Source organism: Artemia franciscana, chromosome 2 (genome assembly GCF_032884065.1).
Source record: "Artemia franciscana chromosome 2, ASM3288406v1, whole genome shotgun sequence".
In the NCBI taxonomy this organism is placed as follows: Eukaryota; Metazoa; Arthropoda; class Branchiopoda; order Anostraca; family Artemiidae; genus Artemia; species Artemia franciscana.
This window is the reverse complement of record NC_088864.1, coordinates 31827668-31971846: the sequence shown is the minus strand read 5'-3', so window position 1 is coordinate 31971846 and position 144179 is coordinate 31827668. Positions and strand designations below refer to the sequence as shown.

At 35.2% G+C, this 144179-nt stretch overlaps 1 protein-coding gene across 3 annotated transcripts; it reads left to right on the top strand.

The window, feature by feature from the left end:
* Window positions 1-54503: 54503 nt before the first annotated feature.
* LOC136040210 (carboxypeptidase Q-like) lies at window positions 54504-123321 on the top strand. Of its 3 annotated transcripts, XM_065724404.1 has the most exons (6): window positions 54504-54563; window positions 65385-65654; window positions 86959-87174; window positions 101844-101997; window positions 111000-111249; window positions 117467-123321. In XM_065724404.1, exons 2-6 carry the CDS (start codon window positions 65617-65619, stop codon window positions 118141-118143), a joined length of 1335 nt encoding a protein of 444 aa, XP_065580476.1. In that variant the 5' UTR covers window positions 54504-54563; window positions 65385-65616; the 3' UTR covers window positions 118144-123321. The 3 variants fall into 3 exon arrangements, with proteins under 3 accessions (XP_065580476.1, XP_065580485.1, XP_065580465.1); XM_065724413.1 differs by lacking the exon at window positions 54504-54563 and having other exon boundaries at window positions 65348-65654; XM_065724393.1 differs by lacking the exons at window positions 54504-54563; window positions 65385-65654 and adding an exon at window positions 76570-76743.
* The last annotated feature ends 20858 nt before the right edge of the window (window positions 123322-144179 follow it).

The following is a 144179-nucleotide window of genomic DNA, read 5'->3' as shown; positions in this document are numbered from 1 at the left end:
ATTATATGAATTGAATGTATTTATAACCCTTTGTAAATACAATAACGAACGGAGTATAAGAGAAAAAAAAATGGCAAAAGAAAAAGACAGAAAATAATAATAGTAATAGTAATAGCGGTGGTACTAGTAGCAGCAATAGTAATAACATATTGTCAGCTGAACATCCCTTTTGTCAAGTCCATAAAGTTTCAACTTAATAAAATAAGCCATGGCTATGACATTGCTGATATGTCCTTTTGATAACTTTTATGTTCGTACAGTTCTTTAAATTTTCATCTCAGTGCTCTTAGCCTTATAAGTATTTGCAATAGAAATTGTAGTTGAAGTAGTTGCAATAGAAGTCGTAGTTCAAGCAGTAGTAGTAGTAGTAGTAGTAGTAGTAGTAAATATAGCAGTGATCGAATTATTACTAGTAGCGTGCCAATGTTGCTTTTTGGAAGTATTCTCTGAAAGTTTCAACTTAATGTCCATATCAATTGTTGAGATAGGCTCTCTTGACAATGTACATGCACATTGCGTATTTTGATTTAGTTCAAATTTTCTCTCAAAATTGTAAATGGAGTAGTGTGGTAGTAATAGTAGTAGTGGTAGCAGTAGCAGTTGTTATAGCTGTAGCAATAGTCGTAGCACGCAAATATTGCCTATTTGATCATCTCCCTTATCCTTTCCTGAAAGTTCCAAATTAATATACTCAGGCATTCCTGAGATACGACCTTTTGACAATCTGAATACATATAACTTGTTTTGATTTAGTTTAACACTCTCTGAAAGAGGGTGTTAAGATTCTTTGACATTAACACCTTGACATTTTCAGGAAGGCTCACCTGAATGCTCTTTGTCTTTCTGGAAAGTGTTCCAGAAAGAGGCTAGTTGCCCTACATTACTTTTAACTCTTAGAAGGGTACCAGAACTTTACATTTCCAATCAAATAAGACTCCTCTAAACTTCACAAAACCACCCCTTCCATAGAACGTCATATGTCCCTGGGGGCACAACTTACAACCCTAGCTCCCGGACTCTGGGGGTTGTGTCAACCCCAAAGGCCTTGTTATGTGATCTTTGGACTATTTTTTGAATAAATGGCTATCTCAAATTTCAATCGGATGCATTTGGGGAAGATGGGACTTGAGGGGGGACTAGTTGCCCTCCAAAGTTTATACGACCACCGTTTACATAAAAACCTTATATGACTCTGGGGTATAACTTACAACCCTCGTCCTGAGGGCTGTTGCAGGTGGGTAGCTACCATCCTCAAAGACATAATCACTGGACTCTTCAACAACACTGTTTGGGGAAATGGTTGGTGGGGGGAGGCCTGTTTACCCTCCAATCACTTTCAACTGGTAAAAAAAAACACACATCATGCTTTCATCAATCTTTACTCAGGCATCGCTGTTGCACTGCCTCTGATAGCATACATAATTAGCTGTTTGCTGAGAACACAAAATCCGAGCAAAACATCACAAATTTCCCTTTGAAAGCCGGAGAGTCTTTGCGTAAATAACTTGTAGACAACCAAGACAAATTTTCAAGGCTTCCAACTGTCTTCCACCGCAAGTCTCTGGAAAGGTAAACAGTTCGTTATAACGTGCTGCAAGTAAGGAGAGACACGTTATAACGCGCTGCAAGTAAGGTAGTACTGACAGAAACTCTAAAAAAAAAGAACTTTTGATAGCAGTGCATAAATTAAAAGAATCTAATTCCTATGGTGATTCCAAATGTATTTAATCAAATTTGAATTTCTCATCAAAAGGTGCGAGCCTGAGGAAGTTTACTTGATTTTTGAAAAAAGGAGAAAACGTTTCAAATGTGGAAATAATCCTGATAAAAAGTTATACCGTCAAATTAAACACATAAGAGAACTCTGCCGAAAAGGTTTCAAGCTCCTATCTTAAAAATAAGGAACTTTTCATGTTTTGGAAGACTCACGGACGTGTGATCATTTTAATTTCTTTGTTGTTTTTTCAATATTCAAGAAAATTGGGAAAAGTCTCATTCAAGAGAAAATTGAACGTTTAAGTATTCTCTGTAAGTAGGCCTAATGAAAGAGATCGTTCATAATAAAATAGTTTTTTTTCTGCCATTTTAAGACACAAAAACATGATTTTACCTCAAAGAGGGTCAAGTCTTGACAAACTGAAAATTCTTAGATAGACAATTGATTTAAAATTAACAAGCAACTGCATATTGAGCTTCCCTGCTTCAAAGGTAGCCCCCCCCCCGCGCTAATGCGCATTTGTTCCTAATTACAGAAAAATATTTTCTTTTTAACATAAAGGTTACAAAGACAACTTGAGCTCCATCAAGGAATTTCTCAGGAGAGGGAGGTAGGTTTTAGCTCTTACTATTTTATGGATGCCTAAATCAAAAAATTGGATTATACACAATTAACAGTTGGTGGCCACAATCTGTAAGTAAGAGTTGACTTGTAAAGATCATAGGCCGCATAATAGCACTGCTTAAGTAAATAGCGATAAGCCTCCAATGTATTACCCCCCCCCCAGGCATTTCATATGGAAAGAATGGTCGTAGAAACTTTGGAAGGGGCTTAATAGGTTAGAAATTGAAAGTTATAGTGCCTTTTCTCAAACTAAAAATAGTTTTGGGGGCAACCTATGCTCTATTCTAGTAACTGTGGGTAAATCTTTAAATCTTGTTCCTGCCTTTCATAGGAACTGGCGAAGACTATCAGACCATTTCGTTTTTTGACAACTTCGTGTTCCCTTCAGCCGATGGTTTTCAGGCGATGGTTTCTTTTTTTCAAATTTGGAGATGGGCCATAGCATCTCCGTAAACTCTGTTCTACCTGCAGAGAAAATGAATTCTGCTTTGTACTGTTCAGGAGGTTGGTGTTACTGCTAAAATCATACCAGTTGAGTTCCTCTATCTTTCAGAGTCCTTTTGTTTGAGTGACATTCAGCTTCTTTAACGTCACGGTGGTTGTTGGCAAAGTTTCTGTAGCTTATAGCATGTTTATGAGGCAGCTAACAAAAGCATTGGGACGAATTTTATAGAGTTTCGTTAGGACAAAAGATGCCTTGGTGGTTTGTGTGTTAACTTTGATATGGACTGAACCATGACTTGACAGAAGTGAGCCAAGGCATGTGAAGTTGCTTATCACTGTTACTTGGTTTTGGTTTTGAAATACGTTTGTTCCAGCTGATTTTGAGCCCAACTTTGCTAGCTTCTTCTCTTCGTGTCTGTCTTCAGTGGAAAGTCACTGGTCAAGTCAGCCTCACTCAGGAGTCCGTCACTAAACTTCAATTTCAAGTTCAGCCGTGCAGTCATCTTCGTCATCACGTAGTCAATGACCAATTAAATAGTACAGAAGCTGCGGTGCATCCCTTCTGAGCTCCTGTACGAATTTTCAATGGCCGGCAACGCTTCCCATTGTCTTGGACACAGCTCGTCGTTTGTGGCGACATCAAATTCACCGAGTAAAAGCGACTTTGAAGTCAATTGACGCTATGAATATCTTATGTCGAACCTCCCGTGTCTATCCTGCCATTTACCGCAAGGTGATTATCTGCTAGCATGTGAAACGAACCGGTGTAAATCCTACTTATTCAATACATTAGTTTCTTAGAAGTATGCTAGAGAACCCGAAGTATGCTACTAACTTGCTGGCGTTTAATTAATCTACAGATTTATGTGACAGCCATTGAGCTTTATGTGCCTGCCTTCAACCAGCAGAGGAATTAGCTGCTTTCAAGAAGTTACACTTCAATTTTTTCCTATTCTGCTTCGGAATAAGGTTGGAACTCAAGGCATTCAACTTTATTTCAGATTTTCACATGTAGTTTTCTCGTTTACTGCAATCATTCAGGGTCTGAATATTGAAATAATGAGTCCTTGCTCCTGACTCGCATTTCTTCAGACGGAGGTGGAGAGATGCAGAAACAAACATGTGGTCGGGGTTGCTTAGTTCCTCTCCGTGTATGTTCAGAAGCTAGATATACACGATCTCAATCTCTGAATCACGATGGTGTAGTCTATCAGCTTCTTGGTCTTCCCATGGTTGCTGTACCAAGTATGTTTGTATGTCCTTTTCCCCTGGAAAAATGTGTTTTGTGATAGCAAGGTTACTTACTTTTTAGAGTTGCAGAAGACTGATTCCGTTTTCACTGGCCGACTCTGGAGTCATTCCACCAATCATGGCACGTGAAGGACCAGCTGGATCAGAAATAGTGGTGTTAAAGCCACTCAGATGTGTGACAATGTTTTGAGATGATTTCCGTGCAATAACACTGACAACGAAGATTAGAAGTAAATTTCGGTGGACTCATTGGCACCATTAGTTTGGGTGTTACGTATTATTAAACTCAACTCTCCATGCTTGTGCTGAAGATGTACTGTAATTATCCTATCTGAGATATGCTGGGATGATCTAAGGCACTTCTTTGCAGTTTTGACAAGAAGATATGTCTTGGTAATAACCTCTGTTGAAATAAACGGTTACTTTTCGACCCTCGACTGAGCAGAAAATTCGATACAGGGAAGTTCAGTGTCAAGACATTCCAGGTGACGATTCTTAGGCAACCTTGGTCGGTCAGGTGAGTGCAGGTAAGAACATGGTCCATTAGGGGACAACAGCTCATAGTCAGAAGAGGGTAAAGCATCTGAGGCAGTTTTGATCGTTTTGTAGCGGCCATTTTTAGATGGGGCGTCGTCGTCCCTAGTAATCCCAGGCCTGTAAATTTGTGGTCCACTACGGTTGGCTCAACCTACCCCAATAGGATCGAGAAGACAATTGGCCGTGGGCTTAACTCGGATAGTTCATTTCCTAACGAGGGGGCGTGGAGGTCTGACTTGAGTGACAATTGAAGTGCCTAAGTTAGAATTCTCCAGATGAATACGACACCTACCAAAAGATGGTTTTTCAGAGAAAAATGGCTACGATACCGACAAAATGTGATTTTTGTTTTACTTTTCAAAGAAGATGGGCTATGCATCTCTCCATCTATATTCTATAGCCATATGTTATTAAAACATGGTTCATCTGAATCAGCATTTGAAGATCTAAAAAAATTGATGCCACATTTTTATGGAACGATTCTAACTTCTCAGTTAGAAAACCAACTAATTCTAGTATTTTAGTCCGTACGACACAATCTTTTGCCCGAATAGATATATTCAATGCCAGCGCATTGCACCGTAAATCAACACTTTGACATCATGACATTTTTCAGAAGCACCATTGAAATAAAACATAGATTAGGGAAAGGTAAATAGAAAGTTTATTTAGAACCAAATAAAAAACTGCCAATATATAACAAAATCATTGCCAATTTAAAACTTTGGTTGAAAGCTCACAAAATTTAAAAGTTCAGTATTTTGAATTGTTTCAATACTTATCAAACAGTTCGTGGTAACGAACTGTAGTAAGGAGCGACCCGGCTCAATAGTAACCAAAACTCTAAAAAATGGAATTTTAATACCAATACCTACATCAAAAGAATCGCATTTTAATGCTGATTTTAAATATATAAGTTTAAATATATATCTAAACTGTTATTTAGTAAAAATAACAGTTTTTTACTGTTTTAAAAAGAAGAATTGATAGACAGAGTCAAACTTTAGCGTAAAGAGCGGGGCGTTGATGAGGAAGCAGCCTCTTTCATATACGAAGTAATTTCTGTTCGTTTTAAGTTTTAATGTCACTCCTTACTTTCAGTTAAAAAAAATTTGTTTTTTTTTATTTAATTCACTGTATGAAAAATGAGTCACCAATGAAATCGTGCAAAATGAATGAGATCGCTCAAAAATGTTTGATCACGGAAAAAAGATGGGAATATTAAAAAGGGAAGAGATTCATTGGAAAATATCTTATGTAAAACCATCATTAAGAACCTTACGGACAGCAATCATGTTTCTCTCCGGAGCAGAACCTGACAGTAATTCTGTCACAATAAAAACCCTTTTATCCCTTCCCAATCAATCTTGAACAGCTCACTCATTTGGAAAATATCCCTTTCCACAGATCCTTAGACTATTTTAGAAGTCTTGCCAAGGTCCAGACAGAAAGGGAAAAAATTTGTTTTATGTTTCCTTAAGTGGTCAAAGGTAATACTTACTGAAATCGGTTTCACATTGAAGATGCCAAAAAAGGTCTTTGGAACAAATGCTAACCGATAATATTTTACAGAATGGGCTGCAATGTATTAGTTCTAATGTGACAAGAGTGGAAACCTCAAGAACTTTGTTACATATCATTTGGCTTGAGTTTAAAAGGAGATTATCATTGACTAGCACTTAAAATTAGAAACTGTCTAAAAGAAACGACTATAGATGATTTGGCCTCTTTTTGCAATTAGAGAAATTTTTTCGTCATATCTGTAATATAAAAATAAGAAGTTTTAAAGTCATTAAGAAAATCGAGAAAAAATTGACTATACTAATTTGAGCAATGTAAATAAGTGCAATAACTAATCAAACATTTTGTGGTTACGAACTGAGTTTTTAATGGTATTTCTAATTTTCCAAGCTTCCCACCAAAAGTTGTGAGTTTGAATAAATAGTAGGCCCAAAAGCCCTGAATTAAGAATTTTGATACAGAAAACCGATTTATAAACTATCGAAGAGCCATGTAGTGAACATCCCAGTTTCAGAGGCAGCAATATAGCATGGTGGCACATCTGTTTCTAAAGATGTTAGTAGTCCATACAAAATGAATGGCTAGTACAAACATTTATCCTAAAGCTTTTCAAACAGTTCGTGGTAACGAACTGTAGTAAGGAGCGACCCGACTATATAGTAACTGAAAATCTAAAAAATGGAGTTTTGATAACAATAGTTACATCAAAATAATCGCATTTTAATGCTGATTTAAATACATAAATTTCATCAAAATCAGTTATACCCATCAAAAGTTACGAGCCTGAGAAAATATGCCTCATTTCAGAAAATAGGGGAAAACACCCCCTAAAAGTCGTACAATCTTAACGAAAATCACACCATCAGATTCAGCGTATCAGAGAAACTTGTTGTTGAAGTTTCAAGCTCCTATCTACAAAAATGGGAATTTCGCTTTTTTTTTTTGCCAGAAGACAAATCACGGATGCGTGTTTATTTGTTTTTTTGTTTGTTTTTTGTTTTTTTTTTCCATAAAAACATACGAATATAGAAGTTCGTTACGTAAGTTAATTCGTAAGTTACGTATATTTTTTACCAATGAAAACGTTTGTAAAAAATTAAAAGTTCTAGTTGCTTTTTTAAGTAATCAAAAACTTAGAGGGCAACTCTCTCTCACTCTTTTTTACTCAAAATCTTCCGATTAATTGCAATTAATTAATATGCAAATTTCGTTTTAATTATTTATGTGCGGAGAGCCAAGATCAAAACATACATTAATTCAAAAACGTCCAGAAATTAAATAAAAAAAACAAGGTTTTTTAAATGAAAGCAAGGAGCAACATTAAAACTTAAAACGAACAGAAATTACTTTGTATATGAAAGGGGCTTTTCCTCCTCAACGCCCCGCTCTTTACGCTAAAGTTTCTTACTGTTTTAAAAATAGAGTTAAGAGAAAGAGTCAAACTCTTTGAACTCTTTCAAACTCTTTGAGTGATAGCTCCCCTCTTATTTCAGAAAATATGCTCCTGCGCAACATAAAGATAAAATTCATTTAATTACCGGTCCAAAAGGCGGAGAAGTGCGGGGCATCATGAGCTTCAACAAAAGAAAATTTCCACGTGGGGGGCGGGGGACAAGTGCGACTAGAACTTCGTTTTAACTGGTATTTAAATCGGAATATCTATCTTTTTCCTTTTAATATACATTTTTCAATGCTCTCTTGTTTCCCAGCAGCCATTGCTCCCTTAGCCCACCTTCTGGGGTTCATAGAAGCCTTTTCTATAACAAAAGGCTATTTAAAGAACGCCCTTTAAAATACCAAAGGAATGATACCTATAATTCATTTTGATGTTTCTGACCTTCTCTACTTAACAAATATTTGGAGGGATGCGCCTTTTCAGGGATGATTATCCTTCTCGAAAAACTTTTACACGAATAATAAACTTGAATATAAAAACAGGGGTTGAAGGAGGGAGCACTACCCCTCCCCTCCTCAGTTTTAAGAGAGCCATCAGTCAAACAGTTCGTAGTAACAAACTGTTAGTAAAGAGTGACCCTTGTTGACAAAACCGAAACCCTGAAAAACAATCTTGATCAAAATGAACGCAACAAATAAAGTTATTATTCATGGCTCTTCTTAATGTGTAAAATGCATTAAATTAAAAGATGCCCATAAAGATATTAGCAGACACAAAATTTTCCTAATTTTAAAATCGCAATCGACCCCCCCCCCCCCTCGAAGAATTATGTGGTCTAGAAAATTATGCAACTGAATTCAAAATTGTCTTGCGCACTAAGGCCCCTATTGAGACTTGTGGTTCTGAAGTAACAGATGCATTAATGAAGATTGAATGTGTTTTTTGAAAAAAGCGAAGAATTTAGCTATTTTGGAGGAAACTTTAATTAAATCCATTTGTAAGAAAGGTGATAACAGAGAGTGTGGTAATTAAATTGAAGAAATGTGTGGTTTTACTGAGGGGAGAGGATACTACTAGTGAATTTTTACTCTTAGACTCATTGAGGAGACACCGAACCATCAGGCCGCTTTAGTCCTCAATTAAATAAAAAAAAACAAGTTTTTTTAAATGAAAGTAAGGAGCAACATTAAAACTTAAAACGAACTAAGAGAAAGCCATTTAGCCAAAAAAAGAATTAATATACAAATTTCATTTTAATAATTTATGTGCGGAGAGTCAAAACCAAACATGCATTAATTCAAAAACGTTCAGAAATTAAATAAAAAAAACTAATTTTTTTAGCTGAAAGTAAGGAGCGACATTAAAACTTAAAACGAACAGAAATTTCTCCGTATATGGAAGGGGCTTTTCCTCCTCAACGTCCCCCTCTTTACGCTAAAGTTTCTTACTGTTTTAAAAATAGAGTTAAGAGAAAGAGTCAAACTTTAGCGTAAAGAGCGAGGCGTTGAGGAGGAAAAGCCCCTTTCATATACGAAGTAATTTCTGTTCGTTTTAAGTTTTAATGTTGCCCCTTACTTTCATTTAAAAAAACTTGTTTTTTTATTTAATTTCTGGACGTTTTTGAATTAATGCATGTTTTGATCTTGGCTCTCCGCACATAAATAATTAAAACGAAATTTGCATATTAATTAATTGCAATTAATCGGAAGATTTTGAGTAAAAAAGAGCGAGAGAGAGTTGCCCTCTAAGTTTTTGATTACTTAAAAAAGCAACTAGAACTTTTAATTTTTTACAAACGTTTTCATTGGTAAAAAATATACGTAACTTGCGAATTAACTTACGTAACGAACTTCTATATTTTTATGTTTTTATTGCGTGTATGAGGGGGTTCAACCCTCGTCGATACCTCACTCTTTACACTAAAGCTTAGATTGTGTCCCAATTCCTTAAGAATGACCTCTGAATCACAAAAACCGTAGAATAAATAGTTGAAATTTCTAAAAATACTTTAGCGTAAAGAGTGAGGTACAACGAGGAGGTAAACCCCTCATATGCGTAATAATTTTTGTTCGTTTTAAGTTTTAATGCTGCTCCTTACTTTGAGTAGAAAAAACTTTTCTTATTTATTTTTTCATTGTTTTTTTTTCAAATAATGCTAGAGACTGGAGGTAATGGCGGCCAGTGGGTAATGCCGGTCACCATGATTTCTCGTAAAGTCGATAACGCAGATTCATACCGATTGTATCTGCCATCTCAAGGAAGTTTATGGAAATACTAGTGGAGCGCACGCCACCTTGCCATTTTAGTTTGTCTGTTGTGCAAGTAACACTGTTTTTACGTTTCACCTTATAAGACAGACAATAGTTTAATCCACTATCATCTCTTTCTGTTTACATTTCACGAAACGCGGCTTATCTCGCAATAACAAGGTAAGCCATATTGTTGTATCTTGTAGCATTTTATTAAGGTTTAAGCACTTATATTTTCATTTTTAGCCGATAAAATAATGACCATGCGGTTGGGGTAATGGTGGTCACCACACTTGGGGTAACAGCAGTGGCGACCGGCATTGCCCCATTAGTGCCAATATTTTTCATATATTTTTTTTTCTATATTTCAGAGACCGAGAGAATAAATATAGAAAACATATAAAAGATAAATGGACTGCAGAGGACTTAAGGAAAGCAAAAACAGCCATTACTAGAGGATTATCGATTCGCCAAGCTGCAGATCAGTTCAAAATACCATTCAGCCCGTTGCAAGAACGAATGAAGAGTATGATTGATTCTGATCCAAGCTTAGGAAGGGAGTGTGTCTTCCTTCCACACGAAGCAGCTCTAGCTGACCATGTAAAAACTTTATCGAAGATTTTCTACGGCATCACTGCACTAAAATTAAGGAAAATTGCATTTCAATAAGCAGAAAAAACCAGTTAAGTCATAGTTTCGATCAAGAAACAAAAATGGCTGGCCTGGATTGGATGTAGGGGTTCATGGACAGAAACAAAATTAGTGTGCAAAAACCCGAAGCTACAGGCATCGGAAGAGCCATGGGGTTTAATAAAGAGGAGGTACTGTTCAGGACCCTGGTCTAATACTGGCAGAACGGGGCCAAAAGCGTGTGGGTCTTATTACAATTTGGGAAAGGAGCAAAAACATTACAGTTGTGTGTGCAATGAGTTCGGGAGGGCTTTATGCTTCACCAATGTTCATTTTTCCTTGATCTCGTATGTCCCCGCTCTTTGAAAAAAACGGACCACCTGGACCAGTTTACTCATCCTCTAAGACAGGCTGGATCAATGAAGAACTGTTCGTTATTTGGTTAAAACACTTTGCTCAGTTTATTCATGCTAGTAATAACAACAAAATGCTTTTTATTCTGGGCAACCATTCCACTCATTGCTCAGCTGAAGCTTATGATATTTGTAGGGAGAAAGGGATTGTTATCGTGTCACTGCCACCCCATACATCACATAGGCTTCAGCCTCTGAATGTAGTATTTTACTCACCCTTGAAGGCTCATGAAAACGAGGAACATAGTAAAATTTACCCCTTACGATGTAGCAGAGCTATTCAATAAGGCCTATTCACCAGTTGTTACGATTGCAAAAGCAACAAGTGGGTTCAAAAACACTGGGATCCATCCTCTTAATCATCTTCTTAATCCTCCAGAAGAATCAAGAGTTAACGCCTGATTGTGTGGAAGATTACTTGAAAGCTAATGCAAATGACGTCATCACAAAAGTAGACCAATACGAAGTCATGACTGAACAAAACTTAGAATCCTCGGCCTAACTTGAAAAAGTTTATATTCAGCCTAACACAGAAATTGATGTGTCTATACAAGAGATTTCTCCTCTACCTGGATGCAGTAGTTGGGCTGACGAACCAAGAAAAGGAGCGAGACAAAAGCAACATTCTCAGATCTTGATTTCAACAGCGATGAAAATCCTGCTTTAAGAAAAAAAAGAGAGCAAATCGATTGATGAGGAAAACGTTTGTGAAGACGAATAAGAAAGTGAGCTTTGTTTGAGAAAAAGGGTAAAAAAATTTATTTCTATTGCGAAGACACATAGAAGGATGGAGAGGTATGGTATCGATCCACCTCTTGTGCATTATGGACACATCAAGAATGTTCTGGATGGGACACTCCTGACGCGTGTTTATATGACATGTGCTCCAGAAAGTGAAATTGACTTAAAGTTCTTAAAGCTCATGAGTTAAATATATTGGCGCTTAAATTTTGTGAGCCATTTTTTGTATGGAAAGATGTTTTTTCAAGTGTTTGGCTTCTAATTATGTCCATGCTTTCAATTACATTTTTGTAATTTCCTAAATACGGAATTATGTAACAATAAAAATATGACGATTTAAGTTTAACATGTTTGTCTCTTTGAAATTTCTCATATTTCTTAATTTACAGCCATTTAGTAGAACATAACATTAGCGACTGCCATTACCCTATGATAGGGGGTAATACCGGTCAAAGCTGATTTTGCAAAATCATTCATAATACCAATAGGTAAGCTTGTCTAAGGCTCAATTTAAGTATACAATAGGTAAAATATACTATGTCAGCGATTTAACATTATTTCGTTTGAATTTTATGTTTATGCTATTTTTTATTCTCATTTTACCTTAGGTGAACGCCATTACTCCAGTCTCCCCTAATCCTGCCCCCCCCCTTCATTGAAATTCTCTTCCCCCATGAGAAGTTGCTCCATGGAAATATCCTCCCACGTAACCCTCCCCCATCAACTCTCCCCCCTAATCCAAAAAATCCTCCTGAAAACGTCTGTACACTTCCAAGTAACCATTACTATATGTAAACACAGGTCAAAGTTTGAAACTTGCAGCCCCTCCCACGGGGACTGCGGGGGAGTAAGTCGTCCTTAAAGACATAGTTATTAGGTTTTTCGACTATGGTGAATAAAATGGCACCAAACTATGGTGAATCAGAATTTTGATCCGGTGACTTTTGGGAAAAAATGAGCATGGGAGGGGGCCTAGGTGACCTCCAATTTTTTTGGTCACTTAAAATTGGCACTAGAACTTTTAATTTCCGTTACAATGAGCCCTTTCGCGACATTCTAGGACCACTCAGTCGATACGATCACCCCTGGAAAAAAAACAAACAAAAACAAACAAATAAACACACATCCGTTATCTGTCTTCTGGTAAAAAATACGAAATTCCACATTTTTGTAGATAGGAGCTTACAACTTGTACATTAACGTTCTCTGATACGTTGAATCTGATGGTGTGATTTTCGTTAAGATTGTATGACTTTTAGGGGGTGTTTCCCCCTATTTTCTAAAATGAGGCAAATTTTCTCAGGCTCGTAACTTTTGATGGGTATAACTGATCTTGATGAAACTTATATATTTAATCAACCCCCCCCCCTCTTCAACATAGATCCCTCTTCTCATTCCCCCAACCTAAAAATCCCCCAGAAAACGTCTGTACGCTTCCAAATAACCATTACTATATCATGAAAAGAGAAATCACCAACACTGGTCAAAGTTTGTAACTTGTGGCCCCTCCCACGGGGACTGTGGGGGAGTAAGTCGTCCCCAGAGACATATTTATAAGGTTTTTTGACTACGCTGAATAAAATGGCTATCTCAGAATTTTGATCCGGGGACTTTGGGAAAATAATTAGCGTGGGAGGGGGCTTAGGTGCCCTCCAATTTTTTGGTCACTTAAAAAGGGCACTAGAACTTTTCATTTCCGTTAGAATGAGCCCTCTCGCAAGATTCTACCACTGGTTCGATACGATCAAACCCTGGAAAAAAAAAACAAAAAAAAAAACAAATACACACGCATCCGTGAACTACCTTCTGGCAAAAAATACAAAATTTCACATTTTTCTGGGTAAGAGCTTGAAATTTCTACAGTAGAGTTTTCTGATACGCTGAATCTGATGGTGTGATTTTTGTTAAAATTCTTTGACTTTTAGGGAATGTTTCCCCCTTTTTCTAAAATAAGGCAAATTTTCTCAGGCTCTTAACTTTTGATGGATAAGATTAAACTTGATGAAACTTATATATTTAAAATCAGCATTACAATGCGATTCTTTTGATGTAGCTATTGGTATTAAAATTCCATTTTTTAGAGTTTTGGTTACTATTGAGCCGGGTCGCTCCTTACTACAGTTCGTTACCACTAACTGTTTGACTATTGGTATCAAAATTCCATTTTTTAGAGTTTCGGTTACTACTGAGCCTTGTCGCTCCTTACTACAGTTCGTTATCACGAACTGTTTGATCCTCATCCTTATTCCTAAGGTAGGAAGTAGCCTAAGGTTAGTAGCTGGTTTGCTTTTGAATCAGGAGTTAAGCATGGATATGACCTCTCCCCGTTTGCATGAATTATTTTCATGGAGTTTGCCCTAAGGAACATGACATAGGTAATGTGACAGCATGGACTCAAATAGAAAGGTAAAACTCTCCTAGACTTAGATCATGCAGATAATTTAAGTGTACTAGATACAAATGCTGACAAACTGAGTAAATTTTTGATGGTTTTAAGAGTTCCGGGTGCAATAAAAAGTTGGAAAATTAACGATAATTTCCAAACTTATTGCTTTATACCAAATTTTAAAACCAATAGAAATTCGGAAGGTACTCATTCGACTGTAAATCGAAAGTTCTAGTGGTCTTTTTAGAGTAAAAAGTGATTGGAAGGCAACCAGCCCCTACGACGCACTTTTTCCCCCAGACATCCGGTCAAAATTTTGAGATTGCCATATTGCCCAGCATAATTACTGTCGCTTGGGGCAAGACAACCCCAACTTCCAAACCCAGGGGGGGGGGAGAAATTCTCTAATTTAAATAATTTCCCTATTTGTGTATATATAGTATTTGTTATAAGAAAATGGTTGTATATTTTAACCCTTTGCGTACATTAATTATAAAGAAACTTTCCGAAAAAGAAATTTTTAGCAGAAAAGTAAAGAGCCATATCAAACTTAAGATCAGCAGAATTATAGTCCCAAAATAATTAAAAGTGAAAACAACCAGAAATTACATTTAAAGAATTATATATATTTGACATTGTATATATAAATAAATAAATAAATTTATATATATATATATATATATATATATATATATATATATATATATATATATATATATATATATATATATATATATATATATATATATATATATATATATATATATATATATATATATATATATGACAGAAAATAGAAAAGTAATTTATGTGGTATCAAATATGGATAGAATTACATCAGTTTTAAAGCCCGCTTTTTTGAAAAAAGACTGATTCGAATTCCGCTTGATTTGTATTCTTTTTTCTAAATCTTCAAATTTTGATTCTCTAATTTGCTTGCGTTTTAATTTATGTTTTTGTTTTCCTATGTTATTGTGTTTTTATGTTCTTAGCTTCATCCCAAATAAAGCGAAAGCAGTGAAACATAAACTGTAGTAATTGTTACTGTGTAATAAATCAAGTTTGAGAATTGGTCTAGTTTCAGCTAAAAAAGGTACGAAGAGTGCGGTTATGGCATATTAAATATTCCTTTGCTGTATTACAGTCCTGATTTAAAGAGGTTAGTGAAGCTCAATGTAAGATTTATGCAATAAAAATTAACCAAATTTAGCTAATTGAAATTTTTAATGCGTATTCATGCTATTCAGCAAGCAAGTTGTATTTCATAGTTGTACAATGGATGGTCCACTCCCTAAATGTTACTGTATTTATGGTAGGCTTGTAAAAAATTAAAAAGGCGAACATTCTTGTTCTAGTTATTTCACAAGATAGATATCTACTTTCAAGAGCATATTGATAAATAAGTGGTAAGGGTCCTTCAAAATCCTTATAAGGTGAAGTAAAACATTGTTGTTATACAGCAATCTATCCATGCCACGACTAAACTCTACTTTGATATTAATCTTCCATGATGTATATTTGTATGGCTTAAAATGTCGAATGCACCATAGATCATGCAATGGATCTGGTGTAACATGCCACAAAACTGGCACTACTGAAGTATTGAAGCCAAGCACAAAAAAAAAAAAAAAAAAAAAAAAAAAAAAAAAAAAAAAATCTAACGCAATTCAAATAACCCAAACCCAAAAACGGATTCCATAAAGACGGAGCACAAAATATTTCTTTTTTCAGGTGTTTTTCACATTTCCCATTTTCAAAAATGCATGGTAACAAATTTTAAGTAAGGAGCGACTCAGGCCAATAGCAGCCACACTATAAGAAACGGAGCTTCGACAAAAAAAATTAATGCAGCAAAAGAATTGGTTATTTACTGCTGATTCCAAATATGTAAAATTCATTAAGTTTAATGTAACTAATCAAAAGTTCGGAACCACAGAAAATTTGGCTGATTTTCAAAAAGGGAAACATCCCGAAAAAGCTTAATTGTAGTAGTTCCACACTACTGTCAACAAAAATATGGATTTATGCACTTTTTTTCCAGGGGTGATCGTAATGACCCAGTAGTCCTAGAATGCCATGAAAGGGCTATTTCTAATGGAAAATAAATTCTCTAGTGCCCTTTTTAACTGACCGAAAAAATTGAAGGGCACCTAAGCCCCCTCCCACGTAAATTTTTTCCCGAAGTCCACCGGATCAAAATTTTGTGATAACCATTCTGTTCAGCATAGTCGAAAACCTAATAACTATGTCTTCGGGGACGACTTAATCCCCCACAGTCTCCGGGGGAGGGGCTGCAAGTTACAAACTTTGATCATTGGTTGCATATATTAATGGTTATTATCAACTGTGCAGACATTTTCAGGGGGATTTTTTCGCGGTGGGGTGGGTATGGGGTCGGGGGAGAGGGCTATGCGGGAGGAACTTTCCATGGAGGAATTATTCATGAGGGAAGAGAATTTCCATGAAGGTAGCGCAGGATTTTCTAGCATTATGGAAAAAAACAATGAGAAAATAAATAATTCTTTTTTTCAACTGGAAGAAATGAGCAGCATTAAAATCTAAAACGAACATAAAAGATTACGTATATAAGGGGGTTCGTCTCCTAAACAATACTTTGCTCTTTACGCTAAAGTGTTTTTAGTAATTTCAACTATTTATTCTACGGCCTTTGTGGTTCAGGGGTCATTCTTAAATATTTCGGACAAAATTCAAGCTTTAGTGCAAAGAGCGAGATATTGACGAGGGGGCAAACCCCCTCATATACGTAATAAAAATACACAAATATAGCAGTTCGTTACGTAAGTTAATCCGTAAGGTACGTATGTTTATTACTAACAAAAAAGTTCGTAAAAAAAATTAGAAAGTTAGTTGTATTTTTAAGTAGCCAAAAACTGGAGGGTGGCTAGGCCTCCTCCCCGGCCCTTTTTTATCAAAATCATCCGATCAAAACTATGAAAAAGCCATTTAGAAAAAAAAAACTCAATATCACACTTTCATTTTATTTATTCATGTGCGGTGAGCCAAAAACAAACATGCACTAATTCAGAAACGTTAAGAAATTAAATAAAAAACAAGTATTTTTAACTGCAAGTAAGGAGCGAAATTAAAACTTAAGACGAACAGAAATTATTCCGTATATGAAAGGGGCTGTCCCCTCCTCAACGCCTCGCTCTTTACACTAAAGTTTTTTTTATTGTTTTGAAAAGTAGAGTTGTGTCAAAGAGCCAAACTTTAGTGTAAAGAGCGAGCCGTTGAGGAGGGGACAACCCCTTTCATATACGGAATAATTTCTGTTCGCTCTAAGGTTTAATATCGCTCCTTGCTTGAAGCTGAAAAAAACTTCTTTTTTTTTATTTAATGACCGAAAAGATTGTGCTAAAGAAAAGTAGGATTCTGCTATTTTGTGCGATCAGGATACAATTTTACCTGAAAGAGAACAGAGTTTCTATTGACCTCGGATATCTTGAAAATTCTAAGATAGCCAATTGATTTAAAAGCATCAAAAAACTATAAATTGAGCTTCCCAGTTGCAGAGAAGCTGCGCATTAGCTCCTTAAATTGTCTCGTAGTCCATGTTTAACCAAATGATTAATATTGATATTTATCTTAATGTTTGACTTAACTGAACTCAGTGACAGGATTTTTCATGAAATTAGGTTATGTTTAGTGCTTTGTAATTGCGTATTAGCTTTATAAAACATGGGGAGATTGTCGGAGTATAGGGCGATGGGGAGGGCAGATGTCTAAAAGAGCGCATTCCAACGCCCACTTTTTCTAACGCTAAGATTCTTCTGATATTCATATTAAGGGGTGCAGGGGGGAGGTAGAAATTAACCTGTCATCCCCCTTCCTTTAAATTAAGCCTGAATTAGAGCGCTGCGGTGTGATACTTCCCTTCTTATTTCAGAAAAATGTTTCTAAAATTCATTTTAAAGCCTCATGTAACTAAACTGATTTGCTTCATATTTTAATAAATTGTAAAGCCTCAGCTATTATGAAAGAGGGACGGTGGATAATTTTGTGGGGGGAGGAGGCAAATGCCTCAAAGAGAGCATATTAATCTAAAAAATTCCTAACTCTCATGGAACATTCATATTAATATACAAAATGTTTGGAGAAGGGAGGAGGGAACTGACATCTAATCGCTCTTAGTTCCTGTGAATATTTTTAGTTCATACTTTTATTATAGAAGCTAAAGGGGGTGGGGTGAAGAGCCTCTTCCATCGTGGAATCTTTCGTCTTTAGCATAAAATATGAATTTCACAAACCTACCTGCACAGAGGTTGAAAAGACAAGGAGGGGTAAAATCATGAATTTCACCAACAAAATTCTTGGGGGCGTGGCAAATGCTACAAGGAGCTTTGGTTTCAGCGATTTCCCATCGTAATATTTTCTCTTCCTGTTTATATTCAATGTTTCAGTGTATTAAAAAATTGTATATCATGAATTTAAACATCAGAAAACGGTATGATAGAGATCTCGGCTCGATGGCATCAGTCACATACAATATCAAAATTAACCCACACATTCCATCAATATGAACGATAAAACCCCTCTCCGCCCATACGAAATTCTGTAGTAAAGGTATTATCAAGAGCTTATTCAACAAAACTACAGTTGTTGGAAATTTTAAAGAATGTTCGAACTCTGTCCAAAATTTTAAGTACGATCCAACATTTTATTTGTTAAACATGAAAAATGAAAAAGCAGGACACTATCAATAAATTTACAATAATTGATATACACAATTTAACAGCAAGAAATCGAGAGTCAATGGAGCCGGTAACCCAGATCATGTTTTGGTTAGGCTTGGGCATGATTTGAAAGACAATCAGCAATTAAATAAAAAAAAACAGTTTTATCTGCTGAAAGTAAGAGGCAACATCAAAACATGAAACAAATATAAATTATACAATATGTGACAGGAGCTGTCCCCTCCCAAACTCCTCGGTCCTTACACTAAAGTTTGACCTTTGTCCTAATTCCTTAAGTAAGACTACTGAAACACAGGGTCCACCGAATCACAATAATATGCTTTTATATGGCACTAACAATTTCTTGCGTAAATAATGAGGAGTTGAGAAGAGGGTAGCTCCTCTAATTTATATATATATATATATATATATATATATATATATATATATATATATATATATATATATATATATATATATATATATATATATATATATATATATATATATATATATATATATAGGCTATATATATATATATATATATATATATATATATATATATATATATATATATATATATATATATATATATATATATATATATATATATATATATATATTAGGCTAAATATATATATATATTTATGCTATGAATAAGTGAAGATGAAAAGGTGACATTGGGTAACGAAAAGATTGATCGGGTAAGGCTCAGGGTGTTTTTTCACAGTTAAAAAAAAGTTTGGAAAAGTAGAAAGATAAGTCTGCAAACCAAGATTAGAATATTGGAAGCTACAGTGATGACAGTGGTCAAATATGGCTCTGAAGCAAGGGCGCTCCGAAAAGTATATGAAAATTTACTAGATGTTTTCCAGAGAAATTGCCTACGGATTGTTCCGGGTACCCGGCTGACTGACCGTATTTCATACAGTAGGTTGTACGAAAAATGTGGCTCAATCCCGCTTTCTAGGGCTATAATGAAAGAAAGGTTGAGTTGACTAGGCCACGTTGAAGGATGACAGATTACCGAAGATTGTCCTTCTTGACCAACCGTCTGGGGCCACACGGAAAGCAGGCCGTCCTTGTCTGGGTTGGGAGGATGCCATAAATAAAGATTTAAAGGAAATGGGAACTTCCTGGGAGGGTTTAAAGAGGAAGGATTTGAATAGATTAGGTTGGAGGAGGAGCATGCTTAGCTGTGTTGGCTTCAGGCGGCTTGGTGCTGCAGTGAGTTATTGTGACGGCAGCTGCCGCCTTCCAAACTCCTCGTTACTTACACTAAAGTTTGACTTTTTGCCCCAACTCCTTAAGTACGACCACTGAAACACAAGGTCTGCTGAAACACAATAAGAAGCTTTTATAAGGCACTAGCTGTTGGGGTGGCGCTTCGTGCCCCCTCAAGCCCCCCCGTGCGCGTAAGTCGTTACGCGCCATATTAGTTACGCGCCATATGTAGTTGTGTCCCTGTGTCCCACCTGTGAATATCGATATATATATATATATATATATATATATATATATATATATATATATATATACATATATATATATATATATATATATATATATATATATATATATATATATATATATATATATATATATATATATATATATATATATATATATATATATATATATATATATGTTTTTAACCACGTAAAACTTGCGAATATACAACATTCTTCGCTGTCCCATTGTCCGTATATATAAATAGATTGTCAGGTTTACTGACTCTTGAACATGCAACATATAATTGTCCATGGGAAAAACAATCCGTATTCAGATCTATACCTCATTATTCTAATGATTGCCCTTGAGCTTTGTTGATGGTGATTGTTAATCAAACATTCCCTATGTCCCCATCGTCATTTATATATCCCCCCTGTGCCCCCCGGGCGTCCCCGTTGTAGTTGTGTCCTTGTGTCCCAGTCGTCATCTATAGTCGACAAACATGACGTCAGTCGACACACACGTCCCAGTCGTCATTTGTGTCCCAGTCTGTAATTTCTTGTTGAGTGTCCCGGTCGTAATTTATATTCCCTCTGTCCCGGTCTATATATACATTCGTTTTTGAATTGGTATATGATGAAATAATTTTTTTGTTTTTTTCCTTTTTTTCTTTTTAGTTTTTTTTGGTTTTTACCTTTTTTAGCTTTTTTAGTTTTTTTCTTCTTTCTTTTCAGTTTTTTTGTAGTTTTTACCTTTTTTAGTTTTTTTATTTTTATTTCTTTTAGTTTTCTTTTTCTCCTTTATTTTTCAGTTTTTTCCTATTTTTAGTTTTTTTTCTTTTTCAGTCTTTTGTATTAATGCTAAAGCCAAGGTTCGAACCTGGAACCTCTCGGATCTAGAACCTGGAACATAACGCTTTACCAACTCAGCTACTTCGGCTTGAATACATTTACCTTTTTTAGTTTTTTTTTTTTTTTTATTTTGTTTTTAGTTTTCTTTTTCTTCTTCATTTGTCAGTTTTTTTCCTTTTTTTAGTTTTTTTTTCTTTTTCAGTTTTTAGTTTTTTTAATTTTTTTAGTTTTTATTAGTTTTTAGTTTTTTTTTCTTTTTAGTTTTTTTGTGTAGTTTTTACCTTTTTTTAGTTTTTTTAGTTTTTTTTTCTTTTTTAGTTTTTTCTGTATTTTTACCTTTTTTAGTTTTTTTTCTTCTTTTGTATTAATGCTAAAGCCAAGGTTCGAACCTGGAACCTTTCGGACCTAGAACCTTGATCATAACGCTTTACCAACTCAGCTACTTCGGCTTGAATACATTTACCTTTTTTAGTTTTTTTTATTTTTATTTTTTTTTAGTTTTATTTTTCTCCTTTATTTGTCAGTTTTTTTCCTTTTTTTAGTTTTTTTTCTTTTTCAGTTTTTAGTTTTTTAAATTTTTTTAGTTTTTATTAGTTTTTAGTTTTTTTTTCTTTTTAGTTTTTTTTGTAGTTTTTACCTTTATTTAGTTTTTTTAGTTTTTTTTCCTTTTTTAGTTTTTTCTGTATTTTTACCTTTTTTAATTTTTATGGCACTTGTTTTTTCTTCTTTTGTATTAATGCTAAAGCCAAGGTTCGAACCTGGAACCTTTCGGACCTAGAACCTTGATCATAACGCTTTACCAACTCAGCTACTTCGGCTTGAATACGTTTACCTTTTTTAGTTTTTTTTATTTTTATTTTTATTTTTTTTTAGTTTTATTTTTCTCCTTTATTTTTTTAGTTTTCTTTTTTTTTTTTAGTTTTTTTTTCTTTTTCAGTTTTTAGTTTTATTAGTTTTTTTATTAGTTTTTAGTTTGTTTCTTTTCTTTTTAGTTTTTTTTAGTTTTTTTAGTTTTTTGTAGTTTTGCCTTTTTTAGTTTTTTTTTCTTCTTTTGTATTAATGCTAAAGCCAAGGTTCGAGCCTGGAACCTCTCGGACCTAGAACCTGGAACATAACGCTTTACCAACTCGGCTACTTCGGCTTGGATACATTCGTTTTTGAATTGGTATAAGACGAAATTGATGCAGTTTTTTTCCTGGTCTGACGTCAGTCGACAGACAGACAAACAACTTATTTTTATATATATAGACTAAATTTTTTAGCGTAAATAGAAATCGCAGAAGCTTAGCAGAAATCGTTGCTCGGGCTTGACTCAATAATCAAATATTTCTGAAAAGACACAATATGAAAACCCATTAATTTTCGGAAAGAGCAAAATACTGGTAATTGCAAAGATATTCTTATATATTTTAACAAGGGATTACAACAATTCAAAAATCTTTAAAAAGCAACCAAAAGTTTTAAGCTGAGTTGAAACTTTTGTTAGTAATCAGACTTTCTCAAAGAATCAGATGTCAAACAGTTCGTGGTAACGAACTGTAGTAAGGAGCGACCCGGCTCAATAGTAAACGAAATTCTAAAAAACGGAATTTTGATACTAAAAGATACGTCAAAAGAATCGGATTTTCATGCTGATTTTAAATATATAAGTTTCATCAAATTTAGTCTTTGTCATCAAAAGTTAAGAGCCTGAGAAAATGTACCTTATTTTGGAAAATAGGGGAAACACCCCCTAAAAGTCGTAGAACCTTAATGAAAATCACACCATTGTATTCAGCGTATCGGAGAACACAATTACAAAAATTTCAAGCTCCTATCTACAAAATGCGGAATTTCATATTTTTTGCCAGAAGACAGATCACGGGTGCGTGTTTATTTCTTTTTCCAGGGATCATCTTATCGACCAAGTGGTCCTAGAATATCGCAAGAGGGCTCATTCTAACGGAAATGAAACGTTCTAGTGCTCTTATTAAGTGACCAAAAAATTGGAGGGCACCTAGTCCCCCTCCCATGCTCATTTTTTACCCAAAGTCAACGGATCAAAATTTTGAGATAGCCATTTTGTTCAGCATAGTCAAAAACTATAATAACTAGGTCTTTGGGGATGACTTACTCCCCCACAGTTGCCGGGGGAGGGGCTGCAAGTTACAAACTTTGACCATTGTTTCCCTACAGTAATGGTTATTGGGAAGTATACAGACGTTTTCAGGGGGATTCCTTTGGTTTGGGGGGGGGGTTGAGGAGAAGGATTATGTGGAATGATCTTTCCTTGGAGGAATATGTCACGGGGAAAGAGAAATTCAATGCCTTTTTAAGTAATCGAAAAATTTGAGGGCAATTAGGCCTACTTCTCCACCCCTTATCTCTCAAAATCGTCTGATCAAAAATAAGAGAAAAGCCATTTAGCCAAATTAAAAAGAATTAATATGCAAATTTCATTTTAATAATTTATGTGTGGAGAGCCAAAATCAAACATGCATTAATTCAAAAACGTTCAGAAATTAAATAAAAAAAACTAGTTTTTTTTTAACTGAAAGTAAGGAGCGACATTAAAACTTAAGACGAAGAGAATTTACTCCGTGTATGAAAGGGGCTGTTCCCTTCTAAACGCCCTGCTCTTTACGCTAAGGTTTTTTACTGTTTAATAAAGTAGAATTGAGAGAAAGGGTCAAACTTTAGCGTATAGAGCAGGGCACTGAGAAGCGAACAGCCCCTGTCATTCACGGAGTAATTTCTGTTCGTTTCAAGTTTTAATGTCGCTCCTTACTTTCAGTTAAAAAAAACTAGTTTTTTTATTTGATCTTCGAAAAGACAGCGGTGTGAAAAGACAATAAGTTGCGTAAAGAGCAAAAAACTGGTAATTGCGAAAATATTTGTATATATTTTAACAAGGGATTGCAACAATTCAAAAACTTTAAAAAAGAAAAACCAAAAGTTTAAAGCTTATTAGACAATCGTTGTCAAAAATCTGACTTTGTTGAATAATCAAATATCTTTGAAAAGGTCAGTATAAAAAGACGTATCATTGTGAATACTTATTTGTTTCTTGTGTAACTTTGCCTTCACCATAGACACTAAAAACAATACAACCACTACTCAGTCAAATATGACGCATGTAGGCTTTTTCATGACGTCACTCTTATAAATATTTTTTCCCAAAATTAAGGCTCTTAACGAATTTTTCTAACTTCCGCCCAATCTAGATCGTGTTTTTCAGGTCAGAATATCTCAGATTGCCAATTTTCCCAAAAATATATAGAACCAATTTCGAGAAAAAATATAAAAATAAATACACAATTGTTTCTCAAAAAACGTAATTCTACAAAGACACTAATTCTAATTTAAGGTCATTCAAATTTTAAGGGGTTGGTCAGTGAGCATGAAGCACAGATACATGTGATTGGAAAACTAGTGAGAGTGAAAATCACAACAGCTAAAGAACAAGACATGGAACAAACGACAGCAATATTCATATTGAATTGTAAACGAAATTTGAACTGTTATTTTTGGTTGGAAACTGGAAGAGACGTATTTATTATCCAAAACGTCTTAAGAAATTAAATGAGTTGATGTATGAATCTAAACTACTAAGGCAAAAGACGTGAGAAAATTTTCTGAGGCAAAGATGATCAAAAATAGACAATGAAATCTACGGTTAGACAACAAGGAACAGCGATGACTGGCTAGAAAAACGATCTAAATAGGACAAAACTTTAAGAAGTTATTCTTATTTCGCACAGGGTGGCTTTATCGGGCCTGTAGTGACGTCATGACATCAAGAAAAGGCTGAAATTGTCAACTTTTAGATTGTCTTCTAACCGCAGACAATTTGAGCATTTTCTTGGATGTCATGACGTCACCTTTTCTTGATGTAATAACGTCACTACACTTATCTTCTAACCACTTGAGTCTTTACTCATCATTTTTATTTTTGACTAGCTCAGATTCTCGGTGTCGCCTGTTTTCTAACCGCGTCTGTCTTTGCTCTTCATTTTCATGTTTGACACACTCTAATTCTCGTTTTTGTATATCTTCTAACTGCCTACGTTTTTACTCTTCATCTTCATTTTTGACTCGCTCAGATTCTCGTTTTCGCTTGTTTTCTAACCACATGTTTCTATTCTCATCATTTTCATTTTTGACTCACTCAGATTCTTTGTGTGGCTTGTTTCCTAGCCGTGTGTGTCTTTGCTCTTCATTTTTATTTTTGACACGCTCTAATTCTCGTTTTTGCATATCTTCAAACCACCCATATTTTTGCTCTTCATTTCCATTTTTGATTCGCTTAGATTCTCGGTATCGCTTGCCTTCTAACCGCGTGTATCTTTGCCCTCCTTTTTCCTTTTTTACTCGCTCAGATTCTCGTTTTCGTATATCTTTTAATCGCCCGAATCTTTGCTCTTCATTTTAATTTTTGACACGCTCTAATCCTCATTTTCACACATTTTCTGATCGCCCATGTCTTTTCTCTTCATTTTCCTTTTTGAGACGTTGTAATACTTGCTGTTGTATATATTATAACCGCATTTGTCTTTCTTCTTCATTTTGGATTCTGATTCCACCAGACATTTTAGCAATGTACTTTGCTTTAGCTGCTTGTATTGGTCTTGTCTCATTTGATGTCAGTTTGTGATTTTCACCCATTGTAAATTTAATATGTTCGGGCAGTTCTTTCGGTTCTTTCAAGTTTGATATTTCAAGTGGTCCAAAGGAATCATCATTTGTGTAAAAAAAATGGCAAGTTTTTATTTTTGGGAATTCCTACTGACATTACACAACTGGTTGCGTTCACTGGTTACGTTCCACGTAGCCACATAAATATTTTTGCACTTTACATAATAACTTTAGCGATTCTGAATTGAATTTAAGAAAATTTTCAACTTTTTTTTATCATGTCTTAAAATACATTGTGCATAATACGTCGGAGATCTAACAACAATTTCTAATAAGCTTCAACCCTGCAGTTTTCCTTTTCAAGGTTTTGGAATTGTTCTAATCCCTTATCAAAACATATACAAATATTTTTGCTATTATCCAGTATATATTTACCAGTTTTTGCTTTTGAAGCAATTTAACGTAAACTTTTCCATGCATGCAAAATCTTCGGTTTTTCCACATAAATGTGACAAGTGTGAAAACGTCATTGCAATACTGATGTATATAAAAATGACGTAACTCGCATACTTTTTTTCCAAAATTAAGGCTCTTAAAGAATTTTTTAACTTTTGTCCTTTCTAGACTTTTTTTTAAGGCCAGAATATCATAAGATATCAATTTTTGCGAATAAATTGAGTAGTTTTTGCGAAAAAAACAAATAAATAAATAAATACACACATACACAATTATTAATCACTTATAAAGATGGCACATCTTTATATATATATATATATATATATATATATATATATATATATATATATATATATATATATATATATATATATATATATACTCCTTGGGCGTGGTTATAATTTCCAAATTAATCAGTAGCTGCAAAAATTGTTGCCAATTCCCTGCCCCCCTAACACCCTTTTCCTCTCAATAAAATGTCTACTACTCTTAGCCTAAGTAATAATTCTTGAAAATCTCAACCCAAAATGAAATGAATTTTTTTTACATTTTTCGATCCCATATTTTGAACCCGTTTTCCATTTTTGGGCAGACTAGATTTTCAAACTATTTTCTTTATATTTTGCTCCTAGTAGCACAGGTAATTAAGGCTAAATGTGAAACTGATGAGGAAATACAAGTTTTTTGACTATTTTCAAGTCCCCTAATACCTCTTTCCCTTTCAACAAAAATATATCGTCCCCTTGGTCAAGCAACGATTTTTGAATGGTTCGAGAATCGAAAAAGTTTTTTAGGTCGTGATTTTGAAAGGGGGTTACACCCCATACTAAGGATTCTCTTGTATATTATGGTCCAGTTGACCAGATATTTCAGGTGCGTCTTTAAGGCGGTTCAGGAAAAAAGTTTGTTTACCCTTTTTAGCGGCCTATTTTCAGGCAAATAAAAACTTCTCTTTTTTTGTGTTTTGGCGTCTACCTTAGAAGTATATTCCTTGAGGAAGGGAGGATTAAAAAATATCTTTAAAATGTCTCTAAATTGTCATTCGATGGCATCTCGGTCTCTTTCTGACAAGATTGGTTGTCCCAATGGACAAAAATCTAGAATTTAACACTTTTCTCTGACTTAATCCCCTTTACTACTTTTTTTTTAAATAGAAGAACTCTCTTTATTAACTACTAATTACAAAAACTATAAATACACACAACCGCCCTGGGGAAGGCTCAAAGAGCCTGATGTTGGACGGCTGCAATCCTCTGATTCTCAACCTAATTTAATAAGAAAAAAAACAGAAACTAAAAAAAACGGAAACTAAAGAAGGACAAAACACTCTCACTCAATTACTCCTTAATACCAAAATATAAATAAATAAAGGCTAACAATAATTAAAAAAAAAAGAAGAAAAAGAAAAAAAAGAATTATCTCCCCACTCCCAATAAATGTTTTTTTTTTAAATTTACTTTAAACAACCCAATATGTTCCGCCTCCCTAATGCTAGCTGGGATATCATTCCAAATAGCCGGAGCCAAATACCTAATTCCGAAAGCTGCACGTGTGGTGTCTCGGTACTCAACAATAAAATTATCTGTCTCTCTAGTCTCATACCCATGGAGTGAACGATTTACTAAAACTGGTAAAAACTGGAGGACATACATCATTGCAACATCGATACGCAATAACAGCAGCTTGATAATCTCGAATCTGACTAATGTTAAGCACTCGTAATTTCTTAAAACATGACGCGGTATCATTCACATTTTCTACATAATTACCAAGAAGACGTACTGTTTTATTTTGAAGGATCTGCACTCTTTTAAAATTTGCATAGAAATTACTAGACCAAAGGACACAACCATAAGAAATATAAGGCGCAACAATGGTGTGGTATAATAATAAAAGAACTGGTAATGGTAAAACATGCTTTAGTCGAAGCAAAATTCCCAAATCTCTAGCAACTTTAGCTGCAACAAGATCACTATGGTTCTTCCAAGATAGATTACAATCAAGCAGGAACCCCAAATAACGCACTTCATGCAGTTGTGACAGAGGCCTGCCGTTAAAAAATATATTTTTATCAACACATGGAGGCTTACCAACTCTCCTATAAATCGTAAAATTAGTTTTATTAACGTTTACTGACAAAAGGCTCAAACTTGTAAATACAAGAAATGCCTTTAATACCCTATTAACTTTCAACAACAAATCATGGACAGATTGACTAGACATAGTTAAAGCTGTATCATCCGCAAAAGTCGTAATACAACACTCAGGTAAGTAGAAACGCATTGAATCAACATACACAAGGTACAGAAGTGGTCCCTAAACAGACCCCTGAGGTACACCACACCTCACTTGAAAAGGAGAAGAAAACACATCATTTAATACAACTTGAATAGATCTACCACTTAAAAAACTATTAAACCACTTTAAATAATTACCACGAACTCCAAGTGATTGTAGACGTTTGAGTACTATATTAAAATCCACTGTATCGAATGCTTTTCTAAAATCGATCAAAACGGTCAAAGGGATTTCACCACGTTCAAAGCATTTATTTACAGTATCACAAAGGGAATGCACGGCATCCGACGTCGAGTGACCTTTCCTAAAGCCAAACTGGTTTTCACTTAACATCCCCGTTTTCATAAGGTGATCATAAAGCCTTTTATGCACAATTTTTTCAAATATTTTCGAAAACAAGGGTAGGATTGATATGGGTCTATAATTTTCAATTTCTAGCTTAGAGCCACCTTTGTGAAGGGGGATTACTTTTGCCCTTTTAAGCGCATCAGGGAATATACCGGTTTGGAGGGAAATATTGATGATATGGACTAGACATGGTATTAAATAACACATCACTGACTTAAAAGTTTTCAGATTAATGCCATCAATCCCTGCTGAATTCCATTTGATTGTTTTCACAACCTTCAGAATTTCATCTCCAGTACAAGGCTGAAATTCAATTTCATTTCCGATTCCTCTATCATCCACAAATACATCTTTCATTAAATCATTATTAAAGTTCACCAACCCTTGCGCCTGTACGTTTTGCCCAACACTTGAAAAAAAACTCAGCAAATTTAGTCGTGATACTTATTTCATCATTAACAAATTCACCTTGAATCAGTAGCGAATTAGGTGGAGCTTCTTTCCCCCCTCCCAATAGGTCATTAATAACTTTCCAAATTCTTTTAGTATTATCCTTATTTAAACTCAATTGGTTGGCAAAGTATTCTTTTCTAGCCTTTCTTCTCATAGAGTTTACTTTGTTGCGTATTATTTTGAATTTTTCCAGTTTAATGGCACATCCACTATTTAAATATTCAACATACGCTTGATTTCTCAAATCTGACACTTTAAGAATTTCAATAGTTATCCAGGGCTTCCTGGGTTCACGCTTACGGGGTTTCAAGAATTTCACTGGGCAAGTCTTATCATAAATTGGCTGTACGACCCCCATTATACGATCAAATGCACCAGAAGCGTTATCTTTCATAACCATAATTTCACTAAAATCAATGGTACTCAACTCTTTACCAAACCTTTGTAAATTCACCTTTTTCAATGACCTAGTCATTACTTTTTTTATTTTATTTATTTTTATTCGACCACAAGGTACCGCTCCAACAATTGGGAAATGGTCCGAACAAGGGTATAGAACCACATCGGCATAACTACGGTCCAGATACTTAGAACCAACAAAAATATTATCAATAAGAGTGGCTGAATGACTCGTAACACGTGTTGGAATATTTACTATGGGGAAAAGATCATGAGCAACCATCAAATTAAGAAAATCAAAATTCGCTTCATTCAATGTAAGCAGATCAAAGTTGAAATCACCCATACAAATAAAATCTAAACCTGTCCGAGACACCTCACAAGCAAGCTGATCAAACCCACGTTCAAATTCTTCCCAGCTAGCACTTGGTGGCTTATACACAACACTAATCAAAAATTTACTACTTCCCATATCTAATTCCAGGCTAAAACTTTCGAATTTACCCTCTATCCAAACATCAATATCATTTCTAACATGGTATGTCAACGACTTAGAAATCAAACACGCAATTCCCCCTCTATAAAGTGACGTCTGGTTTTTAATCTCCAAATTATAATCTGGAAAAGAATACAATGAGACAGAGTGTTCTTGACTCAAAAAACTTTCGCAAATACCAATAAAACTAACCTTACCTTGAGAATCCGAGAGAAATTGCAACACATCCTCATAACACGTGGTTAGGTGGCAATTCCAGGCGCATAAACTCAGTAAATCAGATTCCACGGGGTTTATTTGTGAACATTGAACATAAACACTGTTTCTCAACTGTTTAAATTTAACTTGGTTCATACAAGGTTCAATATCATTTGCTATTTGTGCCGACAAAACCTGTTCAAGGAGAAAAGGTCGGCTCATTAAATCATCCAGTATAGACGCAGCGAGAGTAAATGAAATCTCATACCAAAACAAATCTCTCTAAATGGAAAAAAAAGCAAGAAAGAAAAAATACACATAAAACGGAAAAAAAGAAAAGAAGAAAATATAAGCAAAAACCTTACAACAAAATAAACAAATGTAAAAAAAACACTAATCATAACATATGAAACAAAGTAACTAAATACAGTCGGTAATAGAACGGATTTTCATGACTGTTGACCCTGCACTAGGCTTTGCCAAAATTTGACCCTGATCTGACCAGGCATTTTGTTGACCATACTTGTCTTTCACTGCGTTCAAAATGTCCCGGCGACGTTTAGTTAGAGATTCCGATACAAAAACACCAGTTGAAGCAAGTTTAGCTTTTGCTTTAAACACTCTACGGGCCACATCTTTACGAGAAAATTTAACAACGATCGGAGCAACTCTAATAGGCCTTTCTTCATGCTTTGTAGTCGGATTATTCAATCGGAGACGGTATACATTAATCAAATCGGAAGAGGAGACGTCTGTCACATACATTTTGCTATTTATAATGCGAGATATTGTCGTACGAGTGTCTACACCAAATAACTGCTTTACCCCATGAAAAACAAGACTATCGAGTAAGGATTCTTGATCATAATCATCAAGCTTTTTTTCTATTCTACTAATCCTCTCCTCCAAATTTTCAATTTGATTTCTCAGACTACTTAGAGTCTGCTCAATTTTTACAAACTTTGGATTAAACTCGAGTGTTACTAAGTCAAAAACCTGGCTGACTATCAGTTCAGTAGCCTCTTTCAGTGACCTTGGGTCTTTAAACTTTTCATTCACTTTCTTTGTTATATTATCCAGCAAATCACTTCTTGTCTTCTCTAGTTGGGCTTCAGTTGCAACTAATTTGTCATAAATTGGGGCAATACTTGAAGAAACTGAGTTAGACCCTAATTTATCACTTGCTTTCAGGGCTAAAAAAGTCTTAGAAAGAGTTTTATAAGCTTCGGGGGTATTATCAAGTTCCAGAATTGCTTTTTTGACAGCAGGTGTGAATGAATCTTTCGTTTTAAGGTTATATTCTTGAAGATTCGCTTCTATTAGCCTAAATTCATCATGACTACCGTAACAAAAGACCAGATAAGTGGGCTTTCCGTACTAATCCTTTCCTATTTGCAAAATTCTCACAGGCCATAGGGGGTAGTTACCCCCTATAGCCCCTAAGGTAGTTACTACCTTAAAAGTATATTCCTTGAGGAAGGGAGGATTAAAAAATATCTTTAAAATGTCTCTAAATTGTCATTCGATGGCATCTCCGTCTCTTTCTGACAAGATTGGTTATCCCAATGGACAAAAATCTAGAATTTAACACTTTTCTGTGACTTAATCCCCTTTACTACTGAAAAAGAACAATGGCTCCTTCGATTTTCAATCGAGCCATTTTTTCAACAATGTAACCACTGGTTTTATATGATCATCCCAGGGAAAAACATGTATACACATGTTACTCTCCTTCTTTGGAAATATAAGAAATTTCATATATCATTGATAGTAGATTTAGGATTAGCATGCAGTTTTAATTCCATTACACACTTTTCATCAATATCCCAACCATTAATATGCTAGTTTAACACCTTTTTTAAAGTCTACAAACTTTCTTCTGCTAATAGCCTTGCAAAAAGAAGCGACCTTACTTCATTTCCCTTTTGTGTTTCAAGATCAGTTCCCACTCCCTAGTCTGGTTGTGTTTACTTCCTATTAAGCGGTTTTTCTTCATCTTATGTAAGAATATGGGGATAAGAATGAGTTATATTTTCCAACCACGCTTTTGGCTCTTCCCTAACCCGTTTTAGGATAGGACACCAAAGGAACCATCAAATTCTACATATCAGGGAACCCTATTACCGAGGTCACGAGCTCTTATTAACAAAAAGGCTGAACTTTGGATTTTTCAATACAAGGATGCGTTTTTTAGTCCCAGGCATCCATGGGATCAAAACATACAGAACGGTATTTTGGTCCTAAAGACCCGTTTTTGTCATTCTGTTACGCAAATCAGGCAAATGTTCTCAAGATCGTAGGTTTTTATGGGTAGATTTAAATTTGATGAATATCGTATTTGAATCACCAAACAAATTTTATTCTTTTGACGTCAGTATTGTTATCAAAGATCTTTTTTTAGTTTGTTACTATAATGCCGAGTCACTTCTTACCCATAGTTTGTTACTACGAACTCTTCGATATAGAATTCTTACTCATTTTAACTTGATGGTACAATTTTCACCAAGCAACACTTCCCTTTTTAGACGTTTTTGCCTTTTTATTTCTATAATTATCCATTTTTTATACTGATAAATTTTAATGGTTATTTTAGATCTCATGAGCTTTAATAGTAAATTACTTATTTTTTGTTGTTGAATCTGTATTTTAGCAAAAGTTCATTTGCTATCTGGATTTTATGTTAATATTGGCAAGGGATGGTCACTACTGAGCGTCCCAGGATGAACGTCCCGTGCAAATTACATTGTAGCACAACCTATTTGAGTTGACACGGCGAGTTTCCAGAGAACTGACTATGTTATAGGGCTCCTCATACCCTTCATTCGTGAAAAATATTTTAAGAAATGATCATTTCATATCTTACTTGAATAAAAAAAAAAAATAGCAACATGAAATAATCTAGCCTATATAAGGAGAGTCTGCTTAATATAACTAATTCAGCATAGTTGTCATTATTTGATTAGTTAAACTATGCTAGTTTAACTTAAAGCAAAGAATGATTTGACGGTATCTTTTGTGTCCCATTTCGGGTTTTAAGACAATATGTGGTATTTGTGTCAAACTGTTGGGTAAACACTTTCTTGCATGACAAAAATTAGAATCTTGCACATGTTTGCCTTTTTGTTTGATATGTAATTATGGAAAGCCTATCAAGTTTCGTCACTTAATAACTTTAAATCCAGTTGAATAGCAATTGTAGAAATACTGAAAAATAAAGTTTGTTCACTGAATTCTTTGCAAGAGTTCTGTATCAACACTGTCGTTGCAGCTTTAAGAAGGGAATTTCTGCAATACTAGATTTTCTTATTTGTATTGACGAAAACCAAATGTGTTTTATTATTGATTAATTTTAATGATGTGTTTATTATAGTGACGGCTTGGCACTATTACGAACATGTAAAATTAAGTAGACATGTCCAGAGCCGTTCCAAGAGGGATACGCTGGGGCAGTTCCCCCAGGCATAGTGGCTTTGGAGGGGGCTAAAGGGCATCATGGCTGGGGGAAGAGTCCACTTTAATCTAATCTTTCACTTAGATTCGACTATTTTTGCTTATATTTGAGTCGAAAGGAGGCACTGTGATTAATTTTTTTCTGGGCACCACCAGCAATCCTAAGAACAGTTCTTAGTATACCCCTAAGAAAAAGGGAATTTATTCTAAATTATTACTACAAGAAAATTATTTTAAAATAAAATTAAACATAGATTTAAATTTTCTTTGAGTTTTATGTATTTATAGCCTTATTAATAAACTTATAAGTTTTTATTCATAATATTTCAAAGAGTTTTCTTAGACTTTCCATGTCTTCTTTCATTGGGAGAAGATAAAAAAACAAAGCTTAGAAAATCTATGCAGAAAGAACTTTCTGCAGTATGCTAAATAAATAAAAAGCATACTGTACTAATTTTTTTTCGAAATTTGAAAAAGACAACTGAAATCCCCCCCTCCCCCTTAAAGGCAAGATCAAGACCAAGGCCTGGGTATTCCTTCCATATTATTAATCTTTCTTTTGAAAGACTTTGATTTTGGTTTATGACTTAAGCTGAATGTCCAAATATCATCATGCTGAATTAAGATAATTCTGAACATTATTAGAGATCAGAACAGCCTTCATTTTTCAAAAATAGAACTGACCCTTATCTTCAACAAATATAGAAGCAGTGTCATATACATGTCTAAAAGTAGAATTTTTTCATGTCACATTCATAAACAGAGAGAAGAATGTTTTTTTTTTAACTAATTAATTAACCGCCAAATAACGGTGATTTCTGTAATGCCACTTGAATCAACCATGTATGGCTTTTAGAAAGTTGTGTTTTAGACAGTTGGACCAAGAAAATAGAAAGCAGCATACAAGAGATTACAGCCAAGTTTGTTTTTGTTGAGAACTTGATAAAGCTCTACTTTAAAAGAGTTTTTATTCTTTAAAAAAATTAAACTGTTCACTGTCTCCATCTTCTCTCGTATATTTAAAATAAAATATCATCAAGGACAAGCATTTTTTGTTCAGTCTTGTGTGACAACTAACTAAAAACAAGCTTTTCAAATGAAATTAAAAAAGTACATTTTAAACAGCTACACTTGTCACAAACAGAAATAATTTTTTACACGCGAGGAACTTCCTACTCTGTAACCCTCGCTCAAAGGTGGCCACCGAACATTTTTACGGAAGGGGGGACAAGCACCAGAATAGTAGTGGTGGGTAGGGGTACAGGAATATATTTTCTTAGGAGTAAACTTATTTTAAATATATTTAGAAAAGAAGTTTCAAATAAAAAGAATAACTAACTTTATATCTCAAATGAAACAAAACTCAGCAAGTTTTAAATGAGGAAGATTCCTGTCAAAGGGATTCACCTATTTAATCCATAACACATTTAATTATTATACATTATTATGCATTTGATCTTAGTCTATAATGTCCAAAAAACTAGAGCCAAAAAACAAAATTATACTAAACCAAAATTACGGAAAAATATATTGTTTTCAAAAATTGCAACAGGTGTAGACTTTTCTCAATTTCCTAAGCCTAAGAATAAGTTGCAGAAGGAATAGAGATATGAACTTATTGACAACTTCTAGTGGGATATTTTACGCTCTGACTTCATTCCTAGTAGCCTGATTTATCTGCCCTAGATCAACAGATTTTCAGAATCTAAAAAGCCCCTAAAGTGGGGTTTTTCAAATCTCTTCACATTTGTAAAGTGCCTATACCCAAAGCTCGCTCTGCTTGCACAGAAACCGTGTTTGGATTTTTTAATTGCCAGGTAAAATATACCTGTTTCATAACAGGACAATTCTCCCACTCGAACTGATATCCTTATATCTTCAGACATTTCTAAGAATTACAGAATAGCGAAAGATAAACTAAAATTTAAACGTAAGGAAAAAACAGATGTTAATTGGATGAAATTTGACACATTAACATCATTGGCTTTTTATGCGGATTCTAAATATATAAAATTCATTCAGTTTATTGTTCCACCAGAAGCTACACGTCGGAGGAAAAGTTGCCTGATTTTTTAATACTTGGGAAGCCCCCTTCCCAAAAAAAAAACAACAACAACAAGCGATCCCGGTGAGATTTACTTTATTAGATTAATCATATCAAAGAACCTAATCGTAGAGGTTTCAAGCTCCAGTCTATAAAATGTGCAATTTCGTTGCTGTTTTTTCCCGTTGAAAGATCGTGGATGCACAATTATTTTCTTTTTCCAGGGGTAATCATAAAAGCAAGTGATCTTATTGAAAGTCACTTTATTAGATTTATCATATCAGATAATCCTATCGTAGAGGTTTCAAGCTCTAATGCATAAAATTGGGAATTTTGTACATATATTCTTTTTCAGAAAAAAAGATCGTGGATTCAATGTTTTTTTGTTTTTTTTGGTCTTTTTTCCCCAGGAATGATTGCATCAAACTGAAGGTCCTAGACAACTGGGAAAGAGCTCGTGCGACCATAAATTATAAGTTGCTTTTTAAGTGAGCATAAAGATTGTGCCATGGAAAAGGGTTTCTTCTTCAATTTTATGGCACCAAACACAGACTTTGACACAAAGAAGACTATGCTGCAACAATTCAAAATTCTGCGAAGCTGATTAATTAAAAGTATCAAAACTCTATTTTACGCTTCCCAGTTGCAGAGGAAGTAATGCCGCACTGTGGCAGTACTGGATTTAACTAAATTGAATTATTTAAAAAAATTCTGTAAGAAATTACTCTAAGTGATGTGCAATTGCATATAAACTATCTTGAAGGGAAGAGGTAAGGTATAATGTTGTCGGGGTGGGGTAAATGCCTAGAAGAGCACGTCTTAATAATTAAACTACAAATTCTCTATGAGCCTTCATATAAATATAATATGTTACACTCCCGTGGCTACCGGCAAGGAGGTGGAAAGGGGTAGGTGGGCCATCAACTACACTAGATTTTATTATCAGAAATTAAATTTTGAAGCAAACTAGGTTCTCCAACTGAAAGTAAGAAGCTGCTTTGAAACTTAAAATGAACATAAATTATTCTTTACATGAAGGTGGCTGTCTCCTCCTTAACTTTTCGCGCTTTACTCTGAAGTTTGAATTTATTCCAAATTCTTTAACAGAATTTAAAGGGCGATTGAATTGGAAAAAAGGTTTTTTTTTCGAAATGCTAGGAAACTTTAGCTAAATGAGCAAGGAGTTGAGGACGGGGTAGTTTCCCTTACATGCAAAATAATTTCAGTTTGTTTTAAGTTTTAAAGTTGCTCCTTACTTTTAGTTGAAAAATGTTTTTCATTTCTTTAATTACGTTTTATGAAACAGTATAGTTTTTAAAAATGATTGTTTTATCAACGCAGAAAAGACAGTCAATATTTCAACACTCTCTGTCTGATTTTTGATGGGTAGTAGAGCTTAAAGATAACCATTTTTTGAAAGGTAAAGAAAAAAGTATGTCAAGTAAAGCGAAAGTATATCAGGATGAAAAAAGAAAAGTAAGTATAAAAATACACAAAACAATAGCCTACTTTTCAGTCCACTCCAATTTGCCTTGTGCTCGTTCTTAAGCCAATCGGAAAAGAAACGAAACCTTAACGTGAATAGAGGGAGGTTAAAGACAGGACAGCCTCCTCCTCTACGAAAAAATTTATGTTCGTGTCAATTTTTAACTCAGTAACATCGGCTCCTAGCAGTAAACTATATGGACTAATAAATTTCTTACGCTTGATAGTTTCCTACATTAGGGACTTCAGTAGTAGTAAAGCCATAACGAATTTAAAAACGTCCATAGTGGGTATACCTGAAGTTACTAGCTCCTAACGACGCTTGTTTATTGAGTATGTACACTTGGTTGTTACGTAATACTATAAGGATCGCCTTTCTTCGAGATTTTTTCCAAGGTTGTTACGTAAAAGTTATTTGTTTACTTATGCAAATGTTTAAAAACCTACAGTGGCGGGTGGGAAAATCCCTCAGGGCCCGCTAATCAAGCTGGTAACTCCTGAATTTAAAAATTTTTATTATACTCCAATGTTTATATATGTGTGAGACAGGTTTTTGGTGGGGCTTAGAGAGGCCTTTATTTGGATTCTTAAATTTATTTTCATTGCTACTAACACACAAAAATATCCCGTTACGTAGTCTAGACACTCTTGATGTTCAAATATGTAACAAACACACATACAGGTAAGATTTTAGTGCACTATGGATGCCCCTCTCCCCCCCCCCCAAAAAAAAATGAGATGTGCATACTCAAATTATAGCTGATGTATTTGTCTATGTAAAATTAACCAGTAAAACCCCTTTCCCCCGTCCTCTATTGCATGGCTCCCTAGGTGATATAACCTTATGTCTTGCGAAATATAGGCTTTTATCGTAAATTTGTGTGCTATTCCAAAAAACGCTTCCCTATTCTGACAGATGGGATAAAGAAGAAATAATTGTGAGTTGTCAGCTATTGGTATTAAACCTTATTTATAGCACACTGTGAGGCATAGTGTTACTTTCCAAGAACATCTAGCTTCAGACATAACATTAACTAATTGAGGGAAAGAGGTATTTTCTTTTAGCAATACCTTTATGCTATTCGAAGTTTTAACGAAGTCCATTACGGTTTTTAATGGTTTTAATAGCTAGTGTAAAATACTCATAAAAATTTAAATTGGTTATGCATGAAAAGAAGGGGCGGGTAATATTTTTTACGGTAAATGCAAATAGGTAAATATGGGTCATTTTGATCATAATATTGAATTATAAAGTAAAGTCCCCCTCTCCCTTATTTAATGCAAGCAAGAGGGGATACGCGCTCATTTTTGATGTCCTATCACTACCTTATTTTTGGCTAGGCATGGGTTATTCGAAGCGAATTTAATGGGGAACATGTGGTAACTACACTCAAGCTTTAGAAAAACTAAAAATTTAATTTATATTTCAGGAAGTTTCATGATGCTCTAGGACGGCATGGGTGGCTATGCGTGGGCTACTAAAAGCGAGTTTAATAGACTATTTTGAAACTGGGCTGAAGTTATTAGGAAAACTAAAAATTTAATGTAGAACTCATGAAGTTTGATGATGCACTTGGCGCGTGAGTGGCTACACGTGGACTATTAGAAGCAAATTTAAAGGAGGACATGTTGAAATTAGGCTCAAGTCATTAGGAAAACTATAAATTTATTCTTTATTACAGGAATTTTCATGATGTGCTTGGCTTGCAGGTGGCTATAATTGGCCCATTAGAGGTGAATTTAATGGGGAATATGTCGAAACTAAGATTTTCGAGGGCAATTATTTGGAAAACTAAATAAGTTATTGGAGTTAAGTTAAAGGGGGGCACAATGCACGTTCAAACTACGATTTTTGAAGGCAATTATTGAAGAACTTAAAAGCTTATTCGAGTTTAATTAAGCGGGAACACGTTGAAACTACTGTCAAGTTATTAGGAAAGCTAAAAGTTATTTTTATTTCAAAAGACTCTAGCCAGGAGAGGGTCCCCCGCCAAGAAGGCAAAGGTGAACAAGATAAATGACAGTTCTGTACTCTCTCCTAAAAAGCGGGGAACTCACAGGTTTTTCGCTGCCAACCATACTTGATAAGGATGAGACCAGTTTACTGCATTCACTGCAAAGCCAGGTTGCAGCCACTTCTGCGCTCCCCAAGCCAATGGCGATGATGTTAGGCCTTCATTACCCACCACGCAAGGCGACTATGTGCAGATGGAGAATCCTATGATAAGTAAAATTATTTGACAACTATATATAACAAAACAATATTTTTTGGAAAAGCTCATAGGCTTATAATGTGTTTCAGCGGTAAGATTTTAATATTAGGATTTAGCGTAAGGTGAGAGGCGAGAGGCTGAAAAACTAATAGATTTGTCAGGTTAATAGGATATTGAGACAGCTATATTTCACTACTGTGGGAAGGGGAGGGAGGTCTTAGGGTGTTGCCCATCTTAAAAATAAGTTTTTATCAAAGTGAAAATAACATAATTTTTAGCGGTTAACTGTACCTTTTCAAAAAAATATGGTGTGAATATTTTCTTAAACTCAAGGTTGAGAGCCCCCTGAGTTCTCAGTTTAATAATAACATTCTTTTTCGGGCTAATAAATTATTTATTTACAGGATGAAATCATATGTGTTTCAGGGGAAAACTTTTTAATAAGTTCCCACTGAGGATCAATCTTGGATTGATCAATTGTTGGGGAATTTCTATGGCGAAGAACCTATACAAAAGGACAGAGCTGACCAATTTCTGAAGAATTTCCTTGGCTAAAGAGTGACAAACCTGCAAATGAATACCACTCCCTCAAGTTAAATTATTTATGAATCATAACGGAATTTCAAAGGACGGGGAAAGCTTATTCAATCCTATTAGGATTGAAAAACTCTGAAAAAATGCCACCCATTGAGGTCGAGAGGCTACTAGAAGATCTGAGAACTAGGACAAAGTGGAACCGGTTCACCCCCTTCATTGTCCGATTTTTATCTCTGTATTTCGCCTTGCGCAATGTTTATGTCTTTAGGTTAACCATTCAACATCCTCACTTGGTAGTATCTATTGGTTCTGGTAGTATTTATTCAGAATGCTATAGAAGTATCTATAGCATTAAAGAATCTAACGTGCAAAGTTTTTATTTAAATGAAAATGTCCGGTTATGTGTATCCGCCTTATATGCAAACGGAAGTGCAAATACTTCATCCAGATTTACATAATTTTGAGGGTGTATTTTCGGGTTATTATGAAGTTCCCCAGCTAGCCGACGAAAAGTGTGCGGTCACCCTTCTGGAGGTTTAGAGATTACCTGCAAACGCCCAGTCACAATTATAAAGAGTGCGGATTGCTTTATTAGTATTCAGATGAGCAATTTCGTCGTGATTAACGTTTATTTGCCTACAAATTACGGAGATTAGTCTTCCAAAAGAAGGTTGCATTCTACAGTTTGACTTCTCGCTATGTGTGTCAAGCAGTCCGTTCAGAAGAAGTCTCACTGTCTAATAATCGGGTACTTTAACCGTAATTTGGCGGATGAAAAGTGTTCTCGCGCGCAACTCATCGAAAGCATGTTACCGGGATCTTTTACTCTGCTGCGAAAAGTCAAACCGTATTTGTAAATTTCTACTGGTAATATTGTGACAAACTTGGATCACGTGCTACATTCCAGCAGCACTAATTATGAAGTGAAATTTAATTCGGAAGGTTTTTTACAGTAGCCACTTGCCCATTTTCTTAACTGTTCCTATCCAGGGTCCCAATGTTCAGCGTGATCATAAATGGCAAAACCGAAAAATGTGGGAAAAAAACAGATCCATCGCTGTTTCAGCAAGTTACTAACGAGGTCCTTGATAAGATAAGAGTACCATTTCACCTCCTCTAGGTAAATTCAAGTTGTAGTGAGCCAGAAATCTGTCTTCAATTAAATATCTATTGTGCTGAGATTATTCATGCTTTGAAATGTGCAGAGTCCGTGCAGTGGCTGTAAAGAGTATTAGAGTAAAAACCGAAAAATTCGGTTGGTCTTCAAACCCTCTACATCGAAAAGCGTGCTTTGACACGAAGTTTTGGCCGAGAATCTGGAACGAGTGTGGCAGGCCGAGATCCAGCGATGTGAATTCGGTTCGCATATTTTGCAAGCGCAAATTCAACAGTGAACTAAGTTTGCACACGGCACAGGTGAAAATTAATAGTGCTAACAAAATTGCTGAACATCCCAATTTGATAAGGAAACAACGTCCTAGTCCTTCTGGTGTTCCGAGCTCTGGAGTTATTCCTGTATCTGAGTGCGTTAGTAATTTTTCTGAGCAATTAAAGTGCCATTGTAGTAACGCTCTAGTTGAATTTGACAAAGAGATTGAAAGTATTTTACAGACAAAGCCGAAATGGGCAGGGATGTTGTCTTGTCTGGTATGATTAAAGATATAGCAAGAAAACTGAAGAAAAAATCTTCGTCTGGATACGATGGGCTTTGTGTGCGACAGTTGGAATTGGGTAGTGCCTTGTTATTTGAGCATTTAGTTTTGTGATTTCAGATGATATTTTGTTCGGAGGTTGCACCTGATAATCGTTGTATTGGGGTAATTACACCATTTTTAAAAAAATTATAAATCAAGCTTTAGTTGTAATTGGTATCGTCATATTACAGTGTCGAGCGTATTATCAAAACCTTTTGAGCTGTCGATTATTCATGGTGTTCAGAGGATTTGTAAGATTCCCCCCTTCTAGTTCGTTTTTCAGAGGGGGCTTGGGTGCTTCCAGGCCCTGAGATCCCTCTGTTCGGTATTGGTAGATTATGTTGGGAAAGGAGAAATTTTGGTCATTAGTGCGTATGATATTACTAATGCATTTGGTTCATTGATTCATTCACAGGCGATGTTGGAGCTGATTAGGCGTTGGTTGCAATTGATTTTTTCGGTCCGCTGTTTTATATGTATCGCCACCGAATGTGCGCCTGAAAATTGAGGGGTCAATCGCCTCTGTTGATGTCCCTGTGTATATAGGTATTAAACAGGGCACAATTACGTCACCGATGGTTAATAATAATGCTTGCTAAACTTGAGTCGGTCAGTGTCTGGTTTAGAGGAGAGTTTTAGCGTGATTTAGAGTTAATTTAGAAAGATTGGTTTGAATCTTAACGCTGGGAAATCCCAAGTTCTTCTATTTAATTGCCCGTCTGAGTTGGCTTCAACTTCAGTGAATCTTGGTGGAGCATTCGTTGCTCCGTCTCAAGAGCTTACTTATGTAGGTCTACCTATTGAGATCCACTATCTTCAACAAGAAAGCTATTGGTGGCTAAAACTGAAAAGGAAATCTGAGCTTCTTAAGCTTCTTTACTGCTGTCGCAAAAAAATGTGACAAACAACTCCTCGCGAAAATGTATAATGTTGTTGTTCTTCCCAACGTTTTGTACTTAGCTCCGTTCACAGTTATTCTGAATAAAAGCGATAAGAAGCAGAAAAGAAAGCTATTTTTTCGTTATGCGAAGTTTCTTCTGAGTGTTCCGATATGGTCCCGTAACACCGAACTGAAACAAAATTACGGAGTTCTCAACCCGACCGTGCAGCTGGATAATTTATATGTAAAATTGTCGTCAAAAGAGGTTTGCTACCCTTGGAGTGGTTTACTTTTTTAGAAAGTCTAGTTTATTCGTGTTTTTATTTAGTATATATTTGTTCCTATTTTTGAATGTGTCTTTTTTTTTCTTTCTTTTTTTGATACTCGATCGCCATGCCTTTGTGTTATTGATGAGTTATAAAATAAATTCATTCATTCATTCAGTAGGTAGTAGTATTAGCGGTAGTAGTAAGACTAGTAGCAATAACATGTACAAAGGGATTTTTCGTTAGTTCAACGTTCCCTTCAGCATATCCTAAAAGCTTTGACTTAGCATTCCAGGCTGTTCCTGAGATTTTGCATTTTGCTGATGTGCCCTTGAGGTAAATAGCTAATTAGCTATATCATCAGTAAAAGTGCTACTAGTAACCATAGCAGCAATAGTACTGGTAATAGTAGGTTTAATATAGCGCCTTTTTGTTAGTTCTACATCCCCCTCAACAATTCAAGAAAGTCTCAACTTAATGTCCTATGCTGTTCCTAGTATATAACTAATATCCCCTTTTATATGATCTTTATTTACATAGTGTTTTTTATTTAGCTCAACTTTTCCCTGGCATTCTCTGAAATTTTTATCAAAATAGGTTTAGTAGTGGTAATAGCAGTAGCAGCCGCTGACACGTTCAGCTGAATTTTTGGTCAGTCGAACACGTATACATCATGCCCTGAAAATTTCAACTTAATAGCCTAAACCATTCCCAAGATACAGCTAATGCACCCTTTGGACAAGCTGCATGTACATATTGGATTTTTATTTATTTTGTTATTGACGCTTCCCTCAACTTTACCTAAAAGCTTCACCTTACTAGCCTTAGTCGTTTTGGAGATCCAGGATCAAACATAACTCCCTTTCCCAATAAAAAACTCTACAGTGGTGGATCCAGAGAGGGGCTAGGGGGGCTAAAGCCCCCCCCCCCTTTGGGTATCCGATTTACACTAGATAAAATGGGTAATTTTTTTTTGTTCAATTTCACGCCTTATTATTTCTAATGAGCTTATTCGTCCTGTTTCTGAATTAGTGGAGCATATGGAATCAGATAAGGACTCAGAAACAGTATCTAAAGCAGCTGCCTTTGGAGCCGCATTAATAAGAAGTGACTTTATCGCTAGTGTAAACACCGCTACTCATTGCTTAGCTCATGCTGTAAAACTGAGTAAGTTTCTCCAAGGCCCCAAACAAGACCTACCAACTTCAAAAGGTTATATAATGTCAATACTAAGCAAACTGAAACAAATGAGATTCGAAGTAGACATTGACGTCAAGAATGTATTTGCATTCTCACAAGCCACAGCACTGCAATTAGGAGAAGAAATGATCTTACCCCAAACTCGCAGCCAACAGACTCAAAGAGCTTATGTCCAGCTACCTGGTCAAGATGCAGAACAGTATATCAAGGTGGCAATACACATTCCATTTTTTGATCGCCTTATTTCTGAGTTGAACATGAGACTTAGTTCTGTAAGTGAGGTTTCGCATCTTGAGGACCTAATTCCATCTAACTTTTCTAATCACACTGTTAAAAAAGTGTTGTCAGCTGCTATTATCTACTATGAGGACATTTCTGCTTCATCCTTAGAGCTAATCGAAGAGATTAGACTTTGGCGGGAACATTGGAAATTGTCAATCCGCAAGAGTCTTCCACAAAGATGTGAAAATGCTTTGTCAAATGTAATAGAGATTTCTTTCCGTACTTAGCAACTTTGGTGCAGATATTCGCTACGTTACCGGTCACAACTGCCTCCACCGAGCGAGAGTTTTTTTTTCACTGAGAAGAATAAAGACTCATCTCAGGTCAACCACAACAGAAGACCAATTGAACGATATTGCAAAGGCTCATGTTCATAAGGAAAGGGATATCGCTGTAGACAAAATATTACATCATTTTAGTCAGTCAAAACCGAGACGAGTGTGTTTGTCAAATTGGGCCACCGAATAACTTATTTATAGCATTTTACTATTAAAAAAAATTGTAAAATTAAAATCTCGTTTGAATGATTTTTAACATTATTACTGTCCTTTGAAATAGTCGAATTATTTCTTTGTTTTGAATTGTTACCCTTTAAATTCAGGATAAGAGTAAACTAACTAAAACTTATACAATACTTCTGTTTTAGACCTTTTATAATAAGGAATAATACGTAATGTATTGATGCATTATAGAAACTTATTATAGGGTAGAGTAACTAAAAATGTACATACAAGTTTATCGTGAAAACTTAATCATTTGAAAAAAGAGCAATATAAGTACTAAAAGTATTTCCGCACTTGAAATAAAAAGATAATGGCTTTCAATGCTCAAATTCTTATGGTCAAAGGACCAGATATGATATGTTAATGCATGAACACTCTAATGGCTTAAAAATCCTTTTTTTTAGTCCGCATTCTTCGAGTTAAACCATATTCATTGCCTCTAAACTCTGGTTAATAAATAGTTAAAAACAGCCTAAAAATGTGTCATTTTACACTTAAATTTTGAAAATTTTCCCAGGGAGGGCCCCTGGACATCCCGCCATATTAGGGGTATTCCATACCCCCTGATACCCTATTTCTTTTACTCCCTAAAATACCTAGTCCCCCCCCTTTGGTCTACCCTGGATCCACCAATGAAATCCTGTATATTAAAAAGTGAGAAGATTGCATAACTTACAGTCCTCGCCCAAGAGCTTTAGGGGGGGGGGCTCATCCCCAGAGGCAAATTTGTTGGATCTTTCAACTATGCTAAAATAAAAATCGCCAATTCAAAATGGGTGAAAGACTGATTACCTTTGAATCATATAAAATGCCTCTTGAATTTATATTATATATTCAATTGAGGCCCCTCCAAAGTTTTTACAAAAACTCCTTCCTTACGAAGTGGCTTGGTGAAAAAAATAATTAAATTGTACATAGACCACACGTCACTTTTAAATAGGTAGCGCTGTTGTGCTGGCTCACAGAGATAATAATAAATGAGCTTTTTCAGTATATCGTATAACTGACAAATCGTATACTCAAATCATATTATTTACATTGAAGGAGATTTCTTTAGTTGATAGGGTATTAAAATTAGAATTGCCGTAGTATGTAGATGAGAATACATTTTCATTAAAGATATTTTAAACGTAGATAGATATCCCGAAAAAAAAATGATCGATTACATAATAGAAAAAGAAAAAAATTAAGTGAGCCTATTTTATAGAAAAAACGAAATTGATAAAAATAAATTATATATCTTAACCTTTTGCTCCTGTTTTATTTTGAAAATTTACTAAATAATTTTTAAAATAAGATATTAAAGTTGCTTTTAAATCCCAAAAACTATAAGATCTTTATTAAATACAGGTGAAGCCGTAACTTTGATAAACATACAAAGTGGTGTAAGGTGTATTTTAAGTTGGTAGAACACAACAAAATTTTGAAAACAGAATCCAACAACACAAAATAATAATAGCAACAATAACAAAATATAAATCATTAAACTACAATAAACATCAAAACTTTTGATTCAGCGGTCATGAAACATTTACTTGATCATTTGAAAATGTAAAGTTTGACGAAAAAAATATTTTTAATTTTGTTTGCCTTTAGCAAAGTTTTGGAGAAATCATAGAAATTATGTATGAGGGGATCAGTAGAAATAGAGATGAACGAATATCGATTAAACGCGACTTATGACAAATCCAAAGCAAGCTAAAACCATACATAGTTATGATAGTAAATACACAAGTAATGAGCTAGGGCTAAATAAGCAATACAAAAGGTTCGTCCAACTTTTCAAACATTGTAGTTCTTTAATCTGTTGCTTATTTTGACTTGGAGTAGGCTATATGTACGAATTTCTAGACAAAATAACTATTTCTTTTTAAAAGACTTCAATATCAGAAGAAAATTCTGACGTATAGTAGTGCACATATTGCAGACATTTTGCTTTGTTACCACAGCATTTTATGCATTGGATCTGTACTATGTTGCTGTTTGTTTAAATTTTAAGCTTTTCTTTCCGTTTTTCTTGTTGTTCTTCCTTTTTTAGCGTTTTGTTGTTGTTTTTCTAAATATGTTTTGTTTTTTGTTTGTTTTGTCAACGTATGTTTTTTTTTAGTTTTGGCTATGTTTTGTCTAGTTATTTTCCTTCTTTTTTTCTTCGTTGATAATGACTTCCGGATATGAAGCTAAACTAAACCTACGTTGCTTGAGCAACGTGAAGTGTTGTGGCAGCCCTTGTCCAGCTTCGCCGAATTAAGTGTTGCGAGAGCAACACTTTGGTTTTGTTTCTTTGCTATCGGTTAAACACTGAAGTTGTCAGCCTATCGAAGCTTTTAAAACGTTATGTTCAAAGAAGAACGCCATCAGTAATCACATGATCAAAGGCTATTCCTTATTGTTGAAAAAAACAACAATAACAAAAGAATATTGAAAGAAGGGACTAAATTGATTTTGCAGCCAGTTGAACTTTATCCTTTTCAATCGTAGACATCGTGACGGATCAAGACTTGGAACAATATCTTATATAATCTAGTTGGCATTATAAAGCTATCCGTAACTTTTCAGGATCAAAATACCACAGATGACACTCTATTAATTATTACGAAACTGCCTCGTTGTTTTACGTTATCGTTTGTGCCCGTTGCGTAAAAAACTTAATTCTAGGCTACAGTGAGTATGGGTAGGCTACACCAACTAGCAAAAGTTACAAACCCCTCTTCACTAAAGATGATTGTCGCCTAACAGACGATTATTGCTTACAAGTCCCCTACATGTCTTACCACTGGAACCAACTCCGTCTTATCATCAAATACACTGGAAACAAATAGTAGGTACACCAAATAGCAACATTTGCAAACCCCTCACTGCCAAAGATGATTATGAGCTAACAGCTGACCTTTCCTTACAAGTCCCCTACATGTCTCACAATTGGCATCGCCTCATTTTTGGTTTCAGTGTGTACCCTACTAACTGAAGTTGTCAACCCCTTGAAACTTTCAAACTAGTATTGCTCATGAAGGAATTTTTGTATCAAAAAATGGATGACATATGTTTTGGTCAGCTCATCAAGAGGTATCGATTGCCGTCGAAAAAAAAATTATATCTGTCTTAGTTCAAAAGTTAATTTTTTTTGCCGTAGGCCAAATGTCTAACGTCACCACTTAGAAAGGAGCAAAGGATAAGCTCCAATTTCTTTAGCAATGACAGAACTTTTAAAGTTTAAGAGGTACATCTGATAACATTTCCCTACCTCAATCCCAAGTCCGAAAAAACAAATGATAAACCCAGCGAAAATCACGGCAGCACTTTCGGACCCGTGGGAAAATGCCGCTTTTTTACTTCTGTAAATTTTTCTATTTATCACTCAAAGAAGATACATTAGCTGTGGGGCCGGGTAACTGCCACATATATTTAACACTTATAGATTTTAGTCCATCTTCAATTTGAATGTGGTGCCTGCCTGCTTGCCTGCTAGAACGGAGCTTTCCACTCGAAAGCAGAAACATGGTTTGATGAAACGAAAGCTTGGCTGCACAACTTCAGATACTCCTCTGGCTTGTGGACAAGCAAAAACCATCTTTTTTTGGCCCCAGGCAAGAGTTCTGCGGAGCTTTTCAAAATGTAACGCCATATTCATCAATCCGGCCTGAGGTCCACACTGTCGGAATAAGCCGACATCGGCGGCATTGGAAAAAAAAACGGGACAAAACCAAAGTGTTGCTCTCGCAACACAAATATTCTGACTACTCGTATTATTTTAGTTTTAAAAAGTTTTTATTTTTCATTTTTCTGTCTTATTAAATGTTTAGCCCTTTTTAATTATTTGTTTCAGTTCTAATTACCAGGTTTATTAAGTTTTACCGTCACTTTTTCCTTTTATTTGAATTATTTTTATGCTATTTAATACATCACAAAAATCTATTTTTTATCCTAGCTACATTATAGTGTGGCAAGAATAAATTTTTCAACTTTATCATTTACCTGAATTTCCTCTCTCTTGAATTAGGAACACTTAGACTAAAAAAAAAATGATTTTTAATGCCTCTCTACCATCTCCCCACCCCCCGCCACCACCCTAAAAAATACCTACTTTTTTTTAACCCTGATAATTGTTTCCTAAAAAGGCAGTGCAGAGGATACAAAATGGAAATTTCGAATGAATTAAGCCAACTAAATGAAGCTTACAAGTATCTTACTATAGTAACATTTGATTTCAAGTAAACTGTACATAGGTTTGAGCGAGAATCTGCCACTACACACAATTCTTACCTAGGAAACTGAAAAATTCCAAAATCAGTTTTTTAACACTTCTAAGTTGATTTTCTCAGAATTTCCGCTTTATATCATTTGGACCTTCTTTAACCAACAACTGTTGTTTTGCATTGTATATAACAATTTAAAAATTCTTTGCCTCGGCGCAACTTCTTTTGTCAGTTAAAAAGACTATTTTAAATGACAATTCTCTTTGGATGAGTTCTCTCTTTATATTACATTACTACTGATTAGACATGATAAGCCACGCAGATAAAAAAAAAAAAAAAAAAAAAAAAAAAAAAAAGAAAAAAAAAAAAAACAGACCAAACAAATAGACACACCTTAGTGATCACCCTCTTGGGGAAAAAAATTGCGTTTTTGTGTATAAGGACTTGACACATCCAGACCGGGACTCTAAAACTTTTTGGGGTCTTTTTTGGGTTGTCTCCCCCTTTTCTATATCAAGCGGATCCTCTTGTACTAATATATTGACCAATAGCTTGAAAATTACACACACTATTTAAAAATTTTGGGATCATCGTATAAAATTTTTTTATATAAATTAACGCTAAAATTCTTTTTTTTTTACAAAGTCAGCTAAGATTGGTAAGTGACAAGCTTCCCCTAAAAATATTTGCAATTACTTAGACTTATTCACATTATCCTAATTTTTGGAAAATGAAAGCTGAATCGCTGGGATTTACCAAAAAGATTCCAGTGCCGAAAGTAAGATTCCAGTGCTGGTTTTATAGAAGGGTCCAGTTTGTTTGTTTCTTGAATGACAAGTTTAGATTAAGTCTTTAGATCTGTAATCATTTGTTAGTTTCAGAATTTTGCTTAAAATCAAACTTAAGCTATCATTTGGAAAATCGCAATTGCCATGTAGAGTTAATGTTCGAATTCTTAAGAAATCTCAATTCGATATTAACACTATTCAGATGGCATACATAGAACTATTAGTTTTATCTAATAATAAAAATGTCTACAAGAAGCTTTAATCTATTAAGATACAAAAAAAATATCGCGAGTTCTTCGTCGCGACTAACTATATAATATAATACATAGAAGACTATATAACTAGTAAAACTTTTATCTTATAGCATTAGATATTAAGCTGTCAAGTTCCCTACATAGAAGACGCACTCCATCTTAAAACTTTGGTCCATAAATCAGGTATGGATTTTCCGTATAGCTGCAAGCACCTCTTTGTTTATTTAAAAATATTACTACACAAGATTGAAAAAAGTTCTTGCATTCTGTGATTCATTTTTGTGATATATGAGAGAAAATAGAGACAATGAAGAGCATTAATTTTCTAAAGAGCCCTTTCCCTCGTCTTTTACTTTGAAGTTTTCTACGCTATAAACCGGAGCAATAAATAATCCCAAAGCAAAATGAAAACAAAATTAGATTGGAATAAACCCCGCCTAGTAGAAGGTGACCACCAGGTGAACGTCATTAAATGGGTTATGAAATATGATGACGTTAATGACCATGTAAAAACCCTTAGAAAAAGAATGAGTTCTCCGGCGGTCGTGGCGATTTAGTCCATAAACTTCTTTTTAATTTGCCGCACTCAAAGAAAAATCAAATGCACTTTGAATTATCAAAAAGACGTGGCAATTCTTTATTTGTATATCAAGAATCTTTCCTCATTCCGCTTCAACTACGATTTTAGCATATTTTAAAAGTATATTTGAAAAGGCGTGGCTGTTCGAAATAACCATTTTTAAAAACCTTGAAATTGAATGAAGTACTAGCTATACTGAAAGTTATAGATTGAAAGAACATGCACTTGATAAAGATCTGAATATGTAATATCGCATGAAATACTAAAAAGCAAAATTCAGGCATAGCTATTGAAAAAGTTAGAAGAACAAAAATATAGGGGCTTACGACAACCTCGAGTAGTGGAATAAAACATCAATAGAAATTTTATTCATTTTCTTATCTAGTCATGGTTACAACAAAGTTTAACCTCATTATATAGGCTAAATTTGGACTAATTTAACTATCAGAAAGTAAAATTTGAGCAAAAATAGTCCACTAAGTATATAAACATGAAAGGAATTTGTATTTATATTGATCTCAAGTACGCCAAGTGCATTAAAATTAATAGTTTAAACTATTATAAGCAACATTTGTTAACTTAAGAAAGATCTTATCATTTACACCCCAATGAAGGGAGAAGTGACCCTAAGGAAAATTACACATTGAGACTCAGCAAATACAAGTCCCTATGTACAAATAAACATTTTTTTTTTTAGGAGGAAGAAGGCCATGTTTATTTTTGTATTGTATTTTTCGCAAGTGATAGTATCGAACCAGTGTTCGTAGAATATCCGTATAGGGGTCTACCAATGGTTAGATTTTTTGATGTTTTATGTCGTAAACCACAACACGTTTTGCGCAGCTGGGGCTAAAATGCATTTCATCGGAAATTCTGGCCATTTTTAGCTGCCTTGTAACACAAATCAGCTATTTTGGCCTGATTTTGTCAAAATGCTACAGAGCTAAAATTCCCACACGGCCAATCAGTTCACAGCTATAATAAAGATTAACGCTTGGTCTGCCAGCTCCAGGGTTCATATTGTCTTGGAGTTACATTTTTCCAATCATATTACGGTAAAGTTCATACAAAATGTTGGCATTGGGAAAGATAGAGCAGTAATAGAAGTCCTCTCGCTCACTTTGGTTCTCCTGCTATGCAAACTGAAAATCCTTGCGTAATTTGGTGCTAGCAAGATGCAACCTGCCAATCTATCTGCCACACGGCTGGTGATGATGGTGATGAGTGATGTATGGGGACGTTGGAGGTACCAAGAGCCAAATTTTTTACTCTAATGATATGGATTGAGAATTCTTGCACCTGTCTGCTTCAAAGAAGATGCAACATGTCTGCCTTTCACCGAAGAAAAGAGGTTTGTGGTGGTAGGGTAATGGAGGGGCCGAGGGCCCACTTACCGCTTCCTTATAAAACTGACTAAAAATCTGTGCGCAATTTTAGTTTAAACAAGGAACAGCATGTCTAACTGTTTGCTAAAACTTTGGTGATGAGGTCAGTGTGGGGGGAGGGGTAGTAAGAGAGGTTAATTGCTCACTTAGGCCTTCCATTCAAATAGTTTAGAAGTCTTTGCAAGATTCTTTTTCAAACAAGAGAAAAAAAACCTGCCTTTTTGCTAAAAATTGGACGGTAGGATAGGCGCAGAGGGAGGGACGTTCTACTGGCCCAATTTGGCTCCTCAATCAGTAAAGTTGAAAGTCTCGGCATAATTCTTGCCCAATTTCATTTTTTTTTTTACCTAATAATTGGCACAAAAGGGGCTTAAGGGAGGGGTAAAATGATCCAATTATTTGCTTCTAGCATGTTTTTGTAATGAATCCGGTTTTAGCTGATTTTGGGGGAAAGTTGTTATCTAGTTTTTTCCTTATTTACCACAACAAAGAAGCTATTAGCCCCTCAGAATATCAAAATGATTTATTTGAAGAACGAATTTCCATTTTTAAAAACTTATGCAATATGCATTCATAAGGTCTTCAAGGAGCATTGATCAGTGATAAAATGAACTCTGTATCCATCTTGGTTGAAAAATAGGTTTTCTTTCCGTGGGACAACTTTCTAGTGTAACTACTACAAAAGGAGGAAACGGATTACCAAAACTTCTTCAGTAGCCAGAAAATTATTAAAGCTTAGGATGAATATGTGATACCATTCCTCTAACTCAGTACAAAACATGGAAAATGAAATCACGAACTTAACAGAATCCCAAAAAGATAGACTGGTAGATAGTTTATTTTAACCCACCATCAGAAGAACAACGTGGCGGAGTATAAAGAAAAAAAGAAAAAGGAAAAAGAAAAAGGCGAAAAACAATACTTCAAGATTAAACGATTAGATTACATTCACAATATTCATTCATAGCTCGTATATGAAGTGCAACGGCAGGAAATCATAAAGGTGCTCAAGGGCACCTTTTCTAGCATTAGTTTCCTGTTCTGTCACAGCTTCACGGGGATCTGGAATTTGACACTTATTCAAAAGAAATGAGTTTCTCTCGAATAGCGGTATGTGTATCAAAAACTTCAAATATCTACAAAACGCGGACCTAACTTTTAGTCTCTCTGTTGCTGTGAACCATTCCCAAAGCGGGGAAAGGTAAAGGACATGTGGTAATGCCACTGCTCTGTACATCCTCGCCAAAATTTTGCCGATTGTAAGAATACTTCAGCGGGGCTGGTTTAGTATAGCTCACTCGCAGGTTAGACACAAGGGTATCAAGGAAAAAAGTTCTTGTAGTTTTCTTATCTCGGCCGTACGGAAGACCTAAATATTCGAGCGAAGAAGACGGTGCGATAATAGCACCATCTATGGATACAGTTGGTGTTGGTGCCTCTTGTTTCGCAGAGCTGAAAACCAGAAATTCAGTTTTCTGGCCATTAGCTTGTAGACCAATGGCGCTATAACCAGATACAAGCTTATCTAAGTTATCCTGCAGTACACTCAATGAGAAACTCAACATAAGTAAATCATCAGCATAGCTTATCAAACTCAAATCACAAGTATCAAATCTTAGCCCGCCAGAAATTTGTTTTGTAACCTTAGAAGTCAACGTGTTAAATAATATCGGACTTAAGACGGAACCTTGTCGAAGTCCTCTCTTTAGTTTAACTGGCTCACTGAGTTTTTCAAGCCCAAGTTTCACTCTTATATAGCTATTAGAGTACCAAAATTTTAGAAATCTGTGGGCGAAAGCACAGCTGAGATGCTTTCGAGACCCAAACTGCATGTAGTCTATCACACACTTCGATATAACTTTGCGAAGGACCAATTTTTCCAGCACCTTGCTCAATGTACTCGAGACAGTAATCGGCCTGTAGCCTCCACACTCATTTGCGTTTTTTCCTTTTTTCAGGATGTTGACTCCGGTACAAAACGATTTGGGGACGGTGGCACTATCTATACACATCTGAAAAAGTAGTTGCATATGCTGGATCAAAAGCGGTGAAGCATTGCGCAGATGATTACCATTGACACCATCAAGACCGGGAGCCTTGTTAACCTTTAACTGGCGAACAGCCCTCAAAACATCATTCACAGATACAAAAAGATAATTTCTCTTTTTCAACAGTAAATCAAGATGCATTCATCATATTCCTTTTTCAAGGGAGTATCTTTAGACCCGAAGACCTTCGAATAATGTCTTAACCACTGTTCCTCAGGTATCATGGCACATGGCTTGGATTGCACTTTACTACTTTTGAATTTTTTCCACATATTTTGTGGGTCACGGATAGCCTCTTCCGAAGCAGTTTCTGCTTCCTTCACTTTCAGCTCATACACTTGCTTTGTATTCTCTTTTTGTTTTACGAAAGAGATTGAAGACAGTGCCGGTCCTCGGCTTGCCAGAGTCACGCCACACAGAATACCACATCTTAGACCTCCATTTGGCATGCTTCACGCAAGGATGGTCACTCCATCCTCTTTTCCTTGTGCCTTTCCTAATAACTTCACTAGGCACGGCTGCAGACTCAGCAAGTTGTTTGTAGCAGTAGATGGAAGCACTCTCAGATCTGTGGGAAAGTGCTTATTTTTCAGGTATTTGGATCGTTCTATTTCTTATCCTAAGGTAGTAACTTACGGGTAAAGCTAGTTTCACATTTTAAGCACTTTCAGATTTTTATCTTACTTAAGTCTGAAACTGTCTGCTTTGCTTGAACACTAATTTCCACTTAAAATTGAGAGCTATCTAGAAGAAACGAGAGCTCGGTAAAGCAATTTACGATAGTCTTCTATGTCATTAGACTATAAAACTGCATTTCTTTTCGGCTTTTGGAGTTTAGCTTTTTGCCCTCAAGCAAAAATTATACGCAACTTTCTAAAATGTAAGGGCATCAGGTCAAGACTTTCTGTAAAAGTTACGAAACCTAGATACTTTCCCTCTTTTTCAAACTAATTAAAAGAAGCTTTATCAACGATAACAAGTATTAACATAACGATAACAGAGAAAGCTAGAGAACTACATTAAAGCACAGACGAGCAGAAATAAAATGAAGTTAAAACTAATTAAAACTATTGTAATATCACCATCAATGAATAAATAAAATAAAAAAACAGAAATCACACTGAACACTATTTGTTTTGAAAGCTACTGGGAACAATATTTATTTGAAAATATGTCTTTTTAATTCTTATACCATCAAAAAGACAAAAGAATATTCCCGGAATAACAGAGATTGCTGAAAAGATGTAATGAATTTAGTCTGAGAGTTTAACCTATGCTGATATTCATTCCCCAAAGTCTCAACAATTTTTGATTTAATAATGTTTTAAAGAATGAATATATAAAATATATTTTGTTTCAAACAGTTCGTGGTAAGGAGCGATCCGGCTCAATAGTAACCAAAACTCTAAAAAATTGAACTTTGATATCAATAGCTACATCAAAAGAATCGCATTTTAATGCTGATTTTAAATATGTAATTTTCATTAAGTTTAGTCTTAGCCATCAAAAGTTACGAGCCTGAGAAAATTTGCCTTATTTAGGAAAATAGGGGGAAACACCCCCTAAAAGTCGTAGGATCTTAACAAAATCATACCATCAGATTCAGCGTATCAGAAAACCCAACCGTAATAGTTTCAAGCTCCTATCTGACACCATCAATGACACCATCAGATTCAGCGTATCAGAGAACCCTACTGTAGAAGTTTCAAGCTCCTATCTACAAAAATGTGGAATTTTGCATTTTTTGCCAGAAGACAAATCACGGGTGCGTGTTTATTTGTTTGTTTGTTTTTTGTTTTTTTTTTCACAGGGTTAATCGTATCGACCAAGTGGTCCTAGAATGTCGCAAGAGGGCTCATTCTAACGAAAATGAAAAGTTCTAGTGCCCTTTTTAAGTGACCAAAAAAATTGGAGGGTATCTAGGCCCCCTCCCACGCTCATTTTTTCCCCAAAGTCAACGGATCAAAATTTTGAGATAACCATTTTGAGTCCCTGGGGGAGGGGCTGCAAGTAACAAACTTCAACCAGTGTTTACATATAATAATGGTTATTGGGAAGTGTACAGACGTTTTCAGGGGGATTTTTTTGGTTTTGGGGGTAGGGTTGAGGGAGGGGGCTATGTGGGAGGATCTTTCCTTGGAGAAATATGCCATGGGGGAAAAATTCAATGAAAAGGGCGCAGGACGAATCTGGTCACGTTAGAAAAAAACGTCAAATTCAGAGCTTAATATACAATGCTGGGTGTTCGGAGCCTCTCTATTATGGAGTATAATTTGAAAATAACACAACTATACGAGCGATAAAACATATATACCACAACCATAACTCAACTAACGAAAGAACTGCTAAGAGATAACACAACTATAAAGCGAAAACAGGTGAAAACTAACGGGAAAATAAACGAACTAAGAGGTGGAAGGGGCCCAGAGAAAAAATATAATCCTTTTTCAATTTTGAGCTTAACTTCCGCAAAGGAGTAATAATGTCAGAAGCCCCGAAATACCGAATTATTTTCTTTTCAAACAGTTCGTGGTAAAGAACTGTAGTAAGGGGCGACCCGGCTCAATAGTAAACGGAACTCTAAAAAACGGAATTTTGATGCTAAAAGATACATCAAAAGAATCGAATTTTCACGCTGATTCTAAATATATAAGTTTCAATTAATTTAGTCTTTGTCATCAAAAGTTACGAGCCTGAGAAAATTTGCCCTATTTTGGAAAAAAAAGGGGGAAACATCCCCTAAAAGTCATAGAATCTTAACGAAAATCACACTATCGCATTCGGCATATCAGAGAACTCTATAGCAAAAATTTCAAGCTCCTATCTAAAAAAAATGTGGAATTTCATAATTTTTGCCAGAAGACAAATCACGGGTGTGTGTTTATTTGTTTTTTTGTTGTTTTCTTTTTCTTTTCCCCAGGGGTCATCGTATCAACCAGGTGGTCTTAGAGTGTCGCAAGAGGGCTCATTCTTACGGAAATGAAAAGTTATAGTGCCCTTTTTAAGTGACCAAAAAAAATTGGAGGGCAAATAGGCCCCCTCCCACGCTATTTTTTTCCAGAAGTCAACAGATTAAAATTTTAAGATAGCCATTTTGTTCCGCATAGTCGAAAACCATAATAACTATGTCTTTGGGAATGACTTACTTGGGAATGGCTGCAAGTTACAAACTTTGACCAGTGTTTCAAACAGTTCGTGGTAACGAACTGTAGTAAGGAGCGACCCGGCTCAATAGTAACCAAAACTCTAAAAAATTGAATTTTGATATCAATAGCTACATCAAAAGAATCGCATTTTAATGCTGATTTTAAATATATAAGTTTAATCAAGTTTAATCTTACCCATCAAAAGTTACGAGCCTGAGAAAATTTGCCTTATTTAAGAAAATAGGGAGAAACACCCCCTAAACGTCGTAGGATCGTAACGAAAATGACACCATCAGATTCAGCGTATCAGAGAACCCTACTATAGAAGTTTCAAGCTCCTATCTACAAAAATGTGGAATTTTGTATTTTTTGCCAGAAGACAAATCACGGGTGCGTGTTTATTTGTTTGTTTTTTTTTTTGTTTTTTTTTTTTTTCTTTTCCCCAGGGGTCATCGTATCGACCAAGTGGTCCTAGAATGTCGCAAGAGGGCTCATTCTAACGGAAATGAAAAGTTCTAGTGCCCTTTTTAAGTGACCAAAAAAATTGGAGGGCATCTAGGCCCCCTCCCACGCTCATTTTTTTCCCAAAGTCAACGGATCAAAATTTTGAGATAGCCATTTTGTTCAGCATAGTCGAAAACCATAATAACTATGTCTTTGGGGATGACTTACTCCCCCACAATCCCTGGGGGAGGGGCTGCAAGTTACAAACTTTGACCAGTGTTTACATATAGTAATGGTTATTGGGAAGTGTACAGACGTTTTCAGGGGGATTTTATTTTGTTTGGGGGTGGGGCTGAGGAGAGGGGGCTATGTTGGAGGATCTTTCCTTGGAGGAATCTGTCATGAGGGAAGAAAAATTCAATGAAAAGGGCGCAGGGTTCTCTAGCACTACTATAAGAAAACAATGAAAAATAAACATGAAAACGTTTTTTCAAATGAAAGGAAGAAGTAGCATTGAAACCTAAAACGAACAGAGATAATTACGCATATGAGGGGTTCTAAAAATACTTTAGTATAAAGAGCGAGGTATTTAGGAGGAGATAAATACCTTGCTCTTTATGCTAAAGTATTTTTAGTAATTTCAACTATTTATTCTACGGCCTTTCTGATTCAGGGGTCATTCTTAAAGAATTGGGACAAAACTTACGATTTAGTGTAAAGAGCGAGGTATTAACGAGGGTAAAAACCCCCTCGTATACATAATAAAAATATAAGGTTATGAAAGTTTGTTATGTAAGTTAATTCTTAAGCTACGTGTATTTCTTACTAATAAAAACGTTCATTAAAAATTAAAAGTTCTAGTTGCCATTTTAAGTGACCGAAAAATTGGAGGGCAACTAGGCCTCCTTCTCCACCCCTTGTTTCTCAAAATCGTCTGATCAAAACTAAGAGAAAGCCATTTAGCCAAAAAAAGAATTAATATACAAGTTTCATTTTAATAATTTATGTGCGGAGAGCCAAAACCAAACATGCATTAATTCAAAAACGTTCAGAAATTAAATAAAAAAAACTAATTTTTTTAGCTGAAAGTAAGGAGCGACATTAAAACTTAAAACGAACAGAAATTACTCCGTATATGAAATGGGTTGTCCCCTCCGCAATCCCTCGCTCTTTACGCTAAAGTTTGACTCTTTGCCACAATTCTACTTTTTAAAACAATTAAAAACTTTAGCGTAAAGAGCGAGGGATTGCGGAGGGGACAACCCATTTCATATACGGAGTAATTTCTGTTCGTTTTAAGTTTTAATGTCGCTCCTTACTTTCAGCTAAAAAAATTAGTTTTTTTTTATTTAATACATATAGTAATGGTTATAGGGAAGTGTACAGACGTTTTCATGGGGATTTTTTGGTTTGGGGGTGGGGTTGATGGGAGAGGGCTTTGTGGGAGGATCTTTCCTTTGAGGAATATGTCATGGGGGAAGAAAAATTCAATCAAAAGGGCGCAGGATTTTCTAGCATTACTATAAAAGAAACAATGAAAAAATAAACATGAAAAAGTTTTTTCAAATGAAAGTAAGGAATAGCATTGAAATTTAAAACGAACAGAGATTATTACGCATATGAGGGGTTCTAAAAATACTTTAGCATAAAGAGCGAGGTATTTAGGAGGAGATAAATACCTCGCTCTTTATGCTAAAATATTTTTAGTAATTTCAACTATTTATTCTATGGCCTTTTAGATTCAGGGGTCATTCTTAAAGAATTGGGACAAAACTTACGATTTAGTGTAAAGAGCGAGGTATTAACGAGGGTACGAACCCCCTCGTACACATAATAAAAATATAAGAATATAAAAGTTTGTTACGTAATTTAATTCTTAAGTTACGTATATTTTTTACTAATAAAAACGTTCGTTGAAAATTAAAAGTTCTAGTAGGCTTTTTAAGTAACCGAAAAATTGCAGGGCAGCTAGGCCTCCTTCCCCACCCCTTATTTCTCAAAATCGTCTGATCAAAACTAAGAGAAAGCCATTTAGCCAAAAAAAAATTAATATACTAATTTCATTTCAATAATTTATGTGCGGAGAGCCAAAATCAAACATGCATTAATTCAAAAACATTCAGAAATTAAATAATAAAAACTAGTTTTTTTAACTGAAAGTAAGGAGCGACATTAAAACTTAAAACGAACAGAAATTACTCCATATATGAAATGGGTTGTCCCCTCCGCAGTCCCACGCTCTTTACGCTAAAGTTTGACTCTTTGCCACAATTCTACTTTTTAAAACAATTAAAAACTTTAGCGTAAAGAGCGTGGGACTGCGGAGGGGACAAGCCATTTCATATACGGAGTAATTTCTGTTCGTTTTAAGTTTTAATGTCGCTCCTTACTTTCAGTTAAAAAAACTAGTTTTTTTTATTTAATTTCAGTAAAGCTCAAGTGACGTCCTGGTCCTTAGAACTCTTAGGGGGTGTCACTTTTCTCTTGTTTTTGGTCATTTTTGCTCATTTCAAGTTTGACTTGAAAATTTATTGTAATTTTTATTAGTTTAGCGTCTCAATTGTTTATTAGTAGTTATTTATGTCCATTTTAAGCTTGAATTATTATTTTTCTGTATTTCTGATTATCTTTGGCTACTTGCCCTCCAAACTGATTTTTAATTTAAAAAGGGAACTATAACTTTTAGTTTCCGTTCAAATGAGCGTTGTCCAGTCTTCTAGGACCATTAGTTGATGCGATCACCCAGGGGAAAACAGAAAAACCACCAAACAAATTAACAGGCACCCCTGTTCTTTCTTCTGGCAAAAAAACACAAAATTTCACATTTTTCTAAATAGGAGCTGGAACCCTCTGCAATACGACTGTCTGACATGCAGAATATGACGGTTTCATTTTCATTAAGATTGTTGGATTTTTTTCATTTAAAATGCGCTCTTTGAGACACCTGCCCCCCACCTACAGAATGACCCACCATTCCTCCTTCGTAATAGCCGAAGAGCATTTACACATCTTTGTACATAGTTTATGGAATATGGAGCCAATCAGTTTAGTTAAAGGAAGCCTTAAAATAGATACTATAAACTTTTTCTTCATTAATAATGCAGATATCACACCGCAGCACCCTTTTTTAGGCTCAGTCTAAACAAGGGGAGATGAGAGGGTAATTCATACCTCCTTCTCCTTATACCTCTTACTATCTTTATCCGAAGGACCATAGAGAGCTGGACAATTTGGGCTGTGAAACGCCCTCTTTTAGGCATTTCCCCATCCCTTCCGTCTAAATATTGAACCACCGCCCTACAACAGCTGATGCGCGATTATACAGCACTAAATATAATTTAATGAAAATTCAAGTAAATCAACTCATTTAAATCAAGCATGAATATAAATTTCAATATTAACCATTTACCTTGTATAGACTACGTCACTTTTCAGGAATGAATGCGCACCATGTGGAACTGTCTCCTCTGCAACTGGTTGCAGATTGACAAATAAAAGCCAAATTGTATAGTTTTTTTCATACTTTTAATTGGTTGCCTGCCTCAGAATTTTCAGCTAAGTGCAACTTGGTTCTTTTTTAGGTAAAATTGTTGTTCATATACACAAAATGGAAGAAAATGCCAATTTCTCGTGGCACAATATTTCGGGTTACTTAAAAAGGCCCTAAAACTTTTAATATCCGTTCGAATGAGGCCTCTCCCGATCTTTTAGGACCGTCAGTCCAAGACAATAGCCCCTGAAAAATCACGCATCCGTGCTTTTTCTTCTGCGAAAAAAAATGCAAAACTCCACATTTGTGCAGTTTGGAGCTTGAACCCTTTAAAATAAAGATCATCAATAAAGATCACCTAAAATAAAGATCACCACTAAAATTTTTAATATCCGTTCGAGTGAGGCCTATCCCGATCTTCTAGGACCGTCAGTCCAAGACGATAGCCCCTGAAAAATCACGCATCCATGATCTTTTCTTCTGCGAAAAAAAAATGCAAAACTCCACATTTGTGCAGTTAGGAGCTTGAACCCTCTAAAAAAAAATTACCAATGAGATGAATCTAATTGTGTGATTTTCATCAAAATCACTTCCCTTATTGAATATTTCCCCCACGTTTTTCGAAAATTTGGCAAATTTTCTCAGGATCGTATTTTTGATGGGTAACATTGAGATATGAGATATACATTTATTAAGAAAAGAAAACAAACGCTATTCGCCGTTCGCCTACCAAGAAAGGCAATAAGCTTGGAAGGTCAAGCGAGCTTATCACCCTCAGCTAGAACATTAAACTTAATGACTTTTATACCCGTGGAATCAGCGTAAATAGCCAATTCTTTCGACATCTTAATTATATATCAAAATTTCTTGTTTTAAGTTTCAGTTACTAATGGGCCGAATGGTCTAGTAGTCGAATCTCTAAACTCATTGTTTGATCCCTGGCCCTAACTATTAGATAATTTTTTCCCTCTGGCTAAGAATACTTTAATTTTTAATTTTCCTTTTCTGGCTTAGAATATTTAGTCTTTCTGAAGATTCCCCAATTAGTTAGTGTCTGAAAAATCCACGTCGGTTGATGAGTCATCCAGGAAATCAGATAGCTCTAAAACGACGTCCGGGCTGTCTTTCAGCTTGAATTGAAAATTCGAGGATTTTTGCCAGCTGCTGGGATATGACTTTATTCCGAATTTCCACGATTGGTCAGAACCTCAAAAGGAAATCACCCACTGTAAAGTCTCTACTTTGTAGGCTTATGGTAGTGTTGGCCAACAATACTGGGTTCGTCCAGTGAATGATTTCCACCATCGCTAATTTTCGTTAAGATTGTATGAAGAATAAAGTATTTGTTCAACATCTAATTATTTAAAAAAAACATTCCGAAAAAAAGGTTTTCAAAGAAAAGTTTTCTTTTGAAGAGGTTTTCAAAGGTTTTCTATATTAAACATAAGATCAGCAGATACAAATACCTGCGAAAATTCAAGCTAGAAACGACAAGAAATTACTATTAAAGAATAAATGAAACCCAAAACAAACAGAAATTAAATAAACAATTATAGCAAAAAATTCAACAATTATTAATATAAACGAATAAATTACAAGAAATTACTATCAAAGAATAGATGAAACATGAAACCCATAATGAACAGAAATTAAATAAACAATCATAGCAAATAAACATACAATAATTACTAATATAAATGAATAAATAAGTCTTAAAACAAGTGAAACTTAAATTGGACACGTAAATCAGGCTTGAAATGGACAAAAATCGCTACAAACAAGAGTTGGTTTTGCCTCCTTCTCTCACTTTACTGAAAACGAATTACGTTACAAATATTTTATTTTGTACTTATTGCAACATTGAAAATAAACATAAAAATTAGAGTCGAATTAAAATTTGGAGCTTTTAGCAATTAATAGCATTATATTTCAAGTATTCAGTTTAATTTTATTAGTTCTGTCCAAGACTGTTCAAGACAAATATAATTTCACCACAAATAAGAGTTTGGATACTGCCCCCTTTCTTAACTGTGAAAGTCAAAAGCCTATTCCGTCATTGGCGCTTAACTGAAAACGAATTATATGACAAATATTTGCTTTTCCAGTTATTACAGAAATAAAATTACAGCGAAACAAAATCTCGAACTTATTATCTTTCAACAATTGGCATCATCATATATCAAATATTTAGTTTGATTTTATTTGTTCTTTCCAAGACTGTCAAGACACATATAGTTTTCAGTAAAGCGCCAATGACGCAGTAGGTTTTAGGTTTTTCCAGTGAGTAAAAGTAAAACATAAAAAAATCCAGTATTTTTTCCAGTAAAGTAAAAATTCCAGTAAAGTAAAACTCAAACTCTTGTTTGTAGTGATTTTTTTATTCACTCCTTTTAAGATTTATTTATTCATTTATATTAATTTCTTTTGTATGTTTGTTTGCTATGACTGTTTCTTTGATTTCTGTTCGTTTTGTGTTTCATTTATTCTTTGATAGTAATTTCTTGTAATTTATTCATTTATATTAGTGATTGTTGTATGTTTTTTTTTTTGCTATAATTGTTTATTTAATTTCTGTTCGTTTTGGGTTTCATTTATTCTTTGATAGCAATTTCTTGTCGTTTATAGTTTGAATTTTAATAGGTATTTGTATGCTGATCTTAAGTTTAATATGGCCTTTACTTTTTTTTGAAAAACTTCTTTTTCGGAAAGTTTTTAAATTAATTTTTGTTCGTTTTTGGTTGCAAAAAGCTTAAAGTTTTTAGAAAATGCCTTATTTCAACATAATTTTTTTAACATCAAACTTTCTCGAAGTATCAAAACTAGTATCAAAGTACCAAAGTATCAAAGCAAAGAAAGCATCTAAGTAAACAAGGTATCCAAGTAAACAAAGTAACAATAAGCAAGTTCCATAACTCAAAGCCATTTCCCTGGAGCTGAGGCGGGGAAGGTTCAGACCTGGAAGTATATTTGTTTTGTCTTTGAACTATTTTGAACAAAATTGTTGTCTCAAAATTTTTAATAGATGCCCTTTGGAAAATTGGGGCGTGGGCTAATTCCCTATTTATCACTCTTGACTCTTAAAAAAGAACTAAAAGTTTCAATTAACGATCAAATGAGCCCCCTCCGAAGTTAATACGTCCACTACTTACACAAAAACTTATATTCTAATAGCGGGCAAGTTGCATAAATTACAATCCTTTCCCTACTGTCTATGGAAGATTTCTCAACCCCTAAGTTACAGAAATTTGAATTTAGGATTATTTAAAGAAAAATGGCTATTTCGAAAGTTTTATAAGATGTATTTGGGGGGGGGGGGAGGCACAAGAAGGGCTTCTTACTTTTGATCATTTTCGATACTTAAAAAGGGCAAAATAATTCCCGCTCAAATGAGCTTCCTTCAAAGTTTATACGACCACGCCTTCCATTGAAGCTTTATATGTTAACGATGGGCTGCTAGTATAGCTTACAGCAATTTCCCCCAGGACTGGGAGGAGGGGGCTGTAACCCAAAACCATAGTTATGTGACATTTGGACGATTTTGAACAAAACGGCTAACTCAAAATTTTGATCGAAAGCATTAAAAAAAAGGCGTGGGAAAAGGGTTGCCTACCGTCTGATTATTCTTGACTTTTAAAAATGGAGCTAACACTTTCAATTTGAATCGAATGAGGCTTTTCCGAAGTCTCAACAATTACCCCTTCGACAAAAACCTTCTATATGAACAATGGACAGCTTGCATAACATACAGCCCTTGCCCTGAGGACAGTTAATAACCTGTCGGTTATCAACTGTCAAAATCCGGTTAATTGACAGCTATTCGGTTGTCAATTTCAAAAGATTATCAACTAGTTGCAACTTCTTTTTAAAATTTTCTTTTTAATTTCTTACTAATTAGTTATTTTTATCTTTCATTCACTCTTCTATTCATTTTTTTTCTTCTTTGCTTTTATTCTAGTTACGGTTGGACATTTTTGCAGACAAGAGGTCATCTCATAAATTCATATTGACAACATGCGCTGACTCAAATTATTTCCTTTTTATTGATTTTCTTCATTCTAGGTTTATCAGCCATTTCTTGAAGGATAAGTGACATATACGGTCCCCTATACTTCCTCAATATAGCATCACTATAGCCAATATTCTTTTTTGTTCAATGAAGTTTGATATAAAATATATGTAATTAATTCTTCATAAATCAAACCTTTCTACTGCACATTGTAACAAACTGAGCATTTTTTTATAATATGTACACTGAAGCAGCTTTTTGATGCTATTGCGGATGAGATTTGTTTTCCTGCATCTTATATCTTTATTTCTTCCTTTTCTGTTTTCAGATATGGACTTCTACAAATGTCTTTCTTTTACTATTTTTAAAGAAAATATCCTGAATTTGAAGAAAGTCATCAAGTTTTCAGAGTCGATAATCAAGAAGTTATTATGAAGGCACTGGCGTTGAGAGGCAAAATGCCGAGAGGGGTGAAGCGGTGGACTATGGTCAACCAATGGTGTAGATAACCGAGAATTTATTGGAAGGCAGTGGCATAGAAAGGCGCAGTGTCAAGAAGGATGGTGAAGGAGTTGACTAAGATCAACCGATGGACCAGGTAGGGTTTTCAGATAAGCCGAGAAAGGTCAGGAAGCTGAATTTAAAGGGTTCAGCGGATTCTGGGTCAAGAAGGTCTGAGCTCCTATGGGTGAATAGAGAGGTAGGTGATGATCAACAAGCCTCAAAAAGCTTGCAACTTTCGTGCCATGAACAATAAGACAGGATGGCACGGTGAGAGGATTTCGTATCATGGAAAATTACAGATAATGGTACGGCAACAGTATTCTGTGCCATGAATAATCAGAAAGGTTGATGTAGCGAGGTAACAGAGATTTTTATGCCATGGACAAAAAGAGAGGATGACACGGGGAGAAAGAGTTTCGTGCCGAGAAAAACAATTTTGCGTCTTGGGCGTTAAAAGTTTTTGACGGTCTGTTTCGTGGGGAAGGTGTTTTTTATCGTTCTTGGAGACGTTGGCAAGGATAAAGGCTATCTTAAGAAGCAAATTTAATTTTATCAAGTATCCAAGTAGACATGGCAATAAAGCTGACACATGATCACTTACAACCTGTTGGTCACATATCAATGGAAAAGACATTAGACCGAGTTAGTCATATATTTATGTTTAATGGAATGAGCTCAAAATCCGAGAGTGTTCCGAAAATTGCAATTATTGCTTGCTTAGAAATGAAATGCATCAGATTCTAGCTGTTTCTTCAGAGGTATTTGAAGCTAGCTCAATTTCTATTGCACAATCAAAGGTGCGAATAGAGCCAAGTCTAGTTAGTCCAGAAGTGTCCATAAAGGTAAGTTGAAAGCTGAAGTATGGATATTGAAGTTGAGAAAACAGTTTTAGGAGAAGTAGTAGAAAGAAACTTATAAGTCTTAAGGTTATTCTAGAGATTAGTAAAACTATATTGAGCTGCAAATGGTGATGGGAATAGAAGTCATAGTTAAAAGGACGATTCAGATAGGTTTATTGTTGATTAACTTTACCGGAGATTAGTTTCTCTAAACATGAATAACAGAAAGATAAATAAGATAAGCGAAACCTATATAGCAATTCCTCACAATCGGATTATTTATTTCTTCATGATGTATTATGAATAGTAAACGAATCAACTAACTTGTGGGAAAAATCGTGGGAAAAAAATTGGGTTATATTGGTGAAAATAAAAAAAAGTATATAAAAATTTTTCACTTTGGTTATTCAAATGAAGATTGTTATTTTTAAAAGATATTGTTTCAAAGTAATAATCAAAAATAAGTTCGTTTTAAAGTATATTTTGCTTATATTACTTCTTTTTGTTAGATTTTGAGTTATTCGAATTTTGTGCCAACTCGGAAAAATATTTCATAGCACAGATTTTGTGTATATTGTTGTTCAACTTTAGTGCCAATATTCAATTTTATCTTCTTTTTTAGTGTACTTTTATGAGGGGATAGGTTTTTTTATTAATTAAGTACAAATTATTCATTTTTGTTATTATTTAAGCTATTAAACTATTTAGTTGTAAGCTTTTATGATGTGTGTTCATTCGTTTTAACCTATTTCTATATTAGATTATGTAGTTGTAAATTCACTAAGTTTCTTTCAGTGACCAGGCCTCTATTTCCTTGAACACTAAGGTCAATATTATATACTTTGATGATATATATTAATTCCTTTTCTTTGTTAGAAACAGAGTTTTGGATTAAGTAATTTTCTGGGAATGCCCTGGTATCCATTTCCTAGTTTAAATTAGTATAAGAGACAAGTTAATATCACTTTTATCAGTTCTAATCTTTTTTGGCCAACTCACTTTCGTCAGTTTCTAATTCTTATAAATGCCATATATCAGGAGCAGCCAAGGCTATCAAATTGAAACTTTCATGGAATGATGAGGGGGATATTAGACTAAAACTAAAGACCATATATGCATCTTGGTTGTTAAAAAAGACGTATGTACAGTTCCCAGAAACGATAAAGGGCATTAAGTCAAAACTTTTAGGCTATGCTGAAGGTATTTGAAACTAAATAAAAATTCACTACGTTCATCCAGGTTGTCAAAAAGGCTTATGTAAAGTAAATCAGAAACATATAAGGGTACTAAGTTAAAAAATTCGGGAAAGATTATGGAGTATTAAACTAAATCTAAAGACGACATTTAGATCCAGGTAGTCATAAAGGTGCCATCAAACCATATCATAGGTGGCCAAGTGCATTAAGTTGAAATTTCTAGGGAATGTTGAGGGGGATATTGAGCTAAATCATAAAGACACTATGTGCACCCTAGGTTATTGAAACAATGTGTCAGTAACATCTCAGGAATAGCTAAGGTTAATAATTTGAAACTTTCAGGGAATGTTGAGGGGGGTTTTATATTAAATCATAAAGTCATTGTTTACATCCAGTTTGTCAAAATATTATATCTGCAACATTTTGGAAGAAACAGATTAGAATAGTAAGTTGAAACTGGATGAGAATTGTTGGAACTCGGAAACTATTCAACTAAAGCGAAAAATATGATATGGATCCAGGTTTTCAAAATAACATATCTGGAATATCTCAGGAACAGCTAATGGTGCGAAGTTAAGCCTTTCAGGTGATTTTTGTAGGGATAATGAGCTATATCAAAAGACGACATATGCATCAAGGTGGTGACAACATCTGCTTAAAGTATACCAGGGACGGCTAAGAGTATTAAAATGAAACTTTAAAGGAACGTTGAGGGGGTTGTTGAACTAACCCAAAAAACTCTATGTGCCTCCAGGTTGTCAAAATGGTTTGTCTGCAATATATTAGGAGCAGCTAAGGCTATCAAAATGAAACTTTCAGGCAATGATGAGGGGGTATTGAACTAAATTTCATGTAAATTATCTTTTTTGAAGTGTGTTTGTTTATTTTCCATGAAACAAATTTACATAAAACAAATTTTATTACGTTGAATTTTGATTAACATTTACAGATTGACTGAAGAATTTACTGAAAATTTCCGTGCAGCGCATAAAAATTGTTATTCTTTCAGTTTTTTTCAAGAAAACTGTTCGGAAAATGGGTTGCCTGCTACGACTAAAACACATTTTATGTTTTTTTTCTTCTTGTGGTTGTATACAGTGTTAACTTACTGTCATCACCTTTATTCACTGGAAACCTCCAAACACTGGACTCACAGTCAGTCTTATTTTAACACGACACGGCCTTTCTTCATTTTTATCTTTATTATTAATCCGATGTCTGGCCTCTGTCTACTTTCCTTCTTTGAAGCATTACAAGTTGATGATCTTATGGATGCTTTACTGTATTGTGAGCCAACTTGGTAATGTTATTTCTCTAAAGGCACTTCGACCGTAATCACGATTGAAAAGCAATCGTTTCCGTCATACTACACACAAGAATAAGCCTTTGACTCTTTCTTAGTAGGAAGTAATAAAGAACTAACAACGTTGTCATTGCTGTAACCCAAGACACCTTTTAAAGTATATTTGATACAGCCTCGAAGATCTATTAACTTTTTCTTGGTAGCTTTTATCACTTATTTGTCCTTTCAGCCTCTTATAATGGTACTAAGGCCATTGCAACTGACATCATCATACAGTTTTACTAAAACGTAATTTATGGTAGTAACTAACGATTATAACGTCATTCATTAACTTGTGGACGAGCAAGTTTTTGTCAAAAAATCACTACATTTTAAATATTATGTTTTGTTAATTAAAAATGGCACTAAATATTGCAACTTCCTTTAAAATGAGCTTTTAAACAGTTCTCTGTGATGTTCCAGTGCCCCACTAGTATCAAGGAAAAAAGAGAATACTTCAGTGCCACCCATGCAAAAAAAAAGTAATTTTTCTTGTTGTTTAAGCCAGGGGACTGCAAGCTTTCTGTATAAGATTTCGATATTTCCTTAAATTTTTCTTCAAAATAACATTTTACTATTCAGACTAATTTAGATAATGGCTACCTTCCCTGAATCAGCTAGACATGGCAATCTTTTCTCACTTCTCTTTTTTTTAAACTCATTTTATAATTTTTTGTTACTATCAGTACTATGCCCCTCCAGGGGGTCAAAGAGGCTTATATAAAGCATATCAGGAACGACTAAAGGTTTTAAGTCCAGACTATTGGGAAAGTTGAGGGAATGTTGAATTAAAACAAAAGACAATACTTCTATTCAAATGGTTACAAAGGCGCGACTGAATTATATCAGTAACAACTAAGTCTATTAAGTTGAAACTTCCAGGGAATATTGAGGAGGATATTGAACTAAATTATAAAAACGCTATGCGCATTCAGGTCGTCTAAACAATGTATCTGCGAAATCTCAGAAACAGCTAAGGGTAGTAAGTTGAAACTGTCAGAAAATGTCCAAGCAAAGCAAAAAAGATTGTCTGCATCCATGTTGTCAAAATGGTGTATCTTGAATATCTCAGGAACTAATATTATGACAGCACATACACCTTATTTGTCAAAATTGCCTATCTGCAATACCTCGGGAACGGCTAAGAATATCGGCTCAAAACTTTCAGAGAGTGTTGATGTCATGATTGGTTTAAATCAAAATACACATGGGTACTCAGGTTGTCGAAATAATGTTTATATAACATTTCTGGAATAGTTAAGGACTTTAGATTGAAACAATCAAAAAATGACCAGAGAACAAAATTAAAATACATTATGTATGTTCAGGTTCACGAATTGATGTTTTTGAAATTACTCGTGAATGAGGAAAGACATTCAGTCGAAACTCCAGAGCTGTTGAGGGGATGTAGAATTGAATCAAAACACACCTTTTGGATCTAGAATGTCAAAAAGTTACACAGCCAATATCTCAGGAATGGCTAAGTGTATTAAATTGGAACTTTCACGGAATGTTGACAGGGATAATTAACTAAATAAAAAGTTGCTATATGAAACCATCGGTTTCAAATGGTGCATTTGCAATATCTCTGGAACGGCTGTGGTCTATAACATTTGCAACGCTCCTTCCAGCTCCTTCTGCAGCAATAATTTTCATGGACTTCCACCAAAACGGCTGGTCAAAGGTTAAGACCGGAGTAAATCCGTACCTTTTCCCCTGATGAGTAGTGAGTGTAAGTGTAGAAAGGATAAAATTTCGTCATTTGAAACGAAATCAATCACAGGAAGATAGAAATGTTGGCTTTGCCGGAATGGTCTACGACCATGACTGGTTGCATGGATCCACTCTAACCTTGCCTAGGTTGCTTGAGATGTCACGACACAAGCCAAAGAACATCTAAGCTTGAATTCTTATCTTCCTCAAGTCCTGGATGAAGAAGATCATAATACATTGTCGGACAAGGAAAGAATCATTTGACTTTCTATGGACGATTCTGATTCCTTCTACTGTATTTATCTCCTCAGTGGTAACATCCCGCCTAGGGATACTTTTTAAGGTGACTAATAGCCCTTAGGTTACAGCAGCAATGACACACATGCAATGAAAGGTGTTTCTACCATCGAGAGTACATATGTTGAGGTCAACGTTGTCTGCCACGTGTTGGACCACACAGTCAAAAATAATTCATGCTGTTCAATTTCATAGTAAACGGTAGTATATTTCTCGAACCTTAGAACTTCAGAATAGGAGGAGCAAAACCCCACCGAATTCAAGGTATCAAATATCAAATAAGAATTTGGAGGAATATTTTTGATGCATTTGAAGAGCCACTCCAAGTAGCAAGGGAGAAATTACTACTCGCGGGTGCATAGCTTGTACAATTGCATGTCCACTTGCGATAATTTTCTCGACAGTGTCATTACCGAAAAACATTTCACTTATAAGCAAACATAGGCTAGAGAGTAGAAACGATAGTAAGTTCTCGTGTGAGGTCAGCGAATTTAGCAGTTTGAAGTTATCCTTGTTGGTTTCTAAATTCTTTATATAATTTCTTATGAACGTCGCACCAGCTTTTATAAGCTCTTTATTCTTGTCTTCTTCGTTTCCAGTTTTGTTAACCTTAGAGAAGTCGCGAAGAATTCTTGATGCATTAGTTTCCAAATAACATCATCAGCTGTTCCATTAACAGTAGCAATTATTATCTGATCACAATAACGTTCAAGAAGCTTTTTTTTATGTAGACCTTCGAGTAAGCCTTACAACCTTCTGATGTCATAAAATCAACAAGGTTGCCTAATGTCACTTGCTCCTTGTCATTTTCTTCGAAGTACATTACAATCTTTTGAAAGGCCTCGCTTGTATCAACGTTTTCAGGTCATCCAGATTTTCTTCTATTTTTTCATCTGGTTCATCTGTCTCACAAAACTGAACTGGGATCGGTCTGATGCTCCAAAACTTGTACTGCACCTTTTCATATCCGTTTTTATCAACAACTGCAAAGTCTAAAACTGCGGAGCAAAAAAAGTAGTGCTTCTTGAAGATGAACTCCAATGAGGTGGGGTGCAATGTGTAACGGTAGGAATGGATTTTTTTTAGAAACAAACTCCTTCTCTTCTTAACAAGTGATTCGATCGACTTTTTATTACAGTAATTTTTACGGCACATTTTATGAACTTTCTGATTTGAGTTTATAGTTCCAAAATTTTCCGATCAACTAACAATTGCATCGTTTATTGAACTGACTCCTATCTTCCTTAGAATTACATAGTTCACATCAGTAAAGGTTTCTTGGCAGATTCCACAGGTGGTCGGTGGGGCTGACACAGATGACGCTGGCATTAGTAGGACCTAAAAGTAAGAATCTCTATTAGAAATATTCACAATGAACATTCTGCATAGTCTATAAATACTATCAGAGCCATATCCAGGGGGAGGGCTCACCCCCTCCTAAATGTCAAGAAAACATTTTCTATCGGACAACGTCAAGATCCAAGGTCCCCTCCCACCTGGGAATAAATTCCTGGATACGGGTCTGAATTTTATAGTTGCGTAGTGAAGGAAGGGGTTGATATTAGGGTGTAGAGAGAGAGAGAGAGAGAGAGAGAGAGAGAGAGAGAGAGAGAGACAGAGAGAGAGAGAGAGAGAGAGAGAGAGAGAACACGAACACGAAGAAAAATAGAAGATGAAGAATATGAAGAGAATATGATATAATATTGAACATGCTGCTAAAGTCCACAGGCTATCTTTTTCCTCCTATTATATCTGGGTAGATGTTGCCTTGGCATAATTTGAAGTGGTCAAGTAGGTTTTTTTAACAATGAGTTTCTTTAGTTATTGAACATAGAAATTAATTCGTAAATTAAGATTGAAGTTTAAAATCATGGTTTAAGATTCATTGTCGTAAGCGAAGAAGTAAAATAATCACCTACTCTTGCCCATGTAGATTAGAATCGGACACTGTCCGGTTTAATCCCCCAAAAAATGTTTGGATCAACCTCCCATCAAGATCAGAAAGAGAAAGCCATCTGACCTAAGAGCATTAAAGAAAAAGTAGAGAGCGCAAATTTTTCTTGATTCTAAAATGACCAGAGAAATTAGGTAAACAAGAGAAAAACTTTCCAGTATTATACTTATAGCTTAAAACACCGATGTTCAAGTTGTCCGAAAAAAAAGACTTACCTAAAATAGTTTTGGCAGTTTAATGTTTGAAAGAATAAATCAACCAAACTAGGAGTTCGTCCTTGAGACATGAAGGCTAGATGGCACTCACACTAATTTTTGTCTGTTTCAACCAGGACCTCACCTAACATGCATTAGAAGCTGATTTCTTTAGAGAACTAAAAACACTAATCTCAACAGATGCTTTTGACAGCTTCACAAAACATTCTTGTCACAACGTACGTATAATTGTAAAGTCACAATTATCCCCCGCTTGCGTTTCAAATTGTAATGAAACAGTATTTATTGACCATAAACTGTATCCTTCCTTTTGATGGCTCATAGAAAAAGATACGCATAACTTCCTTTCATTATTTAAGGCAAAACCTACCTTGAAGGTATATAAAAAGTTAACTAGAAGCCAAAATTGATCAGTAAGCGTCCTGCTTACATGTGCTTTCAAACTTGAATGTTAGCAAAATGGGTCAGCTTGTTCTTAGGTATCAATACATCTATTGAATAATTTCTCACCAAAAGCGTTGAAGAACATTGCAGTGGCCGGCTAATTTTGAGATGTGTGCAAAACCATTTATTTGATTCGGTGTGCGTGGAGGGGGGGTGTAACTATGCAAGACACTTGGACATGACTTTTTTCTGGCATTTTGCAGTAGGAGGTGTAACTTCTCTCTTTGCGGGTCAGACTTTGTGTAGTATCCAACATACATTAATGGATGCTTTATCACATGAGTGTCTGTGGGCAAGGGGGGTCAGAAGTCTCAGGGATAGTCAAAACACAGAACTGAGTCCATATGCGTGATCTATGTACCTGATTCTCCTATTACCGACTTTCTAAAAGTGCAAGTTAATTAATTTTTCTTATTGTTATTTTTGAAGAAAAGACGAGAAAACGTCAATTTAGCCTCGACTAATTTTCGCCGATTTTCAATATTTTGTAGAGAATTTTTTCCCGTTCGAAGAATACCAAAATCAAAACTGTTGCGTTTCGTTTGAGGTAACTCCTGAAGTTAATTTAGATTGACTGTACTAAAAGCCTTGAAACTACGCCTAAAGCCCGAGAGTTTTGATTCTGCCTTGGCTCAATAAGTCTATGAAAATGCAAAACACCTCGTTTTGTTTGATCATTCCTCCACTTCTGCTCAGTTAAAGTCTTTTGTAAGTTTTGAGTGAGACAGTTAAAATCCTGAAGCACATCCACAGAAAAGATGCCCTTAATAGACACTCTTGCTTTTAATCGGCCCAACGGTGATGTGATATCATAGCAACTCTTAGCTGTTTTGTCTTGAAAAATTCAAGTGATTGTTCAGTTGGATTCTTTATTAATGCTTTTCTTGACGTAACTCCAAAACCCTGTAAACAATAAACCACTTTTTTTCTTCTTTTTTTTTTAGGATAACTGCATGATGTCATAACGTCATATAGACAATGATGCGTAATAAATACCAAAAGAAAAACGCTGTGCTTTCGAAAAGTTGCTTCTTACTCAAATTCAATCACTTTTGATTTTGACTCTTAAAAAGGGCACTAGAACTTTTAATGTACATGCAGATTAGTTCTCTCTCGATTTTCTAGGACAATCGATTCTATATCGACAATCTCTCTCGATCGACAATCAAGTTCATCCCTGCTGGGATGAACAATAAAAATAGGTAAGCAGGCAATCGTGATCTCTCCTCATAAAAAAATCCCTTTTTGTAGATAGGAGCCAGAACCCCCCCCCCCCCCCCTATCATAAGGGTTCTGTAATGTGCTGATTCAATTATATGATTTTTATCAGAATTACTTGTCTTTTGGAAGTGATTCTCCACTTCTTTGAAAACCAAGGTAAATGTTTGCAGACTCATAGCTTTTGATGGGTATATTCAAACTTAATAAATTTTATATATTCAGACTTAGTACAAAAAGCCGATTTTTAATACTAATTTCTAAAAATTGCTGATTTTAGTTTTCAGCTACTGTTTGCCCAGGTCACTCCTTGCTTGCACACTTTGATACCACGATCAACTTGACAACCAAAATTTAGAAAATTCAAGTACGTTCGACGATGCTGTTCTTATTTAAGTAATATAGACTAGCCTAATTGATTGTCATACATTAAGGGGTTGAGCCCTCATTGTTGGTTAGCTACAAGGTGACTTTTCAATAACAGGTCTAGGATATTTGAATGCGTCAGGCCTGGGTTTTTCTCCTTATGTCTGGGGCAAAAAATTTAACTTTATATTTCTGCTATACACAGTAAAAATTGTGTGATAAAAGTAATATTTTCGGGATCAGAAGAAAATTTGGATCCTATTGGTATGTGAATAAATTTGAACACTAAAGAGATAAACAACAAAAATATGTTCATGTAGGTAAGTCAATTGAATAATAATTTGAAGTGTATTAGCTTAAATAATTTTAATAATAACCATGTTAATAGACGGCTTAGATGTCCAGCCATTGAATTTCATATACATCTTTTTTCAACTCCTGTTTGATAAAAAGGTGTTAGGATTGTAATGTGACATAAATTTGGTCATTCAACCCCTATTTTGTACCCAGGTTTCTGCCAACTAATTGCAGTAATTTTCTTCTGTTACTGCAATTTAGGAAGTAATACTTTAAAAAGAGCTGCATAATGATATTATTTTTTATTTATTTTATTTTTTTCAGCCACGTTCCTTATTCTCAGACTTGGCACCCACTAAGTGTCAGGAGGACATAAGTGCACATTAAGTTGTTTTTCTTTAAGAATTAAATTCCCAGATTTTCCTAATTTGTTATCCCGACCACAGTTAATAATTTTGATCTGTTTAAAGCTGTTTTCTCTATCTGCATTCGGAGATTAGCTTAGCCCGAGTGAAATAAACCACTATACAGGTGTATTTTAATTAAATATTTAATATGTAGAGTTGACTAGGCTGGGTACATAATATAATGCGTTCTGGGAGGCCTGCTTTTCATATTTTTCTGCTGTAGTTTCAATAATTTTGGTACTAAAGTATTACATTTTTCATCAAATCTTGGTATATTTCATTATGATCAACCTAGCTTCACTTCTTGAGTGTGGTCGGGATAACACGTAAATACACTAATTATTTCAACCAAGCTCATTACATACGAACAAATTTTCTTGTTCACAAAGGAGTCTATTAGGCCTGGAACACAATTCCCTTAATAAAAGGCAGCCTTTAAGGCCGAATTAAAAGTTTCTGCCTATAGTAGGCCTAGTAGGCTACGGGCTTTTTCATAAAAGTTGGCTTATTGCTTAAGGTTTGCTTTGACTTTCTACGACTGTGTCATATATTTAAATAAGTGTTGGCTTTCCCTACCTCTTACCTCATGTTTAATTCTCTATTTAAATTATGCGGAAATAGCTCTCTTTTCAAAACTTGACCTAACTAATCTATTCAACTTGATTAAACATATTTATGATGTAAGATGATATAATCTCATCTGTTGTGAAACTTATCCGGATGTTGTGTCTGGGAATGCTCCAGTGTATATTTGTAATTTGCCACTCTCAAACAAAGCATTTAACAAGAAGAATTTTAAGATGCTAATATTTGGAACAATACTGTTATTAGTTCAAAATGTTATACTTGTGCTTTCTTCTGACAATATGTGTACTTTTGATATAGATAAATACAGGTAAAATGTTTCAGATTACAAGTAGACTAGTTCCTAATAATTTGAAATAAATTTTTAAAAAGGGCATTCTGAGAATTCCTTCAAAGAAATGTAAAGAGCCATATGAAACAATTCATGATAATGAGCCGTAAGTACGTAGTGACTCGGCCCAATATTAACCAAAATTTTAAAAGAAACACAATGTTTGATAAAAATATATACATCATAAGAATTTGGTTTTCCATGCTGATTCCAAAATTATAAATTCCATTAAGCTGAATGTTACCCATCAAAAGCTAAGAACTTTAGAAAATTTGCCTGATTTTCGAAGAAGGGAAAACGCCCCCAAGAATTCGAACTATTTCAAGGAAAATTACACTATCAGCTTCTGCATATGAACCCTACAATGGGGGCTTCTAGTTCCTATTTTAAAAACGCGGAATTTGTATTTTTGTCCGAAGAAAAGTCACGGATGCGTGTTTCTAATTATTTTTCCCTTTTTAAGTAAACAAAAACATTAGAGGGGAACTAGCTTCCCTTCCACGTCCCTTATTTCTCTAAAGACATCTGATCAAAATTTTGAGACAACCATTTGATTCAACGATAGTTGAAAGATCCGATAACTAGCTTGTCGGGATGACATGGCCCACACAGCTCGTGAGGAAATGTCTGGAAGTTATGCAGTTTCCCTTTGTTAAAGTTTAGGGCAATTGTTTTAGTTTCATTACAAGCTGTCTAAAGTGGAAACTATGTTACGTAGCAGCATAGTTTCCGTACTATAGCACTTAGAGGTGCTAATTCTAGGAGAGCATCCATTTATGGTTGACCCTCCTCCTCCATGGGGCAAACTAAAAATGCAAGTGGACAGGGTTTCGGAGCCCAGGGAAAAGTTGGGCTTGTACGATATGAATGAAATTATATTTTAAATACTAATTCCAGTCATCGCTGGTAATTTCTGTATTGTAGAAAGTCGAAAGATAATTAAAAAACTTAAGCATCAATTAATGCTAATATCCACTTTCACTTTCGAGTTTAAACTAGCCAGTCAACCGGTGAATCAGAACAATTAGTTAATTATTACGTTTATGTTCCGTTGATTTGAAGAAATGCCTTCTGACGGAATGGAGATATACAGTTTCTCTGGATCTTCAGACATGTTGAAAAAAGTTCAGAATAAAGAAACCGACTAAATTTAAACCTACAATCCTGCTGTCAAATTTACCCTCTTTCTTTTGATATTCCAATTCAACTAATTGAAATGAACACGTTCAAATAAAAGCGTTTATCACTAGAGACAAAGATCGAAAAGATGACTAGATCAAATAGATAGTGATAACGAACTGTAAGTAAGGAGCGGCAAATATTCACCTAAAATAAACACGGAATTTTCATGACAATTGGCACATTAACAGAAATGGCTTTTTATGCTGATTATAAACATATAAAATTCATTGAGTTTATTTGTACCAACAAAAACCTAGGAATCTGAGAAAATTGGCGCGATTTGTGATAAAAAAGGAGGGAAATCCACTAAAATGATGGCGATCCTAGTGGAGTAATGAAGAAATGAAGGACTTTTGTAATCTATCAATATTCCAATATACAAGCAGAATATGTGGCTTAGGATATCCTATAATATATTTTTTTACATTTTAATTTTTCTTAATTCCTTTTTCGTATGTCTGGGATTTGGGGAGGAATGAGCGAGAAGTTGGGGATGGGGCAGCCCTTTTATGCATGGAATAACTTCAATTCGTTTTTAGTTTTAAAACTCCTTCATAATTTTGGTTGATAAATCTTTTTTATTTGTTCAGTTACATTTCATGAAACGCTATAGCCTTATGGATACTGTACTTTTGCTAACGCATGAAAAACAGTCAAATTTCAATGCTCTCTGTCTCTGCTTTTTATTGGTAACAAAGCCTAGAGAGGCAATAAGCATATAAATTAAAAGTATATAAAAAGGAAAAAATAAGGTAAGAAGTCCTAGCATTCATTTCTACTGAGATATGCCATTGTGTTGGACAGATATTATTGAACAATACCAATATTCTTAGACTTATTTATCAAACACTGATATATTTAACGTCTTCGGGCTCTGTAATTCAAAAGTAAAGCATTTTCAAAGTAGTTTGTTCAAAGTATATCTTTGAATTTAAAACTGGGAAAATCAAATGAGAATTTTGAGGGGTGGGTCTTATTAAGAAAAACTTGAATGTTACTGAGTGACACTGATATTTCTAATTTAATTTTGAATACTAAAAACTTCTATATATGACGTGTTTATACTTCATAACTACAAAAAATCAAAGCTTTTTCAAAGGGAAGAACTAGATCAATACAATCAGTCCAGGTAAAAAATAAATAAAATAATGGGGGATATACAAAATGAAATATTACTTGTTATAGCGGTCTCAGATGTTATTAGATAGTCTCAGACTGATTGTTTCGCCTATAAAGAATATTATCTCGAGGTAAGAACTGAATGACCTTATCAAAGTCAAAATCCCAAACCCAATCATTATCACTATCATTTTCAGTTTTGATACGTTTTGACTCTCGCTGTCCAGGTTGATTTTCATCTAACTGCGCGGTTTTGCGTTCTTTAGCCACAAGCCTTTTGGCATTAACTCTTTGAACAGCTTCCTCGGCTGTTTCTTCTGCCATTGTAGGATTTATACTAAAATTTCTCTTTGAATTAACTATTTGAGCAGCTTCCTCGGCTGTTTCTTCTGTCATTTTAATATCTATACTAAAAATTTCTCTTTGAAACGCCTTCTTATATACTAATAATGACGTCATATACAAAGCCTTTGACGTCATATACAAAGCCTTTGACGTCATATACAAACGTACAAAATACATAAAGGACGTCATAATGCTCAATCCTTATAATGACGTCAGTGGACAAACATGATGTCAGTCGACAAACAACTTATTTGTAATGAACTGTGGCAACTGTTAATACATATTGTATTATTCAATACTTGATTAACATAGAGTTATAGAGAAAACGAAAAAGAACTGAAACCTGTTTTTTTAAATGATTGCCATTGAGCTTGGTTTTTTCTTTTTTATTCTTTTTCTTTTTTAGTATTTCTCTTCTTTTAGGTTTTTTCTTTTTTCCGTTTTTCCCAGTTTTTCTTTTTTTTCTTTTTTTTTTATTCCTTTTCTTTTTTAGTATTCTCTTTTTTTAGGCTTTTTTCTTATTTTCTTTATTTAGTTTTTTCTTTTTTTCTTTAGTTTTACCTTTTTTCTTTTTAGTTTTTTCTTTTTTTTTTAAATTTTTTCTTTTTTTTCTTTTTTTTTAATTTTTTCTTTTTTCTTATTTCTTCTTTTCATTTTTTCTTTTTTTCTTATTTCTTCTTTTTATTTTTTTCTTTTTTATTTTTTTGCTTTTAGTTTTTAGTTCCTTTTTTTCACACATCTATAAGATAAGTATTTATTGTCATTTTTTTTAGTTTTTTCTTTTTTAGTTTTTTCTTGTCTTTAGTTTTTTTTATTCTTAGTTTCCTTTTTTAGTTTCTCCTTTTTTATTTTTTAGTTTTTTTCTTTCTTTATGTTTTTTTAGTTTTTTTTAGCTTTTTAGTTTTTTTTAGTTTTTTCTTTTATCTTTTTAGTTTTTTTTACTTTTTTAGTTTTGTTTTAGTTTTTTTCATTTTTTTAAGTTTTTTACTTTTTTATAGAAGATAGATTTTTTTTAGTTTTTTTTCCCTTTTTTGAATTTTCTTAATTTTTTTTTTTTTTTTTTTTTTTTTTAATTTTTAAGTTTTTTTTTCAGTTTTTTCCTTTTTTAGAAGATAGTGTAACAGACGGACATATAGTTTTTTTCCTTTTTTATTTTTTTACTTTTTTAGTTTTTGCTTTTTTTCAGTTTTTCATTTTTTATAGTTTTTCCTTTTGTTAGTTTTTTCTTTTTTTTACGAAGTTCCACATTTTTGTAGATAGGAGCTTGAAACTTTTGTAGTAGAGTTATCTGATACGCTGAATGCGATAGTGTGGTTTTCGTTAAGATTCTATGACTTTTAGGGGGTGTTTCCCCCTATTTCCAAAATAATTTAAATTTTCTCAGGCTCGTAACTTTTGATAAAAAAGGCTAAACTTGATGAAACTTATCAGCATTAAATATATTTTTTTTATGTAAATATTGGTATTGAAATTCCGTGTTTCAGAGTTTTGGTTACTAATGAGCCGGGTCGCTCCTTACAACAGTTGGTTACCATGAACTGTTTGACTAAGATGGATGCATAGTTATTTTTATAACTGATCAATGCTCTTTGAAGACCTTATAAGTAAGTAAACTTGATAAGTAAAAGACTTGATAAGTAAGACTAAATTTGATGGAACGTATATATTTAAATTCAGCATAAAAATACGATTCTTTTGATGTATCTTTTAGTATTAAAATTCCGTTTTTTAGTTTTGTTTACTATTGAGCCGGATCGCTCCTTACTACAGTTCGTTACCACGAACTGTTTGATTTTAGTTGAATTTATCATTCGGTTTTTCGCATTTGGGATTGCAGTAGAGAAATGGTATCAGATGTGCCTCTTAAACTTTAAAAGTTCTCTCATTACTAAAGAAATTAGATTTTAACTCATTACTAAAGAAATTAGATTGACTTCAAGTCAACTTTTGAACTAAGACAGATAGATTTTTTTTTTCGACGGCAGTCGATAGCTCCTGATGAGCTGATCAAAGTACATGTCATCCCTTTTTGATAGAAAAATTCCTTCATGAAATGTGCCAGTTCGAAAAATCAAAGGGGTTGACAACTTCAGTTGTAAGGTAGGCCTACGCACTGAAACCAAAAATAGGCCGATACCAATTGCGAGACATATAGAGGAGTTTCAAGCAATAATCGGGTGTTAGCTCGTAATCATCTTCGAAAATGAGGGGTTCGCAACTTTTGCCAGTTGCTGTACCTATTATTTGTTTCCGGTGTATTTGGTGGTAAGACCAATTTGGTTCCAGTGATAAGACATGTAGGGGACTCGTTTATTTTAAGATACTTACAGATTAACGACTTAAACGTTTAATCGAAGCAAGGAAATAAAACCGTAGTGTTGCTCTCGCAACATTTTGCTCTGCGAAGCCGAACAAACGTTGCCGCAACACCTCACGTTTCCCATACAACGTAGATCTATCCTAATTTTGGTTCACAGGCTTATCTTTGAATTGTTCCAAACTTTTTAAACTGCATACAAAACACCTTGAGCCTTGTCTTTTCTGATTTTAATCATCACTGCAACCATCGTTTTTACCAATACTACTATCTAGATAAGTGAAGCTGTCAACATGATCGATTTTTAGAATTCCCAATATCACCTCTTTACCTTCAGTTATTCCTAGTTTTGGCGAATTATTCTTCTTTTACACTTCTTTGCGCTTCTCAAGTATTAATCCAAGAGTAAAAATATGGTTGACATATTCTCTCCTCTTCCTTCAACTTCACTGCTCCCCTCTTAAAACTTTATCTGCAGCATCTCTGTCTAAAAGTATCAATCTTACTAAGTAATTTGCTTTACAGAAACAAGGCTATTGCCTCCATAATTATAACACTCGCTCTTATCATTTTTCTTATAGAGGGGCAAGTTTTCATACTCAGTAGATACTCAAAATTTGTATTCATAATTTCCGTAACTTATCTCTAAATTCATCACCGCTATATTTAAGGCACTCATTTCCCACAGTATCAGCACCTGGTGCCTTACTATTTTTTAATCCTTTTAGTACTGTTACTAATTCTTCTTCACAAAATAAATCTTCCTTCAAATCAAAAGTGTCACAAACTTTTTCATTCTTTATTATTTCTTTTCCTGTAACTCTGTCATGGTTAAGCACATTCTCAAAATACTCTACCCTTATCTTTAACTCTTTCCTTATCACTATTTGTGGCCCCATTCCCATCTTTAACTGGGACAAGTCCAGATTAACTATTCACTCTCAATTTATCAACATACCAGTATAATGTTTTACTATTATGCCGTTTGACCGCATCTTCCAGGTATATAGTAATTTATTCATAGCCTTCACTTCGCCCTTCAATAATTCATATTTTAATGCTTTCTCCACTTTCTTTACATTCCTGTTATCTTTTTATGATCTGCCACTCGAGTAATTCTTGTACAAGCCTCTCTATTGAACATAAAGGATTTTCACTAGTATTCCTAGATGTGTTTCTAACTTTCTTCTCTAACACACTAACAGTGACTTCACAAACTATTTTCCCATGATTATTCCATCTATCTTCTACATTGGCAGATTTTAAACTGTACCGTTTAGTTGTCAACTGTTCCGGGAAAGTGTCTCTGATATTGTAATCCTGGAGTCTATGTACCTCATAGATTCCTGGAAGGTAGTTACCCTTCTAAACTTCAGCTGTAGACTCACGCAGAAATGAATAGTAATTGGGTATATCTATATGTATTTATTATTCCTCGTTATCTGTGATAATTATTTTCCTGAAAATTGGCATGCTGACATTTCTGTCCTCAAAAATGATCAAGATAGGTTATGATTTTAAAAAATAGATCTTTTTTCCCCAGGGTGGTCGTATTGAGCCAATAATGGCGCCATGACCTCGTGCAGAATTTCACATTAATTTGCAGTAGAAAGACAGGTGACAGTGAGAATTAGACGCGTTAAGGGTCTAGAGAACTCTTGGTCAAGCCAATTCCCATGATACGTTAATAGATATTGAAAATCATTGCAGGATAACAGTGCTACGACGTCTCCGGTAACCAACTTGGGCCATGTCGGCTGGTGCCTCGTCTGTCAAGTGTGCAAGTTGCCCGACCAATTAAGCATCTAAATATTGGCAGATGTAATGTTTGGAGCTGCAAACTAGAATCAACGCACCTAGTCCTTGCACGAAAGCTCCTTAAATATAGAGTCAATATTTGCCGCGTGTTTGAAACGCGAATGAATGAAGTTTTGTCCCAAAGGGTCACCATGAACGATACTTGTTCATTTTAGTTTTACAACTTGGGCCCTACTGATTGCTCAGGCCAACATGGAGTTGGATTCTTTGTAGATGCTCCTATTGCAAACTGTGTGGTGACCTAGGAACCAGTTTTTTCTCGTATCTCGGCAATCAAACTCAGAGGTCATACAAGCCAAATAGCCATCATCACTGTGTATGCTCCAATAAGAGATAGCAGCAGTTCACTCAAAGATACCTTCTACTACAACCTCCAAAAGACTATCGATAGGACACCGATATTAGACATGGTTTTCATCAAAAGAGATTGAGACACTTGACTTGGCATATCAGACCCTGATGCAGCGACAGCAGTTGGGCCCCATACTGTTGGCGATAGATGCATTAATGGAGAAAGGCTTCCTAAGCTAGCCAGGTACAACAATTTCTGTGCTAATAACACCCTTTTTGAACACAAGGAACTGCATATCGTTACATGGTGCTGGAACAACGGTAAAACAAAAACTCAGATAGATCACATCCTAGTGAGCAGGTGACGAGGAAGCTCCTGCTAAGATCCCAGAGTATATAGAGGAGCTAATATAGGGTCTTCAAACGAGTCTAATCACAATCTACTTGTATGTAGAGTCAGTCATCGTCTAAGCAGACTAATTGAAAAGAAGTATCCCCTCGTTGAATGTGCAAAATAACCCTTTAAAGCAGCCAATATAGGAATTAAACTGTCAGTAAAACAGGACAAAGGACGGTACTGGTCAAATATTGCGAATGAACTGGAGCATACGTCTAAAAATCATAATAGCGAAAAATATTTAAATTGCTAAAAGAAGCTACGAGAAAACCCGTTCATTAGCTTATACACTGAAAGATAAGTGCGGGGAAATCATTCAATGCGAAGAACAATCGGAAAACTTCCAAGAACACTTCTGAGCTACTGAGCCCGTCAAGATCTCATGTGATCTGCCCCCTTTCTTGGGTACTCCTAGGGTACCTTGTGATATAAATCTGAACTATCCGAGTATCATGGAAGTACTTCAAGCGCTTAAGTGCATACTGAGTAATAAGACACCAGGAGAGGACGGAATCCTTACGGAAATATGCAAGGCTTCGCCAACTCTATTGTGCAGCCTAACCGACCTCTTTGTTCTAGCTTGAACGACAAAGGCTTTCCTAAAAGACTGGATAGTATCAGTTCTCATTCCTTTCTCCAAAAAGGGGACAAGACTTTCTACAGAAACTATTGAGACATTTCCTTATTTGATCATTCAGTAAAATTTTTTGTGTTGCTCTCTTGAGTAGATTTAAAGATGTACGTGACAACCTAATCCGTTCTGAATGGGCAGGATTCAGACCAAGGAGGGGCTTCAAGGAGCTGATACTGATCATCCTGGTCATCCAACAACAGTACAACAGGTACCAAATATCATTTATCATCGCTTTAATTGACTTTACTGTTGATTTCAACTCCCTTGTCAGAGAAGAACTATGGAGAATTATGGTTGAAGATAGAGAGCCACAGGACCTCATTGACATACTCCAAAGCCGATGCATGGATACCAAGACCTGTGGCTAAATCTCAGGTAACGATACTCTATAGTGTCTATTGCCCTTATTATTCAACTATATGATAGACTGGATAACAAATATTGCCTTGAGATATCACAGGGGAATTTTTTTTGGTCAAATGGATAGTTTTCTTCAATCCCTGATGGTCTTGAGTTTTTCAGATGATTTTGCTTGCCACATCCCACGGCTTATGATACATGGTTGATCATGTTTTCAACTCTTTGAAGTGTAATGGGCTTAACAAAAGCAGTTTCAAGACGAAAGTGACGGCCGTCAACTTTCTGTTCCATATCAAATCATCTTGGATGGCAAACCAATTGAAAACGTCAAGGATTTCAAGTATCTTGGGTCTATTTTAACACCTGATGGTGGAGCCGGTAAAGACACTTCAGACCAGATATCAAGGATTTGGTGAGTCTTCGCCAGTCTGAAAAAAACTTAATGGGTCAGACATGAAATCTCAACAAATACGAAAATCAGAGCCTGTATACAATGCGCGCAAGTTGTACTGTACACGTGCGAGACACGGCCACTGAAGGCTGAAGAGGCTAGGGCTCTGAAAGCGTTCGATCATCGCTGTCTTCGCTACATACTCCGAATCAACAGATGGTCCATAGCTTCCAGTAGCGAAGTAAGAAGCCACTTTGGTAAGACTGAAGAGCTATCCTTTATCATCAAAAGACATCGCCTTGAACTCTCCAGCCCCACCTTGTGTCACCCAAAAGGTTCGATATGTTGAGACATTCTTATCTACGAGCCAGTACCAATTCGGAAGTGACATTGGGGGGGGGGAAAGAAAAATCTTTGACAAAAATTCAAAGAGGACACTGAACCATGGAGAGGCCTCCAGAAGCTTTGTTAGAGAGGGGAAAGAGACTGGATGAAGATCCCTGGGGAGCTGTAGCCGACAGAACGAAGTGGCTCCTGGAAGTTATTCCGAAGTCCATCGGTGCCTGCCATGAAATTTCTTCGTCTGGTTCCCCTAAAAAGAAAAGGAAGAAGAGAATTATGTATAAAGAAGCCTCTTGCGTGGTGAGTGGCAGGGTTTGAGCGAGGTTGGGGCTCCTTGTAATCCTATTTATATTTGCAAATCAAAGCATAGAAGTTATAATTCTTGCATAGTTGGATCTCGTCTCTCACTTTTTAAAAATTCGTAGCTTATTGCTTCCGAAATTTAAGATGCATAATGAAAATGTCTCACTTAGACTATATATTACAAATCATGAAAACTTAACTCTATACAGAAATCAAATCCTTTTGAAGAATAGTATGAAAGTAAAAAATATAGTTTTCATTCGCCACTCTATTACTGTTTTAAAGGTTTTGATAAAGTAATATAGAAATAAATGTATAGGATAAAAGCAAGGGGAAAATTTAAGTTCTAAAGCGACTATTTGAGGTCTAAAGTCTCCGATAACGATTTTAATCCTTTTTTTTTCTTACTTCGAAAATATCTAAGATGAGTTGATTATGATAGTTGATTACTGAGTTAGTTGTGTTACTTTTGCTAGAGAGGAATAAAAAAAAACTAAATATATTTTCTTGCCCTTGTCATTATCTTTGTTGAAACGAATGAATCATTCGTTTTTTTTATGACTCATCAAAATCTAATCATTCTCAATATTCAAACAGGTGTTTGAATGCATGAGTCATTTCTTCACCGCCACACCCTTGAAGCCCTACTTTAAGGGGTATTGCCGAAAATTACAAGTTTGCTTTTTGTTTTCTAGGGATGTAGCTAAAAAAATAATAAGCAGCTGCACAGGAAGTGGTTTCTACAAGGGGAGAACTTGGCGAACACTCTCTCATTTTGTTGACAATTTTGGATCAAGAATAACAGGATCTAAGAACCTAGAACATTCAATACATTTTCTTGAAAAGAAGTTTAAGCGTCTGGGCTTAGAAAATGTATCCAAAGATCCTGTTGCGGTCCCTCACTGGGTTAGGTGAGTTACTCTTTAATAAATCTCTCATGTGTGTGTTTGAAAAAGGAAATAAGCTCACAAACAAAAGAAAAAGAAAAAAATTCACTGCTAAAAAAACATTATTTCAAGCAATTAGCTTATAAAATAACCAGTTAGAAATTAACACAAAGGTGATATTTTAATTTTTTGCTTAGATAGGATATAAAGCAAAGGCTTTTCCCTGAGAGAGGGAGCTGCAGAAATGAAACTTTCAATTTCAAGATACAAATCCAGTTTCTTCGGTATATTTACGCTGTAGTATTTTATTATGTTTTCCTCTGGCCTCGATTTTGATAAAAAAAATAAAATAAAAGATTCGAAACCCCAGCTGAAAAAAGTTTGGAAGAATAGGAAGTCTGCGAATAGAATAGGAACAAAGTTTGAAATATGCGAACCAAGATTAGAATATTGGAAGCTACAGTAATATCAGTGGTCAAATATGGTTCTGAAGTATGGGGATCCAGAAATCGATGGAAGATTTACTAGATGTTTTCCAGAGAACTTTTCTACGGATATTTTTGGGTACCCAACCGACTGACCGTATTTCAAACAGAAGGTTGTGCGAAAAGTGTGGCTCAATCCCACTTTCTTTGGCTATAATGAGAGAAAAGTTGAGATGAACAGGGCAAGATCTGCGAATGAAGGATGACAGATTGCCGAAAATTGTTCTTTTCGGCCGACTGTCTAAGGTTAAATAGAAAGCAGGTCGTTTTCAGTTAGGGTGGGAGGATGTCGTAAGTAAAGAGTTAAGGGAAAATGAAACTAGAGTTTAGGAAAGAGGGAGGCTTTACCGCCTCCTTTAGGAATAGATTGGGATGGAGGAGCGTGCCTAGCTGTATTTTCATTAGGCGGCTTGATGCTGCGTTGAATCGTTATTAGTAGTAGCGGTCGATCGCAAATAATTAGCTCTTTTGCATTTTTCGGGGAAACACTGATGAGCTAACGACCAGACGCAGCTTGAAAACACCGTATGCATTACGTATCATATTAATTACCTATCAACAAAAAAAAGTGAAAATGATGGTCTACAAAACGAAAGAAAAATAAGAAAAAGATTACAATAATTACTATACCCAAGAATAAATAGGATTTAATTCAAAACAATTCAAAAAGAACATCCATTCAGGGGTGGTCTATCTTTATCAAACAATTCGTGGTAACGAATAGTAAACGAAACTCTAAAAAACGGAAAAAAAAACTAAAAAAACTAAAAATTTTGATGCTAAAAGATACATCAACAGAATGGGATTTTCATGCTGATTTTAAATATATAAGTCTCATTAAATTTAGTCTTTGTCATGAAAAGTTACGAGCCTGAGAAAATGTGCCTTACTTTGGAAAATAGGGGGAAACACCCCCTAAAAGTCATAGAATCTCAACGAAAATCACACCATAGCATTCAGCGTATCACAAAACCCTATCTACAAAAATGTGGAATTTCGTATTTTTTGCCAGAGGACAGATCACGGGTGCGTGTTATTTTTTTTTCCAGGGGTCATCGTATCGACCAAGTGGTCCTAGAATGTCGCGATAGGGCTCATTCTAACGGAAATGAAGAGTTCTAGTGCCCTTTTAAAGTGACCAAAAAATTGGAGGGCACCTAGACCACCTCCCACGCTCATTTTTCCCAAAGTCAACGGATCAAAATTTTGAGATAGCCATTTTGTTCTGCATAGTCGAAAACCATAATAACTATGTCTTTGGGGATGACTTACCCCCCACAGTCCCTGGGGGAGAGGCTGCAAGTTACAAACTTTGACCAGTCTTTACATACAATAATGGTTATTGGGAAGCGTACAGACGTTTTCAGGCGGATTGTTTTGGTTTGGGGGTGGGGTTGAGGGGAGAGAGCTATGTGGGAGGATCTTTCCTTGGAGAAATATGTCATGGGGGAAGAAAAATTCAATGAAAAGGGTGGGGGATTTTCTAGCATTACTATAGAAAAAAACAATGAAAAAATAAACATGAAAAGGTTTTTTTTTAATTGAAAGTAAGGAGTAGCATTAAAACTTAAAACGGACAGAGATTACTACGCATATGAGGGGTTCTATAGATACTTTAACATAAAGAGCGAGGTATTTAGGAGAAGATAAATACCTTGCTCTTTATGCTAAAGTATTTTTAGTAATTTAAACTATTTATTCTACGGCCTTTCTGATTCAGGGGTTATTCTTAAAGAATTGGGACAAAATTTAAGATTTAGTGTAAAGAGCGAGGTATTAAGGAGGGTACAAACCCCCTCATATACATAATAAAAATATAAGAATATAACAGTTTGTTACGTAAGTTAACTCTTAAATTACGTATAATTTTTACTAATAAAAACGTTCGTTAAAAATTAAAAGTTCTTGTTGCCTTTTTAAGTAACCAAAAAATCGGAGCGCAACTAGGCCTCCTTTCCCACCCGTTATTTTTCAAAATCGTCTGATCAAAACTAAGAGAAAGCCATTTAGCCAAAAAAAGAATTAATATGCGAATTTCATTTTAATAATTTATGTGCGGAGAGCCAAACTCAAACATGCAAAACGTTCAGAAATTAAATAAAAAACTAGTTTTTTGAACTGAAAGTAAGGAGCGACATTAAAACTTAAAACGAACAATAAATTACTCCGTATATGAAATGTATTGTCCCCTCCGCAATCCCTCGCTCTTTATGCTAAAGTTTGATTCTTTGCCACAGTTCTACTTTTTAAAACAATTAAAAACTTTAGCGTAAAGAGCGAGGGATTGCGGAGGGGACAACCCATTTCATATACGGAGTAATTTATGTTCGTTTTAAGTTTTAATGTCACTCCTTACTTTCAGTTAAAAAAAAACTATTTTTTTATTTGATACTACTCAGGAAAGAGGCCAGGTCATCAACACTTAGAATAGGGTCGACAATCAAGTGTATTTTCGTAAGAAAAAGATCTTGCGACCAAGTGGAGTATTGAAGAGGGAACTTTGAAAATCAGTTTCCTAATCTCTTTCTTATCCGTCACTGTCGCATGATCCCCAGATGGTGCTAGGAGCAACACATGAGGTGAAACCACGGCATTATAAAGCTTAGCCAAGAGAATTTTTTTTACCAGTGACAAAAGAAGCGAAGCGTATGCTCCGTGTAAGTTCTTCTCTGTGTGGGCTATAATCACCTAGCCAGTTGCAGATGCAGAAGAACGAATTAAAAGGCCTAGATAAATCTGTTCACTGACAGGTTTTATAGCCTACTGCAAATATGTGTCACATCAGGTGCAAGACTTGGTGGACGATTAAAAAGCAAAACTGGTGACTTCATATCATTCAAAGACAAGTCTCTTCGCTTATAATTATCATAATAGGCAGCACAATAACCCTGCCTAAGTAAAAAGTGATGTGGGCACAATGTGTTTTTTCATGAAGCGCTTCGTATAGAAGGAACTGTCGTCAAAACTTTGAAAAGAGCTTATTTGATTAGAAATTAAAAGTTCTGGTGCTCTTTATAAGAGTCAACAGTGATTAAAGGGCAACACCCCCCCCCCAACGCCCATCATTTCCCCAAACACATCCAATCAAAATTTTAAGATTTTTTTTCAGCACACTTGAAAGGTCAAGTAATTAAGTTCTGGGGGATGCCATCCCTTCCATAAACTTTAGGGCAAGGCCTATAAGCTGTGCTAGTTAACCATTTTTAAGAAATAAGATTTTTATGGAACGGGTTGGCGTATAAACTTTGTAGGGGCTCATATGATTGAAATTCGGAAGCTCTAGTGCACTTTTTGAAAATCAAAAGTAATTGGAGGGCGACCAGAGCTTGAGGGCAAGGTTTCTAAGTCATGCTTTGGGGGTATATAAGGTTTCTATGGAAGTAGTGGTCATGTAAACTTTGGAAGAGACTCATTTGATTAGAAATTTAAAGCTCTACTTCCCTTTTCGAGTGTCAAAAGTGATCAGAGGGTAACTAGCCTACTTAACCCCCTGTGTACTCTTTTACTCAAACGCATCCGTTCAATATTTTGTGATAGCCATTTTGTTTAAAATAGTCTAAATACCATAAAATCATGTCTCAATGGTTGACACAATCCCCTAGAGCCTGGGGGCAGAGGTTATAAGTTGTGCCCTTGGGCGTTTATACTGTGGTTTTCATTGGTTTTGAAAGTTCTTGTGCCCTTTTTAAGAGCCAAAAGTAATTGGAAGGCAACTAGCCCTTCTCCGACGTCCATCATTTCCCAAAGCATATCCAATCGAAATTTTATGACCGCTATTTTGCTCCGCATATTTGAAAGGTCTAGTAGTTATTTTTCTGGGGATGTCAAGCTCCCACAGCCCTCCCCCAGAGAATGTTGAGGAGAGCTTTGAACTGAAGCAAAACTTTTTATGTGCATACGGGCTGTCAAAAGAGCATAACTTAGGAATGACTGAGTAAATTAATTTGGAACTTTCAGGAAATGATAAGGGATGTGATCCGTTAACCATAAAGGTACTATTGGCACGCTACTACTATTGCTACTACAACTTCCATTACTATTACTGCTACCGCTACTACTACCACTGCTACCACCAAAACTATTGCTTCTGTAGCGAATACCACAAAGGCTGAGGATATTGAAATGAACATTTGAGGATGTGTTGAGGTGAAATTTTAACTATGTGCATGGATACTGTCGGAAGTGTTTATCGGTAACATTTTTGTAACGGCTTACCTTGTCAAGATGAAACTTCAAATTCATCATGGGGAGGACGTTCAACTGACCAAAAAGCAGCATGTACATGTTACTATTGCTCTTAATGTTGCTGCTACAACTGTTAGTACTGCTACTAATACAATACTACTACTGCTCCTACTACTAGCACTACTACTATAATACTAGTTGTATTGAGGACAAGCGCATTAAGGTGAAAATTTGGACAGAATATTGAGGGGAAATTTGAACTAAATTTAACAACAATTCGTGTATACACATTGTCAAAAGGGTCAAAAGGGAACTTAAAGAGAATGCTTAAAGGCCAATTGACGAAAAGACAATATGTGCATGTTACTAGGAATACAACTACCGCTTCATTTGCTACTACCACTACAACTTTTACTACTACCTCTCCAAATACTGCATCTATTTCAACTACTTGTAAGACAAATAAGTGACGTGTATGCTCCGCGTAGTTTCTTCTCTGTGCGGCCAATAATTAGCTTATTGGAAGACCTAGATAAATAAGTTCCCTGATATTTTTTTATAGCTCTACCACCAAGATTCATCACATCAAATGCAATATTTAATCGACAATTAAAAAGCAAAACTTGCAACTTCAAAGCATTCAAAGACGAACCAATACGCTTATAATTATCATCCATAACAGGATAACTATTTTCAAGACTAGCAACCGACCAATTTAACTTCAGCAGGTCATCCCCATAACCCAAAATCGAAACATCAGTATCCATTACAATGCATGAAGTCGGGATTAAGGATTATATAAGATAATAACCAAATTTCATCAGGAGAAACCCCTCGATCAAAAAGCTTCAACATCGAATGGGAATGAATTAACGACCCATAGGCATTACTCACATAAAAAGGACTAATTGCCAAAAACTTACAGGCTTTTGTAGAATTTTTTAAAATCTTACACAACAATTTAAGTGTCTGGAAACAACCCAGTCCTTGGTGAAATCATAAAAGTGGTACTTTGCAAATATAAAAAATAGCATCAACAATCAATAGCTCAAATACTTTCGACAATGCGCTTGAAACTGTGATCGGACTATGCTAGGCCAACCTTTCCTTAAAATAAGTGTAATCAATCCCGTACAAAAATTATCTGGCGCTATGTAAACACTAAAAATGATCTGATGCACCAAAGAAAGATGTGCACATAAGAAAATTCATTACCAACTATAAATGCCGAGCGCACTTCCAATCTTTTCCGGATGAAAACTTTTTTTTATTTTCCATATGCCATATTTAATGGACGGTTGTGACACCAAGATCAAACTACACTTAGATGTCGCTTCAAGTGTAGACTCAATATTCAGTTCAAACTGTATAGTCACTTCAGAATTAAGGGACTTCAACTGCTCTTAAAAATGGGCATGTTAGTCAGTAAAATGTATCCCATCGACAAAACCGGTGATTGAAGATGAACTGGGACGTTTTTTCCACAACACAACCGGATTTGTTTTTGACTAAAGTTATATTTTGTATATAAACGTTCTGTATTCATAGGGCTTGATCTCTGTGACCTGCACTCATGCCAAACCGGACGCCAGAATTTTGAATCCAAACATTCTTCCTGCAAATTTGGATCACCAGACAAACCGAATTTCTCAGTTTTCGTTTTATACTTTTTACCAGGGACTGCTGCTTTCTCCGCGCACTTAAAAGAATGTAGGATCTCAGGACAGCGCTCATCTAGTTGTATACAAATCTCACCTTTACTAATATTTGGGTCCAACTGTAACAGTTGGTGATAAGGAAATTTTATTTTATTTAGAATATCATCACTGACGTACTGGAAAATAATGGCATGACTATTTCCCGACATCGCCTTACATTTCCGTTTTGGGGTATCACGAGATGGAATGGTTCCTTGGATCGATAATGATAGACTGATGGGAATATGGTCACTTTACACATGTACCTTCGTAACTCTGAGTTAGTTCTAGATTAAAGAGCTTAATTAAGATTAAATACGTTATTACCAGTCGTATGAAAAAAGTATGGCTTATCCTTTCGAAGCAGAGAAAAACGATTGGGCAGAAGGGCTTTGATTAATTGAGACCGAGAGCACTTAGCGCTTTTCAGGTCACACCTGTTGTCCAAAATTACCAAGCAGCGATAATTTCTCAAAATTGACTCGTGTATACATCTGCCAAGCTGCTGAGCCGCAGTGTTAAACCGAGCTTAGAATGCCTGGTCCCCGTAGTTTCCCGGGAAGTGCACATTTACTACGGTTAAATCGCTAATTAGCGCCAGTACAAAATAGTCTGAGTTGTTCATGGTGGTTGCTAGGACGTTGTTAATAATAGCAAGACCACCAGAGGGACCACAGGATTTTGACCTGTTTGCTGAAAAAAAAAATTACAACCGCTCAGCAAATTGAAAAGATCAGCTTTCTTTCAAGACAGGATATGTAACTGAAGACATAAGGTATCATGCCGATTAGATAAGCATTCTAATAAAGGGAGTTTTTTTTAGAGACGCAGCTATGAATGCTTGACGAAAAGACAGGAATTTTAGTTTCGCAGATCGTCTTGGGTTTTTTCTTTGGCTTACTCTGTAAAACTTATATATTCTCCAGACAGTAGGTTTAATAGTAATTATGCTTAGCCGACTTGCAAGAGACACAGCACATCTTATCCTTGAATGGAGACGATTTAGAACTGGAATGGCCTTCTTGAGTGCAATATGAACAAAATTCGGTATTTTTACAGGCTACTGCTTGGTGACTACCAGATTTTGGTCAGGTGAAGTATCTTTGCGGAAGGAAACGGAACAGTTCAACTGGAATATTCCCGTATCCAATCTTTGGATGATTGGCCATGGCTAGTTTTAAGTCAGACTTGGCTAAAAGAAAATATTTTAAATGCACAGGAATCCCCACAGTGTTCGGTTTTTTCACATTTAGGAATCAAGCTAGTTACAGAGTTTTTGAACTCTAGTGGGACTCGCCGGGTTATCCTCAGGAACCGTTTTAGTGCATTTTTAAGGAAGCTTTGACATCCCTGGTCCGTAACATGTCAGCAATTTTTTTCCGCTCTTGCTTATGAATCAACCAGTACCTTAAGATCTGACTTACCATTTTCAATTTCGTAGCATTGTTAACTTTTGTTCAAGTCGGGGATCATGAAATTCAAAAAAGTTGAGGATGTACTTAAAGAGTAAAATGATCGAAAGGAATGGAAAGAGGCAAAATAACTAAAGGATGGGGCACACAGAAAAGAAAGGAACGAGGTAGAAAGAAAAAACAGAGTGCGAAAAATAACCAAATGATGGAAATTCTCCTAGGAAAGGTTTTACAAATCCCACATTAGCCCTCATCAAAAGATCTATTTCGCGCCTTGCAGCTTCAGCCAAGGAAAGAAAATGAAAATGTATATCAGTATTTCTCCAACTTTTCGAAAAACAGTTGGGTCGAATGGCTTATTGGAAGAGCGTCAAAGAAAAGTGTCAAAGCATCGGAAGGGCGTCAAAGTCTGAGGAAAAGTAACTCTTAAATGTAGAAAAAGCTCCTTGACATACAACAGGTTTAGAGCTACAATAGCTAGAACTAGGAATTTGTAGCATGATAGATAATATAGATGCATGAAATATATCATTTGAGTATTAGTACAAAAAAGAATGGTAGAGCAGTTTTTGAAACATTCTAAAATGAATTTGAGAACTTATTTTTAAAAGATTTAACCAGGGAAACAACTATTGAAACGAGTGAATTGGCAGGTTGTTTTACCAAAATCAGAAAAAAAATTCGGATCCTCTATAATCATGATATAGTAGAAACATTAATGATATTCAACCCCTAAACAGAGAAAAAAAAGAGACAAATAGAGAAGGTTCTCTACCATTGTAGCTCCTCAGGGCATTATGCCACTGAATATCCGAGTGAGAAAATCTAAAAAAGACAAAATAGCTTCAAAAAACGAGTAGGATTCAAAAATTCAGTTTGTGATAGCCAACACTATTATCTAATTCACATTAAAGACAATTTGTGTATTTCAACTTTGAAAATAAAGAAATCTGAAAGATAGAAAAGAACGGCTAAAATTGAGCATAGTTTGAAAACTTAACCCGAAATGACAGACGCTGTTGCTCATTTCCCATTTGAAGAGAACTTGTTTGTTTGTACTACGAAACTAGGAAAATGTGGAAGGAACAAAAGGATTGCAATGTGGCTGTATGATTTGATATCTTTTCTATCCCCGAGGATAGTATTATTCTTCGGGATCCATTTGTCAGCGTAAGGTTAAGAACACAAGTGAGAGGAAGAGGTTTTCACCCTGTTAAAAAGAAAGCTGTGGTAATCGGGAGATGGAATAGGAAGAATAACATCGAGTATCGGAGGAGTCGGATGTTACTAAAGATGAGGTTGGAAGAGACTGAAAAGGGTTTGAGAGTCTGGCGTATCAACTTACCGAGGAGCTTTGCCTCGGAGAGTGTTGGGGGATGAATCCCTCATATTTTATAGATATCGGTGCACCCTGCTCTGATAAGTCAACCCCAAAACACACAAAAAAACTAAAAGAAAAGAAAATCAGGAATATAGATAGAATATTCCAACTTACCTTCTTTTCTTTATTTTTCGTTTGTCACAGTTTCTCTTTGGCTGCTCAATTTTACATTTTCGGATGGAGGGATGGGGGTCCGGGGCTAATTATTCACGGGGGATTCTCTGAGAAAGAATTTTTTAGGCTAAATTTTTGTGGAGGTGATTTTTTGGAGGAATGGTCCTCAGCACGAGAGGATTCTTTTAAGAGAATTAGTCTAGAACCCCTTAACAATCAATTCTTACTTGTACTTCCCTCTCCGTGGCGAATGTGAACCTTTTCGTAATCCCAAATGCAACAAAGCAAATAAAAGGTACATCAACCAGCAAAACATGCCAACCCCTCATTGAAAAGATGAACGAGACGTAACAACTTATTGGTACTCACAATTCCCTCCTTTTGCCTTAAAATTTGAACCAGATTTCTTTTCTATTGTGTACTGCAACACTGAAGTCGTCACTACCACTATATTCTTAAATGGTATGCTTAACCTCTTAAAGAATAGGCCGAAGTCCTGTAACGATCTATTCATACCCTCTCCATAATGCACATGAAACCGAATTTTATGCACCCTCACATGCATTAGAAACAAATAATAGGTTCATCAACTAGGAAAATATGCCCACATTTCGTAACAAAGATGACCAAAGCATAGCCGCCAAATGTTCCTTATACGTATTAAATAAAAAAAAACAAGTGTTTTGAAATGAAAGTAAGGAGCGACATTACAACTTAAAACGAACAGAAATTACTCCTTATATGAAAGGGGTTTTTCCTCCTCGACGCCCCGCTCTTTACGCTAAAGTTTTTTATTGTTTTAAAAAGTAGAGTTGCGAGAAAGAATCAAACTTTAGCGCAAAGAGCAGGGCGTCGAGGAGGAAAAACCCCTTTCATATAAGGAGTAATTTCTGCTCGTTTTAAGTTGTAATGTCGCTCCTTACTTTCATTTCAAAAAACTTGTTTTTTTTATTTAATTTCTGAAAGTTTTTGAATTAATGCATGTCTGATTTTGGCTCTCCGTACATTAATTATTAAAATGAAATTTGCATATTAATTCTTTTTTTGGCTAAATGGCTTTCTCTTAGTTTTGATCAGACGATTTTGAGAAATAAGGGGTGGGGAAGGAGGCCTAGTTGTCCTCCAATTTTTCGGTTACTAAAAAAGGCAACTAGATCTTTTAATTTTTAACGAACGTTTTTATTAGTAAAAAAATACGCAACTTAAGAATTAACTTACGTAACAAACTTTTATATTCTTATATTTTTGATTATGTATATGAGGGGGTTGGTCCCCTCGTTAATACCTCGCTCTTCACACTAAATCTTGTTTTGTCCCAATTCTTTAAGAATGACCCCTGAATCAGAAAGGCCGTAGAATAAATAGTTGAAATTACTTAAAAAATTTTTAGCATAAAGAGTGAAGTATTTATCTCCTCCTAAATACCTCGCTCTTTATGCTAAAGTATTTTTAGAATCCCTCATATGCGTAATAATCTCTGTTCGTTTTAAGTTTTGATGCTTCTCGTTACTTTCAATTGAAAAAACTTTTTCATGTTTATATTTTCATTGTTTGTTTTTTATAGTAATGCTAGAAAGTCCTGCGCCCTTTTGATTGAATTTCTCTTCCCCCATGAAATATTCCTCCAAGAAAAGATCCTCCCATATAGCCCCCTCCCCTGAACCCCACACCCAAACCAAAAAAATCCCCCTGATAACGTCGGTACACTTCCCAGTAACCATTACTGTATGTAAACATTGGCCAAAGTTTGTAACTTGCAGCCCCTCTCCGAGGGACTGTGGGGGGTAAGTCGTCCCCAAAGACATAGTTATTATGGTTTTAGACTATGCGGAACAAAATGGCTATCTCAAAATTTTGATCCGTTGACTTTGGTAAAAAAATGAGCGTGGGAGGGGGCCTAGGTGCCCTCCAATTTTTTTGGTCACTTGAAAAGGGCACTAGAACTTTTCATTTCCGTTAGAATGAGCCCTCTTGCGACATTCTAGGACCACTTGGTCGATACGATGACCCCTGGGAAAAAAAAAAAAAAAAAAAAAAAACAAATAAACACGCACCCGTGATTTGTCTTCTGGCAAAAAATGCGAAATTCCACATTTTTGTAGATTGGACCTTGAAATTTTTTCTATATGGTTCTCTGATACGCTGAATCCGATGGTACGATTTTCGTTAAGATCCTATGACTTTTAGGGGGCCCTATTTTCTAAAATAAGGCAAATTTTCTCAGGCTCGTAACTTCTGATGACAAACACTAAATTTGATGAAACTTATATATTTAAAATCAGCATAAAAATCTGATTCTTTTTTCCGTTTTTTAGAGTTTCGTTTACTATTGAGCCGGGTCGCTCCTTACTACAGTTCGTTACCACGAACTGTTTGATATCTCACTTGTCTTGAAGTTTTAATAATTTTTAGGGCACTTGACCAAGTGACATATAGCAATCGCCAATTCTGTCGGTCTGTCTGTCTGTCGGTCTGTCTGTCGGTCCCGGTTTTGCTACTTTAGGCACTTCCAGGTAGGCTAGGACGATGAAATTTGGCAAGCGTATCAGGGACCAGACCAGATTAAATTAGAAATAGTCATTTTCCCGATTTGACCATATGGGGGGAGTGGGGACCGGTTAATTCGCAAAAAATAGAAAAAATGAAGTATTTTTAACTTATGAGCGGGTGATTGGATCTTAATGAAATTTGATGTTTGGAATGATATTGTGTCTCAGAGCTCTTATTTTAAATCCCGACTGGATCTGATGACGTGGGGGGGATTTGGAGGGGGGAACCTAAAGTCCCGGTTTTGCTACTTTAGGCACTTCCAGGTAAGCTAGGACGATGAAATTTGGCAAATGCATCAGGGACCGGACCAGATTAAATTAAAAATAGTCGTTTTCCCAATTTGACCATCTGGGGGGGGGGGGGGATTTGGGGCCGGTTAATCGGAAAAAATAGAAAAAATGAAGTATTTTTAACTTATGAGCGGGTGATTGGATCTTAATGAAATTTGATGTTTGGAATGATATTGTAACTCAGAGCTCTTATTTTAAATCCCGAACGGATTTGATGACATTGGGGGGAGTTGGAGGAGGAGAACCTAAAATCTTGGAAAACACTTAGAGTGGAGGGATCGGGATGAAACTTGATGGGAAAAATAAGCGCAAGTCCCAGATACATGATTGACATAATCGGAACTGATTCGCTCTCTTTGGGGTAGTTGGGGGGGGAGTAATTCTTAAAAATTAGAAAAAATGAGGTATTTTCAACTTACGAACGGGTGATCGGAGCTCAATGAAATTTGATGTTTAGAAGGATATCGTGTCTTAGAGCTCTTATTTTAAATCCCGACCGGATCTGGTGACGGGGGCGGGGAGTTGGGAGGGGGAAACCTAGAACTTGGAAAACACTTAGAGTGGAGGGATCGGGATGAAACATGGTGAGAAAAATAAACACAAGTCCTAGATAGATGATTGACATAAACGGAACGGATCCGCTCTCTTTGGGGTAGTTTGGGGGGGGGGTATTTCTGAAAAATTAAAAAAATGAGGTATTTTTGACTTACGAACGGGTGATCGGATCTCAATGAAATTTGATATTTAGAAGGATATTGTGGCTCAGAGCTCTTATTTTAAACCCGACCAGATCTGGTGACATTGGGGGGGGGAGCTGGGAGGGGGAAACCTAAAACTTGGAAAACATTTAGAGTGAAGGGACCGGGATGAAACTTGGTGGGAAAAACACGAGTCCTAGATACATGATTGGCATAACCAGAACGGATCCGCTCTCTTTGGGGTAGTTGGGGGGGGGGTTAATTCTGAAAAATTAGAAAAAATGACGTATTTTTAACTTGCGAACGGGTGATTGGATCTCCATGAAATTCGATATTTAGAAGGATATCGTGTCTCAAAGCTGTTATTTTAAATCCTGACTGGATCTGGTGACATTGGGGGAAGTTTGGGGTGGGGCAACCTAAAATGATGGAAAACGCTTAGATTGGAGGGATTGGGATGAAACTTGGTTGGAAAAATAAGCAGAAGTGTTGCATACGTGATTTACATAATTGGAACGGATCCGCTCAATTGGGGGGGGGGGGGTAATTCTGAAAAATAAGAAAAAATGACGTATTTTTAACTTACGAAGGAGTGATCGGATCTTCATGAAACTTCATGTTTAGAAGGACCTCGTAACTCAGATATATTATTTTAAATCTCAACCGGATCAAGCGTAATTGGGGGGGGCAGTTGGGGGGACCGGAAATTTTAGAAAATACTTAAAGCGGTGGGATCAGGATGAAACTGGATGGGAAGAATAGAAACCTGTCTAAGATACGTGACTGACATAACTGGACCGGAATTTGCTCTCTTTGGTGGAATTGGGGGGGGGGGGTAATTTTGAAAATTGAGGCATTTGTAACTTACGAATGGGTGACCAGATCTTAATGAAATTTGATAGTTAGAAGGATCTTGTGCTTTAAAGTTGTAATTTCAAATTCCGACCAGATCCTGTGACATTCGGGGGATTGGAGGGGGAAACCTAAATTCTTGGAAGACATGAAAATTGGGGTATTTTTATCTTACGAATAGATAATCGGATCGTAATGAAATTTGACTTTTAGTTGGAATTCATGTCTCAGAGCTCTTATTTCAAATCCCGACCAGATCTTTTGACATTGGGGGGAGTTGGAGGGGGAAATCTCGGAAAAACACTTGGAGTGGAGGAATCGGGATGAAGCTTGGTGGATAGAATAAACAAATGTCCTTGATACGTGATTGACAGAATCGTACTGGATTCGCTCTCTTCGGGGGAGTTGGGAGGAGGGGTTCAGTGATTTGGCGAGTTCGGTGCTTCTGGACGTGCTAGGGCGATGAAAATTGGTAGGCGTGTCAGGGAGCTGCACAATTTGACTTGATAAAGTCGTTTTCCCAGATTCGACCATCTGGGGGGCAAAAGGGAGAGGAAAAATTAGAAAAAATTGGGGGTTTATAACTTACGAGTGGGTGATCGGATCTTAATGAATTTTGATATTTAGAAGGACTTCGTGACTCAGAGCTCTTATTTTAAATCTTGACCGGCATTAAGCCTCTTATTTTCCTTTTTAAATCAATCTATTGATTCATAGAATTTTGTTAGAGCTCATACCATATGATCTCTTGGCTCTTAGCTCTTCTCGCCTCGTCACAAGTGCCATATGAGCTCTTAGCTCTTGTTTTCTCTAATGTTATCGCAACTCTGAAGTTGTCACCCCCTCCGACTTTTTTAAAATTGTTTATATTGTGAAATTAAAAAAGATCTCATATAGTTTGATCAGTTCATTAATCAAGAGGCTTGAAAGCTTCACCAACCGGATTGAAAGCACTAAAAAGAAAATCAGTGTAGTACTAGGCTGCTCAGTTTGATTTTTTCAAATTAATCAGATTTTTCCTGTTTCTAGAGGTGAAGAGATGGCAGCTATGATACACCCTAGATTTCAGCCTTTGTCAGTAATTGGCTTGGGTCCAAGTGTTGCAACACCAATTGAAGGCATCATATCAGAAATTCTAGTAGTGAAATCTTTCGAAGAACTTCAGAACAAAACTCCTAACGAGGTAGTTTTATCTTAAACTCATCATCCAGGTATTTTTCCCTATTCTGGGAGTTTCTTAGGGGATTTAGTTGAAACTTTTAGGCTATGTTGAGCGGGATATTTATCTAAATCGGGAAACACTGTGTCCATCCAGGATGTTATAAAGCGCATCTGCAGTATCTCAGGAACGGCTTGAAATTAGTTTCTGTAGTATATCGGGATCAACTAAGCATATGAAATTGAAACCTTCAGAAAAATTATTTTGATGTGTCTATTGTTATCAAAAAAATATTTCCTTTAGTTTTGGTTAATATTTGGCCACGTCCCTCCTTACTTACAGTTCGTTATAACGAACTTTTAATATAATAATAAGGGTGCTATCATCAGCAAAATCAAAACGAACAGAAAAATTAAAAGAATGGTTCTGGTTTGTTTGGAATGAGGTCGGATGGTATAGTCAACAATAAGCAGTGGGTTTATTATTCGTCATTAACTAATAAATCATTAAAACGATAATAAATCGTAAATAAATCATTAAATATTTTTCGTTATTAACATCTATATGAACAATATTAGCTCTAATTTTGAAACAGAATTGTTGCCCTAGTTGTCCTTCAATCACTTTTGACTCTTAAAATGCCACTAGAACTTTCATTTGTAAATCAATTGAACCCTTTCTGAAGTTTCTACGACTCCTTCCATACAAATTGCATTGGCACATAAAAAATATAAATAAATAATGCAATGTGCCCACTTCGCTCTTCACATAGGTAGCCCTATTGTAGTGCCCATGACTAGCCGTCTTGAATGTGAATAGAACCTTTCAGGTTGACAATAGGTCAATTTAAAAATTAATTTTAGTAATTTTTTTATTTTAAAATTTAGCTCAAATATGATTATTTTGGACTGGATCTTTTGTAAAGTAAGCTTTTTATCCTTTCTATAGTTCAAGAGCAACAATCAAAGAATTAATTAGGAAAAAAACATTTTTTTTCCTTGAACAGTGTAATTATATTTAAAAAAAAATCCCCTTAGCCCGCCTTTTAATAATTTTAAAATGCTACCGTTGAAAAATTTTTCAAGGAAAAGTAAAGAGCTCTATCAAAACTTTCGACGAGGAAAAATAAAGCTAATTAGTGATTGAAACTTGAAATTGTGTCTGAATAATAATTAATAAGTCAATTTTTTTATACAAACCAGTCAATTAAACAAGAAGGTTATCTCAAAATTTTCAGTGGTATGTACTGAAATTGTGATTTTCATGTGCCAGATAAGCTATTCCGTAATATATCTTCGGACTCTTTAAAATGAATTTCTAAATTAACCATTTATCTTGTATGGACCACTTAAATTTTAGGAACGAATAAGCCATCCCGTGGCATTACTGTCTCTGGTCCTAGGAAGCTCAGTATGTACTTTTTCAGTATGTATTTTTAAGTTGATTACCTATTTCTGAACTGTCAATCGATAGTACAAGTCCAAATAAGACCAAATAATATAGTACAAGTCCAAATAAGACCAAATAATATAGTACAAGTCCAAATAAGAGACTTGGGACAAATATGGTTGCATTAAAATGGGGGTCAGCTAACGTAAGGCAAAAAAAGTGTATGCGCAGAGTGAAATGTGTAAGATGCCCACAATGGCCATAACAAAGAAATAAAAAGAGTATGAATATTTTGAATTTATCAAATAATAAGCTTGTTTTAGTTATTAGTTTGTTTTGAATCGAGTCTTTCTGAAACTGCAACTTCAATTGTTTTTTTTTCGCACTCTTTAAGGAACAGAATCGGTTTGCATCGTATAGCTGAAATTCTGCGGCTTAGAGTTAGATCGTTGTTGCAAACGATCTTCATATTAATCGATCTCTTTGTTCAAACTAGAATACAACTCGCTTCGTTCTTATTTCTTATACGCTAATTTAATAATTATTATTTTGTCTTTGATTGTGCGTCTTTAAGAACGCTTTATCACCCTAGGAATGTGTAAAGTATGGCTGTAATGAGGAAACGACAATAGAATACTTCACTGAATATTAAATATAAAAAACTAGTTTTTCAAAGTCAATCGTAAAGAATAACATTAAAACTTAAGCCAATGAGAAGGTACTCTAGAAATGAGGAGAACTCCCCTTTTCATTAGCTTGCTCCTTACGCTGAAGTTCCATAGTCCTTCAAAAATGCTTCTTATTCCCGTTAAGTAACCCTTATCTTTGAGCAGTCGTTCTTAAACGGTTTGGACAATTTTAAGTTCGTTTCCCTTATTTTGCAAGATGTATACTTTCAACTTCTCCTACCAAGAAGAACATGGTCTGTATTCTTCGAGTTCTTCCTTCCCCCACCCTTCGTTCTTGAATTTTCTATGTTACGGACTTGCTCAGAAAATAAATGTGAAACGAAGGTAATCAAAGAGAAGAGAAGAAACCTATTTGAAACAACATTTGCTAGCAGTAGCCTAAATGTTCTTGTACTACGTTTTTTTCCTTGTATTTTTTTTTTTTTTAATAGGGTACGATTTAAAAAAGAAGAAAAGTCGATATTTAGCATTCGCTTTGTCTTTTTTATTTGTTATGTGAGTTGATTTTAAGCACGGTTAGCAAAAACCTATTTAAGTCAAAGACATGCCATTCTTATTATTATTAATAATGGATGAAATACTATACAACTGTATTTTAGACTTCAGACACGGTGAAAAAGAAGCAATAAGCAAATTACAATGTAACGTCTGATGGAAAATTCGTTATATTTAGTTATCAGCTTACTGTTTATTATGAATCATCAATAGAGAAAAACCTTCCCGATTTGTGACAACAATACATCAGTCTTAAAAATCTTGAAAGTAAAAAAAAACTCGCTTAGAAAGTGCACGTCATGCTGTTTAGAGATCGAATTTTCAAATTTTTGGTAGTTCAACGGCTTTGTCCAAAACGGATACCCGGAAGTACTTTATTGTCTTTGTCATTAAGAGATTTACTTTGCAGATTAATCTAATGTGTGTGTATTAAAATTCAAAAAGTTGAATACAATCAGTTTCACTAGTGCACAATTTAAAACTATTTTTTCAAGTCATTGACTGAAAGCAATGACCACCAAATATTTCAACCACGTGCAGACATAAACTTGTAAATACAAACATAAACTAGGGAGAATATTACAAAATTTAACACAAATATTATTTGTCTACTATTGAACCATATCCCAGACGTAGGTTATGACTCTAAGCCCAGACGTACATGAAAGGGGTTGTCCCCTCCGCAACGCCTAGCTCTTTACGCTAAAGTTTGACTCGGTCACAACTCTACTTTTTAAAGCAATAAAAAAAACTTTTGCGTGAAGAGTGAGGCAACGTAGACGGGACAACCCCTTTCATATACGGAGTAATTTATGTTCGGTTTGAGTTTTAATGTCGCTCTTCACTTGCAGTTAAAAAAACTTGTTTTTTTATTTAATTTCTGAATGTTTTTGAATTAATGCATGTTTTGATTTTGGCTCACCGCACGTGACTTTTTTTTTGCTAAATGGCTTTCTCAGTTTTGATCGGATGGTTTTGATAAAAAAAGGAAGGGAGAGGAGACCTAGTTGCCCTCCAATCTTTGACTACTTAAAAATACAACTAGATGTTTTCTATTTTTTTGTACGCATGTTTTTGTTAGTAATAAACATACGTACCTTACGAATTAACCTACGTAACGAGCTTCTATATTTGTGTATTTTTATTACGTATATGAGCGGTTTTGCTCCCTCATCAATACCTCGCTCTTTACACTAAAGCTTGAATTTTATCCCAAATCTTTAAGAATGACCCCTGAATCACAAAGGCCGTAAAATAAATAGTTGAAATTACTAAAAATACTTTAGCGTAAAGAGCAAGGTATTGTGGAGGAGACGAACCCCCTTATATACGTAATATTTTATATTCGTTTTAAGTTTAAATGCTACTCATTACTTCCAGGTGAAAATTTTTTATTTATTTTCTCATTGTTTTTTTTTAATAATGCTAGAAAATCCTGCGCCCCCTTCATGGAAATTCTCTTCCCTCATCATAAATTCCTCCATGGAAAGATCCTCCCACGTAACCAACTCCCCCGACCCACTCACACCCCAATGCAAAAAAGTCCCCCTGAAAACGTATGTACACTTAATAATAACCATTACTATGTATAAACAATGGTCAAAGTTTGTAACTTGCAGCCCCTCCCCCGGGGACTGTGGGGGATTAAGTCGTCCCCACGACATTGTTCTTAGGTTTTCGACTAAGCTGAACAGAATCGCTATCTCAAAATTTTGTTCCGGTGACTTTGGGGGGAAATATGCGTGGGAGGGTGTAAGGTGCCCTCCAATTTTATTGGTCACTTAAAAGGGCACTAGAAATTTTAATTTCCGTTATAATGAGCCCTCTCGCAACATTCTAGGATCACTGGGTCGATACGATCACCCCTGGGGAAAAAAAAAACAAATAAACACGCATCCGTGATCTGTCTCCTGGCAAAAAATACAAAATTCCACATTTTTGTAGATAGGAGCTTGAAACTTTTAAAGTAGGGTTCCCCGATACGCTGATTTTCGCTACAATTATATGACTTTTAAGGGGGTGTTTTCCCTATTCTCTTAAAATAAGGCAAATTTTCTCAGGCTCGTAACTTTTGATGGGTAAGACTAAACTTGATGAAATTTATATATTTAAAATCAGCATTAAAATGTAATTCTTTTGGTGTAACTATTTGTATCAAAATTCAGTTTTTTAGAGTTTCGGTTACTATTGAGCCGGGCCACTCCTTACTAAAGTTCGTTACCACGAACTGTTTGATACATACATATATATATATATATATATATATATATATATATATATATATATATATATATATATATATATATATACATATATATACATACATATATATATATATATATATATATATATATATATATATATATATATATATATATATATATATATACATATATATACATACATATATATATATATATATATATATATATATATATATATATATATATGTATATATTTGACAGAATTCCGTATTTAAATTTCCAGTTACTATTTGTCCCTGCCGGTCCTTACTTACAGTTTGTTATCACGCACGATTTGAAAAAAAAAATTAGGACAATAATGGCACCCTAAGCCCATAACAAATATAGTTTAGATGAAATTTCTCTGGAAAGAAATCTTTTGGTGTCTTCTCAGAGTTATAAAGATAAATTTATGTATTTTAGCACAAATTCTCAGTCACTTCCAAATTTGTTGACGTTAGCCTATTAAAACTGTAGCCATTGCTGAATGGTATATGCATTAAGATCCCCATCAAATTATTGACGAATGTCAAATTGTCTTAAGGTAGCTTTAAGATACCTTAAGGTATCTTTCAGGTATCCGAGAACATATTTTCTTATGACATTACTATCCGACCATTTTCATGAATCAGTGAGCTTACAACTATCTAAACCTTAGCGCTACCTAACACGCCTAGGTTCTGCAGGCAGGGTGCCTAACTCGTGTATACCTGACTAAATCGTAGCATCTGACTCTGCATAACTATCCTTTTTTAAGTCATCGGAATCTTTGCTTAGTTTGCAGTTGTTTTAATTTGTTTTGAAACTGATAGTTGTTGAAGGAACGAATGAATTTCTCAAAACTTAGAAGTGTAGCGACCGAGTCACAAAAGCATTTTTTGTTGTTTCAATATGTATTGTTTTAATAATCTTGATAAAAAATTGATTTACGGTAATTTTTTTTGAATAAAGATAGGGAAGGGGTCCATGAAAAATTGAAAAATTGAAACACATATTGATGATAAGCTACCAAACTTCTATTAATTTCCCTGTCAAACCACCAATTGCAATGCATATGGTGGAAATCCACACACAGGTAAGGTGATAGTTACAATGACAGGAATGGTACTACATTTACTGATGTCTATTACTAAATTGTCTTTAGCAATCAATTCCTTGGAATGTTTTTATTACCGTATTATTTTCGGCTAAAGCTTTTTACATTAAGTTGGAACCTGGTGCCAAAATGTCTACAAAGTTATTTAATGGTTTCGCTGTAGCAGAAAGGAACACGTTTTCAGGAGATTTTTAAATTCGCTGTTTCTATAAAAGTTACGTTTTAAGCTTTGAATCTGTATTTTAACTGGGTTCTCTTTAAGTTAAGTAATTTATTGTTTAACTCGATAATTACACACACTTGACTCTACTCTTAAACTACAGTTTAACATAAACTTTTCGAAAGCCATATATTTTAACTGTGAATCAGGTTCCTCGCATCCTCTTTGTGCAGTTTTTTCCTTTTACATTTCAACCATATTATTCTTGCTTTGTAACTGGGGTGGAGTTGGTGTCACTTATTATGTGTCCGAGTATCCTTCCACCCAGTCACCTCCAAAATGAAAAAAGACTTCTTATCTGTGAAAGCAATTACAATGAGCCTTTTTTTCTAATGCATGGAAATATTTTCTCATTTTGTCCTGGAGCTATTGTTCCTTCGTTGGAAGAGCATCAGTATGTTGCTACCGGAGCTGATTGTCTACTTATTACAGAAACGACTGATACAAAAATGTTTAAACACCTCTGGAATCTCCTCATCAATATAAAGTGGCTGCTGTCTTAGTTAATAAAATGGTGGAAGGATCACTAAGCTGGTATACTGTTGCAATAAACATTTAATTTTAAGCCAGATTATCTCCAATATTTTCGTTTGAAAAAAAAAAAACATCTCGGTTTGTTTTCATTCTAAGACAAAAGTCACTCTCGGAATAGCCCTCGTATAACTACTGTAGTAATAAAATCATTATTGTATTTTTCCACAGAAAAACAGCAATATATAATAGTGAAAACGATAGGTGGCTAAATACTTTAATTTTAGGACTTGTCTTATTGATGGTGGCATCCCTATTTTCAAAGATTTACTCTATTTCTGGCCTGCCAAAGGTAATAATAAGTCCTACACCAAAACTTAAAAAGAAAGGGATAATCTGTAGAAACATTAACAGATAAAAACCACTGTTTAAAAACGTGGCAAAAGTATAGGATGGGGAGCAAAGTAGCTGGTGGTTAAGACTTAATTATTGAGAAGTAAATACAGGATAAATTAAGTAACAAAGGGTATCAAACTATTTTGATACCCTTTCTGCACAGGCGATGAAGGAGAAATAAGAGGCACCTAAGAAAATGCTGCTTGAGTAGGCCACCAATTAGGGAAAGCATCCTAGCTTTTACAAGAACTAACATTGGCTTTGCCAAAGTGAAGAAAAAGATCAGCAATTTTCCACTTTAAATTGATCAGCTGACCATTTTTCAGTAGTTTAATAATTAATTTTGTCTCGTTATCAAACCATTTTTGGGCAGACTTTTGTATTAATTCAGCTTTAACGCAAGGCTCATAGAAAGTCTGTAATCAAACAGTTCGTGGTAACGAACTGCAGTAAAGAGCGACCCGGCTCAATAATAACCGAGACTCTAAAAAATGGAATTTTTGATACCAATAGTTACAAGAAAAGAATCGCATTTTTACGCTGCTTCTAAATATATTATTTTCATTAAGTTTAGTGTCACCCTTCAAAATTTACGATCCTGAAAAAATTTGCCTTATTTTAGAAAATAAGGCAGCTAAAAATTGGAGAGCCTTCTCCCCCACCCCTTTTTTTATCAAAATCGTCCAATCAAAACTATAAGAAAGTCATTTAGACAAAAAAAATTAATATGCCAATATCGTTTTAATTATTCATGTGCGGTGAGCCAAAATCAAAACATGCATTAATTTAAAAAGTTCAAAAATTAAATAAAAAAATAAGTTTTTTAACTGCAAGTAAGGAGCGACATTAAAACTTAAAACGAACAGAAGTTATTTCGTAAATGAAAGTGGTTGTCCCCTCCTCAACGCCTCGCTCTTTACGCTAAAGTTTTTATTGTTTTAAAAAGTAGAGTTGTGAGAAAGAGTCAAACTTTAGCGCAAAAGAGCGAGGCGTTGAGGAGGGGACAACCCCTTTCATATGCGAAATAGTTTCTGTTTGTTTTAAGTTTTAATGTCGCTCCTTACTTGCAGTTAAAAAAACTTGTTTTTTTGTTTAATTTCTGAACGTCTTTTTATTTAATACAACACAGGACAGTAGCATTCCTATAGCGGCCATTGAAAAAGACAAGTAAATGCAAACAAAATGAACTTTATTTGGGAGCTTAAGGAGTGAGACGAAGGAATTTGCTTGTTTAAAAATATTAGAGTTTCAAATATTTCTAAGAGAATATAGATGAACGTATGTTCCTAAGGAACATAGGATATGTGTGTTTCTAATGTAGTCCATCTAGCGTCACTATTTACAGTTGCTTGAAGGGGTAAAATTCTATTTATGGTCATCTCAAAAGGGATTGGATGAAGGAAGGGGAGAAGTTCGAATAAAATTAACACTACTAAACATGGTCAAGTTAGTTCCCCTCTCAACCAAAGCTTAGAATATTTCAAGAGGGCAATTTTGATACTGAAATTATAAATCCAGCGTACATAAATCCTTGTCAATTTCCTCAATCAGGGTACTTACTACCTACACTACAAATTGTTGCCGTAAACAAAACTAGACCATTACAATTAGATGGAGGGATGCTGCCGATGTGGAGATGGGATTAGACTAAATTTTCGTGCACTTAACTGTTCGATGTCGATCAAAAATGAATAAAAATCATAACAAATACTATCCTTTTTAATACATTTAAAAGTTTAAATTACGGGATACAATAATTTTAAACGCTGTTAAAACTAAAATTCTGTAGGGAGGTGAATCAAAAGCCTCTTTAAGATAAAAAAAAATCTCAAGAATTATGCTGTTTTTTTCAGGTTTCTTTGAATCCTGTCGATCAAATGAACAAGGTTGTGTGTTGTAAGCATCGATTATGGCTTACTGCCTTTAATATATTTGGTTTGAATACATATCTATTTATGTGATTTTATGTCACTTACATGTCAAACGAAAAGCTTGGTACGAAACAGGAAATAATTATATTCTTTCAGGTTAAAGGGAAGATAGTTGTCTATAACGAAGAGTTTGAAAGCTATGGGAAAACTGTCATATATCGAGGGCTTGGTGCAGTTGAAGCTGCGAAACTAGGTGCTGCAGCTGCATTAGTTCGCTCAGTTACTCCATTTTCCATAGATTCACCGCACACGGGTTTTACACATTATGAAGAAGAAGTGCCAAAAATACCAATTGCATGTATATCCATCGAAGGGGCTGAACTACTACAAAGACTGTACAATCGAGGTAGCTATACTATTAAAAAATAACATTTAAGCAAACCAATTCAGATTTAATTGGTATGTCTTTCAAACCAAATATATCGCCTCTTTGCTTGCCCGACTATATGAAAGAAGCTGTTTTTATCGAATCGCTGTGATAAACATCGAGAAGCATAGTTGTACTATGCCCCCTTGTGAATACCTCGCTCTTAACACTAAGTTCAAATTTTGTCCCGATCCTTTAAGAGTGATATACATATACATATATATATATATGTATATATATATATATATATATATATATATATATATATATATATATATATATATATATATATATATATATACTAGCTGTTGGGGTGGCGCTTCGCGCCACCCCAACACCTAGTTGTTGGGCGCTTCGCGCCCGCCAAGCTCCCCAGCGCGCGTAAGTCGTTACGCGCCATATTAGTTACGCGCCATTGTAGCTTTGTCCCTGTGACCCACCTGTGAATAGATATATATATATATATATATATATATATATATATATATATATATATATATATATATATATATATATATATATATATATATATATATATATATATATATATGTTGCATATAAATAGATTGTCAGGTTTACTGACCCTTGAACATGCAACATGTAATTGTCCATGGGAAAAACAATCCGTATTCAGATCTATACCTCATTATTCTAATGATGTGTCCCTGTGTCCCGGTCGTCATTTATATTCCCTGTGTCCCGGTCGTCATTTGTGTCCCGGTGTCCCAGTTTGTAATTTCTCTTTGAGTGTCCCGGTCGTCATTTATAATTCTTGTAGTTCTTATGTTTTGAGTTATCATCTCACTCTTACTGTTGTCCTAATAAATTAGCATTGTAATCCTAGCAAATTAGCAAGTGACGTTAAAAGAACAGATTTTTTTTTAAAGTATGAGAGTTTCTGCCGACTCCCCCATCCCGCAGTATTAATTTTAAAGTTTAAGAAGTATCTTAAGAATTTACACTAGCCCGAGTGAGACATGCACCGACCGCCTGCTCTGAGTGAAGTGAGACGAGTTCGATGGTTATATTTTGCTTTTTTATTCAATTGATATTTTCTTTTCGTTGATAAAATAGCTTGGCAAAAGCACAATTTGATATAGTTAGTAAAACATGGCAATACTTTTCAGAACTGAATAATTAAATAAAATATTTCAATTCTTAAGTGCCGAAAATTATATTTTTTTTTTGCTATCTTTTTTTTAAGTATTTATTGTCGCGCAGCCTGTAATGAAGCTTAGCTGATCTGGTACTTTTAAGTAAAAAAGTAGATGCAATCTAAAGATGACACAAGCATATACATATATATATATATATATATATTTATATATATATATATATATATATATATATATATATATATATATATATATGTATATATATATATATATATATATATATATATATATATGTATATATATATGTATATATATATATATGCATATATATATATATATACTAGCTGTTGGGGTGGCGCTTCGCGCCACCCCAACACCTAGTTGGTGGGGGCGCTTCGCGCCCCCCCCCAAGCCCCCCCGCGCGCGTAAGTCGTTACGCGCCATAATAGTTACGCGCCATTGTAGTTGTGTCCCTATGTCCCACCTGTGAATATAGATATATATATATATATATGGTTTTAACTACGTAAAACTTGGTATCCCGGTGTCCCGGTCTGTATATACATTCGTTTTTTAGTTTTGTTTTTCTCCTTTATTTTTTTCCTTTTTTTTTCTTTTTTAGCTTATTTAGATTTTTAGATTTTTTAGTTTTTTTTATTAGTTTTTAGTTTTTATTTCTTTTTAGTTTTTTTGTCCCGGTCGTCATTTATATCCCCCTGTTTCCCCCGGTGTCCCCGTTGTAGTTGTGTCCCTGTGTCCCGGTCGTTATTTATATTCCCTGTGTCCCGGTCGTCATTTGTATCCCGGTGTACATGTCCTGGTCGCTTTCTCTTTGAGTGTCGTCATTTATTAGTTTTTTCCTTTTTTTTTTAGTTTTTTATTGGTTTTTACCTTTATTTTAGCTTATTTTTCAGTTTTTTCCTTTTTTTTAGTTTTTTTTTATTTTTTATTTTTTTTATTTTTTATTTTTTTTAGTTTTTTACCTTTTTTTAGTTTTTTTAGTTTTTTTAGTTTTTTAGCTTTTTTACTTTTTTTATTAGTTTTTAGTTTTTTTTTGTAGTTTTTGCCTTTTTTTAGTTTTTTCACTTTTTTTTTTAGTTTTTTATTGGTTTTTACCTTTATAGTTTTTTTAGTTTTTTAGCTTTTTTATTTTTTTTATTAGTTTTTAGTTTTTTTTGTAGTTTTTGCCTTTTTTTAGTTTTTTCAGTTTTGACGTCACCTAATCCAGTTTTTTCAGGTGACGTCACCTGACACATCCATCCATCCATCCACAGACAGACAACTTATTTTTATATAGATAGATATATATATATATATATATATATATATATATATATATATATATATATATATATATATATATATATATATATATATATATTGTCTTTTGAGAATAATGGTTCTGAAGTACACGGCGCAGGAATGTGTTTGGGGTGAAGGGTGGTAGAAGCCTGTCATAAGGGCAAAAGGAGGTGATTTGGATGAAAATTGTCAGAAATCATATTGGAAATAGAAAATAAAAATATTAGGGTGTGTCATTGCCATAGCCTTATTAGAAGGTGACTGTGAAAGTATTTGGGCTGCAGTTCCTTTCTTAAGCATTGAATTGCTGAGCATGGATCTCATGAGCATTTAGGTATGTTTTGGGAATTTTATCTATGTTGAAAAATTTAAGCGTCAACCTGGAGGCTTTTTATCACACAGGTTTCTTCATCTAACTGTAAAATAACTTGGTACTCCAAGTACATGTCAAATAGTTTTTTTTCTTTCTGGTAACTCAAAACCTGCTGATTTCATGATAAAAATTCCACACACTAATGCCAAGGTCGTTGACTGATTGACCAACGTGCACCATAGCCAAAGGATTAAAAATATAGACTTAGACTTGATATTAGAGCAGGAATAGCTTGTAATTGACATTGATCTGACTAGAACCGTAGTTGTGGAATGTTCAGTGCTTTGGTGAGGGAGGGGGTCAAACTAATCACAAAGGAGTATGTCCCCAAATTTAGTGGTTATATCCCTGTATCCAAAAAAGGTAAAAATCGCCAATTTTTTCCAAGACGAAGATAGTAGGCCAGTTTATGAACTATTTTAAGGCTGATAAACTATTATAAGTCTGTCTCAACGTTCATCGGGATAACGATACATAAGTAAAATTTATAACATGAGTTAACCAGAGGCGCCATTTGGGGGAGTCAGGGGTGGGCAAATGCCCACCCCAGATTTTCCAGGGGGCCCAAGCTTCCATCACAAAGGGCCCTTTTCCGGCCATAATTATCCATTATGTCCAACATAATCCATTCTGTTGAAATGATTTGAACTAACTGCACGCCTATTAGCCACAGAGCGTAATTACCTGACAACCCTTGGGGTAATTACGCTATTTGCTATTATTCATTGTAAACTTTGAAAACATAATAAAAGTCTCAAGTTCTGTCAAATGCCCCATGCCGACCCCAAGATTTGGCCCAAATGGCGCCTCTGGAGTTATCTTATTATTGTTCAGTTGAAAATTCTTCTTTATTTCTCTTGGTGGGGGAAGGGGGAGTGAAAGCACTTAGACTTTTGAGGGTACTTATGCATTATAGTGATCACGCTCAAGAAGTTGAGTTGGGTTAATCATAATGAAATATACCAAATTAAGATGAAAATATAATGCTTTAATAACAAAATTAAGGAAACTACTAAAGAGGACTATGGAAAACAGGCTGCCCAGAAAGTATTATATTAAATATTTGACCTAACCAACTCTATATAATAGATATTTAATTACCTGCATAGTATTTTATCTCATTGACGCTAAGCTAATTATCTCTGAGGACACTCAGAGAAACCGGTTTTACGATAGATCAAGAACAACATTGCGGTCGCTATAATACACAAGTATCCATTTGAGAATTGCTGGATCATGCTAATCGAAAGGTACACTTGCATAAATGTTGTATTTAGTTCTTTTATCGTAAATCACTGATGCTTTTTTTAAATAAATTTACTCTAAAATATTATAAATATACAAATTCTTGTCTAACACATATTTTAAATTCTTCTTCTTTTCTTTCTTGTGTCCCGTGGAGCTTGGTCCATACTGAGATGTTCTGGATGTAACTCCTTTCCTCGTTTCCTCTTCTTTTTCATTTCTAGAAAATAATTTTTTTTTCCGTCCTATATTTCTCACATAGTTTTTCAACATTTCCTTTCACCCTTCTAAATTTTCTAATCTTTAAGTACTCATATAATATCCCGATTAAAAACAAGAGCTAAGAGCTCCTATGGCACTTGTGACGAGGTCGGAAGAGCCGAGAGCCAAGAGCTCATAGGGTATGAGCTCTAGCAAAATTATAAGAATCAATAGATTGCTTTAAAAGGAAAATCAGAGGCTTAATGCCGGTCGGGATTTAAGATAAGAGCTCTGAGTCACGAGGTCCTTCTAAATATCAAAATTCATTAAGATCCGATCACCCACTCGCAAGTTAAAAATACCTCAATTTTTCTAATTTTTCCTCTCCCTTCAGCCCCCCAGATGTTCGAATCGGGGAAAACGACTTTATTAAGTCAATTTGTACAACTCCCTGACACGCCTACCAATTTTCATCGTCCTAGCACGTCCAAAAGCACCAAACTCGCCAAAGCACTGAACCCCAACATCTAACTCCCCCAAAGAGAGCGTAAACACCGGGGCGTTGATAAAAAAGGAGCCCCTTTCATTTACGAAGTAATTTCTGTTCGTTTTAAGTAGTAATGTCACTCCTTGCTTTCAGTTAAAAAAACAGTTATCAGTTATTTAATATATAACCAAGTTAAACCTAAGTTGAACGATACTATCACAAAAAGGAGTAGGGTCATCGCCCTTTAAGCCAGGTAATGACCCAAACGTCATTTTATTTTACTGAAAATATTTCTTATTTTGAGATGTGAGCATTTATTTATTATAACTTCAACAAAAAAAGACAGAAATCATCACATTAACCAAAATTAAAAAAAACAAAAACATCCATGAAGGATAGATTGACAGGTTAACATGTATATATATATATATATATATATATATATATATATATATATATATATATATATATATATATATATATATATATATATATATATATATTGATTTAACTCCTGAAAGTCTCACTAATTTTGTATTTATTGAAGTTATGACATAGAAAACTTTAAACTGCACTTGGCTTTCAGAAAAGTGCAAATGACAGTTTGGTCTTCACAAGCCCTAAAGATCTTTATCCCTACTCCTGTTTGTGGTAGTTTTGTTTGGTTTGAGTTTAACTCAATTATATTGTAATTTCTGTTCGTTCTGAGTTTCAATCATTAGTTGATAGGGATTTTTGTTCGTTTTACACTTGAACTACTCTCTGACTTTATTTCTGCTTGTCTTCTTTTTAATTTAGCTTTTTACTTTTCTTTGAAAAACTTGTTTTGATAGTGATTTATATTGCCTTTAAGCTTGGGTTACAAACTTTCTTGCTGCTTGTCCTAGGTTTAATATAGCTTTTTACTTTTCTTTGAAAAACTTTGTTTATGTAATTTTTGTAAATTAATTTAAAAAAGCAAATGAGGGGGATGTCATATCATTTGTGACCAAATAGCACTAATTTACAACAAGTGATAGTAAATTCAAAATTCCAACTATTGTGCAATTCGAATAGCATGAGCCAGCGAGACTTAACTGTTTGATTGCTTCCACCATCCTCCAAAAAAAAATACTAAAGAAAAAAGTCAGCCCTTTCTCAGTCCCTTTATAAACAATAAGAATTCATTCCCGTTATAGGTTTCCTTTATTGATCATTATTCTGATAAACGATAGGGGATATTCGTAATAATTTTATAGACTAACTACAGTTTAAATACATTCTTCGTCTTGGAAAAATTCACTGTGTTTTAGGACACAGGGACATAGCCACTAGATTTGGGAACTCACTTCTTTGTGATTTGTTTGGCCCCTTCCCCTGCAAAATCACTGAACATTCCACAAATACACAGGGCTAAGTTTTTGCCCTTTGAAAGTATAGCCTTAGAAATAGTGTGTTTAAATATTATCCTTAATGGTTTATATTTCGTTTTAGGAATCAAGGTTATCATACACCTGAAAATGTTAGAAAAGGATCTATCACCAGCTACATCCTATAATCTCATGGCCGATATTGTGGGTAGCAAAATGCCTGATCAACTCATTATAATTTCTGGTCATATTGACAGCTGGGATGTAGGTCAAGGTGCCATGGATGACGGTGGCGGTGCATTTATAAGTTGGAACGCTTTGAGCCTTCTTCATATGCTTAATCTACGTCCAAAAAGGACCATCCGCACCATCTTATGGACGGGAGAGGAATTCGGGCTTCTTGGTGCTAATTCCTATTTTGAGAAAAACAAAAGTAATTTGGAAAAATTTACTTTTGTCATGGAGTCAGATATGGGGACCTTTAGGCCTACAGGTCTTATTTTTGGAGGAGGTGATAAAGGAGCTTGTATTATAAGCAAGATCTTAACTTTATTTGAAAGTATAAACGCCACTTCTCTTGTAAGGAGTAGCGACGTTAGTTCCGACATAACTTTTTGGACAGACGCAGGTATTCCAGGAGCTAGTATTTTGAATGAAAATGACAAATATTTCTGGTTTCATCACTCCAATGGAGACACTATGACAGTGGAAAACCCAGAAAGTTTAGATTTATGTTTGGCACTGTGGGCGACCACCGCCTTTGTTATTGCGGATATGGACGAGGATTTCCCACGGAATTGACACTGTTCTCTTCCGGGCTTATAATTTACACGCAATGTCACTTTTTACACTTATAGCGACAATGTATTTCTGGTAGTTTTGTGTAATTTTGCCCATTTCGCTTTACGAATGTGCTTTTTCGTTTTTGTAGTACTTGATCAAAAGAATGTCCATGTAGATGTCAACGAATATTCTTCGGTTTTGTTCGCCAGAAAAATAAAAAATTGTAACTCCCTCTTTAGGAAACAAAAACATAAGGTTCACAAAGTGAACCTCGTCGGTTTATTTAGTGCTCCTTTTTAAGTGCAGATTCCTGTTTGTTTAGGCTCTCATCCTTTGAAAGTAGTAAAATGCTCTTTAGACACTAGAGCTCAATCCTCGGGCCTTGAGTCTCTCTCAGACAATGTGCAATATGACTACCTTTCTTGATAACATTTGGTGGTGGAGTGATGCTGAGGGGTGAGAGGGTACATTTTCAAAAAGATGCTACTTGCGTAACTTTCTGATAAAAGATCGGTAGTGGGGTTGGCTCTAGTCTTATTTGGTTTTAGCACCTTGTCAGAACTTAGGTTGTCATTGCACAGATTTGGAGATCAGCATCAAGTCAGGAATTAACTCGTTTTTAAGATGAGTCACCCACGCCTTTGATTGAGCTAGTTTCGGCACCGAATCAGTCTGCAGCTTAATATATTCCTTGAATCCTATAGATTTAATTCCTTGCATTTTGGTTGTAACAGGTAGCAACAAACCACATTTTCATGCTAAACTGTTAGTTCTGAAGAATCATATATTAGTTTCAGACTGTGTTTTCCTCTGGGGTCTCATTGTTTAGATCTTTCGGGCATTCCGAACGAAATAGAGATGAAATATAAAGATTATAAACATTTTTATTAAAAAAAATACATACTAACGTCTAAAAACATAATTACGGAAGTTTTGAAAGTTTTATCCAGGCATTTCAAAACTAATTAGAGTCACAAGGAAAATAGTGGCAAATAAAGTTTTCGTTTAAAGATATTAATTAAAAAAAAAAATTAACTGAAAGTAAGGAGCAACATTAAAACCTAAAAAGAACAGAAATTATTCCGTATACGAAAGGGGCTGTCCCCTCCTCAACGTTTCGCTCTTTACGCTAAAGTTTGGCTCTTTCTCACAACTCTGTTTTTTGAAACAACAAAAAACATTACCGTAAAGAGCAAGGCATTAGGGAGAAGACAGCCCCTTTCATATACGGAATGATTTCTGTTCGTTTTAAGTTTAAATGTCACTCCTTACTTTCAGTCAAAACATGTTCTTTTTTGTTTAATATTTGAACCTTTTGAATTAATGTAGGTTTTGGTTTTGGCTCACCGTACCTGAATAGTTAAAACGAAATTTGTATATTTATTTACTTTTATTGGCTAAATGGCTTTCTAAAAAATTTGATCGGACTATTTTCACGTTTTTTGGAACTAAAAGTCAAACATTAGCGTAAAAAGTGAGGTACTGAGAAGGGGGCAACCCCCTCATATACGTAATAATTTATATCCTTTTTAAGTTTTAATGTTGTTCCTTACTTTCAGTTGGAAAAAACTTGCTTTTTTATGGCACTTGTTATCTACCAAGTGACATATAGCGATCGCAAATTCTGTCAGTCGGTCTGTCGGTCTGTCTGTCTGTCCCGGTTTTGCTACTTTAGGCAGTTCCAGGTAAGCTAGGACGATGAAATTTGGCAGGCGTATCAGGAACCAGACTAAATTAAATTAAAGATTGTCGTTTGCCCGAATTTGACCATCTGGGGGGGGAGTGGGGGATGGTTAAATCGGAAAAATTAGAAAAAATGAGGTATTTTTAACTTACGAACGGATGATCGGATCTTAATGAAATTTGATGTTTGGAAGGATATTGTGCCTCAGAGCTCTTATTTTCAATCCCGGCCGGATCTGGTGACATTGGGGGGAGTTGGGGGGAACCTAAAATCTTGGAAAACGCTTAGAGTGGGGGGATCGCGATGAAACTTGTTGGGAAAAATAAGCACAAGTCCTAGATACGTGATTGACATAACCGGAACGGATCCACTCTCTTTGGGGGGGGGGGTTGGGAGGGGGGAGGGTTAATTATGAAAAATTAGAAAAATTGAGGTATTTTTTAACTAACGAGAAAGTGATCGGATCTTAATGAAATTTGATGTTTGGAAAAAAATTGTGTCTCAGAACTCTTATTTTAAATCCCGACCTGATCCGCTGACATTGGGGGAGTTGGGGGACCTAAATTCTTGGGAAACGTATAGAGTGGAGGGATCGGGATGAAACTTGGTGGGAAAAATAAGCACAAGTCCTAGATACGTGGTTGACATAACCGGAACGGATCCGCTCTCTTTGGGAGAGTTGGGGGGAAGGGTTAATTCGAAAAAATTAGAAAAAATGAGATATTTCTCACTTAAGAAGGAGTGATCGGATCTTAATGAAATTTCTGATTTAGAAGGACCTCGTAACTCAGATTTCTTATTTCAAATCCCAACCTGATCCAGTGTCATTGGGGAGGGGGGACCGGAAATCTTGGAAAACGCTTAAAGCGGAGAGATCAGGATGAAACTTGGTGGGAAGAATAAGCACAAGTCCAAGATAGTGACTGACATAACCGTACCAGATCCACTCACTTTGGTGGAGTTTAGGGGGGCGAGAATTCGGAAAAATTAGAAAAAATGAGGTATTTGTAACTTACAAACGGCTGATTAGATCTTAATGAAATTTAATATTTAGAAAGATCTTTTGCTTTAAAACTTTCATTTTAAGGTTTGACCAGACCCGGTGACATTGGGGGGAGTTGGAGGGGAAAACCGAAAATCTTGGAAACCGGAAATCTTGGAAAATGCTTAGAGTAGATCGATCAGGATGAAACTTGATGGGAAGAATAAGCATAAGTTATAGATACGTGATTGACATAATTGGAACGGATCCGTTCTCTTGGGGGGGGGAGCTGAGTGTTGTTAATTTGGAGAAATTAGAAAAATTGAGGTATTTTTAAATTAAGAACGGGTAACCGGATCTTAATGGAATTTGATATTTAGAAGGAACTCATGTCTCAGAGCTCTTATTTCAAATCCCGACCAGATCTGTTGACATTGGGGGGAGTTGGAGGGGGAAACCGGAAATCTTGGAAAACGCTTATAAATGTCGTAAATACGCGATTGCGGGAACTGGACTGGATCCGCTCTCTTTTGGGGAGTTAGGGGATGGTGTTTAGTGCTTTGGCGAGTTTGGTGCTTCTGGACGTGTTAGGACGATGAAAATTGGTAGGCATGTCAGGGAGCTGCACAAATTGACTTGATAAAGTCGTTTTCCCCGATTCAACCATCTGGCAGGGTGAAGGGAGAGGAAAAATTATAAATATTGAGGTATTTTTAACTTATGGGTGAGTGATCGGATCTTAATGAATTTTAATATTTAGAAGGACCTCGTGACTCAGAGCTCTTATTTTGAATCCCGATCGGCATTAAGTATCTGATTTTCCTTTTAAAGCAATCTATTTATTCTTAGAATTCTGCTAGAGCTCATACCATATGAGCTCTTGGCTCTTCCGACCTCGTCCCAAGTGCCATATGAGCTCTTAGCTCTTGTTTTATTTAATATCAACCATAAGCCGAAGATATAAAATATCTTTGGTTTGTTATCACGTAAAAATCAAAATTATAAAGCTGCTTAAGACAAAATTAAATGCTGAAAAATATACACAAACAAATTATTGTTATATCGGCCATTATTTAACAAGATTCGGAATTTAGCGTAAAGGACGAGGTATTGACGAGGGGGCGAACTCCCTCATATATGTAATATGAGGGGATTCACCTCCTCATCAGTGCCTTGCTCTTTATGCTAAAGTTCCAATTTTCTAGCAATTCTTTAAGAATGACCCCTGAATCACAAAGGCCGTTTAATTAGAATAAAATTGAAACATTGAAACTACTAAAATGAATTGGAACTACTAAAAATGTTTTTGCGTAAAGAGCGAGGTATTGAAGAGGAGACGAGCCCCATCATATACGTAATAATTTCTGCTCGTTTTAGGTTTTAATGTTGCTCTTTACTTTCAGTTGAAAAAACTTGTTATTTTATTTAACTTCTGATTGTTTTTTTAAATAATACTGGAAAATCCAGCGCCCCCTTCATAGAAATTCTCTTCACCCGTGAAAAATTCCTCCAAGGAAAGATCCTCCCAAGTAACCACCCCAAACACCCCCACAACCAAAAAAAGCCCCCCGAAAACGTCTGTATACTTCCCAATATCCAATGCTATATGTAAACAATAGGCAAAGTTCATAACATGCAGCCCTTCCCCGGGGGACTGTGGGGGATTAAGTCATCTTCAAAGACTAGTTGAATAGTTATTACATTTTTTTAATGAACAAAATGGCTATCTCAAAATTTTGATCCGGTGAATTCGGGAAAAAAATTAACGTGGAAGGGGGCCTAGTTGCTGTCCAATTTTTGTGGTAACTTTAAAAGGACACTAGAACCTTTAATTTCTATTCGAATGAGCCCTCTCGCATCATTATAGGACCACTGGGTCGATACGATCATCCTGGGAAAAAAAAAGAAGTAAATAAACAAATAAACACGCATCCATGATCTCTCTTCTGGCAAAAGATACAGAATTCCGCATTTTTGCAGATGGGAGCTTCAAACCTCTACATTAGGGTTATCTGATACGTTGAAGCTGATGATGTGATTTTCATTAAGATTCTATGGCTTTTAGAGGGTGTTTCCCCTTTTTTCGAAACTAAGGCGAATTTTCTCAGGCTCTAACTTTTGATGAGTAAGACTAAACTTGATGAAACGTATATATTTAAAATCAATATAGAAATCTGATTCTTTTGATGTAACTATTGATATCAAAATTCCGTTGTTTAGGGTGACGGTTACTTGTGAGTCGGGTTGCTCCTTACTTATAGCACGTTACCTCGAACTGTTTGATGGTGACAATAAATTGAAAGTTGCAAATCCATTTTTCTAATAATTTTTCTTTTCCCTTCAGCTTGAATATTTCATTTTATGACAAATAAAAACCAACTGATCGTAATATGTTTCTTTTAGCTTAATTTTGAATTGTTCATTCATAGGGATATCTATTTCTTTTATAAATCTGACCTAATTTTTCATTTTAATTTCTGTTTGTCATTAGTTTTATTTGTTTATTCTTATAAATTTCGGTTTGTTTGAAGTGTGACTTGACTTTGACTTTATTTCTGCTCGTTTTAGGTTTTGATGTTTCTTTTTCTACTTTTCATCAAAAAGTTTTGCAAAACGTCTTTTAAATAGACACATCAAATACTTAAACGCTTCAATTCAAAATAAAAAACAACGCACCAGAAACTCAACCCTGGAAACAACTCAATCTAGTAATCCTAACGCAAAGAATCCAAGGCAACATAAATATCAAAGGCAAAATAACCCAGGGTAAATCAACGAAACCGTCCATATCACGCCATAAAGTCAAACCAATCGAATCAGAATATTGTAAATCCCATTGAGTTCTCGGCAAAGAAGTCAACTCATGAAACTAAAAAGAGTAGCTCAAGCCAGACAAATTAATAAAAAAAGACCCAGCATACGTAATATTGTAACTCCTTCGCATAAAAAACTCGCGGTTTTCAAATGAACTCATCTCACCCAGGAAAGACAGCTAGATATCGAAAGCTCTAAACAGGAAGCTCTGCACAGAAAATTATATCGGTCCAACTCCTTACGACAAACTTACACAACCCAATAAATGAAACAGAACGTAAACATTATTTTCCCAATAAATAAGGAAAGGACTAAAATTAAGGATGAATTCATTGGACAACTAAAGACACGGACATCGGAATGCAAAGACTCAAGGAAGTTAAATCAGCCTAAGAAACTCAACTTAACAATAATTCAATACTTTTCTAGTGTCTTGATGATTTTTGCACTCAAAAAAAGAAAATAAGGAGAAAGAATATAGCAGGAAGAATATATATATATATATATATATATATATATATATATATATATATATATATATATATATATATATATATATATAAAACTGAGAAAAAAAAGCTTGAGCTTAGTGTGATTCCGACACAATTCATTGCTAATAAAAGTAACTCAGAAAAAAAAATGACAAAATAGTATTTCCGTTGAAAGCTACAATTAAACGCTTGTTCATAAGATAGTGCAATAATGTCTAGGAGGGGGAAGAGCTATGCAAGTGTGTCCTCCGGTCTTTGGGAGACTCCCAGTAACTCATAGCAGCCTGATATTTAGGAAGTTTAGGCATCGAGTTAAAATCTGCTGAAGAACTACAGCCAAGCTTACATTATAGAAAAATTTATTTTCAATCAGCAGCATAAAAAAAGTTTTACTTTCCCCGGTAATGCGAACATAATAGTCCGAGTTAAGAAATAGTTGGCTGCATTAAGCCAAAAACTGATTGGTTGGTATAACAGAAGAACAGGTAATTGAATAATAGTGAAACTTGCATAGTTTGAAAATGAGAAGCTAAAACCAGGATTTTAATTTGGTCCATATCTCTCGGCTATCATGTGTTTTTTTTTTTTTGTTCCGCCTGGGACAATATGGCATAATTTGGTCCTACTAACAAGGTTCTTAATTTGAATAATGTTTAATTTAAATTAAGAATCCTTTTAGAAACATTTTGAAGCTGTCATAGCTTTCTCAAATTCAGACTTAATAATTTATTCCAATATGAAGAGACGGGGTACATTTGTGGATTCTCCTATCTGTCATTTGGCTTAGGCCTGAAGATTAAAATGGAACCTTTGAACTTTTTATGCTCCAACTGCTAGAAGGCAAGTTTTGTAACAGCTTCATTCCACTTTTTCGAGCGCAGGAAGATTAAGAAAATACAACTATCCTAAGTATTGTAAAAAAAGAGTAGTATATAAATCTTAATTTATGTATCCACTTAATCATAGATGTAACCAGATATTTTGGTCGTTAAAGCCGCCCTCTCTCTCGTAAAGTTGCTAAAATTAGCTTTGCTTTACTTTGACCATTCGACATAATTCAAGTATTTAACGACTGTATAAGACATGTTGAACGCCTTGGGTGCTAAGCAGAAGAGACTTTGAACCCCTTTAAAATAGGGTAGATTGTGTCAAAACTTCAAACAAGTACACTTAGGACCCTCAAAGGGATTCCATTATATTCATTTTAAGTCTCAGGTAAGGCTTAGAAATTGTGGCCTCTATTTTTCAAGTGGATTTTCATATATCTTGGTTTCAAACATTTCCTAGTAGTGGACAGTAGGTAAAAAGTGACAACTTGCCAATAGAAGTTGAGTCCTATATAACGGAAAGCTGGATACAAAAAGTATATAAAAATATATAAGTATGTCTACGGTGTCTTTCCCTTAACTTCAGATGAGTGTAAAACAAAGGTTTTTCAAATAAAGCAAAGAACGACCTTCAAACTTTAAACCACAGGAATTATTGTGTATACGAGTAGAACTGCCAACAAATGTTTCTTCTTCAGGGATCGTTCTAAGGTAATGGCGAAAAAAACAACCGCTAGTGAAGATTGGGAATTAAAGATGAGGTGGTCCACCTCATATACGAAATAATTTCTGTTCGTTCTAATTTTTAATCTCGCTCTTAACTTTCATTTTAAAACCCTCACTTTTTTCTAATCTATTTTCTTTTGAAATATTATACTTAAATTAACCCTAAATGTGAGGAAGACTACAGCCCTCTGTGGAGCTCGTTTTGTGCATTTGCCTTTCAATTTTAAGGGCAACGTTCCAGAATAAACTGTCGCCTCTTTATTGAGAAGGGAACTTTGCCCCCTTAGCAATCATATTGCACCTTCATTCTTTATTTACCCTTCTTCCTAATGAAGGGAGAGATCGAAGATTGCATCCGAGATCATCTGAACGTTTCTTAAGTTTATCTAAAGCTCTCCTCATAGACAGCTTGTAAACCTAAGCCTGAAGCTTCTTTTATGAGCTTAGATGTCTACCCACCCATAAGAGAATCCATTGTCCAACACTTTAGATGATCATTATCAACTATGACATATTCTTTAGCTTTACTGGATTGATTAAAAAAAAATTTCACATATAAAGGGTACTAAAAATTTTGATTTCTATTTAAATAAGCCCTCTCCCGTTTTTCTAGGACGATTCGTTTGACACGATAACGTCTGAGGAAATACAAACAAACTATCAAATAAACGCGCATCCGTAACCTTTCATCTGGAGAAAAATAATACTAAATTCCTTTTTTTTTTACATAGGAGCTCGAGACGTCAACAACAGGGTTCTTTAATATGCTGAATTTGTTGGTGTGATTTTCGTCAAGATCACTTACCTTTTTGGGGTGTTCCCTTTTTTAAACATACAGGAAAATTCTCTTAGGCGTGTAGATTGTGATCTGAACCTTTAAACCTAATTGAATTTACATATTTAGAAGCAGCAAAAAAAGCCGATACCCTTTCAAATGCTTTGATTACTAATTTGTCCAAGTCGCTGCTTACTTATAGTTCGTTACCATGGACTGTTTGATTAGATAAAATGCGTTCGAGAATATTTCATGTATTTTTAGCTTTTTATTTCAGACTGGTGTCAAGAAGGTCAAAATTCATGAAAAAGTTTTGGTTTTTAAACCAGATATAAACTGGTGCAATGGAAAGTTTTCGAAGCTTCGTTTATTTGTCTTCATTTGAATAAAGAAAGTCATTAGATACGGATCTGCTATTGGCGCCAATTTGGGTGATGGGTTATCCCTCTCCCCAATGGTCCTTGAGACCAGAAGAGGGTAGACCGTTGTTATCTCTAGATTTTGAAAAATACCTCTTTTGGTATTTTCACTGAAAAAATACCCCCTCTAGATTTTGAAAAATATTTTTTTGTGTATTCCTTTAAAGAAACAACAGAAAATCCTTGCCGCTCTACATTTTCGTAAATTGGTGTCTCTAGAATCTGTATTTCTCAGGTTTAGACTTCATAAACAAGATAGTCAAATAGTTTATGGTAAAGGAAAGAGCTATTTGGCCCAATAGTAGCCGAAACTCATTAGAAACGGATATTGATAAAAATAAATGAATCAAAAGAATTGAATTTTCACGTTGATTCTAAATATATATCATTCATTAAGTTTGATGTTACCCGTAAAAAGCCATCAGCCGGAAAATTTGCTTTATTGTTAATAAGACCAGAAACACCCCGAAACTTCAAGCGGTATTAATGAAAATCCCACCATCAGATTCAAGGTATCAGAGAGTCCTGCTGCAGAAATCTCAAGCTCCCATCTGCAAAAATGTAGAAATTTGCATTTATCCCATGGGGGCATATAAGGTTTTTACGGAAAGGATGGTCGTATAAACTTTGGAGGAGGCTTATTCGATCGGTAATAGAAAGTTCTATTTCCCTTTTAAGAGTAAAAACAGGCCGGAGGACAACAAGCCTCCCCCCCCTTGTGCCCTCTTCCCTATATACATTCAATCAATATTTTGAGAAAATCGATTGAGTTCCCCTCCCCCCAGAAAAGAAATACTTATTAACAATATTTTATTCCAAAAACTACTGTAACTTACCCTTGATCCTCCATGGGCTAACCAGCCCCTGCCAAGAATAAACCTATTAACGACATTTTATCCCAAAATTTATGGGACCTGACCCCTGATATGATCCCCCACCAAAAAATTGGTGCTATTTTTGCCAAAAAATCACGGGAGCTGACCCCTGGTCCTCCCTCCATTGCCTGCCCCCCCAAAAAAACTTATTAACGATATTTAGTTCCAAAAATGATTTGAAGTGACCCCTGGCCCTCTTTCTATGTCTCACACCCTCCCCCCTAAAAAAACCTATTAGCAATTGTTGTTATTCCAAAAATCACGGGAGCTGACCCTTGGCCATCCCTCCATGGCTTGACCCCCCTTCCCTAAAAAAACTTGGTAACGATACTTTATTCAAAAGTCATGGGAGTTAACCTCTGCCCCTCCCTCCATGTTCCAATCCCCCCCCCTAATAAAGCATGTTAACGATATTTAATTCCAAATATCATGGGGACTGACCCCTAGCCCCCCCTGCATGGAGTGATCCCCTCATAAAAAACAACATAAATTACCTAGAGAATTTTGTTCCGGGAGCTGATCTATCAACATAGCAGAAAAACATGTAACATTTATTTATACAAATGAATAAATAAATCTTAAAAGGAGTAAAGCTTCAATTAAATATGCAAATCAAGCTTAAAATAAACAAGCATCTCCTGCTATTGAAGTATAAATGAAATCTAAAAGCAACAAAAATTAAATAAACAATTATAGCATACAAACTTACAACAGGTACTAATATAAATGAATAAATAAATCTTAAAACGAGTAATTGAACATTCAAACCAAGCTTAAAATTAACAAAAATTACAAACAAGAGTTTGGGTAGTGCCTCCTTCCCTTACTGTAAATAGTCTAAAACCTACTGCGTCTTTGGCGCTTTATTGAAAACTATGTGTCTTTGAAACTAAAAGACGAGTGAAGTTCCTTACAGTTTAAATGTTGCATATTCACTCTATTTCAACTTCAAATTGCAAGCGAACAATACTTCAATTAGTATACTTCAGTCACAAAAGGGATTGAAGGGTAACTAGCTCCCCCCCACCTCTAAAGCATTTTTACCCGAATGCATCCGAGCAAAATTTTGAGATAGCCATTTTGTTCGAAATAATTAAAAGGTTAAATAACGAAAACTCCGGGTCGACACAACCCCCTAGGGCCTGGGGTAAGTGTTGTAAGTTATGCCCGGGGGGCTAATAAAGTTTAAGTGAAAGGGGTTGTAAACTTCAGAGGGGGCTCATTTGATTGGAAATAGAAAGTTCTTCTTTCCTTTTTAAGATTCAAAAGTAATCAGACGGTTTCTACCCCCTCCCCACACCCTCCTTTACCAAAATGCATGCAACCAAATTTTAAAATAGTACTTTTGTTCGAAATAGCCCAACAATCAGACAAGAAAACTTGGGGGTCAACAGGGGAAGGGTCGTAATTTATGCCCCTAGGCATGTAAGGTTTTTATGGAAGAGGTAGTCCCATAAACATCGGAGAGGATCAAATGATAAAAGATTGAAATTTTTAGTTCCTTTTTTAAGAGTAAAAAGTTAACGGAAGGCAAATAGCTCCCCTCCTCCCCGTTCCTTTTTTTCCCTAAACGTAACTGATCGAATTTTTCGGTTTCAAAACTGATCAAAGATCATATAACAAAATTCCAGGGTATACATGACCTTCCTGAACCCGGGGGAGAGTGTTGTAAGTTATCCTCCGGGGGACTACAAGGTTTTTTTGAAAGGGACGGTCATATAAAATTTCGGAGGAGGCTCATTCGATTGGAAAATGAAAGTTCTAGTTCCCTTTCTAAGCGTCAAAAGAGACCGATGGACAACTTGTCCCCTTCCTGCCCTCTTTTCCACAAATACATCCATTCGATTTTTTTTTTGAAAAGAATTAATTGAACCCCTCCCCATAAAAAAGAAAGAAAAAACTTGTTAATGATATTTTATTCCTAAAAATTATGGGAACTGACTCCTGGCTTTCCATGGCCCAATCCCCCTTTCCCCCGAGAAAACTTACCAATGAAAAATCATAGGAGCGGACCCCTGGTCTAACCCTACCCCCTCCCAAAAAAAGGAAATTAATTAACAATATTGTATTCCCAAATTCATTGGAACTGACCCCTGGCCCTCCCTCCATGGCCCGACCATCTCCCCACAAAAAACTCATTAACGATTTCTTATTAAAGAAAATGATGGGTTCCGATCCTTGGCCCTCCTTTAAATGCCCCTCCTCCCAAAAAATTAATAATGGTATTTTATTCTAAAAAACCATGGCAGCTGATCTTGGGCCCTCCCTCCTTGGCCCTGCCCTTTCCTCCCCCAAAAATAAACTTATTACCGACACTTTATTCGAAAAGTCATGGAAGCTGACCCCTCGCCCTCCCTCTATAGCCGTCCCTCCTTGGCCTGATCCCTTGTCCCCCAAAAAACTTGTTAATGGTATTTTATTTCAAAAATAATGGGTGCTGACTTCTAGCCCTCCCTCCCTGGCCTTTCCATAAAAAACACAAAAACTTATTAACGATATTCTATTCCAAGAATTATGAAAGCTCACCCTGGTCCTCCCTCCATGGCCCGACTCCTCCCCCTCCCAAAAATATTGGTAATATCTTATTTCAAAACTTATTGGAGGTAACTCCTGACCTCCCATGGCCCACCCCCTCCCACCAATACGAAAAATTAACGACATTTTAATCCAAAACTAAATTTCTAAATATTTAAATATCCGAATATACAAAAAGAAATGTTTTGAAATAGGGAATTTCGAAAAACTTGAAACTTTGGAAATCGAAAATGAACAGAAATTAATTTGCAAAAACTTTCTTAATTAGAAGTTTTTTAAAGAGAAGGAAAGACCATATTGAACTTAAAATCAGAAGCAATAAAAACCTACAATAATTCAAACTCAAAACGATCAGAAATTACTATTAAAGAAAAAATGAAACCGAAAACGAACAGAAACTAAATAAACAGTAGTAGCATAAAACATGCGACAGTTACTTATATAAACGAAAAAATAAATCATAAAAAGAGTAAAGTTCAGATTGAATATGCAAATCAAGTTTAAAGCGAACAAGGATCTTTGATATTGAAGCATAAGTGAAACCCAAAAGGAATATAAATTAAATAAATAAACATAGCAACCGAACAAACAACATGTACTAATATAAAAGAATAAAAAAATCTTGAAACAAGTAAAACTTAAATAGAATATGCAAATCAATCTTAAAATGAGCGAAAATCACTACAAACAAGAGTCTGGATACTTACTGCCTCCTTCCCTAACTGTAAAAGTCTGAAACCTATTGCGTTATTGGCCCTTGACTAAAAATTATTTTCTCTTGAACAGTCTTTGAAAGAACTAATAAAATCAAAATGAATATTTGATATATAATGATATTGATTGTTCAAAGCTCATCAGTTCAAGATTTTATTTCACTGTAATTTTCCTTCTCAACACTGTAATAACTGAAAAAGAAAATATTTTAAATATATTTTGTTTTCAGTGAAGCGCAAATGACGCAGTAAGCTAACACAGATAGTAGTAAAATTGGTTTATTACCAAGATCGGACCGATCACCAATTTTTAATAAAGAAGTAATCTTTGTACGTTTAAGACAATCCGGAAACATACCTTTCTGAAACCACTGATTAATCAAAAACATAAAATCTGACTGAATCAAACTAAAACAAACGTGACAGCTTTTATAGGAACAAGATAAATACCGACTGCAGAATTACTAAAACTCCGTCATGGTCACTGATTTAAGATGTAACGAGAATTCGACCTCTTCTAGTAAATATCTCTAAAACTTATTTTCCATTGTAGCGCTATAATGATACTCAGTCACTTTTTCGGGAATATTGGTGAAATTGTCACAAGACATGGGCTAATTATGTCTAGAAATCTTTCATTTTTCTTAAAATACCCTTCATGTTTTTGCAGAACTTCCCTCACCTCACTTAGTCTTCTCTTTATAATAATCTTTCTTGACTCTTCTCAGAACTAAAAAAAAATATTATGCATACAGTAGCGTCTTTCTTCTATATAAATTCCCTTTACAGGCTTCTTATAAAGCAAGTGAGGTTTCTCTACACATTTAAGGAGAGTGCAACTAACCTACGGTTTGACGGAATCAACATATCAACCATTCCTTTTCTTTTGAATACTTGCTGTATGAAAAGCATTTAAAATCAAATCATACTTTCCCCCAAACTCTTTATTAATGTCAAGGTTCGGATTATTTATTGTCATCTTCTTTTGCTCAAACATATTTTCAGACCTTAAAGTGTAAAGTCGCTCAGTACGACCGTATTCTTGTTCCATGATTTTTGCTTCCCTTCTTGAAGGCTTCCGACCGATATATGTGACACGACTGCGTAATGATCTGACACGTCATTAACTAGCATTTTAGGGTCTCTCACCTGGTGGCTAGTGAACCAGTTATCAAGCAAAATTGCTTAATTTCATGTAACTCTAGTTGGTTGGTTAATAGCTGCATACAACCCAAAGGACATCATCAAGCTACAAAATACAGAAGAAATGTGATTATGCTGAATTTGCATCAAGTCGATGTTGAAGTCCCTTCAACATAGTATGCATTTTTCCACTGGTAATTTTTCTAACTGCTCTTCAAGTCAACCCTTAAAAGTCTCAAAACTGTCGGAAATGGGTCTATACATAACACAAATAATCAAACGTTCTCTTTTCACTTATGTTACTAGAATCAAAGACTCGAAAATAATTTCAACATTTACTAATATCGGTCCCTACCTTAAAAGGGAATCCCTCCTTAACGCAAGCCGCAATACCATCATGCTGGCGAATCTTACATTGCTGCACAGCCAGTTGCACAAACCCTCAAAATTTAATAGCGAAGTCGAATGATCCCTCAGCGATGTCTCCGTCAGAGCCAAAACGTAAAAATTGGAACTCTGAATCAATTATACAAGGAAAGTAAAAGATAGTAAAGTCCCTGACAGTTTGAATGTTGCATATTCACTCTATTGCTGAATACTCTTTTGCACTTCAAATCGCAAGTGCACACATACTTACTATTACCAATCCTAAAAAAACTATTACTTACATCGCAATCAAAATCACAGTTCAGGTAATCATTACACTCTTCATTAAAATTTACCAGGCTACTCTCCATTATATGCAAACTATTAAGGTCCATAGATTAATGTTTTTAATTTAGGCGCAGATCGATATAATTCTGAAAAATAACTCAGCACCCAACCCACAACTAAAACTAACAAATAATCACTAGAGTTTACTTGCATCAATTTTACTAACATAACTCTTCCAAAATTATCTACTCTACTTCATAAATATATCCTTAAAGTAACAAATGCCTCACAAATGCAACGAAAATCAAAACCAAACTTAGTTCATTATTCATGGGAATTTGTTTGTCCATCACCATGGTTCTTACTTCGGAGACCTACTCTGCCATGAAGCCAATCTTGCAAACACGTTACGTTACCAAACTCATTCTCTTCGATTTATTCTCTATATTAGGCATTTGTTTGTTTTTTTCCAGGGATGATCAAATCGCATCAGTGATTCTAGAAGATCAGAATGGGGCTCGTTTTGTTGGAAATCAAAGTTCTACTGCAGTTTTTAATCGATCGAAATTATTATAGGGTAACTAGCCCCCCTCCCACACCCCTTTTCCACAAAGACACCCGATCAAAATTTTTCGACAGCCATTTGACTCTGCATAGTTGAAAGGTCCAATAACTGTGACTTTGGGTATGACACGAATTGGCAGCTAGCGAACTCCTTCCCTAGTATAAGGGCTCTAAGTTACGCAATTTGCAGACTGTTCACTTATAGTATTTGTTATATTGGCAAATGTACGGAGATTTTCGGGGAAGTAATTTCTGTGGGGAGGGGATTTTCTATGGAGAGGAAAGTCTCCTGGGGGAATTTTTTAGGGGATATTTTACACGTGGGGTAGGGAAGGGGATTTGATGGCTTGATTTCAAAAACGGTCAGAAATTATCTAAAAAAAAGTTTTTTTGGTTGAAAGTAAGGAGCAACATCAAAACCTAAAATTAACAGAAATTATTCCGTATGTGTCGGGGGATGTCTCCTTTTCAAAAATAGCTCTTTACGCTGAAGTTTCAATTTTTATTCACAATTCTTTAAGAAACACTGCTCAAACACATGGCTCTTTGAATTTAAATGAGAAGTATTTTTAAAGAACTTTAAGACTTCAGCCTAAAGGGCGAGGGTTGAGGAAGGGACAACCCTCCTCCTTAGAGGGGTATCTTTTGTTCGTTTGATTTAATATGCTGCTCCTTAATTTCATTAAAAAAGACAGACTTTATTTTATAGAATAAAGCACAGTGGCCTTTGAATCTAAATGAGAAGTATTTTCAAAAAACTTTAGGACCTTAAAGAAAAGACCGAGGGTTGAGGAAGCGGCAGCCCCACAAGTCCCACTAGGCAGCGCTCTATTTTTTTCGCTTTTGTCTCCCTATGTAGATCCACCAATCTCTTTTTTCTAGCCCCAAATCCTACACAGAGCCTCAACTCTCTTTTTGGCGTCACTATACTGGCAGAAATTGTATTTCTCAACTTTCAAACAGTTCGTAGTAACGAACTGTAGTTAGGAGCGACCCGGCTCAATAGTAACCGAAACTCTAAAAAATGGAATTTTGAAACCAATAGTTACATCAAAAGAAATCGCATTTAATGCTGATTTGAAATATATAAGTATTATCAAGATCAGTTATACCCATCAAAAGTTACGATCCTGAGAAAATTTGGCTCATTTTAGAAAATAGGGAGAAACTCCCCCTAAAAGTCATAGAATCTTAACGAAAATCACACTATCAGATTCAGCGTATCTGAGAACCTTATTGTAGAGGTTTCAAGCTCCTATCCACAAAAATGTGGAGTTTCGCATTTTTTGCCAGAAGACAGATCACGGATGCTTGTTTATTTGTTTTTTTTTGTTTTTGTTTTTTTTTTTCCAGGGGTGATCGTATTGACTCAGTAGTCCTAGAATGTCGCGAAAGGGCTCATTCTAACGGAAATTAAAAGTTCTAGTGCCCTTTCTAAGTGACCGAAAAAATTGGAGGGCCCCTAGGCCCCATCCCACGCTCATTGTTCCCCAAAGTCACCGGATCAAAATTCTGAGATAGCCATTTTATTCACCATTGTAGAAAAACCTAATAACTATGTCTTTAGGGACGACTTACTCCCCCGCAGTCCCCGTGGGAGGGGCTGCAAGTTACAAACTTTGACCTGTGTTTACATAGAGTAATGGTTACTGAGAAGATTACAGACGTTTTCAGGGGGATTTTTATGGTTTAGGGGGAGAGTTGAGGGGGGAGGTTACTTGGGAGGATATTTCCATTGAGAAACTTATCATGAAAGTAAGGAGCAGCATTAAAACTTAAAACGAACAAAAATTATTACGCATATGAGGGGTTTACCTCACCGTTATACCTCACTCTTTACGCTAAAGTATTTTTAGTAATTTCAACTATTTATTCTACGGCCTTTGTGATTCAGAGGTCATTCTTAAGGAATTGGGACAAAATTTAAGCTTTAGTGTAAAGAGCGAGGTATCGACGAGGGTTGAACCCCTTATATACGCAATAAAAACATACGAATATAGAAGTTCGTTACATAAGTTAATTCGTAAATTACGTATATTTTTTACCAATGAAAACGTTTGTAAAAAATTAAAAATTCTAGTTGCTTTTTTAAGTGATCGAAAAATTGGAGGGCAATTCGGCCTCCTCCCTCGCTCATTTTCTCAGAATCTTCAGATTAATTGCAATTAATTGATATGCAAATTTCTTTTAATTATTCATCTGCGGAGAGCCAAGACCAAAACATGCATTAATTCAAAAACGTCCAGAAATTAAATAAAAAAAACAGGTTTTTTTTTAATGAAAGTAAGGAGCAACATTAAAACTTAAAACGAACAGAAATTACTCCGTATATGGAAGAGGTTTTCCTGCTCAACGCCCCGCTCTTTATGCTAAAGTTTCTTACTGTTTTAAAAATAGAGTTAAGAGAAAGAGACAAACTTTAACGCAAAGACCGGGGCAGGAGGAAAAGCCCCTTTCATGTATGTAGTAATTTCTGTTCGTTTTAAGTTTTAATGTTGCTCCTTACTTTCATTTAAAAAAACTTGTTTTTTTATTTAATTTTACTGGTAGGAGCATTCATAGCGCTAATGTTTTTTATAAGTTGTATGTAAACAAATGTCTTCTGACCTTTTAATCTGGGAATTCTACAACATGCAAACAGAGCCGTTATCCAGCTAGAGTAGAGATTTACATATTACCTAAGACTATTAAAAACTTTCCAATTTATCAAGTTACACCAAATTTCCTTATTATCAGATTTTCTAAGCTTTTTTTTACATGTTGCTTGCAATAAACTTTGTATTTTTTGTAAGTGGGTGGTATATACCAAGACTATGGTTTTACCTATAGGCTAGGACTATTTAAAACATTTTAAGGAATAAATTTACACCGATTTTCTTTATTATTAGGTTTTCATTTTCAACATTTCTTTTTTTTTAGCTTTGCGTACATTCCACTACCAAGCAACACTATTCAAAATTCCTTACAAGTTTTTTTTCATATTTTATTATCTTCTCGGATTTCTTAGAACCATATTTTGTGAGTTTTTTTTAGGGCGCTAACCTTTCTAGGTTTTGAGGGTTGGACTGGGTTGAATCGTGATTTCACATTTTCTTTATTATAAGATTTTTTTCAAATTTATTATTTTCTTGGATTTAATGGACTCATATTTCGCAAGTTTGTTTTAGGACGCTAAGCCTTCAAAGTTTTGAGGGTAGGACCGTCATTTCATTTTTCTTCAATATAAAGTTTTTTTTTCATTTTTATTATTTTCTGGGATTTAATGGATTCAGATTTTTCGAGTTTGCCTTAAAGCACTAACCCTTCTAGATTTTGAGGACTGGACCGTGATTTCATTCACCCTCTTATACCTTGTGACAGCGTAGTGGATAAGGCCGTGATTCTTGATCAAGAGTTTTCAGGTTCAATCCCGCGTTTCGCAAAGAAATAGCAATGCCTAGTAGATGTTTCATAATTTTTAAAGCCTTCCTGGCTGAGTAGTTGGCGCGCTGGTGTGGGAATTCTGTGTCCAAGGGGCACGGGTTCAATCCCAGTTGTGACCAGTTATTTAGTTTGGGATGGGGGTCAGTGGCGTGACTCTGTAAGCTCAGCCAGAGTCGACCCAGCTCTAAATGGGTACCTGGAGAAATCTGGAGAAGGTAAGAAGGAAGGGTGTGTGAAAGCACAAGCTGGTTGGCCCCCAACTCCCCTTGCACTTTCTGGCCGAGGGGCCATGAAACGGAGATCAGCACCACCGTTTTGGACGTTAAGGGTCTAGTGCCGTCTTACTTACTTACTTACTTGTAAGACTTTTTTCATATTTTATTATTTTCTCAGATATAATTGGCTCAGATTTTGTGACTTTGTCTTTAGGCACTGATCCTTCTAGGTTTTTAGGGTTGGGCCGTGATTTCATTCTTCTTTAATACAAGTTTCTCTCGCATATTTTATTATTTTCTCAGATTTAATGGACTCAGATTTTGCAAGTTTGTCTTAGGGCGGTAATTCTTCTGGGTTTTGTGGTTGCACCGTGATTTAATATTTCTTTAACGTAAGTTTTTTTTTACATATTTTATCATTTTATCGGTTCTAATTGACTCGAGATTTTGCAAGTTCGTCACAGGGTGCTAACCGTCTTAGGTTTTGATCTCACGCTTTGCAGCTTAAATTTTACCGTATTTCAATCTTTTAGGTTTTTTTTGCTTCAACATTAAATTATATCCGAATATTTCCTGTATGCTTGATATTTGGTCTTTTTTTAAAGAAGAACGCTCTATATCCCACTCTGGGGCCTGGGCTCTTCATACCATCCTATTCTTTTAACTCACACTTTCTAACTTTGAGTTTTCCGTGTACCAGTGTTTAAAGTTTTTCATGTTCCGCGTCATTAAATTCTAACCGACTATTTGCAGTATTTCAAGATTTTGTCCTTTTATTAAATAGAAAATTCCATCCAAACTGAAGGTCTGGGATATTCTAAAATTTCGGCCCATCATACCATTCTTCGCTTTTTATCTTACACTTCCTAGTTCAATTTTTACTGGATTCAAATCTTTAAGATTTTCTGTTTTCTCTTTATTAAATCTAACCGACTATTTCCCAGATTCGAAAATTTGGTCTTTCTTCTTGGAGAAATCTCTATATCCCACTCTGGGACCCAAGCTTTTCTGAAGCTTGGGCTTATCATAAAATCCAATTCTTTTTATCTCAGACTTTCTAACTTTGTCTTACCGTATATCAGTGTCAAAGGTTTTTCAAGCTTTGCTTTATTAAATTCTAACCGATTATTTCTCGTATTTTAAGATTTGGTCTTTTTTTGAAGGAGAACTTTCTATATCCAACACTGGGGCCAGGGATATTAGGAAATTTGGGCCTATCATATCATTCAATTCTTTTATTTATCACACACTTTCGAACTTAAATTCTACCGTATTTCAATTCTTAAGTTTTTTCTGTTTCCACTTCATTAAATTCTAATAAATTTTTACCCATATTTTAAGATTTGGTTTTCTTAAGGAGAACTCCCTGGTTTGTTTTGTTGAAAGTTATTTACTGAGCCAAGTCTCTTAGACTTTTATAAGTGTGTCTTGTCTGAAATCTATGCTAAAACTGGACATTTAAAGGTCGAGAAAGCCTTTCAATGATTCTTGACTAAGAAACCATATCAGAAAGTAGAAAAAAAAGACTAAATTCAAAAGTGTTAAATTTAAAAAAAGTTAAATTCATCACACTGAATTAAAAAAAAAGTAAAAATCAGAACAATAAATTAAAAAAAAGTAAAACTCTCTATATTGAAATACTAAAATACCCAAAAATGAAACACTTATTCTTTAAAAGGCCGTTTTGCCCCCTATCGACGACCCACTGCGGTGGGGAGTAGTCGTTTCTCATTGCTTTTTGTGAAATGCCTATCCCACCGTTCCCGTGACATCCCTATCCCTGCTTTTTGTGATATCCCTATCCCACCATTCCATGACAAACAGCAGGTCCATGTTATGCAATAGGGAATATTTTCTAAGAGATGTGGGTGCTACGTCATAGAGAATATTTTCTAAAAGACGCAGGTGTCTGTTACGTCATTGTGTATGTTTCCTAAACGATGCATGCGTTTATTCCTTTATAGTTTATCTGAGTGCTTAAAAAAACCGCGCGGGCCAGGGCTTCTTTACTTCATGATTTCTTTGGTTGCTACGTCAAAGAGATTGCTTGTTACCTAATAGAGAGTCTTTAAAAACCTACGAGGGCTTGCCAAATTGTGATTTCTGTAGTTTTGACGTAATAGGGATTGGGTTTTACCTTATAGTTTTTTTATTCTTCAAAAAACCTTCAGGGGTCCGAGCCAAATCAGGATTTCTTTGATTGTTACATAATAGGGCTGGGTGTGAACTAATAGAGAGTTTCTAAAAACCTAAATTGGTCATTCCTAATGTAAGGGCTCGGTCCTTACATCTTCCCAATGTTTTATGCTTTACAGCCATTTCGTCTCAACAAACAACAGATTTTTGCCGCCATTTTCTATGACCAGAACCGTTATAAACATCTACTGACTTCATGGAGAAAAAGGTCTGTTTGTATGCAATTATCTCATTATTTCCAGGAAACAGAAGCGTCAAGTGATCCACTATTATTCTATAGGGAACCGAGTAATTCCCAATTTCTCTGCGAGATATAAAAACGGATACTAGAGTGGAATTTCCGTCAGTCTTGTGTAAGATCTTGAAAGTGATGAACCAATATTTTAGAAAATAGATAAAACTCAAAGATACCAACAGGTAAGCCTCTCTATCTATATACCCCCTCCCCACACCAAAAAATGTGTGTATATCAACCTTGAACTGATATAACTCCCTCTATTAGATAAAGACGTAAAATCCTAGCCCCGCAACTCATAAAAACTTCTTTGAAGTATATTCTAGCAGGTTGGTAAAAAAGACACAAACTGGTACGCTGGGTTAAACTGTTAATGATATGTTCCATCATGTAAAGGCTTAGTTTCTACCGAACAGTCGGTATTGTAATAATTGCATAGGGGGAATATCCTTACCACCTGCTAAATTTGACCTTTAGATAATACAAGCGAATCGCAATTTAGAAATATTTTTTCTGATAAGTTTGGTGGATTATGGCTAATCGCAAAAATAAGGGGGCTTGTTCCAATTATGAAAAAAGGCGTAAATATTCAAAGAGAAAAAGCATATTTACCCTCACTAAAATTTTCAGACGGCTGAATAATGCAAAATTTTTTAAAGATTTTTTTTTACTTTTCTTTTAAAAAGTTTCTTTTATCTTCGCGAACCATGAAAACTACTTTTAAGCCTAAATACTTACATATAAAATGGACAATTAAACTTGGAGAGCAGTTTACGATAGTTTCTGACAATGATAAAGAAGGGGGAGAGTAAGTAGGCACCACGGCAAAGGAGGTGATTGATTCTTCTTTTTTGGAATGTTCTTCTATTAGTTTTAAACGCACTTTTATAGCTCAAGTATGAAGATTGTTTTCTTTCACTATATTAAAATATTTAGAGTCTATGATATTTGCTAATTCAAATTTTTCCGTTAAATATCCCATTTTTGGCTCACTGAGGTTAAGGAAATCCCTTAAAACCCCTATTAAAGTTTAAAGTCATCTTAGAGCAAAGTATTTCAGCATCATTTGCCATCCATAGTCCCGTGTCATTATGACATGTTTTGGAGCCACCCACTATCAAGGTGGCTAGGGAAGTAATAAGATTATTTCTGAAGGCTAAGATGATTTTTAACCATATGTGTCCTTTTTATAAAAACTAGTCCCATAATATATATTTTTTCACTTCATGGGAAACTAATATTATATTTCCTTTTAAAGAAAATTCAGAGGGAGAAGCTCCCCCTAAGAGAAGCCGAGGAATATTCAATAAGATGAGAACTCATGCCTCTCAAGACCTTTGGCCCTTCAAGACCTTCAGTAATCGTGTTTGGCAGGAATCCCGCCCCTTCTGCCCTCTGTAAGAAATATAGTGATTTTGCCAGAGCTTCAAGACCTGTGTCCGATGGCAGTGAAGAAGCTGGCCCATCAGGACCTGCATTCCACCTGAAAAGCCATAATGTGGAGCCTTCTACCCTCATGTAAGATGGAGCTGTCAATCTTCAAAATTTTTTCATATTCTTTCATGAAACTTATGGGGAGCCTAACGATAAAAAGTGGTTGGTACATTCAGTAATGGCTCCGTCCATTGAATCGGTTAAACCCTGGGTATGACTTCTTTATGATCCTGCCCAAGACTCTGGTCCAGTTGAACATTTCTTCCCAATTCCACATATTAGTCAGGTTTTAAAGTAGGATAAAAATTATAATAAAGGGAAGACATGCTAATATTGTCCAATGTGTTTATATAGATTCTATATAGAATTAAAATTAAAACGTCCCTTGAGCCACTGCAAGTGTCATGGATACCAGTCGGTGGAGACAGTTTAGGGTGACCGTTCCATATTGCGGTTTAAGAATTTTAAGAATTCGCTCTTGCAGAGTGACAAGGTGGCATTGGGTATCGAGGCCAAACTCATGGATGTGTGCGATTCGTCGAACTCGAATCGTGTTAAAAAAACATGAAGCCATTGCAGTCTCTTATACCCACACACAATGAGACTCGAGTATTACCATGCAATTGGTAGAGGTGTTTGAGACACTTAGTAAGTTATGATGTGTAAGCACAGCTATGATTGCACTTATTGAAGAGCCAAGTAGTAAATTTCACTACTGTGCAGTGTAAACTGTCGAATAACTCTATACCCAGAAGACGGGTTAGCAATTAAAAATAAAGCTATGTGGTGGGTATGTAAGAAAAAAATTGTTGAGGGTAGTAGAGAAATGTAAGTCCGCAACCATGATCATTTAAGCAATCCAATTTTATCGGGAGGGAGTAACTTTTGTGGACTGGCTCATAAATTTTGTAATGTAAAAGTTAAACAGTAATACTTTCTACAAGTTTACTTGCACAATTCCAACTACGATTTAAAATTCATAGGACCAGCTTCGGAAAATTTGTAGAAAGATGAAGTTGTAGATAGCGCAAGAGCAGATGGGTCTTTTTCATATAATATCTTACTCAAATCATCTGAGAAGTTGCTGCTCTTAGAATTTAAATGCAAAACACATAAAAAACAATAATATTTACTTGTATAAAATCCGTTTTTTAGATTCCTTTAGTTTTTCCCTGAATCTTTAAACGCAAAATTATTTTAAACTCATATAATAAGAGTTGGCATTTTTGCAGATAGTTCAAATTGTATATGGCACGTGGGTAGATGCGTCTTTTCCATATGACATCATACTCAAATCTTCTGAGAAGTTGCTGCTCATAGAATTCAAATGGAAAACATTAAAAATAATATCACCTACTTTAATAAAATCCGTTTTTTAGATTTTCATAGTTTTTTTCTCCAAATCTGTGATTCAACTCATTCATGTACAGAAAAGCAATTATTTTCTGTATAAAAATATACAGAAATATCTGTAAAAGCACATATCTGTATAAGCACTACAGCTACAACTCGAGGGTACGTGAAGAAAAATTGTCACCCATCGAAGCTTTTTATGATTCACTTCCCAATTTTAAATGCACCACTGCCGACTATGAATTTTCTAACAAGTTTGGACCAAGAGAGGGGGTAAAACTGGGAGCATTACTGTCAAATGTACCGGGGAATTGATGTATTGACGTTGTTGGATATTTTCCGTTACAACACGGAGAAATTTACGAGGACTTTGGGTTGGATTTAGGGTATTATTTTTCAACTCCTCCTCTGGTAATGGATTTAATTCTTAGAATCAGTAATGCGAAAATAGGTCTGATCATCGACCTTGATTAGCACTTTTTTAAAGAGAGTTACATGTGCGGAGGGTAATTTTATCACAGAATCGCATCCTGGAAACTGACCCAGCTGGACAAAGCACCGGTTAAAATTTGAATGTGGTATTCCTGGATATGACTTCCTTCTATCCACAAGTAACGTCTTACTTCTCTGTACCGTATGGGAATTACACATGGCTAGACAATCCTTCTGCTCCAAATTTCTCTGACACTTCCACTGTTGAGGAGAATGGACCACAAAGATAGTGTTTCAAAATTGATGGTGAAATACCAGTGGAACTTTATGACTTGGTAAAGGATTTTGTTTTCCCGTGCAAAAATAGATCGGTGCCTAGGGATTTGTGGAGTCTCTATAAATTATCTTTGGTAGAGGATGGTGGTATGCACTGGACACCTTCAAAACAAATGCTTATTGCCGACCTTAACCCAAAACAGAGCATTGTTGCACAGCATGTTCTTTTGTGATGGATGCTGGCAAACGCCTTTAAGGTCACAAAGATTCATAGAGCTCTCCAGTTTTATAAAAAGCGATACATGAAGACGTTTATTGAAACTTTTGTCAGTAAACGATCTGAGGCAAAGACGAAGGTTAAAAAGAAATCTTTAAATTTATTTTAAATTCAGGCTTCGGTAAGATGTGTGAGAACGCAAAAGGAGTTGTTTTGACGTTGTGACCGACCCAAAAGACTGTGTCCGAATCATTGCAGATCCATATTTCACATCGTTCACTATCATAGACTCAAATATTTTCTTTTTATATAAAAGAAGTGTAGTTTTAAATAAAAACATTGCCGCTGGCAGTACCATATAAGAAATTTCAAAATAACTCATGTTTGAGTTTTTATAATGTGTGTAAGCCCTAATGGTTGGGGAAGGGACAAGCTCAAGTTTTTTTTTTACAGGGATACTGTTTCATTAATGTTAAGAGTTAAAATAGTAATTTCATTAGACGATTTGGAAAACGGTACGCACATTAGCTCTCGAATGGACTACACCAACTGGGACGATTCCATTTAACCAGAGTTAGTGATGTGCCGTGGCCAAAGAAAGTTTTCGTTTTTAAAATCTGAGACGGGGAGCAACCAAATATCCAAAGCTGTACTTGCAGGTCCGAAGATGTCCGCACAATGAGTATATCAAAAAGTCCACAAGGGATGCATCCACACTCTGTAAAAGAAAATGTTGACACAAGGGCTTATACGAACTATATAGAAAATAATTCAGTTCCAAGAACGAGTGTCAAAGCCATTCGCTCTTTAGAACTTAAACTATAGTATACAGCTTAGAACTATACAGCTCGAGCCAAAAAAATGCCATGTCGACCATGTCTGATAAAGTCTGGTTGCACACAGCTGGTGTTTGAGTACTACCACAGGAAGATTTTCTTACTTCAGATCGAGACTTATGTATAGAGCACAAATGGTGTCTCAGTCTAGAGAAAGCTCAGTAGGTAATGGGGGAGGGGTCGTTTTTTCTTAGTATTCAGCTCAGCAGTAGCTGAGTGTGTTTCTTGTGTTTTT

Excerpts from the sequence above, each read along its gene's own strand:
- LOC136040210 (XM_065724393.1), top strand. The coding sequence starts at position 76,649 with ATGCTAATATTTGGAACAATACTGTTATTAGTTCAAAATGTTATACTT. Across the intron at positions 87,175-101,843 it reads GCGGTCCCTCACTGGGTTAG|AGGTGAAGAGATGGCAGCTA; the intron begins GTGAGTTACTCT and ends TCCTGTTTCTAG. Across the intron at positions 111,250-117,466 it reads ACAAAGACTGTACAATCGAG|GAATCAAGGTTATCATACAC; the intron begins GTAGCTATACTA and ends ATTTCGTTTTAG.